This window comes from Gobio gobio (assembly GCF_949357685.1).
Source record: "Gobio gobio genome assembly, chromosome: 2".
In the NCBI taxonomy this organism is placed as follows: Eukaryota; Metazoa; Chordata; class Actinopteri; order Cypriniformes; family Gobionidae; genus Gobio; species Gobio gobio.
Genome location: NC_137098.1, coordinates 59,239,157 through 59,382,798, shown reverse-complemented (window position 1 = coordinate 59,382,798; position 143,642 = coordinate 59,239,157). Strand labels below are relative to the sequence as shown.

The window sequence follows — 143,642 nt, the reverse complement described above, 5'->3', positions numbered from 1 at the left end:
GGCCTGGAGGTTCTAGGCAGAGCTAGTGGGTCGACATTCCAGGGCTGGCGAACACGAAGCCCAAGGCGAATCCAAGCAGATGGGTGGAGCCAATGTAGGAGGAGCTGAAGGGCTGTGAGGAGACAGTGCAGGCAGGGCTGAAGGACTGGGCAGTGCAGGCAGGGGTTTACAAAAGGTTTTCTTGGATGATAAAGGACAGACATAAAATACAGGAATGACCCACTTTGTCGATGCGGAACAAGCAGACATTTAATTTGGCTGACTAGAAACAGGCAGAGGAGGTGGGAGGCAAGGCGGCAACATACACTCTAACAATCCGGTGCTGGGTGAAGAAACAGGTTGGGTGCAGTGAAATGAATCAGGAAGAATATAATCACTCTCCCAATCAATCAGCAAATCCTCCTTCACTACAGTAGAGGGACTAGGGCTCCACTTCATCCCTTCAAACTCCACCAGTATTCCCTCAGGAACCGGCTCAGATCCTGGTCAGACGATTCTTCTGACTCGGGCTCCAGGACAACATTGGCCTCAGGCTTCAGCTCTGGCATCGTGGCGGGCTCTGGCTCCGCGTCTGCAGTTTTCCTCCTCACTCTCGCATATGGTAAAGGTGGATGAGTACCCAGTCCATGTACTCCCTAAGTGTCCCTCGAGGTCCCTCTCCTTGCAGGTGCACTCTCATCTCTTCATTGAGACGTTCATTGAAACCTTTATTGAAAAGCGCACACAGGCAGTTGTCATTATTATGCACAAGATGGTATAATTCCAAGAAATCCCACATGTCTCTCAAGGAACTGGTTCCCATGCGAGAGGAGGATCATTTTAACTGCTGCTAGATCCATTGCTTGGTCAGTTTTTCGGTCACAAAGATCTCAGCAGGATCTAAATGCAAGCAGCTTAAGTATATATTTACAACTCAGGAACAATAAACTACGGTGGCCCAGTAGTGCACAACACAACGAAATATAAAAAGCAAACATAAGTTCACAACACAACGAAAAAGCCACAACACAAATAAATCAAGCCACAACACAACGAAATCAAACCACAACACAACGGAAATACTCCCAACCACTCGGGGGCACTCGGAGCGCTGTAAAGTTGCCTCTGTTCTATAGAGTCGGCAATCTTACAAAGAAATCAATACCACAATTAGTTTTAACAGTACGTAGGCCAACCATTGTTTATCTATATGAAATATTAATTTAAAATCACCTGCATTAGCGCCGAGGCAGCGGGTTAAAGCGTTCTCAAGTATAAATATGCAGCTATTATGCATGTAAGTGATTTTTAATTGATATTTCATGTCGATATACAACTGCACACTTAAAACTGATCGTAGTGTTTAAATATTTGTAAGATTGGCGAATCTATATAGAACAATGCAAGGGAAACTAACTTTACCGCACTCCGAGAGTCCCCTAGTGGTCGGGAGCATTTTCGTTGTGTTGTGGATTTTTCGTTGTGTCGTGGATTTTTCTTTGTGTTGTGGCTTGATTTCGTTGTGTTGTGGCTTGATTTCGTTGTGTTGTGGTTTCATTCCGTTGTGTTGTGGATTTATTTCGTTGTGTTGTGAACTTATGTATGCTTTTTAAATTTCGTTGTGTTGTGCACTACTGGGCCACCGTAATAAACACATACAGAACAACCAAATCTAATGCGACGAGAACTGACAATGAACTGAAAGAATAATAATAATAAGAAAAAATTATATTAAATATTAGAGTAAAACCAAATCTCACCCATTTCAGTTAATAGTCAAATACAGATAAGTTCTGTGTCGAATAAAACGAATGAATTGATGAATTTATTTTAATTTATGCCCTTATAATTTTAGATTGAGAACAAATAAAATGTTCAATGTTCACTTTTGTTGGAAAAATGAGAAGTATATCATCCAGTTATATTTTACATGGATCAAACGTTTATGTCTGTGGTTGGAAGCACTCTGCACTTAAAACTGTGTCAAGTCCAGGAAATGAGCATGGTTTGCTGACTTAGAAAATCATGTGATCTTATCAGGTATAAGGGCATATAACAGTTAACTGTGTGAGCTACTGTACTTTTCTTAGCCTGAGCGAAGAATGATCTGGATGCAGATAAAATGGACAAACAACTTTGTTTGATGATCTTCCTCTTGTATGACATCTGTAAGTGCCATTTCAATAATATCCACATAAATGTAACAAAAAATGTTAATGCTTTTCTAAAGATCTAAAGTTTGTAATCTTTTAACAGTTGAGACAATACATGGAGACATCATACAACTGGATACGGTTTTATCAGTTCATGAAGGAGATACTGCGGTGTTGTCCTGTTTAATTTCAACAAAACAAATAAGTCTGGCTTCATGGTACAAGCAAGTCACTGGAGAAGAACCACGTCTCATCTCTTCCTCTATTCTCCAATCGTCAGAAAGCCAATTTCACAATGAATTTGATAGCAATCATTTTGAAGTGTCAAGAAAAACTGAAAGTTTTATTCTGAAGATCATGAACACCGTACAATCAGATTCTGCCACATACTACTGTGCAACATCTTTCTCTAATATCATTAACTTTGGAAATGGTACTCGTCTGGTTATTAGAGGTGAGTCGCCTTCATGTTAAAGCATTTATAATGATATGAGGGGAAAAACTGATATTAATGCAAAACATCATCCATTCTCGGAGCAGAAACCAGCAAAGCCACTCATCTACGGCTGCCCAAGTTTGAACTAGTTGAGTCGGAGGTAAATGTGCCTCTACAGTGTTCAATCCAAAATCAGTTTGTGAGTGGTGGAGGTGAACATCGTCTCTACTGGTTCAGACATGGATCAGGAGAATCTCCTCCAGGATACATTTATATTAATGGAAACACAAGTGATCAGTGTGTGGGGAGATCTGAAGCTGGCTGTCTTTCACCGACCTGCGTGTACAACCTCCCAAAGAAAACGTTAAATTCACTAGATAATGAAACGTATTACTGTGCGCTGGCCACATGTGGGGAGGCTTATTTTGGAAATGTTTCTAAACTGAATCCTGGTAAGTGTATACATTTGATTATTTCTTCGGTACTTATATTTGGAAATGTCATGCTTTAATAGTCAAAAGTTTTGTAAGAGTTGTTGTACTGTAGAGAAAACAGACCTAAACAATGTTACACGTACAAAAATATAAAACTAAATAAATGTTTTCCTCTCACGCTTTAGACTCAGATGAAAGCCAGAACATACAATTAATTAATATCGGACTTGCAGCAATACTGGCAATAAGTGTTACCATCAATATTCTGCTTTGTTGCTTGTGGAAAAATGGTAAGCATTTTGATGATTTTTAATTCATCTGTAAAGAGCATCATTTATATTAATATTGTTACAGAATATTGTATGAATTGCCTGATCAGTAGTGTAAGAGAAGATACATTTAGTTTTATTATTTACTTAATCAAAAATGCTGTAATATTTGAACATTTCTTTTTAGGCCTTGTGTCAGCGATGAGAAGTCTCTCTTTTTAAATAAGAAATCTCAAACTGTCATATATCTCTATTTAAAAACAGGGAGAAAATCTCAACAAAAACAGACTACTGATGAGGATGATAAGGATGGTGTGTCAATAAACCAGGTGATTAAAAACAGATTAAACCCACTGTTAATGCATCTGTAAGTGACATGATAAACAACATGGAAATCTGCTTATTCTTTTAGAACAGGGAACTGACTTACTCTACTGTGCTGTACCCAACCAAACACTCAAGAGTGAAGAGAATGAGCAGCCCTGAGGACACACTGTATTCTGGTTTAGCATGTCAACAGCAAAGCTGAAAACTTTATATTACCACATTTAGTTCTATTGCTTTGTGTGCAGATATTTCCTTTCCACAACAACAAAAACGTTTCCCATCACTATAAGAAGTACAGACAATATCCTCTTAAATATTTGTTTGTCATCTGATCGGATTTTCCAATGACCTGCTATCGTCCGAAAAACTTTTATTTTTGTACATATGTTTGTATGTGGGTGAGGCCAAACATGTGCCAAGGAGAGAAATGCATGTTCTGGAAAATAAAGGTATGGTAAAAAAGTATTCTTAAGTTTAATTTTCTCAATTCCAAGGTGGCGTGTTTTCAACATTTTTCTTCTCATTGAAGTCAAGTCACCATTATTTTTATAGCACTTTATATAATAGAAATTGTTTCAAAGCAGCTTCACAATAATAAACAGCATTGTACAGAATTATTTACATCAAATATGAGACAAATTCAAGTTCAAGATAATAGTAATAGTCATTCACGTCACAATTATTCTCACACATGCAATAAAAAAAGCAATGCAAATATGAATGTTAAAAGTGATTGAAATGATGCTATGGTACAACATTTTGATAACATGGAAGGCTACGATATTTTGCTATTATATTCTATTTTATTTGCAATTACATTCATATGTTTTTTTAATATTTATATGATTTTAAAATCAAGCTTATTTTATAATTTCTTCTCACACAAATTGTAATACACAATCAATATTTAATGAAAAATGAAAATATATTAGTGATCTTCATATATATTTGAGAACAAAAAAAGAAACAATTTCCTTTAGAGTGGCCTTTATGCTTGGAAATGTCCTACTTCCTGCTTGTCTTGTCGTGATTACAAGCTTGTTGCATTCAAGTGTTTTGTTATCGGAATGAACAGGAATCATGGAAGACACCAGGGGCCTATACCATGAAGCCGGTTTAGCTGGCTAGCCAGATATGTTTAAGCTTAGTTCGTGCCAATCCTGGGTTCTAGGTACCATTAAAGTGGTTTGGCTTTTAGCAGTGTTCATCTCCATAGTAACTTACGCTCCACAGCTAACCTGCTCCAGGGCAGGTTATGTTCTGGATTAGAGATCTCAAACTGAAATTGGACCAATCAGCTGTGAGCAAAGTGACACGCCTTTGATGCAATAAAGTCACTCCCCCTGTTTCTACTCCAATTTAAAGGTCACTACATAGCAAATGGTTTTAAAAGACTTAAGCGTCTGGCTTTTAACAATGCTTATTTATAATAATAATAATTGTTAATGATTTAAATATAATTTATGTAATTATTATACCCTTAATCAATTACACATGTATCATTTTAGTTAATCAAATATTAATAGGTGCTTTCATAAATAGCCTATATAAAGGTCAAACAAATAAGCTTTAAAATCAATATAGCTTCAATAGAGCTTAAATGTTCAATTCTCTCTATATATCAACTAAATATATAAATATATATATATAAAACAAAATTTGTTTAAATTCTTAATATTTTTCAATCCACAGGATTTGATTGGCTGTTCACTACTAATGTCACAGCTAAACTCAGGATCAAAGCCTGAGTTGACAGAGAAAGCTGATGATCAGCATCATGGAACCAACAAAGCCTGAACAGATTGGTTTGGTTTTGTCAACTCAAAACTAATCCTGTAACCCTGAGTTTGTTAAACTACCATCATGGTACAGGCCCCAGGTTTATTCTTGCCAATTTATTGTGAAAATCTTATTAAAGCCAAAATTATATTTAGCGTCCCATTTATTGACAACCAACATTCACCACAATAGGCTGTCTAATAGCCTATAAGCTTGCTGCCGTTTCTGGAATTTTGGTCAAATACAGGCTGTTTTTGCTGGACAATACGCTTGATTATTCATATAAATATGCACTACTTTACAAAGAAGACAAGGCTATGTAGCTGTTGTGGAAGATAAAGCATAGGCCTACCTGTCACAGCAGCAATCGATTTCCCGAGAATCTTATTAAAACCAAAATTATAGCTACCGTAGTGTCCCATGCACTGACAACCATAAACATTCACGATGTTATCCAGATAGTCCGCTTGCTGATTAGTTTGTAATTTCCGTCAAATTCTTCACTGTGTATAAAACATATTTTAACCTAGGAAACTCGTATTTACAATAACTCTGATATCACTTGAAAGGCAGCATTAGTCCCATTGTACTGGCTGAGGCAAAAATTCTCCATACACAGATGCTTATTTTGACATTTTTTGAAGTTGAAATGATAATTTTACAAGTCACAAGGTAATAATTTGTGATATTTTTTAGTAGCCTATGTATGAATCAGTTTTTGAGAAGTAAGTAATTGGAGAAGTAAATGGCTTTAAGAATCAATATCTAAACTAACAGATCCTCCTGCACCAACATCCAAAAACCACAAAGTGGCAGCAGAGAACATATATTCAGAGCAAAGGGCCTACTACAGATTACTTAAATTACACTAATATAGGTTTGCAGGTATCTTTTACCAATGACAGATTTGTCTCTATTCAAAGATCAAAACAATAACACTCTGATTTTGGAACAAGCTACATCTAAGAATTTGAATTGTATTCTGCAGATGTGAGGAAACAGAGGTGAATACAGTGGCCGTGGTGGGAAAAAAATGAGGCCATCAAGACAGATAACATCTAACACAAGATAAAAGACAACTTCTAAACTCTAAACTTCTACCCCCCCCCCCCCCCCCTCTCAAAACAAACAAAACAAAACAAAAAAAACTATGCTGCCATGTTACTGTAATCCTATCATATTGACAATGTGGGCGTATACAGAAACTTTTTGACACTGAATCATTAATTATATCTGTAATTATCACATCTATTAAATTAAATAAAACCAGTCAGTGTAAAAGAGAGAAAAGACAACTGATAAGCTAATGAGGTCAAAGCATTCTTTTTATGAAGGTTGATTATGGAAATGTATTCACTGGTGGGAATAAAGTACTCGCACAAGCACTGAACATGTATGAAAATGTGTTACTAAATGTTACTAAAAAAGAATACCATGGAAAATGATACATATTCCAAATGTTTGATTATATTTTAGCGTATGCATGAATCTAATATGTGGTTGTGGTGTCTGTAGAACTATGTCATGTCCAGGAAATGGGTAATAGCGCTAACAGAACAGAATCATGTGACAGTGCATCACAGAATATGTTATACAACATGATATAACTTTGGTTGAGCTTCTCTTCCCAGCCTGAAGAAGAAAATGGATAAAAAACTCTGTGTGATTGTTTTACTCTTAACAGAAATGCGTATGTCTATATTTCAATATTTTTTCTGATTAGTTAGTGATATATACGTTTCTTTTTAGTGTTAATTGTACAATGTGTTTCTTTACAGTGGTGGGACTATATGGAGACATCATACAACTGGATTCGGTTTTATCAGTTCATGAAGGAGATACTGCGGTTTTGTCCTGCTTCATTTCAACAGAACAAATAAGTCTGGCTTCATGGTACAAGCAAGTCACTGGAGAAGATCCACGTCTCATCTCTTCCTCTATTCTCCAATCGTCAGAAAGCCAATTTCACAATGAATTTGATAGCAATCATTTTGAAGTGTCAAGAAAAATGGAAAGTTTTATTTTGAAGATCATGAACACCGTACAATCAGATTCTGCCACATACTACTGTGCAACATCTTTCTCTAATATCCTTAACTTTGGAAATGGTACTCGTCTGGTTATTAGAGGTGAGTCGCCTTCATGTTAAAGCATTTATAATGATATGAGGGGAAAAAAACTGATATTTATGCAAAACATCATCCATTCTAGGGGCAGAAACCAGCAAAGCCACTCATCTACAGCTGCCCAAGTTTGAACTAGTTGAGTCGGAGGTAAATGTGCCTCTACAGTGTTCAATCCAAAATCAGTTTGTGAGTGGTGGAGGTGAACATCGTCTCTACTGGTTCAGACATGGATCAGGAGAATCTCCTCCAGGATCCATTTATATTAATGGAAACACAAGTGATCAGTGTGTGGGGAGATCTGAAGCTGGCTGTCTTTCACCGACCTGCGTGTACAACCTCCCAAAGAAAACGTTCAGTTCCTCAGATGCTGGGATTTACTATTGTGCATTGGCCACATGTGGGGAGGCTTTATTTGGAAATGTTTCTAAATTGAATCCTGGTAAAAGTGGGCATTTCAACATATCGAACACCATTTTAACTCTTTCAATTTGTTGCATAGAAAAATATCAGTCATACAGTGCTAAATGATGAACTATTTGCATGAAACACTCTTTAATTTCAAGGCATCCTAATCAACAACTTTCCAAATGGTTTATTATGAATTGTGTATACTATGTGTAATAAATATGAATTATTGTTCCTCATGATTTAGCCAACTTCAAGAGCCAGAACACACACTTAATCTTTGTAATTGGCCTTACGGTGCTGCTGACATCAAACATTACGATCAATATGTTGCTGTGCTGCATGAGGAGAATAGGTAAGTGTTGGTTTGAATTCATATAGTCTCGCTTCTACAATCAACGGTTTGTTAAAGCATAGTCTTAATTCCATGAGAAGTGTAAAATATACTGCATACTATTTTAATGTAATATTTGGTCCCACTTCATATCCTTAGTAAGTGTCCTTAACTAAATGTACTTATTGTGTTCATATTATATCGCAAAACACCTTTTCTGCTAGAAAGTGGGACATCATATTTTATTTGTCAGATGTCATATGTTAAAATTAGATAACGTATGTGAGGGTTAACCATAGTCTGTTTTATTATAGAGTCTATCAATTCAATAGACGGCAAATATCAGCAAATCCAGACTACTGATGATGATGTGTCAATCATTCAGGTTTGTCAAATGAAACTCTCCAGTTTTAAAGACACTTATAACACATTTATGATGATTTATCACTATAATTTTGTGGAAGTTAAGATTGTATTGTCTGGAATGTCCTTTTTTTTGTGTGTAGTGAACTTTTGGCCTTCACCCACCACCAACAAACACTTTGAAGAGTGAAGAGAAACACCAGACATACGCTAGTCAAAACAAAAACCCAAACCGGCTGTATATATTAGCTGGTATTATTCATTAATAACCATAATTTTATTTGAACACAGCTGAAAATGATTTTTGATCAGTAAATGGTTTTAGTATAGTTGTTAATGGGCTAATACTGTAATTACTAAAATACCAGTCACAGTAAATATGCAATAATGACGCTGTATAATAATTTTTATTTGCTTTGTTCATGTAATAAACATTCACCGCTACATTAATGTAAAATATTCTAGGCATTCAACTTATGTACCACTGTACAATTACCGTTCTTATATTACTTTTTGTTTTTATATATTTAAGATGTATAATGGTATAAATAAAGTACTTTCAATGTGTATTGTTGTGCTGTGTTCTTTGTTTTGTTTTTTCTTGTGTGTTTTTGCTGTGTTGTGAACGCAATATACAAGAGAGGCCAAACCAACGGATCTCATACCAAGATCTACAACCAGGTGGCAGTACAGACCATATGTTGAATTCAGCATTCAGCAAGTTCCTCTTTTAAAGGGATAGTTCACCCCAAAGTGAAAATGTTGTCATCACTTACTCACCCTAATGTTGTTTCAAACCTGTATGAGTTTCTTTCTTCCGTTGAACACAAAAGAAGATATTTTAAATAATGTTAGGAAACCAGACAATTGACGGCACCCATTGACTTCCATAGTATTTTTTTCCTACTACGTGTCACAAACGCCGGTGAAGATTCCACCGTCTCACTCTCCGGAGTACTAATGGTTAATTCGGACTCCAATTCCCAAGCACCCACATTCTGGGACTGATCGCTGCACACCTGATCCTCATCACACAGACTATTTAAACCCTGGTTGCTCAGTCACTCATTGCGAAGTCTTGTTTGCCCCGTCTGCATTTCTGAGCGTTAATCTCCCCTGTTGTTACCGTGCCTGTGTTTTGATTCTGCCTTGGACTCCCGTTTTCGACTCTGTGCTGCTTGCCCTTGGTTACTGCTTGCCTGGGCTGTGTGTTCTGATTTTTTGCTGCCTGCCCATGACCCATTGCCTGTTATGACCACACTTTCTGCCTGGCCTCTGATATTCTCCCAGATTTCTCGACATGCCTGTTTGTACGCTGAGATTGTTTTACGTTAATAAACTGCACATGGATCATCCTCGTTACACTACGGAAGCCAATGGCTACCATCAACTGTTGTATTACACAGATTATTTAATATCTTCTTTTGTGTTCAACATAAGAAAGAAACTCATACAGGTTTGGAACAACTTGAGGGTGGATAAGTGATGATAACATTTTCATTTTGGGATTAAGTACCCCTTTAAGAATTCTTGTTAAAGACCAACTAAATGTGCTCTAGTACTTTTTCAGGAAACTGTATCTTATACAAGCACAAGGATCGAACATTTAACAGAATAAAGACAACATAACAAACACATTTAAACAAATGCACATTATATGAGCATATATATATTTTTTCATTTCGTAGATGCAAAGGAAGCATACTACACACAAGTGATGCATAAGGACACTGTAAAACTGAACATATCATAACACAAATTCCAAAGTTGCTCAGAAAGGAACAACACAGAGTTTGATAACATACATGCATGAATCCAGAACACACAAACACAAGCTACCTTTCTTTACATACAATTATGCTTACTGTGAAATGCATATATCTAACAGGACACATGGTGCAAAGCCAAAATAACATTTTAAGTGTTTAACAAAAACATTCAAATATGGCCACTGCCAGTTTTCATCTTGCAATCAGTATTGTGATGACATTGTTAGTTACTTTTATTTACATAAAAAAACAACACTTTTAGAGCACTTAATATTAATAATTAAATAACATGTATGAAATAAAGGACATGATCTTTACAGGCATTATATATTATACTATATTATAATATATATAATAATAATATAATTTTTTTGAGAAAACAATTTCCCAGTGCAATATAATCAAAGTTGTGTCAGCAGAGACTATTTATTGCAGTTAAAAAGGTGTGGACTATGGTTTGAATTTAATTTTAGAGGAAGAAAATCTATAAAGTCTTAAAATCTAAGAGAAATTACCAAAATTATTACAACAAATTAAATAAAATGAATGGAGTCAAATATGTTATTTAAGATCATGATGAAAACATTAAAACAGTTCAACACTCGTCTAAACCTCTGGATGTTACTGCTGTGATCTGACCTGAGCGTACAGAGACTGATCCTGAATGACCGTTGATTTGGTCCTTCTTGTGTTCAGAGGTTTCTGAGCAAAACTAATGGCTGCATAATTCATGCTGTCTTCATTCTAATATCAAGAGAGAGAAGACACTCCAATTATAAGAGGAAAATTACACATGATGTGGCATAATATACACCAAAAGGTTTTAAAAACCCTGCAAATCGATTATCTAATATTAAATTGATAAAAAAAAATTGATAAAGATTTGAAAAGGATCTCAAATGGAAGATAATTGTGCACTTACCTGATTCTCTTGAGGTGCGGGAACTTTAGGAAATTAAGAAATTGTTATTATTACAAATGGCGGTTTTTACATTTTAGTACATTTTCCAATTACCATAATAAATTTATTTTATTCAGAAAGTATTACCTTTATTCTGTCCTCTGCATAGTTTTATTCCCAGAAAAACAACAAGAGCCAAAAATATGATGTTTGAAATCCCAAGAGCAAGAAGAGTTGGATTCACATCACCACTCACTGAAACAAAATTCATTTTATTTTCTTAGAAAACATTTTAGATACGTTTGGTATCATGTACTCCTGTATATGAATCACATGCTTTCCCAGATAGGAGAGATAAAGCCAAATATTTCAACATTTCAAGCCAGACATTTGCTTTTCATCTTACCTCTTATATTTAGTTGAGCTCCTTTTCCAAACAGTATCTCTCCACATGCGGCCACAGCGCAGTAGTAAATCCCAGCATCAGAGTGACTGATGTTGCTCTTGAGGAGATTGTAGACGCAGCTCTGCGTTTGAGACTCACTGCTGTTCTTACACTGACCGTTTCTCTCTCCTTTGGTGTAAAGGACTCCTTGAGAGTCTCCCGAGCTTTGTCTGAACCAGTAGACGCTGTGTTCTCCAGCACAACTCTCACTGAAGATGCTGCACTGCAAATTCACAGAATCCCCTGGATGAAGCGCGTCTATCAAAGACTGATGAAGAGTTGTGTGTCCAGCTTGAAATGTGGCATAAAAGGAACAAGAATAGTAAGGATAAAAAAATCAGATTGCACAAATCAAACAAAGGTAAAATAATAAGCAGTGAAACTTACCTTTAAAGATTAATCTAGTGCCTGCACCCATTCCAATGCTGTAATATGATGCAACTACACAGTAATATATGGCTGAGTCTGAAGACTTTGTCTGTAAAATGGTCAGATTAAAATGATCATCTCCTTTGGTAAGATTAAAGCGATTCGTTTTCTCAAAGTCCTTATTCCAACTGGGTTGTAGATTTAAATATAAAGACACAATTTGTAAGGATTTTCCATCATCCTTCTGTTTAAACCATGCTTTTGTTGATTGCAGAAGATTTGAAGAGGTGCAAGTAAGATTGACATCCTCTCCAGCTCGAACTACTTTTACATCTTCCTGAACAACATCCACATTATTAGTGGACACATCAGAGGAGTAGACTGCAAAATGAAGCACACAATAGTAACCTTAATAGTTGAAAGTGTTAATAAATAGGTGATTTTTTTAAATGTATCAAAATAAATGTAGGTATATTTACATATTGTCAAGGAAAGCAAAAGAATGAAGTAATATCTCATGATCAGTCGTCTTCCAAAATTATCCTCCGGCTTAGAAATACAAAACGAATGAGCACACTATCACACACGCTAAAGAATAAGGGTAGATCACTAGAGTGTGTCTTTACCATCTGTCCATCCGTCTCTGCTTCAGAGGCACATGTGCACTTTCACCTTAACTTTTCTGCTTTCACACCACTGGCCACATCAAAATGTCTAACCTAGCCATCTTTCCATTGCTCCAAAAAAAAATAAAAAATAAAACTCTCTCATTTATTTAGACACTATTAAAAATACTACTGCTTAGTAGCTACTGCTTAAATTGGCCTCTCTCAAAACAATGTGGTTAATATGTTGTTTTATTGCTAATGCATGATGTGGTTTGACACGGGAAAAAAAACAGGAAATAAGATGTTTCAAAGAAGCATGTAACCAGAAGACAAACCTTTTAAGGGCCTCACATGAAACTATGTTTTTACAGATGACGAGCATCCAAACATGAAACATTTAAATAATGTTTTGAATCAAAGGGATGGCAGAGGGCAGGGCATGATCAAGTTTAACGATAACACTTTATTTTGATGGTCCCTTTTGAACAATCTGTTGACTATAAGTAACTGTGCAACTACATGTCACCAAAATCTCATTAGAGTATTAGTAGACTGAATAATATCTGCTAACTCTTTATTGTGATGGTCCCACAACAGACATTCTACTGACTATAAGTAACTTTGCAACTACATGTCAACTTATTCTAACCCTAACCTTACCAGTCTAGTAATAACTGTAACTGTAATGACACTATAATGAGAGTTAGTAGACATGTAGGTGCAACATTACTTATAGTCAACAGAATGTTAAAGGGACCATCAAAATAAAGTGCAACCAGCTATTCTGGATTTATGAATGCATAGTTATACATCTATCACAAAAATATGCTGGACAGAACACACCACACACACACACACACACACACACACACACACACACACACACACACACACACACACACACACACACACACACACACACACACACACACACACACACACACACACACACACACACACACACACACACACACACACACACACACACACACACACACTCACCTAAAGGATTATTAGGAACACCTGTTCAATTTCTCATTAATGCAATTATCTAATCAACCAATCACATGACAGTTGCTTCAATGCATTTAGGGGTGTGGTCCTGGTCAAGACAATCTCCTGAACTCCAAACTGAATGTCAGAATGGGAAAGAAAGGTGATTTAAGCAATTTTGAGCGTGGCATGTTTGTTGTTGCCAGACGGGCTGGTCTGAGTATTTCACAATCTGCTCAGTTACTGGGATTTTCACGCACAACCATTTCTAGGGTTTACAAAGAATGGTGTGAAAAGGGAAAAACATCCAGTATGCGGCAGTCCTGTGGGCGAAAATGCCTTGTTGATGCTAGAGGTCAGAGGAGAATGGGCCGACTGATTCAAGCTGATAGAAGAGCAACTTTTACTGAAATAACCACTTGTTACAACCGAGGTATGCAGCAAAGCATTTGTGAAGCCACAACACACAACCTTGAAGCGGATGGGCTACAACAGCAGAAGACCCCACCGGGTACCACTCATCTCCACTACAAATAGGAAAAAGAGGCTACAATTTGCACAAGCTCACCAAAATTGGACAGTTGAAGACTGGAAAAATGTTGCCTGGTCTGATGAGTCTCGATTTCTGTTGAGACATTCAGATGGTAGAGTCAGAATTTGGCGTAGACCGAATGAGAACATGGATCCATCATGCCTTGTTACCATTGTGCAGGCTGGTGGTGGTGGTGTAATGGTGTGGGGGATGTTTTCTTGGCACACTTTAGGTCCCTTAGTGCCAATTGGGCATCGTTTAAATGCCACGGCCTATCTGAGCATTGTTTCTGACCATGTCCTTCCCTTTATGACCACCATGTCCCCATCCTCTGATGGCTACTTCCAGCAGGATAATGCACCATGTCACAAAGCTCGAATCATTTCAAATTGGTTTCTTGAACATGACTGAGTTCACTGTACTAAAATGGCCCCCACAGTCACCAGATCTCAACCCAATAGAGCATCTTTGGGATGGATCTGGTGGAACGGGAGCTTCGTGCCCTGGATGTGCATCCCACAAATCTCCATCAACTGCAAGATGCCATCCTATCAATAGGGGCCAACATTTCTAAAGAATGCTTTCAGCACCTTGTTGAATCAATGCCACGTAGAATTAAGGTAGTTCTGAAGGGGAAAAGGGGTCAAACACAGTATTCGGTATGGTGTTCCTAATAATCCTTTAGGTGAGTGTATATATATATATATATATATATATATATATATATATATATATATATATATATATACACCGATCAGACATAACATTATGACCAGCTTTCTAATATTGTGTTGGTTCCACTTTTACTGCCAAAACAGCCCTGACCTCTTCAAGGGATGGACTCCACTAGACCCCTGAAGGTGTGCTGTGGAAAAAATATACAAAAGTAACAACTTTATTCAACAATTTTGTTCTAGTCGTGTCAGTCTCCTACGTTGTTTCCATTGGTCAGCTCCTGCATCAGCATCACACACATGCGTTGTGGTGCTCACGTGAACAGCATTGGCTGCTGTAGACCTCGAAAGCGCAACGAAAACTGCATAGGAGACTGACACAGGCTAGAAAGAAATCATTGAATAAAGTAATTATTTTTGTACGTTATTGCGCACAAAAAGCATTCTTGCTGTTTCATAAAATTAAGGTTGAATCACATGGGCTATTTTAATGATGTCTTTACTTCCTTTCTGGACCTTTCTGAATCTTAATTACATTGCTGTCTTTGGAGGGGTCAGAGAGCTCTGGGATTTCATCAAAAATATCTGAATTTGTGTTCTCAATATGAACGAAGGTCTTACAGGTTTGGAACAACATAAGGGTGAGCAATTATTCAGAATTTTCATTTTGGGTGAACTATCCCTTTAAGTCCTGTAAGTTGCGATGTGGGGCCTCCATGGATCGCACTTTTTTGTTCAGCACATCCCACAGATGCTCGAATGGATTGAGATCTGGGGAATTTGGAGGCCAAGTCAACACCTCAAACTCGTTGTTGTGCTCCTCAAACCATTCCTAAACTTTTGCTTTGTGGAGCATTATCCTGCAGTGACAGCAGCGGCAATCTTTGCAGTAGTTACTCAAGTGGCCATGCCCTTAATTATGCAAAACGTCTCGGTTACGTATGGTAACCCTCGTTCCCTGAAGGAGGGAACGGAGACGTACGTCGGACGTACCGACGAATTGGGATCACTTCTGGGAGCCCCTATCAGCTTCGAGCTATCTAGAACCGGCCAATGAACAATTGGCGTGCGAGATTTGCATCTCGCGCTCCGCCCCGCGCCGCGGGTATAAACAGGAAGCGAGAGCGAATGCACGCTGTTTTTCACTGAGGAGCCACACGTAGTGGCTCGACCTGCAGTGATGGTACAGCAACTGTGGCGACGGGACGTACGTCTCCGTTCCCTCCTTCAGGGAACGAGGGTTACCATACGTAACCGAGACGTTCCCATTCAGTCGGTCACGTTCGACGTACGTCGGACGTACCGACGAATTGGGATCCCCTATGGAAAACGCCATAGTTACTACCACTTCCAGCGCCCAGCGATGAGCCCCACAGACCCCGATCTGATGCGGGCGGGTAGGTTCACGCAGGGAGAGTCAAAGCTGCTGTTCCGCAAGACCCACTCAGCTGACTGTATTGGATAACGCTGGGAAAGCGTGCCTGTGAAGGCAGCTGCGGAAGCCACATCATGCCCAGAGGGAGTAAACATGTGGAGAATACACGTATGGGCTGGCCGTGGGCAGCACAACATACGGAAGTCTCAGGGGTGGCCCCGGTCAATTAGGAGGGAGACAACACGAACCTGAGACGGCAGAGGAGCTCTGCCGAGGGAAAGACACGGGCTCGCCGTAGGGAGCCGTACCGTGGAAGAATACACATATGGGACCGCCGTGGGGGTCACTACATACGGAACCCAGCCTAACACAAGTTCCACCAATGCATACGAGTGTTAGACCTGGCGTCGAACGCTCCGCCACGTCCGACTGCCGCGGGTTGCGGAGGACTCAACAGGGTTCGCCGTTCCGGGGAACTCGACTGGAGCAGAATAAGCGCACGCATCCGTCTACCATAGGGGAGGGAATGGCGCAGCAAGCCGACACTGGAACGGGTACTTCGGTGTTACTGACTATGGGAAGTGAGCACACAGGAAGAGACCGGCTCTACACGGAGGCTATAGAATCTAGCGAACGTGTTAGGTGTCGCCCAGCCCGCAGCTCTACAAATATCTGTCAGCGAGGCGCCACGAGCCAGCGCCCAGGAAGAGGCAACACCCCTAGTGGAGTGGGCTCTTAACCCGAGCGGGCAGGGCACGTCTTGGGACTGATAAGCCAAGACGATGGCGTCCACTATCCAGTGGGCCATCCTCTGCTTGGAGACAGCCTTTCCCTTCTGCTGTCCTCCGTAACAGACGAAGAGCTGCTCTGAGGTCCTGAAGCTTTGCGTTCTGTCCACGTAAGTCCGGAGAGCACGGACGGGACAGAGAAAAGCTAGGGCTGGGTCTGCCTCCTCCGAAGGCAGCGCTTGCAGGCTCACCACTTGGTCCCGGAAGGGAGTAGTGGGAACCTTGGGCACGTATCCAGGCCGGGGTCTCATGATCACATGAGAGTTACCGGGCCCGAACACCAGGCACGATTCGTCGACCGAAAATGCCTGCAGGTCCCCTACCCTCTTGATGGAGGCCAACGCAATCAGGAGTATAGTCTTTAACGACAGGATTTTCAACTCGGCTGACTGCAGAGGCTCAAAGGGTTCTCTCTGTAGTGCAGTAAGCACCAGAGCTAAGTCCCAAGAGGGTATAGAGGGAGGACGAGGAGGATTTAATCTCCTCGCTCCCCTAAGGAACCTGACGATCACATCGTGCTTACCTAGAGATTTTCCATCTACGAACTCATGATTAGCGGCGATAGCGGCAACATAGACCTTGAGGGTGGAGGGAGACAGCCTTCGCTCCAACCCATCTTGTAGAAAGGTAAGCACAGAAGCGATCGAACATCTTCGGGGGTCTTCTTGGCGGGAAGAGCACCAATCGACGAACAGGTTCCACTTCAACGCATAGAGGCGCCTCGTAGAGGGGGCTCTAGCGGAAGTGATGGTGTCAACTACCGCTTGTGGTAGGTCACCTAGAACCTCCGCGTCCCGTCCAGGGACCAGACATGGAGTTTCCAGAGGTCTGGACGCGGGTGCCATAGGGTGCCCCGTCTCTGAGTCAGGAGGTCCTGCCTCAGAGGAATGGGCCAGGGAGGTGCTGTCGCAAGGAGCACTAGTTCCGGGAACCAAGTCCGGTTGGGCCAATACGGAGCGACCAACAGGACCTGCTCCTCGTCCTCCCTGACTTTGCACAGAGTCTGCGCAAGAAGGCTCACTGGGGGAAACGCATACTTGCGTTCTTCCCGGGGCCAGCTGTGGGCCAGGGCATCCGACCCGAGGGTTCCCTCGGTCAAGGAATAAAACCACTGACAGTGGGTCGTCTCTGGGGAGGCAAACAGGTCTACCTGTGCGGCCCCGAAACGACTCCAGATTAGCTGGACCGCCTGGGGATGGAGTCGCCATTCTCCCGGAAGTTCCTGCTGACGTGACAGCTCGTCGGCCGCACAATTGAGCAGGCCCGGAATATGAACAGCACGAAGCGACCTCAGATGCTTCTGACTCCATAAGAGGAGATGGCGGGCGAGTTGCGACATGCGACGGGAGCGTAGACCACCTTGTTTGTTGATGTACGCTACGGCCGCAGTGTTGTCCGTCCGGACCAGAACGTGCTTGCCTCTGAGCGGCACTTTGAAGCGGCTGAGTGCAAGACGAACTGCTAACAACTCGAGGCAATTGATATGCCATTGCAGCTGAGGCCCCGTCCACAGGCCCGAAGCTGCAAGCCCGTTGTACGTGGCACCCCAACCCGTGGATGAGGCATCCGTGGAGACAACGGAGTGCCTGGACACTTGTTCTAGGGGGACTCCCGCCCGGAGAAACAAAGGGTCCGACCACGGGCCGAAGGTTTGGCGGCACCTCGGAGTCACTTGGACGCGGAGGGAACCGCTGTGCCACGCCCATCTCGGGACTCGATCGTGTAGCCAGCGTTGAAGCGGTCTCATATGAAGCAATCCGAGCGGCGTTACTGCGGCTGCGGATGCCATATGCCCCAGGAGCCTCTGAAAATGTTTCAGTGGAACCGCTGTCCTGCCTTTGAATGAATTCAGGCAGTTCAACACCGACTGGACGCGCTCCTCGGTGAGGCGCGCAGTCATGGCGACCGAGTCCATCTCCATACCGAGAAAAGAGATCCTCTGCGTGGGGCAGAGTTTGCTCTTCTCCCAGTTGACCCGAAGTCCCAACTGGCTGAGGTGACTGAGCACCTTGTCCCTGTGTTCGCACAACTGCTCTCGTGACTGGGCAAGAATCAGCCAGTCGTCGAGGTAGTTGAGGATGCGAACACCATGCTCTCTCATGGGAGCAATGGCCGCCTCCGCAACCTTCGTAAAGACGCGGGGCGACAGGGACAGGCCGAAGGGTAAGACGCGGTACTGATATGCCCGTCCCTCGAACGCGAAGCGCAGAAAGGGCCGGTGTCGAGGGAGAATCGAGACATGAAAGTACGCGTCCTTCAGGTCGATCGCTGCAAACCAATCTTGGGGACGGATGCACCTGAAGATGCGCTTCTGCGTTAACATCGTGAACGGCAGCCTGTGAAGGGACCGGTTCAGGAATCGCAGGTCCAAGATCGGTCGTAACCCGCCGCCTTTCTTGGGTACAATGAAGTACGGGCTGTAGAACCCGGACCTCATATCGGCTTGAGGGACCGGCTCTATCGCGTCCTTCGCCAGTAGGACATCGATCTCCGCCCTGAGCACGGGGGCGTTCGCCTCCACTACAGTCGTGAAGTGAACGCCCCTGAACTTGGGGGGACGCCGGGCGAACTGAATCGCATAGCCGAGTCTGATGGTACGGATGAGCCACCGAGACGGGCTGGGAAGCGCTAGCCAGGCTCCCAGACTCCGAGCAAGGGGGACCATCGGCACCACAGACGTACCCGCAGCGGGGCAGCGAGGCGGAACGCAGGGATCCGGCTCGGACGGCATGGGAGCGGCCCGTAGCGGGATCTGAGTGTGCTGTGCAACACTTACCTGCATCCGCGGAGGGGACGTGCGAGTGTGGGGAGGCCGCTTGTGTGCGTCCCGACAGCCGGCGTCCCCTGCTGGCGAAGGGAGAGGTACTTGAGGGTGGCGAGGCATGGGAGCGTCGACCACCGCCAAGCGCGCTCTCTTGGCACCCAGAGATATTGGAAACTGCTCTTTTATTGATGTTTTGGGTGCCGCTGGCACTGGGGCCAGCGGCGGAACAGACAAACAAAAGATTCTCCCCCGGCCCTCCTCCGGGGGAAGGAGTGGTGCTGCAGCCATCTCCCTCCGAGCAGTTTCCTCCATCTCTGGGTGGCCCGTCTCAGGGTCGCTTGCGACGACGCTTGCCACCTGGCTTGGCAGCGGCCTGAGCGGGCTGGACATCCTTCCCACGGCCGGCCCCACGCCGTCGGCTGGTGGAAGGCTGCTGCGGTGCCTTGGCGGGGGCGGAGGCGGCGGCGGGTGGACGTCCTCGGCGACGAGTAGTCGGAGGCGCTGCCGCCGGCGGCGGGGTGGAGGCAGCAGCGGGCCGCCGGGGCAGGATGTGCTTGATCGCCTCCGTCTGCTTCTGGGCGGCCGAGAACTGCTGGGCGAAGCTCTCGACCGCGTCGCCGAACAACCCAGCTGACGAGATGGGGGAGTCCAGGAACCGATGTTTATCGGTCTCCCTCATATCAGCCAGGTTGAGCCAGAGATGACGCTCCTGGACCACAAGCGTGGACATCGCCTGACCGATGGAACGGGCGGTGACTTTCGTCGCCCGGAGGGCGAGGTCCGTCGCCGTCCGGAGCTCCCGGAGGAGCTCTGGGTCAGGCCTACCCTCGTGCATGTCAAGGAGCGCCTGGGCCTGGTGGACCTGAAGCAGCGCCATGCCATGCAAGGCGGACGCAGCCTGCCCGCAGGCCTTGTAAGCCTTCCCAGTCAGACTGGAAGAGAACTTACAGGCCCGGGACGGGAGACGCGGGTCACCGCGCCAGTTAGAGGCGGTCGCCGGACACAGTTGCATCGCGACGGCGCGCTCCACTGGCGGGATCCCCACGTAACCCTTGGCCGGTCCGCCGTCGAGAGTAGTGAGGGGGGAGGAGTCACTCGGCCGGTTTCTGGCAGAAAAAGGTGCCTTCCACGACCTCGTGAGCTCCTCATGCACCTCCGGGAAGAAAGGTGTCGGGGCGGGACGCTGAGAACCAGCGCGACCCACCCCGAGGAACCAATCGTCCAACCTAGAGGGTTCGGGACACGGTGGAGGGTTCCACTCGAGCCCAACCCTTTCGGCGGCCCGGGAAAGCATAGCAGCCATCTCAGGGTCCGGTGCAGCTGTTGCCACTCTCCCAGAGGGAGGCAGTACAACTGAACCTTCATCCCCCGAGGACTGAAACTCCCCCTCCGATGCAGCGATTGACATCTGTTCATCTGCTGGAGCTCCAAAAGTCACCACTGGTCTCCCGTGGGAGGGTCCAGCGGGTTCTCCTGGAGGCTCTACCGGCTGCGGAGCAGAGGGAATAGGGGCCTGCGGAGATTGACTCGGCGGGTTTGCCCTAAACGTGATCCTCAGATCACCCTGGCCATCCAAAGAAGCAGGTCCACCCGGGTTAGGGGCAGCCCTGGTTCGTGGGATGGGTAAGGGGACTCCCCCAGCCCGGAGGTAGGAGAGTCTCGATCTAAGCTCCGCGATAGTCATGTTCCCGCAGTGGGAACATGAACTATCCACAAACGCCGCCTCAACGTGCTGTATGCCCAAACACGTGAGACAGCGATTGTGACCGTCAGCAGGGGACAGGGAACGACCGCATCCAGAAACGCACGGGTGGTAAGACATCCTAAAAAGGACGGCACGTCACCCGTGAACTCTTTTTGTGAGGAAACGCTCTTGTGCTGAAGCACTCAGGGGGAAACGCGACAGCGCACGGGATTGTTGTGCAGCCCGTGCCTGTACTCAGCAGGAAAAACGCCCAGCCAGACCAACAGGATTTGCTGTTGCTGTTAAAACAGCAGTTTTTCTCTGCTTGCAGAGGCAGCCGATGAGTCAGCGCGGATCCCGCTGGAATGTGCCGTCTCTCCAACACGCGTTTCCTGGATTCTCCGGTCTTCTAAATAACTTGCTGATAGCAGCGATAAACTCAAGCAGTGTAGCGTTGAGAGTCCTCTTCATCTGCCGTGTGGCTCCGAAGTGAATGACAGCGTGCATTCGCTCTCGCTTCCTGTTTATACCCGCGGCGCGGGGCGGAGCGCGAGATGCAAATCTCGCACGCCAATTGTTCATTGGCCGGTTCTAGATAGCTCGAAGCTGATAGGGGCTCCCAGAAGTGATCCCAATTCGTCGGTACGTCCGACGTACGCCGAACGTGACCGACTGAATGGGAACTTTAAGGCTTAATATACTTTAAACGGGTGAGTTATAAAATAATTCACCTGCCTCACAGTTGTCATGAAGGGCAAAATTAGCTATTAGACCAAAACCAATTTTTGTACCAGGCTGTAAACATTTATATTTTTTATGCTGTACATTTTTTCTAAGCATTTTAACATGGGGGAGATATGGAAATGACTCCCTTTTAGACCCTGTCTCTAGCGGCCAGTCAATGAATTGCAGTTTAAGTCACTTCCGCGTTGGCTTCAAGAGACCGGAAACTCCACTTTTAGAAATTCGCAAATTTCCCTACGTACTTCCCCTCAGGGGAAACCCCACAATTTTGAAGTGTGTTAAACTTCGTCAAGTGGGTGAAGTTTATTTGGACAGACCCTCGACCCCTCGATTTTGACTGAGGAAGCGAGTCTACTCATTATGTACACTTCAGGCAGATCCATAGACCACAATTCAACATATCACAGCAGATCTAGCGTATGCTATTGGAGTTATTTTGAGTTCTAACAGCATAAACTGTAGCAACATTAGGGATGGTACGTAAAACAAATTCATAAGGAAAAGGGGGAAAAAAACTGTAGCCTACATAATAAATCAGCTCCACTGTGTATTGCAAGTGATCAATGGCTTAGGGCATTCCATTTAAACTCAATAGGCTCGCTGTGTGCCAAAAAAACATGCCGTGTCGGATTCTGCAGTCAGGCGCAGCCGCGCAGTTGCTCTCCATCGACCGCACTGATCAAAAACACAATGGAAAATTACTTGTTGACGGCACAGCTTAATGCTCATTGGTTTAAATAACCGTGATGTACTGGTCTCTTTTTAAAAACTCTGATATCATGTTTTAATGTGCATAAATGATGTGTTAATATTCCCAAACTCTCTCTCTCTCTATGGGATATGTGATTGTTGTCGTATTTATCTATATAAAAAAGATATGTCTTTTGGATGGAATTAAATAAATAACAAGTACTTTGGGTGTCTTGTTCATTACATTTATTTTCATAAAATATAAAAGCAACAGAACTTAAAGTCCCACGTTAAATGCATTCCTTAAAACTCATATTTGATCACCAAAATTACATATTTAAACGTTTATTCCTGTGAAAAAAAAATTCTTCATGCTTTAAAATAGCTTGAATGTAACTTAATTTAGTGTACGTGGATCCATTAATATGCAAATGAGTCCCACCTCCACTCACTACAAGCTCAGAGATCTGCTCTCGGCTAGTCTCTCGTAGACAGACCGACTGACGGCAGAAGATCTGGACTCTATCTCAGCTTTCATTGGTCATGGACCGCTCAGAGGACATCTGGCTTACATGTAACTCAACCAATCACAGTTTGTTTTGTTCCGTGTCATGTTTAGGGGCGTGAAAATGTAAAGTTGATGTCCCTGCAACAGACCGGCGTGCATCTATGAATATTCATTAAAGAATGTTGTGCAATTTTACTGCAACAATAGAGCCGCGATTTCCACATACTTTTGAAAACCCAGCATTTAGTTGATCCTGGTAAGCACTCATTGTCACAGCTGTAAACACGATGGCGTTCTTCTTTCACAAGGCAGGTTGGCGTCCGGTTGGCGTCAGGGAATTTGTTTCCAGGCCGACCGCTAAAGAATGCCAAGAACACATGTCTCGCGTACATTCAGTAGAATTCAAAATGCAGTTAGAGATGACGCAAATCCTGCTTCATTCATCAAAAGTTGCTCCTGCTCACTCTCTCTGTCTCTACAAGATTTGGTGATTCAGATATCACTTTGCACAACTACTAGAGGACTTAGACAGGTTGCTCACATCACATTTACGTCGTCAAGCTCAGTCTGAGGCGGCGCAGTACGCTTAGCCACCAGGAGTGCTTCTAACTGACTTAAATTTTCCCCGTTGAAGTCTATGGGGTCGCTGTGTCCATTTCTTTTACTGTCTAATATGTATGCATCAGACGTTCAGCCAATGGTCCGAGGGGCATAACATCTGCGGCTGAGACCATAGTTGCCAAGTCCGCATATAACACGCGACTTTGGGCTTCTTTTTTTAGCAAGTCACGTTAAAAAATCACAAGTCGCGGGTTGCGCGGGTTGCGTGCTTATTTAAAAAAAATGTGGTTGCTTGTTAGGAAAATATAATAAGCGACTTCGTTTCTTTACATTTATGGTCGCTGTTTTGTCTAATACGTTGACTGACACTGTCTTCTCACAGCTGTAAATTTCCATCCATTTAGCCCAAAAACCGAAAACTAATGGCTTGGTCAAAAGGAATTCTGCGTGTAAGCCTTTTCAGCATTTTGGTGAAGTTCTTTTAATTTATTGATATCTCATTTTAAATCTGACTCCATTAATAATTTTATCTGACTCCAATTCTATGTGACTCCATAAAGTGTGTTATGTTTAGAGTTTATCAGCTGATTCTACGATTAGTTGCGATTTACTTTAAATCGTTGATTTTCTTTATATCTTCTTAGTTTTCATATTCATTCATCGAGAGACCCAATATCGCAGAGAGACAGACGCGTCCGGACCGCGCGCTCACGGGCACAAAATAATTACTTCTGTAATTAGTCAGTAGATGCAGAGTGAATATTTTACCTTTAAGTGGTTGCACATGCTCACTCAACAAAAAGTGTAATTTTCATAATATTTACGAACTGCAACTTGCCAATCCAGCGATAGTCAGGAATCGGAATATCGCGCACGCTGCGCCCCATGCTTCAGTCGTGGCGTCATCGGTGTGATCTATCATAACCCTAGATTTTGCGGTAATAAAGGAGTATACATCGATCCATACTAGAATAATGATTTCAGAATCATACAAGATAAATCAAGATTAACATTTATTTTGGCCAGACAGGAACAGTAAATAAGTAAACAAGAATCCATGGTACACAACTGATCAGCGTAAAAACATAAAACACAATTGCAAAGCAATATGAAAATAATTTAAAAGAGTCATCATGTCTGGCACACTACATGCAGTTTGCACCACACGGGGGGTTCTGACTACAGAATATTCCCCCTGAGAGTTAGATTATCCAGCCTTAAATACTTCAACTAAAACAAAAGGATTGTAAATATTTGCAACACCCCCACCTGGTTTTGTGCTAATTTTATCTTAGCAGCAAAACTGCTCGGGTTATGTATATAACCCTTGTTTCCTGAGATAGGGAACGAGCACTGCATCGGAACGACACTTTGGGGATGCTCCCTTAGCATCAGCGAATCTGAAGTCAGAATGACAACTAGGCCAATCCGATTGGCGTGCGTGATGACGTAATCGTGACGGCATACCCGGAAGTATAAAAGGGGATCTGGAACGTAATGTCAGCAGTAATTTCTCTGAAGCATGCGCCCCAGGCGCGCCGAGGTGTGGCGTCGGGATGCAGTGCTCGTTCCCTATCTCAGGGAACAAGGGTTATATACATAACCTGAGCAGTTCCCTTTCGAGGGAACTCGCACTGCATCGGAACGACACTTTGGGGAACGAGTACCCACTAGGCCACACCGAGGGTAGCACCTGCCCTAGTGTGAAGCCGGAGACCGGGCACAACTAGGACTGGAGCACCCTAGCACCAGGCATCGTAGGGAGATCCAGGCTATAAAACCTGATAAAGGTGTGTGGGGTAGCCCACCCGGATGCCTCGCAGATATCCTGCAAGGGGACCCCAGAAAGAAGGGCCACCGAAGAGGGTGGAATGAGCCCTCACGGCCACAGGTGAAGGCAAACTGCGCACCTGGTAGGCCATGGTAATTGCCTGGACAATCCAATTACTGATTGTCTGAGTAGACGCAGGCAATCCCTTCTTGGGTGAGCCAAAACACACCAAAAGTTGTTGCGATCTCCTCCACTGTGCGGACTTCGCCAAATAAACTCTGAGAGCCCTAACTGGGCAGAGTAGGTGAAGTCTCCCCTCTTCTGCCGTCACGTGAGGCAGAGGATGGAATGCCTGCAGAAACAAAGACCTGACCACCCTTGATGGCACCTTAGGCACGTAGCCCGGCCTAGGGTGTAAGATGGCCTTTACTCCTCCCGGGGCAAACTCGAGGCAGGTTGCCGTTACCGCCAAGGCCTGGAGATCTCCCACTCTCCTGAGAGAGGTAATGGCGAGGAGAAAAGCCAGCTTAAGGGTCAGGTTCTTTGGTTCGGCTGACTCCAATGGCTCGAAGGGGGCCTCAGCCAAGCCTTTGAGAACCACTGCCAGGTCCCAGGTTGGAACTCTGGAACGAGCCGCAGGCCTCATCCTCCTAGCCCCACGGAGGAATTGTACAACCAGCTGGTGCCTACCCAGAGGCCCATCACCCATAGGAGTGTGGAAAGCCGCAATGGCAGCCACGTACACCTTGAGTGTGGACGGGTTAAGCCCTGCAGAGAAGCGATCTTGGAGGAACTCCAGCACTGAAGCCACCGGGCAGTTAACTGGGTCCACCTCACGCTCCCTGCACCAAGTGGAAAATACATTCCACTTGAGGCTGTACAGTCTCCTCGTAGACGGAGCCCTGGAACTGAGTAAGGTCTCTATCACCTCTGCCGATAGGCCAGCCTCTAGGTACCTGGTCCCCTCAGGGGCCAGACCCACAGGTTCCAAATCTCCGGGCGGGGGTAAAATATCGTACCCGCTGCCTGAGATAGGAGATCCCTCCTCAGAGGAATCTCCCACGGCTGACCTGCTAGCAGAGCTATGATATCCGAGAACCAAACTCGAGTCGGCCAACGGGGTGCTACTAGAAGTAGGCTGACCCCCTGTCGCCGGACCCTCTCCAGGACTCCCGGGAGCAGAGCAATCGGGGGAAATGCGTGCAGACGCAGCCTCGGCCACGTCTGAACCATGGCATCCAACCCCAGCGGGGCTGGATGCGTGAGGGAAAACCACAGTGGGCAGTGGGACGTCTCTCGAGGCGCAAACAAATCCACTTCCACTGGGCCGAACCTCTTGCATATGGCCTCCACCACCTCTGGGTGGAGTCGCCACTCCCCGGGCCTCAGCCCCTGCCTCGACAGGATGTCTGCTCCCTGATTTTGGACCCCCGGGACATACATTGCCCTGATGGACAACAGTTTCCCTTGGGACCACAGGAGGTTGTGATGCGCCAGTCTGCAAAGAGGGCGCGACCTCAAACCCCCCTGGTGGTTGATGTACGCTACGACAGACGTATTGTCTGTCCGTACCAGGACATGTTGGCCGCGGAGGTCCAGGAAAAAGCTCCTGAGAGCTTTGTAGACCGCCATCATCTCCAGGCAATTTATGTGCCAGGAGGAATGACGGCCCTCCCACGGGCCCCAACCAGTGAGGGAGGCGTCTGTTGAAATGGATTTCCGGCAACAGGACGCTCCCAACACTGGCCCCTGGGACAGAAACCAAGGTTTCTTCCATATGACTAGGGAACGAAGGCATCTGCGCGTTACCCTGATAATACGTAAAGGATTCACTCTGGGGGAAAACCCCTTGGTTTTCAGCCACCACTGGAGGGGTCCCATGTGCAGCAGGCCAAAAGGTATCACGTTGGACGCTGCTGCCATGTTCCCCAGCACTCTCTGAAAGTGCTTCACAGTGATGCTGTGGCCTAGCCTTATTCCTGAGACCATCGCCAGTATGGTCTCGACTCGCGCGGGAGACAAATGTGCCCGCATCATCGTCGAGTCCCATATAATCCCTAGGAACGTTGTACTTTGGGACGGCGTCAACACGCTTTTCTTCGTGTTGAGTGAACCTCAGTCTCAGCCCCAGGCACTTTATGTGGGCCAGAACGACATCTCGATGCCGGACCGCCACCTCGTACGACTGGGCCAAAATGAGCCAGTCGTCGATATAATTCAGCACATGGATGCCCTGAAGTCTCATTGGAGCCAGAGCCGCATCCATGCACTTCGTGAACGTGCATGGGGAGAGGGCTAGGCCGAAGGGAAGCACTCAATATTGGTACGCCTCGCCCCCGAAAGCGAACCTCAGATACTTCCTCTGACATGGAAGGATGGAGATATGGAAATATGCGTCCTTCAGATCTATCGTGATGAACCAGTCCTCGGACTAGATCTGACTCACGATCATAGGAATAGTGAGCATTTTGAATCTGAAGCTCCTCAGAGACAGATTCAAATCCCTCAGATCTATAATCGGACGCAACCCTCCATCCTTTTTGGGAACTATAAAGTACCGGCTGTAGAACCCGGACTCCCTCTCCAGCCGAGGAACGCGCTCTATGGCTTCCTTCGCTAGCAAGGATTTCACTTCTAGTTCCATTACCCGAACCCGTTTGGGTACCACTGTAGTCCAGTTCAACCCCCTGAACCCTGGAGGAGGATGACCGAACTGCAGTCTGTAACCCTTTTCTACAGTACGCAGGACCCATGTAGAAATACTCGGAAGGCATTTCCATGCGCCGAGATAATCTACTAAGGGAACCAGCCTCTCGAGGCTGGCGTCGGGTGTTACACGGGTCCCGTTCTCCGTGTGCGGACGCGCGAGCTGCCCAGCCGCAGGTCTTTCCAGAGGCGGCTGGTGCAGCATGCGTTCGCGGGAAATCGATGTGGCCTTTATCCCCGACAGATTCAGCCAGAGGTGTCTCTCCACCGTCACCATGGAAGCCATGGAGCGGCCAATAGCGCGGGCCGTCTCCCTGGTGACGCGGAGAGACAAATCTGCAGCCCTCCTGAGCTCCAGCACATCCTCCGGAGAGGGACCCTCGCCCTCGTCTAGCTCTTTCAGGAGATCAGCCTGGTAGGCCTGCAAGATGGATAGTGTGTGCAGGGAACTACCAGCCCGTCCAGCCGCCATATAAGCCTTGCCCACCAAAGATGAGGTGTCCCGACAGGGTTTGGTTGGCAAAACCGGAGCTTTGAGGGACGATGCAGCGTCGGGTGAAAGGTAGCTCGCGAGAGCCTCCTCTACCCAAGGCATCTTCCCATAGCCTGCCTCGCGTGCCCCCAGAACATTGGAATAATCCAGTACTGGAGGATTTGACACAAGCGAGGAATAGGGCTTCCTCCAAGAGTGCGAGAGGAACCGGTCATCCAGCCTACTGGGTGGCTGAATTTCTGGAGCCTCTTGTGGCCAATCGATCTTTAATTTAGCCACCGCCCGGGTCAACGCCTCGACCAGCTCCTCTTGGGCAGGTGAATGAAGCGATGAAACATTTCCTGCTTCATCCCCCGCCTCGATGCCCACTTCCTCCGGCTCCTCGGAACCGGAGAGAATGAGCACCGGACCTCCCACCCCGGGGGAAGAAGCCGCAGAGCGGGCTTCCACACGGGGAGGAAGATCCTCGGAACTGTCAGAGGAGGATCGGGAAAGTGCCGCAGCAGTCCCGAAACCCTCTGACAAGTCCCGCTGTGAACCCCATGATCTCTGACACCGAGCCGCCTCAGCGGCCGCGGGTCCAGAACCATGGGGCTCACAAGGCTGGCCGGCCTCATCAAACACGGCCAGCCGAGAGCGGAGCACCCTGAGCGTCAGCTTCTCGCAGTGATCGCAAGCGGCTCCCTCGAGAGCCGCTCGAGCATGCTGAACGACCCAGGCAGTGCACACACAGCAGGTGTGTATCCGAGCCCGACATGTAGCGAGGGCAAGGATGCACACACTGCTTAAACTCTCTCATTTCTTTTTCCATCTTTCACACACTTTCACTCTGACAGTACAACAATAAATAGACAGACAATATTGAGACACAGAGCGCTATGCTGAAGAGCAATAACTGCCGACATTACGTTCCAGATCCCCTTTTATACTTCCGGGTATGCCGTCACTATTACGTCATCACGCACGCCAATCGGATTGGCCTAGTTGTCATTCTGACTTCAGATTCGCTGATGCTAAGGGAGCATCCCCAAAGTGTCGTTCCGATGCAGTGCGAGTTCCCTCGAAAGGGAACCGATCCTTACACAGCTAATAGCCATTCAGTGCAATGATACAAGTGCTGTAGTAATGCGTCCTCATATATCCCGCCTCCTTCTCCCCCTCGTTGAAGAAAAATCGCGTTCAACGTGCAGGTATGTGACGTTATAAATGCACGTAATGATAGTTAGTAGACTTAAATAGACGTATACATTTTTACAAACAATGCCACCAGCAGAGATGTACAGAGATGGAGAGGAAACAGGGAGGTGAGGCACCTAATTTAATTAAAAAAAATTTTTTGTAATGTATTTAAAATTACAGGCTAATGAGGCTATTATAAAAAAAAAACAAGTCTACTAATAATAACAGTAGGTATGGTTCGAATTTATTTTATTATACATATGTGGCTATATTGCAGCGTTCCCTTAGTGCTTGCCTGTGTCCCAATGTGCATACTATCCATCCTAAATAGTATGTGGCATTAGTCATTTTTAATACTATTTAGGGCAGATAGTATGCACATTGAGATGTAGGGCTTATCTTTTTCAAGGTTTGCAGTGTGTGTGTTCACTACTTACTGCCCCTAATATGTGGGCACTAACTGCGACTATGGGTTACCATAATTGGCCTTCATGTCACTTTTTCTCTTTTTCCATCTCCAAACCTCTTCTGTTCACAACTGATCGGAGGATATTGCGTGTCCTTTATTGCAATTTGATGATTTTTGTAAAATCACATCTGTTTTTGCTTTTCAAACTCTGAGAGGTTTCAGTTTAATATGTTGCAGGCTCATTTATTGATAAAAAATAATTTATTATAAATAATATTGATGATAATAAATAATATAATAATATTGGGCTTGTTTTGGCCTTGTTTTTGAAGCTGAGGTTGCTTATTTGTCTCGCGAGAGTTGGCAACACTGGCTGAGACTATAGCTCTCGGCCAACTTACTTAGTAAGTTAAAACTTAATACTCATGGCAATGGTGTTTACTTATGAATTTGCACATGGTTTGTCTTAATGCATATTTCACGAGTTCACACTTACATATAATTTGTAGAGAGTTAATTGAATTGCGTATTTGGCGTGCTGTCCGGGGGGGAGGGCTTCGAGCTCGGACTTCGGCCCGAACCCAGAGTACCCCCCGCATGTAAGTGGTTTAGAACTAAAAGATAGGGCAAGATGTGGAGAAGGGGTGGTGGAGGGATGCTGAAAGACTGTCAACAAAATGGAGGTAGGACGGCTGCGTATATATACCTCTTTGTTGATTAGCTGAGTACTCTCCACCTGTGTCAATTATCTGACATGTTCCTCCCGAACCTCGTTTAGTGAAACAGCATATATATATAAAAACACCACATAGACATGTAAAGAACAATAAAAACCACAGAAGAACTTTAAATTGCATCCAGTTTATTAGCAACCCAGCACATGAGTGTGAATCCTGCAATATCTGCTATTGATCTCATAGGTGTCTGATCCGCACTGAAAAAAATAGCTAAAACCAGCCTAGGCTCTTTCTTTGTTGGTTTAAGCTGGAAGTAGCTGGTTTAAGCTGGTTTCCCAGGCTGACCAAGCTGGTGTTCAGCTGGTTTTAGCTGGTCTCACAGCTTGACCACTACGAGAAGATAGAACTATCCATGGCTGCACTTTTTTCACTCCTCCGCTCACTGAAGCCACATGCTCTCACCTAAATTTCATGCAAGGGACATCTCAAATGAGCCTACAAGATGGAGGGAAGTTAGAGAGGGAAGGTCATAATACATTTGACTTAAACTCAGCCCAGATCTCGTAATGATATACAACCATTAGTTGGCAGTAGAGACCATGTGTTAAATTCAGCATTCAGCAAGTTCCTCTTTAAAGGATTATTGTTAAAGACTAACTAACTAAATGCCAATGCTAACTAATACTTTGCAAGCGAACTTCACTTATACATACACACCAGGATCCATCATTTGAGTGGAAAGCAATGCAACACATAAACAGGCTATTCATTTAGTAGATGCTAATAAAGCATAGCCTACTATACACATGGGATTCATAAAGAAACTGTAAAACTACAAAGTTGCCCAAAAATAACAGTCTAAAAATATGCATTAAATCACAAAAATATAAATGAGCACACAAACACACTATTATTTTACAATTATGCTGATCCTTTCTATGCACTGTAAAAAATACATCTGTAAAATAGCAGAAAAAGTACTGGTAGCTCATTCGGACATCATCCAGTAATTTTATGGACATTTCCTAAAACACAACTCAATGAACTGCAAAATACAGGGAAAACACCTGTAAAAATGAAATACAGACAATTCTGTTAAATAAATACATTGTGCCCTAATTTTACAGATTATTTGTATAGTGTACCTAACAAATTCATAGAGCCGAGCTATCTAACAATACACAGTACAAAGGTAAAAGAACACTTTAACATATATACATTAAATTATATGGCCACCGACAGCTATCATGCAATCCATATTTTGATGACATTGTTATATACTGTTATTTGAGATTACACTTTTCATTTGAACACTTATATGCTTGAAATAAAGGACATGGTTCTAACAGACATTATAGATTCAAGTTGAACTACAATTTCATTTTTAAAGAACAGTTAAAGGTCAAAAACAATCAATAAAACAGACAACCAAAAAAATGAATAAAATCAATAAACTCATTAAATTGTGTATTAATGACCAAAATTATTGAATCAAATGAATTGTATTGACCTCAAATATGTTGTTATAAGATCATGATGAAAACATTAAACAGTTCAGCACTCATCTAAACCTCTGGATGCTGTGATCTGACCTGAGCGTACAGAGACTGATCCTGAATGACCTTTGATTCGGTCCTTCTTGTGTTCAGAGGTTTCTGACCAAAACTAATGGCTGCATAATTCATGCTGTCTTCATTCTAATATCAAGAGAGAGAAGACACTCCAATTATGAGAAGAAAATTACACATGATGTGGCATAATATACACCAAACGTTTTTAAAAACCCTGGCAAAAAAATAGATTATCTAATATTAAATTGATAAAACAAAGACAAATGGAAGATAATTGTGTACTTACTTGATTCTCTTGAGGTGCGGGCACTTTGGGAAATTAAGAAACAGCAGTTGTTATTTTAAATTTTATAAAATTTTTGCATTACCATAACAAATGAATTTTATTTAGAAAGTCTTACCTTTATTCTGACCCTTGCATAGTTTTATTCCCAGAAAAACAACAAGAGCCAAAAATATGATGTTTGAAATCCCAAGAGCAAGAAGAGTTGGATTCACATCACCACTCACTGAAACAAAATTCATTTTATTTTCTTAGAAAACATTTGAGATAAGTTTGTTATCATGTACTCTAGTATATGAATCACATGCTTTCCCAGATAGGAGAGATAAAGCCAAATATTTCAACATTTCAAGCCAGACATTTGCATTTCATCTTACCTCTTATATTTAGTTGAGCTCCTTTTCCAAACAGTATCTCTCCACATGCGGCCACAGCGCAGTAGTAAATCCCAGCATCAGAGTGACTGATGTTGCTCTTGAGGAGATTGTAGACGCAGCTCTGCGTTTGAGACTCACTGCTGTTCTTACACTGACCGTTTCTCTCTCCTTTGGTGTAAAGAACTCCTTGAGAGTCTCCCGAGCTTTGTCTGAACCAGTAGACGCTGTGTTCTCCAGCACAACTCTCACTGAAGATGTTGCACTGCAAATTCACAGAATCCCCTGGATGAAGCGCGTCTATCAGAGACTGATGAAGAGTTGTGTGTGCAACGGCTGCATCTTGACAAAAGGACATAAAAGAGTCACTTGATAGAAAACGCAAGTCATCCAACACAATTCCCACAAACCAAAAAATGACAAGCAAGAAATCATACCTCTGACTAGTAATCTAGTGCCCGCACCCATTGCAATTTTCCAATTTGATGCGACTACACAGTAATATATGGCTGAGTCTGAAGACTTTGTCTTTAAAATGGTCAGATTAAAAATTTTATCTCCTTTGAAAACATTAAAATGATCTGGTTTCTCAAAGTCCTTATTCCATCTGGGTTGTTTAAAATGTACAGACACAATTTGTAGAGATTTTCCTTCATCCGTCTGTTTAAACCATGCTGTTGACTCCAGAAACTGTGAAAAGCTGCAAGTAAGATTCACATCCTCTCCAGCTCGAACTATTATTAAATCTTCCTGAACAACATCCACATCAGAAGAGCAGACTGCAAAAGAAAGCACACATTAGATACGTTTAGAGTTGAATGTGTTATATAGTGTTAAATAGGTGAGTTGTTTAATGTTTAAAAAGCATAAACATAGGCATATTTACATATTGTTGAGGAAAGCAAAAGAATGAAGTAATATCTCATGATCAGTCGTCTTCCAAAATTATCCTGAGGCTTTGAAATCCCCTGAAAAAACAAACTAATGATCACACTATCACACACGCTAAAGAATAAGGGTAGATCACTAGAGTGTCTTACCATGTGTCCATCGGTCTCTGCTTCAGTTAACTGAGGCACGTACACTTTCACCTTAACTTGCCACATCAAAATGGCTAGAAAAAATTTGAACCTAAATATCTTTCCGTTGCTCCAAAAAAACCCTCTCATTTATTTATTATATATACTTTATTATAAATACTGCTTAGTTACCCAGTTTTTACAAACTAAAGTTGGCCTCTCTGAAAACGGTTTAATATGTTCTGTTTAATATGCCCTTTCATTGCTACTAAAAATGCATTATGTGGTTTGACACAGAAAAAAGCAGGAAATAAGATGTTTCCAAAGAAGCATGCAACCAGAAAACAACCCTTTTAAGAGCCTCATATAAAAGTGTGAGAATGTAAGTTGAGTTACATTCCATTAAAACATATAAGAATGTTTTAGTAGGCCTACCGATGATGAGCATCCAAGATATTTTCAATTTAATTTAAAATAAAAACAAAAATATTCAATTAAATAAATGTTTTGAATCAATTGATTGGCAGATGGCCAGGCATGATCAAGTTTATCTATTGGATTGATGAATGCATGATTTATGCATGCATGCCTGATCCATATTTGCACACAAAGTTCATAAAAAGAGGGCCCAATGCACACTGCGGTGTTGATTTTTCACAGATGTTTTAGCTGTATTTTGAATTAAGCATGAGATTGTATTGTGTTTTAGGGTTAATAGAAAATGTCTGCAAACGTTGAACTTAAAGGTTGGGTAAGCTATTTGTTTTATAAATACTTTTTGTTATACTGCTTGAAACTCTCTTCACATACTGATAGAAATCAACAATAGAAGTGGTCTAAATATTAAAAGAAGTACATATATATGAAGTATCAGGACCAAAAAATGGTCGTACCGTCCTTGTCAACATGTATTTCCATACCTCCTCCTCGCATAAGCCCATTGTAGACACAGTCACAGGGTGCCATAAACAAACAGCAGACGCTTAGTACTGTTCTTCCTGAATAAAAACAATGAGCTTATGCTGCATTCACAACATGTCGTAATTACCGTATTTAAGAGATGGTAACCCACGACGTTCTACCCGAAGCTGTTCACGTCCTCAGATTTTAGCGTTTTTATCTCAACATTATTAATGTCCTGAAGCTTTGTATTCTGTCCATGTATACCCGCAGAGCGCAGACGCGGCAGAGCAAAGCTAGGGCTGGGTCTGCCTCCTCCGAGGGCAGCGCTTGCAGGTTCACCACCTGTTCCCGGAAGGGAGTGGTGGGAACCTTGGGCATATATCCGTGCCGGGGTCTCAGAATGACGTGAGAGTTAGCCGGCCCGAATTCTAGGCACGCTTTGTCGTACCCTCTTAATAGAAGCCAATGCAACCATGAGAACTGTTTTCATCGACAGAGTTTTTAACTCAGCTGATTGAAAGGGCTCAAAGGGTGGCCTCTGCAGTGCGGTAAGCACCAGAGACAAATCCCAGGAGGGTATAGAGAGAGGACGAGGCGGATTTAGTCCTTCTCCTCACCCCCTCAGGAACCTGATGACTAGATTGTGTTTCCCCAAGGACTTACTATCAACTGCATCGGGATGTGCGGCGATAACGGCAACATACACTTTAAGGGTGGAGGGAGACAGCCTTTGCTCCAACCCTTCTTGCAGGAAGGAAAGCACCAATCTAACCGAACTCGTTCTGGGGTTCTCCTGTTGAGAAGAACACTAATCGATGAATAGGCTCCACTTCAATGCATAGAGATGCCTCGTAGAGGGAGCTCTAGCGGAAGTGATGGTGTCTACCACAGACTGTGGAAGGTCACCTAGAACCTCCCCATGGAGATTCCAGAGGTCCGGACACAGATTCAAGAGGGTGCCCCGTCTCTGAGTCAGAAGGTCCTTCCTCAGAGGAATGGGCTAAGGAGGGGCTGTCGCGAAGAGCATCAGTTCCGGGAACCAGGTCCGGTTGGGCCAAAAGGGCGCAACCAACAAGATCTGCTCCTCGTCCTCCCTGACATTTCACAATGTCTGTGTGAGAAGGCTCACTGGGGGAAACGCATACTTGCGTAGGCCCCGGGGCCAGCTGTGAGCCAGTGCGTCCGTGCCGAGAGTGCCCTCGGCCAGGGATTAAAACCACTAGCAGTGGGTAGAGTCTGGAGCGGCAAACAGGTCTACCTGTGCGGCTCTGAAGAGGTGGACCACCTGGGGATGGAGTCTCCATTCTCCCGGAAGCGGAGGCTGCTGTGAGAGCTCATCGGCTGCACGGTTGAGCACTCTTGGGATATGAATGGTGCGAAGCAACCTCAGATGCTTCTGACTCCATGGGAGGAGATGGCGGGCGAGTTGCGACATAAGACATGCGACAGGAGCGTAGACCACCCAGCCCTTTGTCCTTTGAGATGCCCTTTGAGATGGCCCAGCGCAAGACATACCGCGAGCAACTCGAGGTAGTTGATGTTCCACTGTGGTTGAGGCCCAGCCCACAGACCCGAAACTGCATGCCCGTTGTACGTGGCCCCCCCATCCGGTGGTGGAGGCATCCGTGGAGGCCACAGAATGCCTGGACACTTGTTCCAAGGGAACACCCGCCCTCGGGAATGAAGGGTCCGACCACCAAGTGAGGGTACGACGGCAGCTCGGTGTGACAGCCACACGGAACGTGCTGCTGCATTGCCACGCCCATCTCGGGACTCGGTCGTGAAGCCAGTGCTGAAGCGGCCTAATATGCAGCAACCCGAGCAGCGTTACTGCGGCTGTCCTGCTGCTGAGCCTACACAGGCAGTTCAACACTGACCGGTCCAAGTCCAACTGCATACCGAGATAAGAGATCCTCTGCACAGGGTAGAGTTTGCTCTTGTCCCAGTTGACCCGAAGACCCAACTGGCTGAGCACCATGTCCCTGACGGAATATTTACGTACATAATTACGGCAAGTCTATTCGCACAGGATTAGTATTACCTGAGGTAATTTTTCTTTTTTTGTGAAAAATGTCAAACGAAAGAGGTGCCATTTTGTAATTGTTCTGCTTTCAATATTAAATAATAATAAAATGTTTTTAAAAGCAAATGATTGGAAGATACACAGATTGGGGAATTATTCCAAAAAGTTAAATTAAACTCTCGGTTAATTAACCCAAAATTTGCTTACTAGAAGTATGCTAGTTCCAAAAGCGTGGAATGGAGCAAGTTCAGTCAACTCAGAGTTCACAGTGAACACACAAAAGCTGCATCCCAATTCAGAGGCTGCATCCTCCAAAGGCTGCATTCAGTGGCTGAATGCGTCCCTGCGGCGTGACAAAGGCTGTCCCAAATCGAAAGCTCCTTTGAATATGGCCTATAAATGTGTCCTCCTTTTCCTGGGCCATGAAGGATAGAACGAGTGGTTCCTTCGCAGCCAAGCTTAGTGCGAAAACGTGCGACTGTGTTGTAGTTCGTTTATAGCCTACGTTTAGTTTTTGACTTCTTTTATGAGTTTTATGACCATATTACAGAAAAGAAAAACAATACAAATAGGAGAAAAAAGGTACATAGATATATAAAGTGTGGCAGTGTACAGTCTGCATGAAAAAGGACATTTTAACTTTAACTTCAACTGCTGTAAATGAGATTTTGTCTAGGTCAGACAATAAGACATGTTCCATGACATATTGCTTAAAAGGGTCCCAAGCTTTGTTAAACTGGTTGGATGAGCCTCTTATAGAGTGTTTTATTTTTTTCTAACTTTAAGAAAAAGAGGACATCTCGAATCCACTGTGTTGTCCTTCCACCTCAGCAAAATTAATCGTTTGGCTAATAGCATAATAAAAGCTATACAGTCAGATTGTACCTTTGTAAGACAGTTTTTGACTTTCGACAATTGTATTTACACTTCAAAATTAATAAAAGTTGTGTTCATTTGTGAAGATTTTGTAATCAATGAGAAAATCTTGACTCTGCAATAACTAAAATGATCTGGGATGCGTTTCCCAACCAACCAATGTCATGAAGAATGGAATAATCCAGGGCTGCAGTTCCCAAAAGCATTGTGAGCCTATTGTAGAGACCTTTTGGTGCAATTGGTGTACCATAAACTTGCTTTTGGCTCACAATGCTTTTGGGAGCACTGAGTATCTTACTGAATGCACCGTCCACTGGGTGTCATCATCAACCTAGAATCTGATGACGTCAATGGTTCTGGGCTTGATGACGATGCTGTGAGGAAGGATCACACAAGTAGCAGGATTCATCTTTGTGTTTCTCTTTCTGGAAAACTGTGGTTGCTACAAAATATTGAATCAGTAGAATTAACAGTTTATCTGCCTTATCCCATAAAAACTCTATCTCTTAGTTAGATCTGACGCTTCTACGTGAGCTCTTTATAAGAATATAAGAAACAACCACTGGCGGTCTTAAAAACACTCTTGTGTGTGAAACTACTTTCTTCCATCACAGATTTAAATCTTAAATTTACATTTAAGCATAAAGAGACAAGCACAACCCTCCATTAGAGAGAGAGCGATTACCTGCCTTTAGAGCTTTCATTCTATGAGTCAAGTACATTTTCGTGAAAATAAATCACTTTGCCATGTCTGTGTGCACTAACTATCTCTCTATGGGACATGTCATTGATGTCATATTAATAAAATGTAAATGTAAATAGTTAGCCTATGTCTTTTGGATGGAATTAAATAACAAGTAATTTGGGGGTCTTGTTTGTTACATTTATTTTCATATAAAAGCAACAGAACTTAAATTACATCCAGTTTATCATCAACACAGCACATGAGCGTGAATCCCGCAATATCCTTTGATCTAATTGGTGTCTGATCCAATATGAGAAGAGAGAAGTGTCTGTAGTTGCACTTTTTTCCCTCCTCCCCTCACTGAAGCCACATGCTCTCACTTAAATTTAATGCGAGGGACATCCCAAACGAGCCTACAAGATGGAAGGAAGTTAGCGAGGGAAGGGCATAAAAAATTTAACTTAAAAAACCCAGATCTCATACCAATGATTTACAACCACTAGTTGGCAGTAGAGACCATGTGTTAAATTGAGAATTCAGCAAGTTCCTCTTTAAAGAATTCTTGTTAAAGACTAACTAACTAAATGCTAATGCTAACTAATGCTTTTCCAGGGAACTATACCTTATACATGCATCCATCATTTGAGTTGAAAGCAATGCAACACATAAACAGGCTATTCATTTAGTAGATGCCAATGAAGCATAGCCTACTATACACATGTGATTCATAAGGAAACTGTACAATGGAACATTTCATAACACTAAAGTTAATGATATACAGAGTAACTTTTTGAGCAATGTTGCCGTCAACGGGCAACCAGGTGAGTCACAGGGCCCATGACCGATCGGAAGTATCCAGTATGGAAATGTGTTACCCACTCTCAATGGAAAAGTGCCCAAGCAACATCGCTCAGCAACATTGTTCAAAAAAGTTTTCCCGTGTATCATCACCTTAAGTTCCAAAGTTGTCTAACAACATACATTCATTAATTCACAAAAATATAAATGAGCACACAAAACTTACTTTCCTTATCCTTACTATGCCAAACAAATTCATATGGCCTAGCTATCTAACAATGCACAGTACAAAGCCAGTAGAATACTTTAACATAAATACATTAAAAATATATTACAATCCATATTTGGATCACATTGTTAGCTACTGTTATTTTAGGTAACAAAACACTTTCAGAGCACTTAATTTTAACAATTAAATAACACTTATATGCTTGAAATATAGGACATTTAATTACACATATAACACATTAATTTTTAAATCACATTAAAAACAGTAACAATGCTGACCAAAGGGCTGTATAGTTCAATGGCAAAAATAATGAATAAAACAGACAAAAAAAAAACATGAATAAAATCAATAAACTCATTAAATAATGTATTAATGTATTAATGACCAAATTATTTAACCAAATTAAATGTATTGACCTCAAATATGTTGTTATAAGATCATGATGAAAACATTAAACAGTTCAGCACTCATCTAAACCTCTGGATGCTGTGATCTGACCTGAGCGTACAGAGACTGATCCTGAATGACCGTTGATTTGGTCCTTCTAGTGTTCAGAGGTTTCTGACCAAAACTAATGGCTGCATAATTCATGCTGTCTTCATTCTAATATCAAGAGAGAGAAGACACTCCAATTATGAGAGGAAAATTACACATGATGTGGCATAATATACGCCAACATTTAAAAAAAAAACCCTGACAAAAAATGTATTATCTAATATTAAATTGATAAAACAAATACATTGATAAAGATTTGAAAAAGATCTCAAATGGAAGATAATTGTGCACTTACCTGATTCTCTTGAGGTGCGGGCACTTTGGGAAATTAAGAAACAGTCCTATTATAAATGGTGGTTATGTTTTTAAATTTTATAAAAATTTTGCATTACTATAACATTAATTTTATTCAGAAAGTATTACCTTTATTCTGACCCCTGCATAGTTTTATTCCCAGAAAAACAACAAGAGCCAAAAATATGATGTTTGAAATCCCAAGAGCAAGAAGAGTTGGATTCACATCACCACTCACTGAAACAAAATTCATTTTATTTTCTTTGAAAACATTTGAGATAAGTTTGTTATCATGTACTCCTGTATATGAATCACATGCTTTCCCAGATAGGAGAGATAAAGCCAAACATTTCAACATTTCAAGCCAGACATTTGCATTTCATCTTACCTCTTATATTTAGTTGAGCTCCTTTTCCAAACAGTATCTCTCCACATGCGGCCACAGCGCAGTAGTAAATCCCAGCATCAGAGTGACTGATGTTGCTCTTGAGGAGATTGTAGACGCAGCTCTGCGTTTGAGACTCACTGCTGTTCTTACACTGACCGTTTCTCTCTCCTTTGGTGTAAAGGACTCCTTGAGAGTCTCCCGAGCTTTGTCTGAACCAGTAGACGCTGTGTTCTCCAGCACAACTCTCACTGAAGATGCTGCACTGCAAATTCACAGAATCCCCTGGATGAAGCGCGTCTATCAGAGACTGATGAAGAGTTGTGTGTTCTACGGCTGCATCTTGACAAAAGGACATAAAAGAGTCACTTGATAGAAAATGCAAGTCAATCAACACAATTCCCACAAAGCAAAAATAACAAGCAAGAAAACATACCTCTGACTAGTAATCTAGTGCCTGCACCCATTCCAATTTTCCAATATGATGCAACTACACAGTAATATGTGGCTGAGTCTGAAGACTTTGTCTGTAAAATGGTCAGATTAAAATGATAGTCTCCTTTGATAAGATTAAAACGATTAATTTTCTCAAAGTCCTTATTCCAACTGGGTTGTTGATTACGATATGAATACACAATTTGTAAAGATTTTCCTTCATCCGTCTGTTTAAACCATGCTGTTGAGTCCAGAAACTCTGAAGAGGTGCAAGTAAGATTGACATCCTCTCCAGCTCGAACTATTTCTACATCTTCCTGAACAACATCCACATTATTAGTGGACACATCAGAAGAGCAGACTGCAAAAGAAAGCACACATTAGATAACTTTAGAGTTGAATGTGTTATATAGTGTTAAATAGGTGAGTTGTTTAATGTTTAAAAAGCATAAACATAGGTATATTCACATATTGTTGAGGAAAGCAAAAGAATGAAGTAATATCTCATGATCAGTCGTCTTCCAAAATTATCCTGAGGCTTTGAAATCCCCTGAAAAAGCAAACGAATGAGCACACTATCACACACGCTAAAGAATAAGGGTAGATCACTAGACCATGTGTCAACCGGTCTCTGCTTCAGTCAACTGAGGCACATGTTCACTTTCACCTTAACTTTTCTGCTTAAGTTTTCTCACACACCGTTGCCACATCAAAATGGCTAGAAAAAATTTAACCCAACCTTCTTTCCATTGCTCCAAAAACATCTCTCCTTTATAAAGAAAGATATTATAAATACTATTGCTTAGTTGCCCAATTTAGAGCAACCATAAAGTTGGCCTCTCTGAAAACTTTCTGGTTAATATATTGTTTTATGGCTACTACAAATGCATAATGTGTTTTGACAGAAAAACAAATGCAGGAAATAAGAAGCATGTAAACAAACCTTTTAAGGGCCACACAATAAAGTGCAAGTTTTTGGTAGGCCTACCGATGATGAGCATTCAAGAATTAAATTTTTTTAAATTAATTTAATTTAAAATGAGAAATTTAATTCAATTAAATTAATGTTTTGAATCAAGTGGTTGGCAGATGGCCAGGCATGATCAAGTTTATCTTGGATTTATGAATGCATGATTTATGCATGCACGCCTGGTCCATATTTGCACACTCTAAGAAAAGTTCATTAATAGGGCCCGATGTACTGTGTTAAAGAACTTTCTGTTGAAACTGTTGATGTTTCACAATTTTTTTAGCCATATTCTGAAGTACACATTAGATTGTATTGTTTATACAAAAGAGTATGTGTGGTCAAACTATTTATTGTACATTTCATAATAACATGAATATAGGTTGTTGTTGTACTTTATCAAGAAATGTATTTAACTTTAAGGTGCTTAATTATAGCAAAAGTAATCAAAGTCTTAAAATAAAATAAAATAAAATAGCAAAAATGTAATAGACTACCCAGTCAACACGTGAGATCATGCGTGGATTACAGCACAACACACGATTCTCATACTGTGATACACACAGGGGTGTGAGTAATATGTGAGCTCAATGTGAATTCAAAATGTTGAGCAGGTTGAGAGGAGGCAGTTAAAATGTCGGTCACCAGGGGGACGCACTTCCTGTTTCTCAACGCTGAAAAGCATGTATCCTGCAGGATTTGTTTGCAAACCGTTCGTTCTGGACAGTTGTGTGTGGAATTGTTCCACTGGAGAAATGGTAAGTGGTCTTTTTAATTGCTATTCACATACATATGATATTATAATGCCAATATGCACTGTGGCCTGGTCCTGTGTTAGCAGAGTACTGGCACACGTCCAGGTACATGTGAACCAGCCGTCTTGCCAGCTCAGGTGTGGAATCACACCAGTCATCAAACTGTTGCACTGACATATTTCTCTCTGGGTTTCTAGGATGTGTCAAGTCTTTCCAAGGGGAAAATAAATAAATCTCAAACATTTCCCCCCAGAAAATGTACCCTTAAAGGGATAGTTCACCCAAAAAGGAAAATTAGCCCATGATTTACTCACCCTCAAGCCATCCTAGGTGTATATGACATTCTTCTTTCAGACGAATACAATTATAATTAAAAAAAAAAAATTCCTGGCTCTTCCAAGCATTATAAAGTGAATGGGTATTTCTGTTTTGCTAGTTATTTTAGTTTATAAAGTTTTAAATATGAATATTTTTCTGACACTAACGCACTGCTTCGCTTCAGAAGGCCTTTATTAACCCCCCGGAGCCGTGTGTAGTCAAATAGAAATATTTTCTGTCAAATAGATATAGTCAAAAAATGTGTGAAATATGTTATGCAATCAAAAGAGAACACGTAAGTAGTTTTAATTTCAGTTTATGTTTTTATTTTATTTTATTTTTTTATGTGTTTAAATGTTTTTAATATTTTAAGATGAAATAGCATATTTGCTAAATGAAGAGTCTGTTTGGATAACTGTGTTACATTGTCACTGACACTGAACATGCATTAAGTATAAAAAAAAAAAGGACACGGATATAGAAACAATAATGGATTTTGTTTAATGTTTTGTTTTTTTTACTTGCACAACAGAAATGTGAGGCTACTCCTATTACATTATTACATTTTTTTGGGGAAAATTAAAGGCATGTACACTACCAGTCAAAAGTTTGGACACACTTTCCCATCAAAGAAAATGGGAAAGTGTGTCTAAACTTTTGACTGGTAGTGTATGTAGATATCACAGAACATGCATCACTTTACATATAACAACATTTAAAGAGTTGGACAACTACAGACAAAAATCTGGGGTCTGGTTTCTGTTCTATACAAATGGCCATATGTGCAACTATAAGTAAAACTCAAATAACATGATAAAAATGTAATGACATAAATCAAGTTAAGTCAACTTTATATAGCGCTTTTTACAATGCAGATTGTTTCAAAGCAGCTTCACAGTGTTAAGCAGGAAAATAACGCAACAGATTTTGATTCGGCTCTGGAGAAAACAGTGATGTCAGAGTATATGAAAAAGACTTGCAATGTGACATTAATTGTTGCAAATCTGTATACGTGTATATGTGTGTTATACAGCAGTACTGAAAATATACAGTATATAAGTTTTATCTCAAACTTCTACAGCATTTAGGCTTGAACTGGAAACTGTTACTTCTGTTTTGCGATTATAGGCATTCTTTCACTATAGATGCTGTATGACACAAGAGAATGTTCTTGAGAAATCTTTACTTTGAGTCCATTTGCAATGAAAGAATTGTGAGCAGCAAAACTCAGAATGTCTTCACCCTATAATAATGCAGAAAAAGAAACAAACGTCAAAGAAATGACTTACTATAAGCTTTTGATTAATAATTATATGATTTTAATTAAAAAAACTAGATACTTACTTGACTCTCTTGAGGTTTGTGGATTGTGGGTGAATAAGAAAAAAAAATATTAAAGAGGCAATCAAATATAATATTCCTGTGGTGACAATTGTTGCATTTCATAAACGTGTTTATATAAATACTGTATATGTGTTATCAATGTGTGCTAAACAGAAACCTTACCTTTATTCGGATTCTGACATAGTTTTATGGTCAGAAAAACAGCTAAAGCCAAAAACATCAAAAATATGATGTTTGAAATCCCAAGAACAAGCAGGGTTGTATTCACACCACTCACTGAAATGACCAAACATTCAAGACATAATTCATATTACTCATCGTAGATTAGTCTTATTTTTACATTGGGATCATTTTCCCCAATATATGATTTAAATGCTCCTCCTGAGAGGCAAAATCAAATATCTCAACAAAAACCTTACCTCTTATATTTAGTTCAGCTCCTTTTCCAAACAGTATCTCTCCACATGTGGCCACAGCGCAGTAGTAAATCCCAGCATCAGAGTGACTGATGTTGCTCTTGAGGAGATTGTAGACGCAGCTCTGCGTTTGAGACTCACTGCTGTTCTTACACTGACCGTTTCTCTCTCCTTTGGTGTAAAGGACTCCTTGAGAGTCTCCCGAGCTTTGTCTGAACCAGTAGACGCTGTGTTCTCCAGCACAACTCTCACTGAAGATGCTGCACTGCAAATTCACAGAATCCCCTGGATGAAGCGGGTCTATCAGAGACTGATGAAGAGTTGTGTGTTCTACGGCTGCATCTTGACAAAAGGACATAAAAGAGTCACTTGATAGAAAATGCAAGTCAATCAACACAATTCCCACAAAGCAAAAATAACAAGCAAGAAAACATACCTCTGACTAGTAATCTAGTGCCTGCACCCATTCCAATTTTCCAATATGATGCAACTACACAGTAATATGTGGCTGAGTCTGAAGACTTTGTCTGTAAAATGGTCAGATTAAAATGATAGTCTCCTTTGATAAGATTAAAACGATTAATTTTCTCAAAGTCCTTATTCCAACTGGGTTGTACATTACGATATGAAAACACAATTTGTAGAGATTTTCCTTCATCCGTCTGTTTAAACCATGCTGTTGAGTCCAGAAACTCTGAAGAGGTGCAAGTAAGATTGACATCCTCTCCAGCTCGAACTATTTCTACATCTTCCTGAACAACATCCACATTATTAGTGGACACATCAGAAGAGCAGACTGCAAAAGAAAGCACACATTAGTTAACTTTAGAGTTGAATGTGTTATATAGTGTTAAATAGGTGAGTTGTTTAATGTTTAAAAAGCATAAACATAGGTATATTCACATATTGTTGAGGAAAGCAAAAGAATGAAGTAATATCTCATGATCAGTCGTCTTCCAAAATTATCCTGAGGCTTTGAAATCCCCTGAAAAAGCAAACGAATGAGCACACTATCACACACGCTAAAGAATAAGGGTAGATCACTAGACCATGTGTCAACCGGTCTCTGCTTCAGTCAACTGAGGCACATGTTCACTTTCACCTTAACTTTTCTGCTTAAGTTTTCTCACACACCGTTGCCACATCAAAATGGCTAGAAAAAATTTAACCCAACCTTCTTTCCATTGCTCCAAAAACATCTCTCCTTTATAAAGAAAGATATTATAAATACTATTGCTTAGTTGCCCAATTTAGAGCAACCATAAAGTTGGCCTCTCTGAAAACTTTCTGGTTAATATATTGTTTTATGGCTACTACAAATGCATAATGTGTTTTGACAGAAAAACAAATGCAGGAAATAAGAAGCATGTAAACAAACCTTTTAAGGGCCACACAATAAAGTGCAAGTTTTTGGTAGGCCTACCGATGATGAGCATTCAAGAATTACATTTTTTTTTTATTAATTTAATTTAAAATGACAAATTTAATTCAATTAAATTAATGTTTTGAATCAAGTGGTTGGCAGATGGCCAGGCATGATCAAGTTTATCTTGGATTTATGAATGCATGATTTATGCATGCACGCCTGGTCCATATTTGCACATTCTAAGAAAAGTTCATTAATAGGGCCCGATGTACTGTGTTAAAGAACTTTCTGTTGAAACTGTTGATGTTTCACAAATTTTTTAGCCATATTCTGAAGTACACATTAGATTGTATTGTTTATACAAAAGAGTATGTGTGGTCAAACTATTTATTGTACATTTCATAATAACATGAATATAGGTTGTTGTTGTACTTTATCAAGAAATGTATTTAACTTTAAGGTGCTTAATTATAGCAAAAGTAATCAAAGTCTTAAAATAAAATAAAATAGCAAAAATGTAATAGACTACCCAGTCAACACGTGAGATCATGCGTGGATTACAGCACAACACACGATTCTCATACTGTGATACACACAGGGGTGTGAGTAATATGTGAGCTCAATGTGAATTCAAAATGTTGAGCAGGTTGAGAGGAGGCAGTTAAAATGTCGGTCACCAGGGGGACGCACTTCCTGTTTATCAACGCTGAAAAGCATGTATACTGCAGGATTTGTTTGCAAACCGTTCGTTCTGGACAGTTGTGTGTGGAATTGTTCCACTGGAGAAATGGTAAGTGGTCTTTTTAATTGCTATTCACATACATATGATATTATAATGCCAATATGCACTGTGGCCTGGCCCTGTGTTGGCAGAGTACTGGCACACGTCCAGGTACATGTGAACCAGCCGTCTTGCCAGCTCAGGTGTGGAATCACACCAGTCATCAAACTGTTGCACTGACATATTTCACTCTGGGTTTCAGGATGTGTCAAGTCTTTCCAAGGGGAAAAAGAAGTACATTCTCAAACATTTCCCCCCCCAAAAATGTACCCTTAAAGGAATAGTTCACCCAAAAATTAAAATTAGCTCATGATTTACTCACCCTCAAGCCATCTTAGGTGTATATGACATTCTTCTTTGAGTCGAAATGTCGAATACAATTATAATTAAAAAATGTCCTGGCTCTTCCAAGCATTACAAATTGAATGGGTACTTCTGTTTTGCTAGTTATTTTAGTTTATAAAGTTTTAAATATGGATATTTTTCTGACACTGATGCACTGCTTCGCTTCAGAAGGCCTTCCCCGGAGCCGTGTGTAGTCAAATAGAAATATTTTCCGTCAAATAGAAATAGTCAAAAAATTTGTGAAATATGTTATGCAATCAAAAGAGAACACAAAAGTAGTTTTAATTTCAGTTTATGTTTTTTTTTTTTTTTTTTTTTTAAATTGTTAAATTGTTTTTAAGATTTTAAGATGAAATAGCATATTTGCTAAATGAAGAGTCTGTTTGGATAACTGTGTTACATTGACACTGACACTGAACATGCATTAAGTATAAAAAAATACAGAAACAATAATGGATTTTGTTTAATGTTTTGGTTATTTACTTGCACAACAGAAATGCGAGGCTACTCCTATTATATTGTTACATTTTTGGGGGGACAATTAAAGGCATGTACACTACCAGTCAAAAGTTTGAACACTTTCCCATCAAAGAAAATGGGAAAGTGTGTCTAAACTTTTGACTGGCACTGTATGTAGATATCACAGAACATGCATCACTTTTACATATAACAACATTTAAACAGTTGGACAACTACAGACACAAATCTGTGTTCTGGTTTCTGTTCTATATAAATGGCCATATGTGCATGCAAGCAACTATAAGTAAAACTCAAATAACATGATAAAAATGTAATGACATAAATCAAGTTAAGTCAACTTTATATAGCGCTTTTTACAATGCAGATTGTTTCAAAGCAGCTTCACAGTGTTAAGCAGGAAAGTAACGCAACAGAATTTGATTCGGCTCTGGAGAAAACAGTGATGTCATAGTATATGAAAAAGACTTGCAATGTGACATTAATTGTTGCAAATCTGTATACGTGTATATGTGTGTTATACAGCAGTATTGAAAATATACAGCATATAAGTTTTATCTCAAACTTCTGCAGCTTTAGGCTTGAACGGGAAACTGTTACTTCTGTTTTGCGATTATAGGCATTCTTTCACTATAGATGCTGTATGACACAAGAGAATGTTCTTGAGAAATCTTTACTTTGAGTCCATTTGCAATGAAAGAATTGTGAGCAGCAAAACTCAGAATGTCTTCACCCTATAATAATGCAGAAAAAGAAACAAACGTCAAAGATAAGACTTACTATAAGCTTCTGATTAATAATTATATGATTTTAATAAAAAAAATAGAAACTTACTTGACTCTCTTGAGGTTTGTGGATTGTGGGTGAATAAGAAAAAAATATATAAAAAAGGCAATCAAATATAATATTTCTGTAGTGGCAATTGTTGCATTTCATAAACGTGTTTATATAAATACTGTATATGTGTTATCAGTGTGTGCTAAAAAGAAACCTTACCTTTATTCGGATTCTGGCATAGTTTTATGGTCAGAAAAACAGCTAATGTCAAAAACATCAAAAATATGATGTTTGAAATCCCAAGAACAAGCAGGGTTGTTTTCACATCTCTCTCTGAAATTACCAAACATTCAAGACATAATTCATATTACTCATCGTTGATTAGTCTTATTTTTACATTGGTATTATTTTCCCCAATAGGCCTATATGATTTAAATGCTCCTCCTGAGTGGCAAAATTAAATATCTCAACAAAAACCTTACCTCTTATATTTAGTTCAGTTCCTTTTCCAAACAGTATCTCTCCACATGTGGCCACAGCGCAGTAGTAAATTCCAGCATCAGAGTGACTGATGTTGCTCTTGAGGAGATTGTAGATGCAGCTCTGCGTTTGAGACTCAATGCTGTTCTTACACTGACCGTTTCTCTCCCCTTTGGTGTAAAGGACTCCTTGAGAGTCTCCCGAGCTTTGTCTGAACCAGTAGACGCTGTGTTCTCCAGCACAACTCTCACTGAAGATGCTGCACTGCAGATTCATAGAATCCCCTGGATGAAGCGGGTCTATCAGAGACTGATGAAGAGTTGTGTGTGCAACGGCTGCATCTTGACAAAAGGACATAAGAGGGACACTTGATAGAAAACGTCTCGGTTACGTATGTAACCCTCGTTCCCTGAAGGAGGGAACGGAGACGTACGTCGGAACTGACCGACGAATTGGGATCTGTTTCAGAGACCAATCTACTTCGAGTGTATTAAAAACGAGCCAATGGACATTGGCATGCGGTGCACGCATTCCACGCACCGCCCCGCATTGCGGGTATAAATACGGAAGTGGAAGTACCGCATATTGTTTTCAACTGAGGAGCCGAGAAGAGTGGCTCGGGCCTTCAGCTGAAGCACAGCACCTGGCGACGGGACGTACGTCTCCGTTCCCTCCTTCAGGGAACGAGGGTTACATACGTAACCGAGACGTTCCCTTTCAGTCGGTCACGTTCGACGTACGTCGGAACTGACCGACGAATTGGGATCCCTACCAAAACGCCAGGGATGCTGGCCCTTCCAGCGCCCTGCCTGAGCTCGCTGGACCACTCCTAAGTTGGAGTGGGAGTCAGGGCTCCCGGCAGGGAAGGACAGTCACTGCTGTTCCTGCAAGACCCACTCAGCGTGACTATTGGATAACGCTGGGAAAGCGTGCCCGTCTCGGGAGATGGTACGCTGCGGAGCCACATTCTTCAATGGAAGGAGAGGTGGAAATACACATCAGGACTAACCTAACCTAGGGTAGTGCAACTATGGAAAATCTCTGGGGTGGACCCAACCTGATCCCAGGGGGGGAAGAACACATCCCAGAGATGACAGAGCGGGCTCTGTCGAGGGAAAGACACGGGGCTAACCGAGCAGGGTAGCAGATACCGTGGAGAATACACATATGGGGTAGCCGTGAGGGGACCGCAACATATGGAACCCAGCCTACACACACGTTCCACAAGCATACGGGTGCAGGCCTGGCGCCAGACGGCCGCAACGTCTGGCACCGCAGGGGTGACGGAGGAACTCACAGGGTTAGCCGTTTCCGGGGAACACAACTGGAGCAAGAATAGACGCACGTATCCGGCCCGGAGGCGGGAGTGGCGTTGCAAGCCGACACTAGAACGGGTACTTAGCGCTACTGGCCCTGGGGGGCGAGGATGCGGGAAGATACCGGCTCTACACGGAGGCTATAAAATCTAGCGAACGTGTTAGGTGTCGCCCAGCCCGCAGCTCTACAAATGTCTGTCAGCGAGGCACCTTGAGCCAGCGCCCAGGATGAAGCAACACTCCTTGTTGAGTGTGCTCGCACCCCGAACGGGCAAGGTACGTCTTGGGACTGGTAAGCCAAGACAATGGCATCCACTATCCAGTGGGCCAACCTCTGCTTGGAGACAGCCTTTCCCTTCTGCTGACCTCCGTAACAGACGAAGAGCTGCTGTGAGGATCTGAAGCTTTGAGTCCGGTCAACGTAAGCGCGAAGAGCGCGGACGGGACATAGCAAAGCTAGGGCTGGGTCTGCCTCCTCCGAAGGCAGCGCTTGCAGGTTCACTACCTGGTCCCGGAAGGGAGTGGTAGGAACCTTGGGCACATATCCAAGCCGGGGGTCTCAGGACAACGTGAGAGTTGGCCGGCCCGAATTCTAGGCACGATTCGTCGACCGAAAGCGCATGCAGGTCCCCCACCCTCTTGATTGAAGCCAATGCGGTCAGGAGGACTGTCTTCATGGACAGGATTTTTAGCTCGACTGACTGCAAAGGTTCAAATGGAGGACCCTGGAATGCTCTAAGCACCAGGGCTAAGTCCCAAGAGGGTAACGAGGTAGAACGAGGAGGATTTAGTCTCCTCGCACCTCTGAGGAACCTGACGATTAAGTCGTGCTTACCAACGGATTTACCGTCTACTGCATCGTGATACGCCGCTATTGCAGCGACGTACACTTTGAGGGTGGAGGGTGACAGCCGCCGCTCCAACCCATCCTGCAGGAAGGAAAGCACAACATTAACCCTTCTAACCCTTTAGAAAGAAGGTCCTTCCTCAGGGGAATCGGCCAGGGAGGGGCTGTCGCGAGGAGTGAGTTCGGGGAACCAGGTCCGGTTGGGCCAATAGGGCGCAACTAACAAGACCTGCTCCTCGTCCTCCCTGACCTTGCACAGGGTCTGTGCAAGAAGGCTCACTGGGGGAAACGCATATTTGCGTAGGTCCCGGGGCCAGCTGTGCGCCAGTGCATCTATGCCTAAGGTACCTCCGGTCAGGGAGTAGTACCACTGGCAATGGGTCGACTCCGGGGAAGCAAACAGGACTACCTGCGCAACCCCAAAGTGGTCCCATATCAGCTGGACGCTCCGAGGGTGGAGTCGCCATTCGTCCGGAGGTGTCGACTGGCCAGAGAGCTCGTCGGCTGTCTGGTTCAGCGCACCTGGAAAGTGAATAGCACGAAGTGACCTCACAAACTTCTGACTCCACAGGAGGAGATGGCGGGCGAGCCGGAGCATGCAACGGGAGCGTAGACCACCCTGACGGTAGATGTACGCAACGGCCGCAGTGCTGTCCGAACGGACCAGTACGTGTGTGCCCTGGAGCGGTTTCTTGAACCGGGCCAGGGCAAGACGTATCGCCAGAAGCTCTAGGCAATTGATATGCCAACGTAGTTGGGGTCCCGTCCACAGTCCCGAACCTACGTGCCCGTTGTACGTGGCCCCCCAACCCGTGGAAGAGGCATCCGTGAACACCACAGCATGCCTCGACACCTGTTCTAAGGACACACCGGCCCGGAGAAACGAGGGGTCAGACCACGGGTTGAAGGTTTGGCGACAGTAAGGAGTCACTGGGACCCGGTACTGACCGCTGTGCCACGCCCATCTCGGGACTCGGTCGTGTAACCAGCGTTGAAGCGGCCTCATATGAAGCCATCCGAGCGGCGTTACCGCGGCTGCGGATGCCATATGCCCCAGGAGCCTCTGAAAAAGTTTCAGTGGGGCCGCTGTCCTGCCATTGAACGTATTCAAGCAGTTCAACACTGACCAGACGCACTCCGGAGTGAGGCGCGCCGTCCGGCTGACCGAATCCAGCTCCATACCGAGACAAGAGATCCTCTGCGTGGGACAGAGTTTGCTCTTCTCTCGGTTGACCCGAAGTCCCAACAGGCTGAGGTGACTGAGCACCATGTCCCTGTGTTCGCACAACTGCTCCCGAGACTGGGCGAGAATAAGCCAGTCGTCAAGATAGTTGAGTAAGCGAACGCCGCGTTCTCTGAGCGGAACAATGGCTGCCTCTACGCCTTTCGTGGAGACGCGAGGCGACAGGGACAGCCCGAAGGGCTTCAGGTCGATCGCTGCGAACCAATCTTGGGGACGGATGCACTGAAAATTGCGTTTCTGCATTAACATCTTGAACGGGAGCTTGTGCAGGGCCCGATTCAAAATGCGCAGGTCCAAGATTGGTCTTAACCCACCACCTTTCTTGGGTACAATGAAGTAGGGGCTGTAGAACCCCGACCTCATATCGGCTGGAGGAACCGGCTCGATCGCGCCCTTCGCCAGCAGGACATCGATCTCTGACCGCAAGACATGGGCATCCGAGCTCCACACTGAGGTGAAGAGGATGCCCCTGTACTTGGGAGGCCGGCGTGCGACGAATCGCATAGCCGAGTCTGATGGTACAGATGAGCCAGCATGACGGTCCGGGGAGGCCTTTTAGCCAGGCCCCCAGAGACCGAACAAGCGGGATCATCGGCACCACAGACGTACCCGGGGTGAGGCAGCGAGGTGGAGCACTCAGACCCGACTCGGGAGGCCCGGAGGCGGCCCGGAGTGTTGTCTGAGTACTCCAGGTGGGGCAGAGTGTGGGTGAGAAGGCCCGGGGGCGTCCTCGGTGCCCACACTGCTGCCCCCTGGCGAAGGGGGAGAGGGGAGGAAAGGAGTGGCAAGGCCCGGGGGCGTCGCACACTGCCAACCTGACCCTCTCAGAGCCCAGGGAGGGAGGAAACTGCTCTGAGAATGTGGGTACCGCTGGACTCCGGAGAGCCAGCGGCAGGACCGAACCGAAAAAATATTCTCCCCCCGGTCCTCCTCCGGGGGAGGGAGGGGTGCGGACACCTTCTCCCCGAGCAGCTTGCCATCTCGCTGGGCTGCCCGTTCCAGGGCCGCTCGCCCATGTGCTTGCTAGCGGACTCGCGGTATCCTGGACGGGTTGGGCACATCCCCTGCGCCCGGCCACCTGCTGCCCGGGTGGAGGCTGCTGCTTGGCTTAGCAGGGGCGGAGGCGGACGCAGGGGGGGCACCCTCGGCGACAAGCAGATGGAGGTGCTGCAGCCGACGACTGGGTGGAGGCAGCAGCTAGTCATCGGGGCAGGATGTTTTTTTTTTTTTTTTTTAAACCTCCATCCACTTCTGGGCCACCGAGAACTGCTGGGCGAGTTCTCGACAGCGTCGCCGAAGAGGCTAGCCTGACAGACAGGGGCGTTGAGGAACCGAACTCTGTCAGGCTCACGCATATCTGCCAGGTCTAGCCCCAGCTTCCTGGACCACTAACGTGGACATCGCCTGACCCAGGGAGCGTGCAGTGACTTCTGTCACCCGGAGAGCGAGGTCCATCACTGCACGCAGTTCCTGCATAACCCCTGAGTCAAGACTACCCTCGTGCATGCAGGAAAGAGGGTAGTGAGAGAGCGAAAAAATTCATACAGATTATGGCCCTTTTGGCGTTCCATATTTTGACACCAAAAGCTCCACACTGCTAAATTCTTCCAATGCACATCCAGGCAGCCACCCTGGAAGGCATGGCTGTCAACACTGAATCTGATTCAGCATGAGCACACACTATTATAGTGGGAAACTCAGCGTCATCATCTCCAGCGCATAACAGCCCTCTCTCCGATGCAGCAATTGACATCTGTCCTCTGCCAGAGCCACAAATGAAATGCTGGGTCCCCCTTTTTTTTTTTTTTTTTTAAAAAGGACCAGCAATCCCATCTGGGCTACCAGCAGGCATGAGAGACAGTGGGCGTGGCCGCCAGACTCGACGGCACACGGCACGCTGAACGCTCAAGCCCCTATTAAAGGGGCAGGACGAACAACGCACCGACGTGGCCATGTCCCCATGAGAGAACATGAACCACCCACGAACAAAGTCTCAACATGCTCATGATGCGATAGAGGAGTGGGGGCCCGAAGAGATGTACCCGGCGGGGATGCCCCACTGTAATCCTCAGGTCACCAAGGCTTATTAACCAAAATAATCCTTTTCTGGAGCACCAGAAAAGAAACTAGATCAGGGAATAAGCAAAGGGACTCAACCCCGTTTGAGGTTTCATAGTCTGGACCGCGCATCTAGAGAGCGCCGAGTGACGCGCTGGGTTGCCGTGGCAACCCCCGCTGTCAGCCGGCGCTCGACGGCACACGGCGCGCTGAACGCTCAAGCCCTTACGAGAAAGGGGAGACGAACAACGCGCCGACGTGACCATGCTCTCCTGAGAGAGCATGAATCACCCACGAAAGCAATCTCACATGTTTATATGTGAGAGAGATCGTGGCCGTCAAATGAGGACAGGAAACAACCGCATCCAGAAACACACGGTTTGAATGACATCTTGAAAAAGACGCAGGGTCAAACCGTGTTGCTCTTTTAGTGATAGAGAGAAGAGAGAACCGCTCCAACAAGTGCCGAGGCACACAGGGGAATAGCCGCGGCTCACAGTGGTTTAAAGGTGCAAGCCCACTGTTAGCACTCAGAGGAAACGCCCAGCGAACCGACAGATTTCTTCTGCTCGCGACCACCGCTGTAAAGCGCCGTCACACCGACACTGGAACAGGTAAGCTGATCTTCTCGTAGAGACTCGTTTAGTTTGTGTAAACACACTCTTCGTAGGAACATGTAAGTTAATGCTCGGCTCCGAAGTTGAAAGCAATATGCGGTACTTCCACTTCCGTATTTATACCCGCAATGCGGGGCGGTGCGTGGAATGCGTGCACCGCATGCCAATGTCCATTGGCTCGTTTTTAATACACTCGAAGTAGATTGGTCTCTGAAACAGATCCCAATTCGTCGGTCAGTTCCGACGTACGTCGAACGTGACCGACTGAAAGGGAACGCAAGTCATCCAACACAATCCCCACAAACCAAAAATAACAAGCCAGAAAACATACCTCTGACAAGTAATCTAGTGCCTGCACCCATTCCAATTTTCCAAAATGATGCGGCTACACAGTAATATATGGCTGAGTCTGAAGACTTTGTCTGTAAAATGGTCAGATTCAAACTATTATCTCCTTTGATAAGATTAAAACGATTCATTTTCTCAAAGTCCTTATTCCAACTGGGTTGTTGATTACGATATGAAAACACAATTTGTAAAGATTTTCCTTCATCCGTCTGTTTAAACCATGCTGTTGAGTCCAGAAACTCTGAAGAGGTGCAAGTAAGATTCACATCCTCTCCAGCTCGAACTATTTCTACATCTTCCTGAACAACATCCACTTTATTAGTGGACACATCAGAAGAGCAGACTGCAAAAGAAAGCACACATTAGATAAGTTTAGAGTTAGATGTGTTATATAGTGTTAAATGAGTTGTTTAATGTTTAAAAAGCATAAACATAGGTATATTCACATATTGACGAGGAAAGCAAAAGAATGAAGTAATATCTCATGATCAGTCGTCTTCCAAAATTATCCTGAGGCTTTGAAATCCCCTGAAAAAGCAAACGAATGAGCACACTATCACACACGCTAAAGAATAAGGGTAGATCACTAGAGTGTGTCTTTACCATGTGTCCATCGCCCTCTGCTTCAGTTAACTGAGGCACGTGCACTTTCATCGTTTTCTCACATACTGTTGCCACATCAAAATGGCTAGAAAAAATTGAAACATCTTCCGTTGCTCCAAAAAATATCTCTCATTTATTAAGAAATTATTTATAAATACTACTGCTTAGTTACCCAGTTTTTTTTAGTAACTAAAGTTACTCTCAAAGGACTCTCTGAAAACTATCTGGTTAATATGTTGTTTTATTGCTACTAAAAAACGCATTATGTGGTTTGACAGAAAAAAAGCAGGAAATAAGATGGTTCAAAGCAGTATGTAACCAGAAAACAACCCTTTTAAGGGCCCCACATTAAAGTTCATGTTTTAGTATAGGCCTACCGATGATGAGCATCCAAGATATTTTTAATTAATTTAATTTAAAATAAAAAATTCAATTCAATTAATTTTTTTAAATCAAGGGGTTGGCAGATGGCAAGGCACGATCAGGTTTAACCATATTGGATTTATGAATGCATGATTTATGCACGTCTGAGTCATATTTGCACACTCTAAGAAAAGTTATTTAAAATAGGGTTAATGAATTTTCTGTTTCACAGATGTTTTAGCCGTATTTTGAAGTACATATTCAATTGTATTGGGTTTTAGGGTTAATAGAAAATCTGTAAATGCCCTGGCAGAGAATTACAAGTTCCTTTTTCCATTTTCTTCCGATTTTCTTTCATTTCATATTAGTTAATGCGAAAGGTGCACAATGGATTTAGTTGTTTATGTTCATATTTAGACTGAGATAAACCCTAAATCTGACTATTTGTAACGTTGTGGTGTGCACAGGAACAGGCTGAGGACTCCAAAGCTCAGAATGCAAACTTAAACTTTAATAATGTTTCTAAAGGAACTCAAAACAGGCTATGTGCATCCAGGTTAACAGAACAGGTTACAAAACCGCAAGGCAGGGAAACATAACATAACATAACATAACATAACATAACATAACATAACATAACATAACATAACATAACATAACATAACATAACAGTGACTAGACAAAGACTGAAGGTGAGAGTGTAACTTAAGTAGTGAACAGAAACGAGATAATTAACAAGACACAGCTGACACAAATGAACTAATGAGGGTAACCATGGAAACACAGAAATGGCGGGAAAAAGAACAAAGGAACATGTGGCAAATTAAAACACAGGCAAAACAGACTAAACATGTGACACTATTATACATCTATACTATTTGTAAAAAAACAAAACAAAACAAAGGCAAATAAAAAAAAATACATTCATTTTATGCTACTGCGAATTAAGCCATCACATGGGGAAAAAGTGCAAGAAGGAATAATTCACTTGAAACAGTATACATTATACAAAACAGCATTTCACAGTGAATATGGCATCATGTTACAGTGCGTCTTACGTCACAGCCAACTTGCATACAATAGAACTGACATTTCAAATAGGTTTGCAAACTTTAAAGCCACCAACAAAAAAATTACAACTGCATTGTTTAAACTTGAATCCATTGTAAGCATTCGAGAAATTAGAAAACCCACAAAAAGCGCTTATTAATGATTATATGAAGTGAAATTTGGTTTAGTAAATTCATGCAGAACTGTTAAGTTCATATATTACTTACATAATAAGTTAAATTCTGCAAAGACATATCTGAAAGACTACACCCACCAGGTACAAATCAAATGGATTCACTTTTTTGGCACAATTTGTTTATACACTAACAACGTCTGCACAGTATCAGAAGTAAATACTCATATATAAATAAACGAGAATAAAAAAGACAAAAAAAACAAAAACGTCTAGGTTACGAACCCTGAAAGAGATAGCGTACACTCTAAAAAAAAAAGTTGGGTTGAAAATGGACTAACCCAGCAACTGGGTTGTATTAACCCAGCATTGCCTTGCATGTGTTTCAAAAATTTGGTTTCAAAAATATGTAAGTAACCTAATCTAGCATAAAGTCAAAAAAAGTACCAAATATGTTTTTGTTAAATGTGTTAGTGGAAATATGTATATATAAAAAAGAAATAGCATATTTGCTAAATGAAGAGTCTGTTTGGATAACTGTGTTACATTGACACTGAACGTGCATACAGCAAGACACAGAAACAACAATGGATAAAGCAGATTTTGTTTCAGTTGTTTACTTGCACAACAGAAATGTGAAGCCACTCAGCCACTAAATTATATTGTTGCATTTTTGGCAGGAACATTAATAATGTATATGAAAGAACATGCGTTGTTACATAAAACACAATTTAAGCAAAATTACTTTGTAAGTTAAAAGTCATGTCTTACATTTGTACTACAAACACGGAATTTGTAGAATGTGATTTGAGAAATTATCATCTTATTTTAGATACTTTAAAGTATAAAAAAAGAAAAAGAAAAGTGGTTTCTGGTTTCTGTTCTATATAAATGTCCATATGTGCAAAACTCAAATAACATGATAAAAAGGCAATGCCATTACAGAATATATGAAAAGACTTGCAATGTGACATTAATTGTTGCAAATACGATGTGTACAGTAAAGCATGTTTTATCTCATAAACTTCTGCAGCTTTAGGCTTGAACGGGAAACTGTTACTTCTGTTTTGCGATTATAGGCATTCTTTCACTATAGATGCTGTATGACACAAGAGAATGTTCTTGAGAAATCTTTACTTTGAGTCCATTTGCAATGAAAGGATTGTGAGCAGCAAAACTCAGAATGTCTTCACCCTATAATAATGCAGAAAAAGAAACAAAGACAATGTCGCATAAAAACCCCCGAGACCCATTCGCATAATCATTTGTTCATGATAAGACTTACTGTATGCTTCTAAAAATTACTGTATATTATTTGAATAACAAAAAAACAACAACAAAACTAGAAACTTACTTGACTCTCTTGAGGTTTGTGGATTGTGGGGGAATAAGAAAAAAAATTAATTAAAAAGGCAATCAAATATAATATTTCTGTAGTGGCAATTTTTGTATTTTTATAAACGTGTGTTTATATAAATACTACATATGTGTTATCAGTGTGCGCTAAAAAGAAACCTTATAGAAACTTACCTTTATTCGGATTCTGGCATAGTTTTATGGTCAGAAAAACAGCTAAAGTCAAAAATATGATGTTTGAAATCCCAAGAACAAGCAGGGTTGTTTTCACATCACACTCTGAAATGACCAAACATTCAAATTACTCATAGTAACTTAGTCTGCATTGGTATTATTTTCCCCAATATATGATTTAAATGCTCCTCCTGAGAGGCAAAATTAAATATCTCAACAAAAACCTTACCTTTAAAATTTAGTTCAGCTCCTTTTCCAAACAGTATCTCTCCACATGTGGCCACAGCGCAGTAGTAAATCCCAGCATCAGAGTGACTGATGTTGCTCTTGAGGAGATTGTAGACGCAGCTCTGCGTTTGAGACTCAATGCTGTTCTTACACTGACCGTTTCTCTCTCCTTTGGTGTAAAGGACTCCTTGAGAGTCTCCCGAGCTTTGTCTGAACCAGTAGACGCTGTGTTCTCCAGCACAACTCTCACTGAAGATGCTGCACTGCAAATTCACAGAATCCCCTGGATGAAGCGCGTCTATCAGAGACTGATGAAGAGTTGTGTGTCCAGCTTGAAAAGTGACATAAAAGAACAGAAATAGTAAGGATAAAAAAATCAGATTGCACAAATCAAACAAAGGTAAAATAATAAGCAGTGAAACTTACCTTTAAAGATTAATCTAGTGCCCGCACCCATTCCAATGCTGTAATATGATGCGACTACACAGTAATATATGGCTGAGTCTGAAGACTTTGTCTGTAAAATGGTCAGATTAAAATGATAGTCTCCTTTGGTAAGATTAAAGCGATTCGTTTTCTCAAAGTCCGTATTCCAACTGGGTTGTTGATTTATATATAAAGACACAATTTGTAAGGATTTTCCATCATCCGTCTGTTTAAACCATGCTTTTGTTGATTGCAGAAGATTTGAAGCGGTGCAAGTAAGATTGACATTCTCTCCAGCTCGAACTACTTTTACATCTTCCTGAACAACATCCACATTATTAGTGGACACATCAGGGAAGCAAACTGCAAAATGAAGCAGGTACATTTAATATTTTGTTTAATAGGAAAGATTTAAGGAAGAAGTAGTAAGGATTTAAAGAAGTATATTTACCTGTTGAGAAGAACAAAATTATTAAATAATATCCCATGATCACTGGTCTTCCAAAATTATCCTCATATTTTAAATTCTGCTTGGGGAAAAACACACACTAATGTACCCAAAACACACCCTTCACCCCAGGTAAGTGATAGAGGTAGATCTGTATACTGTCTGTATCATTTGTCTTCTAATTTCTGCTTCAAACAAATGCACTTCTGTCGTATTTATTTACGGCTGTAAAAGCTGATTGGTCACTTGAGAAGGGTTTGGAATTAAGCGAAAACCACTTCTGTGACAGTCACATGTGACAGCCAATCAACTGATGCTGTTGTGATGAGTGAACTGCTTTTTTAAAAGTTTAAATGTGGAAATAATAAGGAAAACTATATAATTAAAATATTAACAAATATTTATTTAGCTATTTTCACAAATAAAGTATCTTTTCCTGATACATAATAAAGTGTTTTAAAACAGCTTTACTGAAAATCACAGACCAAGGCAGCAAGACACAGTTCCTACACTGTAACTGAATCTCATAAATGCTAAGAAAAAAAAACTGAATTCTGATTTATTTGAAGTTACGGGAAATATGATTTCTGTTGTAAGTTATATTTTAAAGTTGGCAGATGGGTCAGATCTGAGTGCTGGTAATTGTATGTCACTGTGTAGTTTCCAATGAGACTGACCCCTGTCCTCTGTTTCTGTTTTCACACGTCTTTCTGTTTTCACACCTCTTGCAACCTGCAGTAAAACCACAACATGTTAAAACCCAACTACCCTTCCATTACAAAAAAAAGACAGACAACGATTAACAGAACAGAAGTTCTGCATGACATTTGATAAACTGCCGACTGCATATAACTAAAGGTGTAAATAGCAATGCCTTGCATCTGTATGTACATATGTGGTTAATGTCTGAATATTTTGTTAGTATCATAAGAGCAAAAACAGGAAATGAGTCTCTTCACAGTTGTATGTAACAAAAAATGGCCTAATGCCGTGACTATTTTTGTGGGTGAAGTAGCACTAGACATGACAGATTTTTATTCATTTTAAAATTATTATTGCAAATACATATTTTTTGTCTTTCACCATAAATTTCAGAGACTTAAATCTTAACCATGACAACCACTCATGTGTGCACTTGTTTAGGCCTTAAAATCTTTAAAGTCAGAAGTTTATGGGATACGGATTTGTAATTTCAGCACCAAGGACAGAGACAAAACGGATTTTGCACTGCAATACATCATGACCTAACATAAATCTCTGCATTTTTATATTGAGGCAGAAAACAGGCAGACACAAAGTTTCAGAATTTTGATTGTAACAAAAGGCTCACAAATGAATATTGGTTCATAAGTGCAGCACTTTAATAAAATAAACGCAAACATCTTCCGACAAATCTTCCTCCACGCAGTGAACCGGGATAGCTATGAAAAGCATATTTAATGTTTCACAAGCTTTTAATATGATATACTTAAAAAAAAAGATATACTTCCACTGCACAATATCTCAACTGGTTAATCTAAAGAGCCTTAAATACATTTAATGTGCAGAGTTTGCAAAGTTGCAAAGTTAATGTTAATGTAACCAAGCCATCATAAAATACTACACGCACAACCCAGACACCAGATCAAAGAGATAAGCACTTCAGCTACATTGTGTTCACAGAAATAATGTATTTCTTGCCCACTAACAGATTCACTATTTGGATTTCATTCTTAAAACCCATGATCATTTTGGGCCCTGTTTACTCCACTATCACACTATCAAACTTTGAACCGCAGACTCAGACTCTGTCCATATAAGGAGAAGATGTGACTCTGGCTGTCAGAGACGAGCTGCATCATTTCCTGTTGCATGAGAGGCAGGAAGAAACTGATCATTGCAGAGCGAGAGTTGCTGGGGTGAATGTCAGCGGATTCACTTTCAGCATTTAAAGTGTATCACTATTTTTATTAATGTCTTTTAACTTTTTGAAGCGCAATATACTGTGTGTATATATATATATACATTATATATACTCACGCACATACACAGGCTTGTAACTTTTTGAAGTGTAAAATGAGATCTGTTTGCATGCACATGTAAGCGTGACACATGCACTTCATGGCTAAAGCAGTTTCCTACCCACAAGACTGACCTCTGTTTCTTTTTACTGCACACTTTGAAAAGAAACCACAGAAACAACAATCACACAGTCAACCTATGAACTTTTGCTTTCCTTCGGTAGAGAAAAAAAAACAGAAAAGTTGAGGCCTAAGACTTACTCAGTTAGCCTACTCAGTAGTTTGAGTTATGACAATATGATGAGGTTAAATATATAATTGTACAATCTGAAATATATATATCCATTAAATATATAATATTAACGTGTCAGTCTTTTTAGTCTGTTATTGTGGTTTTAATTGTTTGTTGAAGTGTTATTTTTTGTGGATTCAAGTTCAGTAGAAGATGGGTATAAGGTAGCCTGGATGCCAGCCGAACTTAGCTCCGCCCACAACATTTGAGGTCGGGAAGTTCGGTCTGGACTTGATCCGTTGTGGAGCAACTATGCTCAAACCAGAGCTGTTCGGACCAATCAAATTGTCAGGGCGGGCTTTATACGATGATGGACATATGATCAACAGTAACGTAATCATCCACATCACCAAAGAGCACTTGGGTTGAATTTGTTTACAACAAAGATGTTCGTATATGCATCACCTTTACTATTTCTCTCAAAAATGATGATCGTGTTGGTAAGTACTCCATGTATCCTTAAATTCTTTTTACAACACCGGTAAAAATGGTGTACACTCTTCTTCTTCTTCTTCTTCTTCTTCCAGCGTGCGTGCAGTTGAGTTCTGTTGACAACTATGCGTTGCTCCGTTGCTCTGATTGGTTTTAGGTCTATCCAATTGAGTGCAGAGGCATTTTCTTTCCTGGTTCGGTTGAAACACGCCCCATAATCAATAAGCTTTACAGTGATAACAGAGAATTAATGCAACAAGATTGTTTTGGCTGTACATCAGCTCTAGAAGAGAGTCATTGTCCAGTTTAGGTAAGTTCAGCATTGATTAATTTCCATTGTAAAAAAAAACATTAGTTATTAATTTAGGGGCAGTTTACCCAACACCGTTCTCAACTGAAAACAGAAAACTTTTGAAGAGCTCCTATAATGACCTTTTACAAGATGTTAATGGGGTGATGAATTGAGAAATCAACTTTCCCTTGAGCTTTTGATATATAAGAGGTCATGGCAAATATAAGAATATCCTGTAAGTTTCAGAGCTGAGAACTTTATTGTTAGTCAAAGGAAAGCTTTTATAGACACCAGACCCTGAAAACGATCTTGTGCTTCACCCTTACATCTTTGCACGACGAAACACCGCCTCTACAGAATAATAAGCACGTGTAATTCAGTAGCCCCGCCCACCGACTCATGGAGCTGGTCGGATTGCGCTAGCCAGCAGCAATAAACATGCCGAGGATATCACAATATACACGTGCTATTCCTGGTTGTGGAAGAACACAGTCGCTGCATAAGCTTCCTTCGGATCCTAATATTAGGAATATGTGGTTGAACTTTATTTTTAATGAAGTTCCAGCTCATGTGGGGATTTGCAGACATATTGAGATTGAAACACAATGCTGTGCCTTCTATATTGGACCCGACAGGAATGGTGCAGCACACTTGTGTGAGTAAAACATGTTTTTTATACGTGATAGTATTGCATTGTTACAGATCGTTTCATATGTGTACGATTGTGTATTGATTATGTGTAGAGAGACTTGTTGTAACGTAATGTGTGTGTCCGCGCGAGTGAGAGTGTGTCCGCGCGCGCGTGTGTGTCCGTGTGTCTCCGCGCGAGTGTGTGTGTATCTCCCTGCGTGTGTGTGTGTGTGTGTGTATGTGTATGTGTGTGTGTGTGTGTGTGTGATTTAGTGTTTGTTTGATATTTTGTGAGTTCTCTGAGCATTTCCCCAAGACAATTCCTGGGACAGACGGTAGCTGAAGCTCATTAAATATGCAAATATTATCCAATCCTAGCCGTGGGCGTTTACTTCCAAGTCTTCAGTTCAGCACGCCCATCAAATCCTAGTGTTTTTCAGAGAGCCTCAAAACCAAGGCAGAAAATAGCCTATTACTTATTCATTATGATGTTTTTGAATGTAAAAACCACATAAACGCCATAAGTTGACCTCAGACAACAGTATAAAAAAATTAAAAAAGCCAGGTCATGACCCCTTTAAATAAGTCTCTGATGTCCCCAGAGTGTGTCTGTGACGTTTTAGCTCAAAATACCCCACATATAATTTTTTATAGCATGTTAAAATTGTCACTTTTTGAGGGTAAGCAAAAATGCGCCTTGTTTGTGTTTCCCTTTGAAATGCAAATAAGCTGCTTCTCCATGAACCCTTTCAGGAAGAGGGCGGAGCTTCAAGAGCTTGTGTTAGCAGCTCTGATTACCTCATGCAGACATGCACTGAAAACATCTAAAACTGTTCAGGCTTTTATGTTCAAACCAGTCGAATGATGGAGAGACTCAAGAAGTGACAACAAGTAGAATGCAACAGGAAGTTTCTGAATGGTTAGTTGATGAATTTATGTTGCTGATGTGGAGTTAACTATCTTCAATTCATTGATTAGCATGTTCTGTCATGATAATCTAAATCACTCGTGTGGGAACTGTTGTAAAATGCACAGAGCCAGAGAATATCTGCTGCATGAAGAAAGAACAGGTATAGTTTAGTTTTATTACGGTTATAACTTATGTTGTCATCTTGCTTTTATGACATGCTACTGCATTTGTGTTATGTACTGTAGTGTAATAAATGTGAAAAGACGGATGCGACAGATTGAGCAGACTCCTAAATGTGCTCTACTACAACAACTCTTCCTCTTCTCAACATGGCCTTACCAAAGTTTTCTGAGAATGCCGATGTTTATGGCGTTTTGGTGGCCTGAGAATGCAACTTTTAAAACACGTTTTTGAAAACAATACCGTTATCATCTCTGTAAACTTCAAAAACGTGAATCTTGAAAAATGTGAATCTGTGAAAATGGTGATGGCATGCACCTGAGTATTACGTGTGTAGTCTATAGGCATGCGCGTTTGAATGTGTATGTGTGCACAGTCTTTCTCACAAAGTGACATTGCCTGGCATTACTTGTCTGGCATGCATAATACAGCGTTTTTAGTTGTTTTCACGGATCCGTGTGTATGGGAATCATTTTGATAACTTTGTCATCTGTCCAGAGGAAAAAAACTTTTCCTGTTTTTAGTACATTGTTGTCGTGTAAACGTACCCTTAGTTGATTTATCGATACAGCAGCTCTGGAGAAAACAGTGATGCCATCGTCCAGCTCAGTTAATTTCTCATACAATGTTGTCAAAGCAGGCAGATCAAAAATCTTGTTGAATATTAAGTCTCCCCGACTAAGCAAGCCAGAGGCGACAGTGGCAAGGAACCAAAACTCCATAAGGTGACAGAATGGAGAAAAAAAAGACAATTTCTCCTCTCCTCTATAGTGGCCTAAGTACATATAGTTACTCAATATTACTCAGTACTTAAAGGTATAATTGCAGTGTAACAAAGACACCTTCAAATAAAGTGTAACCTTCATTTTATTCTCCCCCATTAAGCAATAGTACAATTATTTAAGCAATAAAGTATGTGTCAATAAAGTATGTGTCTCATGTGTCTAAAGTATCTCTTGGCAAGATGGCGCCGCCGTGCTCGGTCGCCGTTCAGGTCGCTCCGCTAAGACTTTGCTTTTATTTATTATTCTACTCTCTTTTACTCTCTATTTTTTCCAACGGATCATCTGCTTTGATCTGTTACGACAGCAAAACACTTCTGGAAATTGGTTACCGCTACACTGACCTGTTTCAGGACACTTTCTCCAATCTTCCATCTGAGATTCGCCGGGACGCCGAGTTGAACAATGGCCACTCGAGTCGACGGCGAAGATTCAAAAAACACCGCGGGAAACGCGCTGGGATCCGCAACAGACTGAGAAAAAGAGCATTCAGTCCTCCTCTCCCGAGCATTTTGCTCGCAAATGTCCAATCCTTGGAGAATAAGATGGACGATCTTAGAGCCAGGATAAGTTTTCAACGGGACATGAGAGACTGCAACATCTATTGTCTGTCCGAAACATGGCTCACGCCAGCGGTCCCGGATACAGCCGTGACGCCGTCCGAGAACTTCTCTGTTTTTCGGATGGACAGAACAGCCGAGGCCGGGAAATCTAAAGGCGGTGGAGTGTGTTTCATGATAAACAAGAAATGGTGCGATCCTAGGAACATCTCCATTCTTTCGCGATCCTGCTCGCCTCACTTGGAACATTTAACTATCATGTGCCGGCCTTTCTACCTGCCGAGGGAGTTTTCCTCGGTCATCGCTACTGCCGTTTATATTCCACCACAAGCAGACACGGGGCTGGCTTTATCTGCCCTCCATGATGTGACCAGCGGCTTCATAAACAAACACCCCGACGCTGCTTTCATCGTCGCGGGTGATTTTAACAAAGCAAACCTAAAGAAAGTATTGCCAAACTTTCACCAGCATGTCTCCTGTCCCACACGAGGAGCAAACACACTGGATCATTGCTACTCTCCGTTTAAGAACGCCTACAAAGCTCGTTCACAGCCAGCTTTTGGCAAATCGGACCATGCCGCCATTTTCCTCACACCGGAATATAAACAAAGGCTCGTTCAAGAGCCCCCGGTGAGGAGGGAAGTCAAACGCTGGTCATCCCATTCAGAGATCACGCTACAGGCAGCTCTTGATGACGTCGACTGGGACATGTTCCGCGCGAGTTCTGAAGACGTCAGCGAGTTCACAGAAGTGGCGCTCTGCTTTATTAACACACTGACAGAGCAAGCCACACAAACAATAACTATAACGTCCTTCCCTAATCAGAAACCGTGGGTGGACAGTTCAATTCGCACTGCAGTAAACTCGCGCACCACCGCTTACAATGCCGGTCTCCAAACGGGGGATATGAGGGAGTACAAAGCTTCATGTTACGCCCTCCGGCGCGCCGTTAAAGCCGCAAAACTCCGCTATAAAGACCGAGTGGAATCTCATTTCCAACTCAACGACTCCCGGCGGATGTGGCAGGGACTGAGAACCATCTGTGCTTTTGGAACTAAATCCTCTGCAGAGGTGAGAGCTGATCCGTTACTGGTGAACGAGTTAAACTCTTTCTACGCTCGCTTTGATGGTAATCGCGGCAGCGCGACTCCGGCGAGTGACGCGTCAGAGAGAGTCCCTCAGAGCAGCAACAGTCACGTGATCTCTGTCTCGGAGGACGAGGTTCGGAGGGCACTCAAACGTGTGGATGTCAGGAAAGCTGCTGGGCCGGATGGTATTTCAGGTCGTGTTCTGCGGTCCTGTGCTGATCAGCTCGCAGGGCTCTTTACATCCATATTCAACGAGTCCCTTGCTACATCTGTTGTCCCCACCTCCTTCAAACGATCCTCCATCATCCCTGTACCTAAGATCAGTAAACCCTCTTGCCTAAATGACTATCGTCCAGTGGCTCTCACATCTTTAGTCATGAAGGTCTTTGAGAGACTCATTAAAAACAACATTTGCTCCTCCATTCCTGACACTTTGGACCCTCTTCAGTTTGCCTATCGTCCCAATAGATCGACTGAAGATGCCATTTCTCACGTCCTTCACTCCTGCCTCACTCACATCGACAGCAAAAGTGGGAACTATGTCAGGCTGCTATTTATTGACTATAGCTCAGCCTTTAACACCATAGTTCCCATTAAGCTAACACACAAACTCCTGGATCTAGGCCTGAATTCTTCTCTCTGCCTCTGGATTGAAGATTTCCTCACTGGCAGACCCCAGGCGGTGAGAGTAGGCCAGTTCACCTCCACCTCCATCACCCTGAGTGTTGGAGCTCCACAGGGCTGTGTGCTGAGTCCCCTGCTCTACTCTCTCTACACCCATGACTGTTTGTCCACACACAGCTCCACCTCGATCATCAAGTTTGCTGATGATACTGTTGTCCTGGGTCTCATCTCCAACAACAATGAGACGGCATACTTGGACGAAGTGGAGCAACTGACATCATGGTGCCAGGACAACTGTCTCTCTCTGAATGTTAACAAGACCAAAGAACTGATTGTGGACTTCAGGAAGAGACAGCATCGGTCATACTCCCCTCTCATGATCAGCGGGACACCGGTAGAGAGAGTGAGCAGCTTCAAATACCTGGGTGTGAACATCTCCGAGGATCTGACCTGGACTACACACATCCAGACACAGGTGAAAAAAGCCAGGCAAAGACTGTACCACCTGCGCCAGCTGAGGAAATTCAGGGTTTCACCAGCCATCCTGAAAACTTTCTATCGAGGGGCGATAGAAAGTGTCCTGACTCAGTGCATCACAGCGTGGTACGGGAACAGCACCAGTCACGACTGCAAAGCCCTGCAAAGAGTGGTGCGCTTATCCGAGCGCATCTCAGGCTCAGCTCTCCCGTCTCTGCAGGACATCTACACCAAACGCTGCAGAGGTAGAGCTACTAAAATCATCAGAGACATTAATCACCCTGCAAACTCTCACTTCACCCTGCTGCCATCTGGTAAGCGCTTCCGTAGCCTGATGGCAAAGACTGAAAGACTCAGGAGGAGTTTCTTCCCCCAGGCCATCAGACTCCTGAACTCAGTCACGTGACTCACTTCACCCCCGCACACACATAAACATACAGTCTTTTAACATTAACATCCACATACTGCAATTGCACTGCACTTTACGTCCCTATTGTTACTGCGTAACAACCTGTAATAAACCTTGCACATTATACTTCTTTATATATACATATTATATATTTTATGTTAACCACTTATTTTTAAGTCTACAGTTTATCTCACTTATCATATCCACATATTTTTTATATTTTTATTTTTATCTTATTTCCTATTTTTATCTTTTACTTGATTTATTTATAATTCTACTTATGTTAATACTTTTTATTCTAATTTTATTCTATTTCTATTTAATTTCTTGTAACTGTTATTTGCACTGTCCATGGAGCGGACCTGTTTACATTTCACTGCCAGTTGTATATTGTGTATATAACTGTGTATGTGACAAATAAAACTCTTGAATCTTGAATCTTGAAATCTTGATGTGAGGATTCATACAATGACAACAGCAATATGTCCACAATATCAAGGTTTTATTGTCTGTCATTGTGTGTACATTTAATACAATTTTAGTTTACCAAAGGGAATTTTTTTTTTATGTTTCAGCACACTGCACTGAACAGTTAAGAAAGTTGATTTAACTTAATAGGATTAAGGCTTTAACTTATTTTAAAAAAATCACATAATCAGTATAAAACAAAAAAGCAGGCACATTGTATTTCTAAGCATAAAACATGAATATTTAAATAATTTACATGTATATATGATATCCTATATAATCATGATCAATGGAAGTTGAGAATACAACACATCTTCTACATTAAAATAAATATATCAGGTTTCATACAGTACAAAGGCTCTGTCGACAGAAGTTTGATGCTGATTGTGATGTCCATTCATTGTACACATTATTGTATATTAATGTCCTATTTTTGTATACAAACTAAGGCACATGTAGTAATCATTTGAAGTGGTAAATGTTGGCATTTAAAGGTCCCGTTTTTCGTGTTTTTTTGAAGCTTTGATTGTGTTTACAGTGTGCAATATAACATGTGTTCATGTTTTATGTGTAAAAAAACACAGTATTTTTCACACAATTTACTTATCTGTATACCGCTGTTTTCACTGTCCTCAAAACGGCCTGAGAATTTCCTCGTTCTATGAAGTCCCTCCTTCAGAAACACGTAACGAGTTCTGATTGTGCCAGCGGTTCCCGTGTTGTGATTCGACAGCAGCTTAGCTCACGTTGCCCGGGAAGGTCACGCCTCTTACCATAACGGGGAGATGAACGCGCTCAAACTACAGCCCCTGAATGCCAAAAAGGTGATTTGACTCCGGGATGAAAATAACAGCGTCTGGACGACAAGGCGACAAACGCAACCGAACCGAACCGAACCGAACCGAACACAACACTTCCTCTTCTCCATGAGGGAGCAACAAGACCACGCCCCCTTTTTCACGTATTCTTGTGGGCGGAGTTTAGTCAACAAACTGTTCTACTGACGTAATTAAAGCAGGATGTACAGGGATGTAGTCCAAACCGGCCGTTCGCTGTAGGCTTTGAAAGGGAACTTCTGTTAAATAAAATATCTCGCTTGGCATTGAACTTTGAGCTTTATAATTTTACAGGCATTATTTATGCTCTAACAGCAACATTACACACTAACTAAAGTTTGAAAAATGGGATCACGAAGAACAGGACCTTTAAAAAAAAAAGTTTGGTAGAATAGAAATTGACTTCTTTCAATAGATGAGGTGAAAGTCAAACTTGTGTCTCACTCGTCGTGCCAGTTTTATTCCTTGAGCCGTCTAAAGGTTAAAGACGTTTGTGGTACATTGTATAATTGACTGTAGTACTGGTGTCATCTGACTGAAACAGAACCACAGTTATAATGATACCGTGATTCAAATATTATGCAGACATTATGCAGTTTCACTTTTTATCTGTAAAGGTATATTGGCATTAAGCACACCTCATTTTAAATCGAGTCTGAAAGCAAGCAAATAAAAGAAAGATAAAGCAAAAAAGAAAGTCTTACCATAGATTGATCAAGCACAATAAATGGGATCCCATCTTGAATAAACAACAAGAACGTATATATTATGACTGCACTTAAACTGTTAGATATTGCTTTGAATACTAGAGTTAAACAAAGCATGTAAATCTTACCTTTCTGCTGGTGCTTGCACAGCCGTGAGCCCAGAATTATGATCACAATCACTGATAAACAGTTTGAAGCTGCTAAAACCAGGGCAATTGTTCTCCATGGTGTGTCTGCAGATATGAAAAAGACAAATTCATTTTTAAAGGATATTAGTAATGCAATGACACCATGGGCCCACATGAAATTTAGGTTATTTTTTGTAGCAGTGGATACCTGGTGAATCAACTTTTCTTCCATCTCCAAACAGTATCTGTCCACATGCGGCCACAGCGCAGTAATAAATCCCAGCATCAGAGTTCCTCTTGGGCAGGTTGTAGAGACATCTGCGTGTGGAAGAGTTCCCATCATCATCATAGCTCCTCTCACACTGACCGCTCCTGCGCTGCTGAGTGTAAATGATTCCTGGAGGAGATTCTCCAGACTCATGTCTGACCCAGTAGACGTTGTGTTCTCCTGCACAGCTCTGAGTGACGACGGCACACTGCAGGGCCGCTGCAGACTCTTCTGGATGCTCTGGATCTGTCTCAGCTCTCTGAGGCGCAGAGTCGATGCTCAACTGTCCATCTGAAAAGACAATAACAGCAACATAATGCTTATTTGACCAGACACAATGTGTAGTAATATTGAAGTGAATATTCTGCTTACCTTTAACAATGAGATCCGTGCTCTCCCCCAATTGGAAATTATAAACATATATAACACAATAGTATGTTGCAGTGTCTGATTCTTCTGCGTTTGTGATGCTCAGATTAAAACTCTTCTTGTGTTTTGCTACATTAAAGCGTTTATGTTTGTCAAAGCCATTTTGAAACTCGACATCTAAAGCTTGATATGATGAAACAATTGAAAGGGGTTTCTCTCCGACTCTTTGTTTGATCCAAACAACACTGGTTCTTGCCTCGCTCTGAAAAACACATGTGAAGTTAACACTGTCTCCAGCTTGAACAACCTTCAGATGATTCTGAGCCACGACGTCTGCATTATCTGAGCTGCCTGGAAAAATAATGAGTAAGAGGACAGTTAGTTTTGCCGGCTGTAGATTTGGTTTCTTCATGAAGTACAATGAAGATAAAAAGTCTAGCTATTAATTTAGTCAAAGTGTTCTAAGTTAACAGAACACAAAATTGTAACTTACACATTGAATGGTAAAGCAGTAGTACACACAAATGCTGATACATTTTTTTTCACACAGTGAATCCAAACAGGTTAAATCATCTGGAGGGACACAAATATTAAGATAATTAATTAGGCCTATTATATGCATTCAATTTCAAATAAAATTATACAATGATTCACATAATATAATATAGTCATAATATAGTGATAAATAAATCAAATAATACTTAGGTAAACAAAATTCACTAATTTACATTATTTTACAGCATATGTGTGATCCACTTCCAAGGCATACTCAACACATTTTGTCCTTGAAAGCTAATTCACAAAATCCAACAGAAAATATCAAATTTAACAGTGCATGAAGGTAAAGAATCAGACTTTACTTACAGGTTTTCTTGAATAAAAGATCACAGTTGTGTCCTGTAGAAACAAAGATAGTCGCTGTAATAAATCTTCTCTTCTTTCTATTGGTTGACTGAATGAAAAATAAAAAGCTGTTTGTGGATATACTTAATTACAGTAGATGAAAAGACTGTTTTCAGATGTAAAAAAGGACAGTGTCATTGTTACACACACCCTGTACTTAATGTAAAGTTGCAGTTTGGCTGGAGCATGAAGTACAAGGAAGACGATCTCTGTATTACGAAAATGACCTGCTCAAAAGATTAACGCCCCGATATGAGTGCCTCTGAAGTGTGAAAATCAGAAAGAAAGAAAAAACACACCACATGTAACACACAAGTAGGTCGTTCATCTAAAGCACGTACAAAGTGTGCAGTATACGGTAATGTCCTGCAGTCCTTCTCAATGACAGCAGTCACCTACTATGTTGTTGTTTTATTGCGTCATCATGTTGAGTAAGGTACAATGATTATCAACACTCCTGACAGACCGCATTACATAACCCTGTTGCCACATAATCATGCATTACGGAGATTAATAAAGATAAACAAATTGTACTGTATTGTAGTAGTGCATTTGGAAATGATATATGAAAATATTATAAACAATCATCTAACAAATACTTATTTATACCCGAGCAGGCCTACCATTCGATGTTTTCCATCCATGTTTCTAGGGATGCAACAATACAGTTCGTCCACGGTACAATACATACCTCGGTTTTTAACCACGGTTTTCAGTTCGGTTCGGTTCTGATGGCTTGTCACATCAGTTTTTTGCTATTCTATTCTTAAGCGACAGGAACAGCAAGAGGTAAAGGAGAAAAAAAAGACTTTCTTTATTGCAATACTCTTTCTTTATTTTACTTAAAAGAATTGAAAAACCTTACCTAAACTTAAAACTTTACTTTAAAAAAACCCTTGTACACATTCCTAGTGTATTGTAAAATATAAAATTAATATATATAAAGATTTATACTGGCAGCTCAGAGCTGTACAGCAGCATATAAGTATGAAATTGAATGAATAAATGTAAAAATAAAACAATACAGACTTCACAATAAAACATTGATTCTTAGCTACTGTATTAGTTCTTCAGTCAAGAGCAGTGAGTGATTTTCTCTTTGTCTTCTGTTGTTGTATTAATATTAAAGGGATGATTCGCTCAAAAATGAAATTTCTGTCATCGAGAAATGAATACAGGTTTGGAACAATATTAGAGTGAGTAAATAATGACATCATTTTAGAGGTGAACTGTCCCTTTAAGGACAGCGTGTTCATTATAGGCTGCGCTGCTGTCAATTTAAGACCTGCGTGCATCGAATAGGCCTACAGACGGACCCCGGTTTTACTTTCACTTTAGACATAACCGACTGTGTTTATGTTAACCTTGTGTGTATTTGACAGTATTAGCGCAGTAAGACGACTACTTAGTCCAGTAATCACGAGTTGGACAGGCGTTTAGTGCGCGCGCTCGGAAAAGCGCACGTTAAAACCGTGCATAAGCACGCAAATTAAATGTTTAACCGGCAAGAATTTAAAACACATGCAAATAATGAACTTTCGTGATTGTGAATAACTATAGTGTTCCGTGAGTATAACTCTACCACAAACGTGTGATGTGAATTTATGTTGCGTTGTTCAGTATTGGGATGGAGGCAAATGATAGAATTTGTAGAAAAATAATTAATTAAATGCAAAACCGAAAAAAACGCAATTCACAAGAGCGAACCGTGAATGCATTACCGAACGGTTCAATATTATATTGAGAATTGTGGCATCCTTTGTACATATTCAAATTACAAACGCAATAATATTGTTACATGTAGACAGGAGGCAGACACAGATGTTAACAGGTATGGTAGTTTATTTGACCACAGTAGAGCATGGGAAGTGGAGCAGGTGAGTAAACCGGTTGATGGTAGATAGGAGGGTGATATGAGAGAGAGAGTTACTGTCTTTTGTATCGAAGGTGGAATGACGCTGGAGCCTGGAGGTTTCTGGAGACTGGAGATCGCTGGAGACTGGAGATCGCTGGAGGACAGAGGGACGGACAGGAACACACCCACACAGCAGACAGGGAACACGGAAGGAGGGATACACGCTGGAGACAGGTAGTATCGCTAGGAGAGTCCTTGAGGTAAGCATAGGTAGCTGTATATGCGAACGAGACCGGACGTGGAGTGCTGTGTGCGTGTGCTTGTTATAGTGCTGGTGATGAGTGCCATGATGAGGTGCAGGTGATAGTAATCAGTACTCTGGGGATGGAGTGCGCTGTGATTGGTGGAGGGTGGAACCTGACGTGTCTGTGACAAATATAAGCAAGGACCAACGTTTACTCACGGTTTCTGCTCTTCCTTTTTCACTTTACTGTATATGACTCTGAGCTCTGCACATCCACCGGAACATAAACAAGCTCAGTGGAATAAAGGGTATTTTTCAAAGATTGTCATGATGTAGGCTAAATAAAATAATATCGTACACTCTAAAAAAAATGGTGCTATATGGCACTAAAAGTTGTTCTTTGGCACGTAATCATAGAGGGAACCACTTTTGGTGCTATATAGCACCATATCTTAACAGGTTATGGTAGCGGTGCTATATAGCACCTCAGTCATCCCAAAGAACCGCTGAAGAACCACTGAAGCCCCAATATTTGGTGCTATACAGCACTTAAAGTGGTTCCCCTATGATTTACGAGTGTAAATATAGTAATATACATTTTATAACACTATACAGGGTTTTAGAAAACATTGTATTTCTAATACAACATACTGTACAAATTTCTCTCTTCTCTCTGCCACAATTAATTTTTCTATACGTTTTCTCTTTTGGGAATGCAGTACTGGATTTTTATTTTTCTGTAATGCAAAACAATATTTGCTATGGTCTCCCATGTGTGTATGCAGAAGTGTAATCAGCAGTAATTTACTTCAATGTTCCAAACACAAAAATGGGGAAAAATTTAACGTTTTTATGTGAGTAATCATATAAATTTGGACCTGTTCTTCATACAAAGCAATTTCTTGACTTCAGAAGAATTTCAGTATGAACTATTGGCATTTAAAAGCTGTGATAAATATCAAAATATCTAATAATTAAATAATTAAATAATTTTAGACATTATTTAAATCCTTTGAGAGCATCAAATTTGGTCGATACAGCACAAAATTAAAATGTTAAAAACAATATTTTCATGTGTTTAAGTTGGTGGTTGGGATGGCGAGGGCCCATTAAGTGTTTTTTTTTTTTCGCACTGGAGCCTGTACATATGCCTCTGACATGCTCTGACACATAACATTTTTGGGCTTTAGGCCATTAATATCACAAAGCACAGACTCCTCCTCAAAGTCAGCATTTGTCCATGCGAGAACATGTGACGCCAACCAGAGCTCCAGTCAGAAGGGATGAGACAGTCCACATCATTTCCTGTAGAGTGACTGACAGGAAGAAGCTGCTCAGTACAGACTGAGAACTGCTGTGGTGAACTTCAGCGGAGAAACTTTAAAACTTTAGACATGACTGTCAGCATATACAAAAGAATTATATATATTAATATATATATATATATATATATATATATATATATATATATATATATATATATGTATACTTAATATTGTGATTAATCACATCCAAAATACGTGTTTACATATTATGTGTGTACTGTGTATAATTATTATGTATATATAAATACACACTCATTCATGTGTACAGTATATTTAAGAAATATTTCCATGTATATACTGTATATATATTTATCTAATTTATATTATATATAAATATAAATATGTTATATATATATACACACACACACACACACACACACATGTAATTATATTTTTTTCAAGCGTTTTAGAGTAATAAGAAATATGTAAAGTAGCCTATATGTAGAGTGCACACTAATTTACTTGCAAGGATTTGCCTATTAAACAACCTAATAAATAGTTTTTGGAGTCTGATGCTGGGGTTTAGTTTGTGTGCAGAGGTGTTTTCATGCACCTCTGTGCTTTTGTATGCAAACTTTTGCACGATTGTGCACAGTGCGGTTTGAGCATTTGAGCATTTTTCCAACCACAGGACTGACCCACTGGTGTGTTTTTTACGCCTGTCTCTGAATCAAAACCACATGCGCATCATTCACAGACGGTTATTTACTTCACCTTACACCAGAGAAAAAAAACCTAGCAACAATTACTGCTGGGTGACAAAAACATATTTTATAAATAGCAACAGCTTATCCTGACACTATAACCAATAAACACATATACTATTACAGTAGGTCTATATACACATACACATATACATATACTATATATAAATGTATTTACATGCATATACTATTAACATTTATTTCGATCTAATTAAATTATGTTTGTTTGTTTGTTTGTTTGTTTGTGCAGCTGGGTGTACAATGTGGACGGTTGGCATGCTTAAGCTTGTTAATATATACACATTTAAGGAAAATGGAAGCAATATAATAATTGATTAATGGAAAAGGCATTAAGCTTAAGCGTTTTTTCTGATAGGATAGGACACAGTCAGATAGGACACACATTTGTCCAAAAAGAGACAGAAACACTCTCTAAAACCTGGAATAGCAAGCACAGAATTTTAACATTAAATTAAACTTGTGATTATTGAATAGCAGTCTATTGCACTGCAGGCTTAACAGCCTATTTTCATGGTCTCATGGTGGAGGGTTTTTCCCCCCACATGTACCCACTAGAGGGACATCCTGAGCCATTTATCAATAATATTGGGCAGCGTCACACTTTTTCTGGTAGACTAAAGCTATCCAATTCCCGTGATTGATGTAGTCTAACTAACTTATTAAAGCAGGGGTCTTCGTGACTAGAAAATAATTTCATGGCATAATTTTCACATAAAATGTAAGTACCACGGACAGAGAATTCAGCTTCTTTTACGGCTTCTTTTAGTCGATCTAAAATTGATGCACCATCAATCAATATACTCCATGTTAGCATGTGTTGATAAAAAATCTAGTAAAACATGTTGATGCAGACATCCAAAGAACAGGCTTCCATGAATGCATCTTTAAATTACATTGTTGTCAAACATAGAATAAAGCTTGAGTGCAATTAAGAGCTTGAAATATCCATTGGTTTAAACAATTAAAGCACATTAAAAGCCACATCAAGAGTAGTTTTGTGTGAACAATAGAGAATTTATTTTTAGTAAAATGCATCGATTCCTCGCATGTGCATATAGAATTATCTATTTCTAGATAATTCTATATGCACATGTGTTTTCTAGGGTCTTCTAGAAGTGGAGGACTTTTGTTGAAAGCTCAACGCAGCATAATTCAAAGCATCTCTGTCTTCATCCTAGAATGGCAATTTTGATTCAATCAGTCAAAAAAATTGCGTATGAAGACATTTGTATTGAATTACATATTCAGCATATGGTATAAAACATGTGCTTACCCTTAAGTGACCAATCGGAATGTTCTGAGTCCCATCTTGAAATGCAATAAGAATTGGAACACATCACTGCACTGTCACTGAAAGATGTTATTTGACTATTCAGACTTAGAGAAGTGTTATGCAGTAATTCCTACCTTTTCTCCTGTGCTTGCACAGCTGTGAGCCCAGAATTATGATCGCAATCACTGATAAACAGTTTGAAGCTGCTAAAATCAGGGCAATTGTTCTCCATGGTATATCTGCAGATATGAAAAAGACAAATTCGTTTTTTAAAGGATATTAGTGTTGCAACAACACCATGAGCCCACATGAAATTTAGGTTATTTTTTGTGGCAAATTCAGTGGATACCTGGTGAATCAACTTGTCTTCCATCTCCAAACAGTATCTGTCCACATGCGGCCACAGCGCAGTAATAAATCCCAGCATCAGAGTTCCTCTTGGGCAGGTTGTAGAGACATCTGTGTGTGGTAGAGTTCCCATCATCATAGCTCCTCTCACACTGACCGCTCCTGCGCTGCTGAGTGTAAATGATTCCTGGAGGAGATTCTCCAGACTCATGTCTGACCCAGTAGACGTTGTGTTCTCCTGCACAGCTCTGAGTGACGACGGCACACTGCAGGGCCGCTGCAGACTCTTCTGGATACTCTGGATCTGTCTCAGCTCTCTGAGGCGCAGAGTCGATGCTCAACTGTCCATCTGAAAAGACAATAACAGCAACATAATGCTTATTTGATCAGACACAATGTGTAGTAATATTGAAGTGAATATTCTGCTTACCTTTAACAATGAAATCCGTGCTCTCCCCCAATTGGAAATTATAAACATATACAACACAATAGTATGTTGCAGTATCTGATTCTTCTGCGTTTGTGATGCTCAGATTAAAACTCTTCTCGTCTTTTGCTACATTAAAGCGTTTATATTTGTCAAAGCCATTTTGAAAGTCAACATCTAGAGCTTGATATGTTGAAACAATTGAAAGGGGTTTCTCTCCGACTCTTTGTTTGATCCAAACAACACTGGTTCTTGACTCTCTCTGAAAAACACATGTGAAGTTAACACTGTCTCCAGCTTGAACAACCTTCAGATGATTCTGAGCCACGACGTCTGCATTATCTGAGCTGCCTGGAAAAATATAATATGAAATGTCATGGCTGAGAAGATGGTTCATATTTTTTTTTGCGGTAGATTTATGCATTATACTTACATTTTGAAAGGTAAAGCAATAAAATGAAAAAATGATGAATCATTTTTAGGAGATAGTTCCAAACGGAATGATTTAGAACATCTAAAGTGAATCATCTAGGGAAAAAAATATTTAAAATGATAAAGAAAACAATAGTTAAATCATGCATTACAAGTTGCAAAATGAAACCTCAAAGGTGACCCTGGACCACAAAACTAGTCATAGAGATTTGAGATTGAGATGGAGATTGAAATGTATATCTTCTGATTTACATCATCTGAAATAGCTGAATAAATAAGCTTTCCATTGATGCATGGTTTGTTAGGATGTGACAATATTTGGCCGAGATTCAACTTGAAAATCTAAAATCTGAAGGTGCAAAAAAATCGAAATATCGAGAAAATCTCCTTTAAAGTTGTCTAAATGAAGTCCTTAGCAACGCATATTATTAACAATAATACATATTTTATATACTTACGGTAATGTACAAAATATCTTCATGAAACATGATCTTTACTTAATATCCTAATGATTTTTGGCATAAAAGAAAAATTTATAATTTTTGACCCATACAATGTATTGTTGGCTATTGCCACAAATATACCCGTGAGACTTATGACTGGTTTTGTGGTTCAGGATCACAAATGGATAAACTGAGGAAAACATATTTTTTTAGTCTTGAATAAAACCACTTAATTTAGATTTTATCAAGTCTTTATGTTACCTGACAAGACAGTTTTACATTGTGTGGATCATAAATATGGTTTTAAACATACATTTTAATGCAAGACCACGTGTTGTTTATGCCAATAAATATGTGGTCAAATTTTGTTTTGGAAAGCTGATAAAAAAAAGAAAAAGAAAATAAATAAATCAATCCAAAACCAATCAGTCAATCAAATTGAATGTATATAGCACTTTTAAATCAATGTAGTTCAAAATGCTTGACAGACAGGAACACGCAATTGACAATAAAAATAAACAAATTAAAAACGTTATTAACAAAACTCCATAAAGCAAGAATAAAATAGCGGTTCTGTTTTTTAATCTCAACTTACGGACTTCATTAAAGATCAAGGTTGGTTTTCATGTAGAGCCTATGACAGGTTTTATCTTCCTCCTCAACACAGTCCTAAAGAGAAAGACAGAGAGAGAGACTCACCTTTATATACTGTACCTCCCTGTACTAAAGAAAAGCACATTTACATGATTCCATTGGCTGATTCACCTTAATGTTAGTGCTGTGTTAGTCATGGGGACCACATCTAAAGTTTTCCAGTGGATTGACACATTTCATATGTAATATGCAACATCTTGCATATTACAGGATGTATGTGTAACTTTGACGAATACTGTACTTCTGCAAGGTTTCATGTGATTTTTTTTTCTTACAGCAGTTATCTGTGACAGCAAGTATATGTTTTTCTTCCTTCCTGCTTTCACACTATGACCACAGCTAAAGGATCCTGCACCACTATTGTGCAACAACAGAAATTCATCACCAGAACTAAGACCAATGCCAGTGGAATACTTTGAACTTTAAACCCCTGAAATCTTTTGTTTGTGTCGAAGCAAAATATCACACTCAGAATTATGTTTATTAAAATAAAAGAAGTATTTGTGCAATGTGGCCACTTAAATGTATATTATGTAACTTTTTTGGTTCAAAATGTACAAAATGGAAATAATAAATCAATAAGTTATTTTGTCTTCATCTGATTAATCGAAAATAAGTTTTTATATTAAGTGTTTATAATTAAACAAATTAGTTCAATCACTAACCAGCGGGTAACCAGCAGATTGACGAGTGGAGCTTAGTTTGAGAACAGATCAACCCGATCTCACTACAATTTGTACATATTTTACGAAGTGGCTAATTATTACAACCTCACTTGCATGAATTTGTACTTGAATTTGTATGATTTTTGGATTGCAGTCTCCGCTCTAATTCATCCCAAAGGTGTTGAGGTCAGGACTCTGTGCAGGCCAGTCAAGTTTCTCCACACCAAACTCGCTCATGCATGTCTTTATGAACCTTGCTTTGTGCACTGGTCATGTTGGAACAGGAAGGGGTCATCCCCAAACTGTTGCCACAAAGTTGGGAGCATGAAATTGTCCAAAATGTATTGGTATGCTGAAGCATTAAGAGTTCCTTTCACTAGAACTAAAGGGCCAAGCCCCACCCCTGAAAAACAACCCCACAACATAATCCCCCCTCCACCAAACTTTACACTTGGCACAAGCAGTCTGGAAAGTGCCATAGAGAAGCGTGATTGGTCACTCCAGAGAACACGTCTCCACTGCTCTACTGCTCCAGTGGTGGCGTGATTTACACCACTGCATCCAACGCTTTGCATTGCACTTGGTGATGTAAGGCTTGGATGAGCTGCTCAGCCATGGAAAACCATTCCATGAAGTTCTCTACGCAATGTCCTTAAGCTAATCTGAAGGCCACACAAAGTTTGGAGGTCTGTAGCTATTGACTCGGCAGAAAGCAGACACGTGTGTTTAAAAAGGGGCCTACCACTTCTTGGCTTTTGTTGCTGTTGCTCCCAATTGCTTCCACTTTGTTATAATACCACCAACAGTTGACCGTGTAACAGGGGTGTAGCCAGCGGGCGGGCCTGACGGGCACAGGCCTGCCCACTATGATGACTAGGTCCCCCCAGTTTATTATACAAATATAATAATATTTATTAAATAACAGTTGTTTAAATTATTTTAACGTAATTACAAAATAAATACTAAAATAAATAAAATGTGCTTTTTTTGTTTTTTGCATAATGCTTAATGAGTTTGATTGACAGCTGTGTTAGGCAATTATGTGTCAGGCTGTCTCATGTATGTTGCGCGGCTCGCGCCTGTGAGTTCATGAAGTGTGTTTACCTATTTACTTAGCCTATAATTTGCAGTTGTGTGATAGATAAACAGCAGCGATTCAAAATTCTATAAAAAGGACTTTTAAAAACTTGCATTAATGCGGGAGAGAACCCATCCATCAGGCCGCAAGTAACAGTAAGACTTTTCAATTCCAAGCACAGGTTAATTCTGTAAAGCCAGGAACACGCCATCAGTGTCTGTCAGTTGTGATAGTGCAGGGGTGAGCTGTGTGGCATAAAGTTTTGACGCAATTCGACCTGAGGTTCGAATCCGGCTTTTGCAGAACTCGCTGTACTTCATTTTCCCATCACATATCAGATCAGAAAGGCGTTTATTTTCAATTAAAAATGAAGAAAATATTCGAAAAGTGGAAATAAAGTGTCTAACGTTTGTTGTAACTGCTGCTCATGTTTTTTATGTGGACAGGTAGTAGCTACAGTTTTAGTTTATGTTGACAGTGACAAGTGTGAAAGTGCCCACTCACTTTTGCCCAGGCCTGACCAAAAATAAAATTCTGCCTACGCCACTGCCGTGTAATATTTAGTAGTGAGGAAATTTCACAAATGGACTTGTTGCACAGGTGTCAACCTATGATGGTACCACGCTTGAATTCACTGAGCTCCTGAGAGCGACCCATTCTTTCACAAATGTTTGTAGAAGCCTCTGCATGCCTAGATGCTCGATTTTATACACCTGTGGCCATGGAAGTGATTGGAACACCTGAACTCAATGATTTGGAGGTATTGGTGTCCCAATACTTTTGGTAATATAGTGTACGTACAAATTGGTCATGAGATAGCGTTGGAACAGATATATGTTAAATATTCCATATTGCCGTACTCTTTCAGCAATTGCATTGCTAAGCTAATGCTATCAAAGCATTGTGTTTTTTTTAATAATATTAATATTAATTTAATATTAATTATTAATATTATTATCGCTCACATTTGTATATGTACTAAAGCAAATTAAAGTACATAAATACAATAAAATGTAAATGCTGTTTAAAAATGTGCCATTTTTGCAATTGTCGAACTTCCTCTATAATTAGGCGCAGAAAAAAACAACAACAATGCATGTAATGGAAAAATCTGCTCAGAAAGGTGTTTGTGGGCTGTGAATGAGTGTGGGTGGTAAGGTAACTGTATGGTAGCCAGTCCTGAGGTTGGAAAAGTACTAAAAATATACAGGTCACATGAACTGCCTGATAAATAAACCATATAAATGTATTCATTCCTTTATAGAAACCTCTGCTTATGTAATTTAGTAATTCATCCGCCTTTTGTAAGCAGTTAAATGATTCGTAGTTTACACAATTTTGAAATAGTGTAATTTATTCCTCTGATCCAATGTAACAGCCATTTTACATCATCCTAAAGCCATTTTTTTTACAGTGAAGCACCTGTACTATTGTATTTGTTGTGTTTTAATGTTTATTTCATCCTTTCATGCTTTCTGTGTTCTTGTGCTTTGGAGTTTATTTGGACGAAACATACCAGAGTGGTGCCTCAATATGAAAGGGAAAGTGAGACATTTTCATTTTAGTCCATCTGCCTGGTCATCCTGCTGCGGACAGATTGCACAGCAAGACTTACGGCCTATTTTGATGGCTTCAGGGTGGCTTTTGCGACATCTCTCCACCAGAAGGAGCTTATGTGCATGTTTTGTCAACCATATATATGTCTTCCTGTATTATTGCATATACATATTTCACTTTCAGAGACTCTTAAGTGCTTGAATGCTTGTACCATCATGTACGAGATTTGCTGCTACCTATACATTTTTTTAATTTATTTTTTAAAAGGGCATATTATTAATTCAGGCAAATGGAACACATAGCCTTGTAGTCTAGTACTAAAATACAGCAACATTATGACAATTTGTGGTAGCACTTTATTTTACAGTCCTGCTGTTTCCCATGTACATACTATGTACTTGTTATAGTTATTATAATAACTGGGTTATAACTAGGTACTAGCCCTGAACCAACCCCTAAACCTAACCTTAACCCATGTGGTTACCTCATATTAACCAGTACGTACACTGTAAGTACACATACTGTAAAATAAAGTGCAACCCAATTTGTAATAGTTCTAACATGAAAAATTCCAATTCATAACAATCAGAACTAAAACATTTTCCTAACAATATTTACTGCAAGAGTTAACTGCATATTAACTATTAGCTACCTGCACATCATAGACAATAACCTCTGTCCTCATCTTTGTTTGTTTGCAGGTAAAATAAAATGCTACAATATAGTTTTTTAATGGTAAAAGACAATTATAAAACACACAATTGCTGTACTTCAGTTATCTACATTGTGTAAAATAAAAAGTAGTAATTTTGACTCATGTTCTATGGACGTGTCAAAGGTCAAGATGAACTATTAGTACAATCTCTTACTGAATTAGTAATTATATTGCACAAGGAAAATGTACATGATACAAGATACTTGAAAAGTGTATTAATGGGTTTTGTCATATCTTTGTAAACAAAAATGTCATCAATTTCTGGATAGATTCAGTATGAAATGAAATCATGCTACTTACGTTACAAAATCAATATGAATCAAGAATGTTATTTCAGTACCACGGACAGGGATTTAACACAATTTCAGCATGTTTTATAGCTGTGATGTAATTCAGTGTAGAAACAACTCAACAGAAAGTCAGCAGGTCTCATTTTGTTTTATCAAGTACATTATTAGACGCACATTCATTGTCAAATGATGAATTCATAAATGCAGGACAATGATTAACATACTTGAGTATAATTTAATTTAACACTCATCATTTTAGGGTCATAAATTGGTCTTGATCTTGGTATCTGACATGAAATGTCAACTTTTATAGCTTCTGAGTAGAAACATACTCATTTTTATCTTACATATATATTGAATTATCTTGTGTGTTTCTTTCCCTGGGTCTTCTAGTGGTGGAGGGATTTTGTTGAAAGCTCAAAGCTGTATAATTCAATGCCTCTGCGTCGTCAGCCTGTCATAGAATAAATCATTCCGTCAAATATATTGCCTAAAAACATACAGTTTAGTGTATAGATTGGTAGCAGTATTTAAACTCATTATCAAGATATTTGTATTCCATAATACCAAGGAAAACAAATCATCTTACCATCAACTGAGGGTGCTGAGTGTTGTGCATCTCATCTTGAAGGAACAATGAGAATACATATTACAACTGCACTGACATTTAAAACCATATTAAAACATAAAATAATGCATACCTTTTTGCTGGTGCTTGTACAAACATGCAGCCATAATAATAATCACGATCACAGATAAAATGATTGTAATCAAAGTGGCTATAATCCAATGTGTCTGAAAGCATTTGTCTGTAGTAATGCAAAAAAAAGTATTAAAAGACGTCAAAGCCATAACATGATATCATTTTTTATAAACTAAAACTGGGCACCTGGCAAATCAACTTTTCTTCCATCTCCAAACAGTATCTGTCCACATGCGGCCACAGCGCAGTAATAAATCCCAGCATCAGAGTTCCTCTTGGGCAGGTTGTAGAGACATCTGTGTGTGGTAGAGTTCCCATCATCATCAGAGCTCCTCTCACACTGACCGCTCCTGCGCTGCTGAGTGTAAATGATTCCTGGAGGAGATTCTCCAGACTCATGTCTGACCCAGTAGACGTTGTGTTCTCCTGCACAGCTCTGAGTGACGACGGCACACTGCAGGGCCGCTGCAGACTCTTCTGGATGCTCTGGATCTGTCTCAGCTCTCTGAGGCGCAGAGTCGATGCTCAGCTGTCCATCTGAAAACACAATAACATCAACATAATGCTTATTTGACCAGACACAATGTGTAGTAATATTGAAGTGAATATTCTGCTTACCTTTAACAATCAGATCAGTGCTCTCGCCCAATAAGAACACATATGCATACATAACACAATAGTATGTTGCAGTGTCTGATTTTGTTGTTTTTGTGATGCTCAGATTAAAACTTACATCATCTTTTGTTATAAAATAACGTTTATGTTTGTCAAATTCATTTTCATATTTGGCATCTAAAGCTTGATACGATGAAGCGATCAGAAGGGGTTTCTCTCCGACTCTTTGTTTGACCCAAACAACACTGCATTTTAAATCACTTGTTAAAATACAGGTGAAGTTAACACTGTCTCCAGCTTGAACAATCTTCAGATGATTCTGAGCCACGACGTCTGCATTATCTGAGCTGCCTGAATGAAATCAATATGAGAAGGAAAGGGTGAAAATAAGGTATTGTTTGCTGTGGAATTGCATCTAAGAATATTAAATAAGTACATCCAAACAAGTACACTCTAAAAAAAAAAAGGTTCTATATGGCACCAAAAATGGTTCTTCGTCGTAATCATAGAGGAACCACTTTTGATGCTATATAGCACCATATCCTAACATGTTATGTATATGGTAGAGGTGCTATATAGCACCTCAGTCAAAGAACCGGTCAAGAACCTCTGAAGAACTGCTGAAGAACCTCTGAAGAACCACTATAGCACTATAGCACTTAAAAAGGTTCCCATATGATAACGAGCCAAGAACCATTTTTGGTGCCATAAAGAACCTTTTTTTTTTTAGAGTGTATGAATTTAGTCTAAGTTTAAAGGCCCACTGAAGTGCCTTGGAACGCGCAGCATTATTCAACGTGTTGACGTTAGCAGCTCCTCCCCTTTTTTGAAACAGCCAATAGTGTTTAGTTATTACCACAGTTTGACTAGAGCCGTTCTGTTTTTTTTATAAAGCCAGTTTCCTCCTAATCTCTAACCGTTTATCATCATAATCTCCTCCATATCTCTTTGAAATACAGCATTCTGTGCAGCATTTTAATGGGTCCGTCCGATATGTTTTGTTGTCTGCGCCGACTCGTGCATATGATCCGCGCTGTGCTCTCGTGTCTGTAGTCAACGGCTCTGCTCTGGACTATGTGTGTGCGCTGCTGCGGTGCGCGTGAAACTATCATGAACCCAGACTTCATTCGCCTCAACTGAAAGCATATTTACACAGTCTGATTGTTTCCTTTCGCATATATAGTGTATATGTGCCGTTCATCATGTAGAAAATGGTAAATGCGTGAACAACTGAGCGTAATGCAGGGGGCGGGACTTCAGATTCTAGATCACATTTGATTGGACAGAAGATTTGATGAGAAGGTGAAGTCTGCGATGATGTCATCAAAATCTGTGATTCGTTTTAACGGAAGTGAGAGAATGTAAGCTTTGAATGCGTATATCTCCTAAATGCAAATTTTGTCATTGTTTTGGAACACACCAGCTTACTCATATCCTTAAGGCTAGATAATCATACTAAAAGCTAAAAAACTTTATTTTGATTTCAGTGGGCCTTTAACAAAAACACATAGTTACTTACACTGAGGAACATTAAGCATTAGGATGAAAAAATGAAGCATTGTGATTGGCTTCACGTGGGTTGAAATGAAAACTCTAGCATGAGAAAGAAAGAGAGAACATGTTCAAATGCCAGACACCAGATATCATTTTTTTACTAGTTTGCAGGACACTATAGTTAATTTATGTAAGTGAGGATAGCAAAATAAAGTAAACTGTGACATATTATACCCAAAGATTCTTCATACAGTGACTACCAGTAAAATTGATAAACATTTGGGACCAAAATTATTCAGACACTTTGACCTGAGCCTGTTTTGCTTAAGTGTTTTATCTTTAATTGCTAATGCAAACTTTCACACCACAGACTGAACAAAATGAACCATTGCTTGGTCATTGGTTGACCTAAATTGGTATTATCTAATTGTGTCCTTAAATTTAACAGCTGATTGGTTGGTTGTAATCCATTACATACCTTTCTATCAAAGTTATCTGACATTTTCAAGATGAATTTGTTCTGACACAGTCCTTGTCATATTTTATTACCATTTTCTAAACTATAGCGAATAAACTGTGATAATGTGAGAAATGTTGAAGGTGTCTGAATAAAATTTGGTTTGACTGTAAATAATAATAATAATAGTAATAATAATAATAATAATAATAATAATAATAATAATAACAACAACAACAATAACAGAAATGCTTAAACATCCCAAGAAAATACAATACAGGAAATTCAGAGCGTCATCTTTAGCAGGTCCGTTATTGTAGTTAACTAGCTTGACATAATCCAAATTAAAAAGTACTAAAAAAGTTAGTCTAAAGCTCCCAAAAGTGAGCATATAAAAATGTATAAATTAACAATCAGATAAACAAACAAACAAAACAAACTTACATCATACAGATTTCATTAATGATCTCAGGTTTGTGCTATGTAAACAGACAGGTTTTATATCCTTCGTTGATAGTGAGACTGAAAGAGAGAAACACAGAGAGGTTTGCCTTTATATACACTTCCTTATCTTCCTTACAGCATCTTTACATGACTCTACAAACACACACACACACACACACACACACACACACACACACACACACACACACATGCACAAAAAATACATACACGCGTATATAAATAAAAAAAATTGTTGAGCTGATAGCCCTATTTTATATCATTTGCACTGAAGAAAAAAAAAACACAAATACAAACAGTTTGCTATAATTGTAATGCTAAATAAATATTAAAATGGTTGAAGATCTATTTATAGATTTTAAAGCCTCTTTTTGTCATGTCTATTCAATCCTTTAATCGTCCGTCACATTCATTCAATTTTTTTTAAGTACCTTCATTTGGGTGCTTTCTGTAGTAAATACTGATTGACTGTCTTACTTTACATTCATCATCACTTCAAAGCAATCAATGCTGAATAAAACTTTTTTAGAACCTAAAGTTCACTTTAAGCCTTTGAGTTGCAACTTCCTGTGTAGCGCTTGTTTGAAGAGTGAAAATAAAATAAATAACACTTATCTGATGGAAAGAGCTGTGAATAGGGTCTCTCTTGAATGGTGAAATGGGTCTTGGGTGTAATGGTTAAGTAGAGTAAAGCCGAGTGGCCAGTCCTGTGGTTGGAAAGACTGCTTATTGGTGTGTAAAGTGTTTTTAAAAGCACACTGTATGTTGTTCTGTGAAGGCTGCTGAGCATGCTCAGTCAATTTTCGCATACTAGAATAGTAGGGAAGTTGACATAAAGATAACGCTACTATATGGAAAATTGATTGTCACATTTCTGAAAAAATGTCTATTTTGTGATACAACAGACAGATTAAGTCAGTTTCATAAATGTCAATTTCAAAATTTCTATTATTTAATTAGATTTGCACAGAGCATTGGAACCCCAGAAATAAAATGCAACACATAAGGGTTTAGAGATACAGCCATTCTACCACATCAGTCTTTGCTAACTAACTTTTGATCTGAAATCAAGAGGTCGTTTCAGTCACATGTTTACCACAGATGTCTACAAGCGAATGCACCCCAGACACAACATCAGAATTGTTAAAAGCATAATAAAGATGTAAAAGACTGTGGGCTTTAGGCAAGTACTACCACAAATCACATCATTTGTCCATATAAGGAGAAGAAGAGATCTTAAACAAAGCTCGAGTCAAGAGGCCATTTCCTGTAGAGTGACTGACAGGAAGAAGCTGCTCATTACAGACGGAGAACTGCTGTGGTGAACTTCAGCGGAAAGACATTTAACTTTAGCACGGACATCATAATACTGTATTAAGATTTTACAAATTTTTTTTAACCTGCAGTATAAAATAAAAATAAAATCTAAAATCCATTATGTACAGTGCATATTCACCCAATCCACTTGTGATAAGTGTAACCAATCAGGCATAACATTATGACTTATAATTGTGTTGGTCCCCCTTTTGCTGCCCAAACAGTACGTCGGACGTACCGACGAATTGAGATCACTTCTAGGAGCCCCAATCAGCTTCGAGCTGTATAGAACCGGCCAATGAACAATTGGCGTGCGAGATTTGCATCTCGCGCTCCGCCCCGCACTGGGGGTATTAACAGGAAGCGAGAGCGAATGCACGCTGTCATTCACTTCAGAGCCAAACGGCGATTGAAGAGGACTCTCAAGTTCATTTGAGTGTAAGCTGCTATCAGCAAGCAAGTTATTAGAAGACCGGAGAACGGGAGAAACGCGTGTTGGAGAGACGGCACATTCCAGCGGGACCGCGGTGACTCATCTGCTGCTCTGTTAAACAGAGAAAACTGCAAGAAAACTGTTTTCACAGCAACAAATTTCTGTTGGTCTGGTTGGGCGTTTTCCTGTTTGAGTACAGGCACGGGCTGCACTAAACCCCGTGTGCTGTCGCGTTTTCCCCCTGAGTGCTTCAGCACAGAGCGTTTCCTCACAAAAATAGTTCACGGGTGACGCTGCGTCTTTTTCAAGATGTCATTCCACCCGTGCGTTTCTGGATGCGGTTGTTCCCTGGCGCCTACTGACGGTCACAATCGCTGTCTCACGTGTTTGGGCAAACAGCACGCTGAGGTAGCGTTTGTGGATAGTTCATTTTCCCACTGCAGGAACATGACTATCTCGGAACTAAGATCGAGACTCTCCTACCTTCGGGCAGGCGGAGTCCCCTTACCCATCCCACGATCTAGTTCTACCCCTAACCCGGGTAGACCTACTTCTTTGGATGGCCAGGGTGATCTGAGGATCACGTTTAGGGCAAACCCGCCGAGTGAAACTCCGCAGGCCCCTATTCCCTCGGTTCCGCAGCCGGTAGAGCTCCCGAGAGAACCCGCTGGTCCCTTCCATGGGCGGCCAGTGGCAACTTTCGGAGCTCCAGCAGACGAACAGATGTCGATCGCTGCATCGGAGGGGAGTTTCAGTCCTCGGAGGATGAAGGGTCAGCTGTACTGCCTCCCTCTGGGAGAGTGGCAACGGCTGTCCCGGACCCCGAGATGACTGCTATGCTTGCCCGGGCTGCCGAAAGGGTAGGGCTTGTGTGGAACCCTCCACCGTGTCCCGAACCCTCTAGGCTGGATGATTGGTTCCTCGGGGCGGCTCGCGCTGGTTCTCAGCATCCCGCCCCGACACCATTCTTCCCGGAGGTGCATGAGGAGCTCACGAGGTCGTGGACAGCACCTTTTTCTGCCAGAAACCGACCGAGTGACTCCTCCCCCCTCACTATCCTCGACGGTGGACCAGCCAAGGGGTACGTGTGTCCGGCGACTGCCTCCAACTGGCGCGGTGACCCACGTCTCCCGTCCCGAGCCTGTAAGTTCTCCTCCAGTCTGACTGGGAAGGCTTACAAGGCTTGCGGACAGGCTGTGTCCGCCTTGCATGTTATGGCGTTGTTTCAGGTCCACCAGGCCCAAGTACTCCTTGACATGCACGAGGGTAGGCCTGATCCAGAGCTCCTCCGGGAGCTCCAGACGGCGACGGACCTTGAAAGTCACCGCCCGTTCCATTGGTCAGGCGATGTCCACGCTTGTGGTCCAGGAGCGTCATCTCTGGCTTAACCTGGCCGACATGAGGGAGACCGATAAATATCGGTTCCTGGTTCCTGGTCGGCGACACGGTCGAGAGCTTTGCCCAGGAGTTCTCGGCCGCCCAGAAGCAGACGGAGGCCATCAAGCACATCCTGCCCCGGCGGCCCGCTGCTGCCTCCACCCCGCCGCCGGTGGCATCGCCTCCGACTGCTTGTCGCAGAGGACGTCCACCCGCAGCCGCCTCCGCCCCTCGCCAAGGCACCGCAGCAGCCTAACACCAAAATGGCTGCAGCACCACTCCCTCCCCCGGAGGAGGGCCGGGGTAGAATCCTTTGTTTGAGTTCTGCTCGTCGCCGTCCTCGGCAGCGGGGCAGGATGTGCTTGATGGCCTCCGTCTGCTTCTCCCAAAACCTCAATAAAAGAGCAGTTTCCAATATCTCTGGGTGCCAAGAGAGCGCGCTTGGCGGTGGTCGACGCTCCCATGCCTCGCCACCCTCAGGTGCCTCTCCCTTCGCCAGCAGGGGACGCCGGCTGTCGGGACGCACTCAAGCGGCCTCCCCACACTCGCAAGTCCCCTCCGCGGATGCAGGTAAGTGTTGCACAGCACACTCAGATCCCGCTTCGGGCCGCTCCCATGCTGTCCGAGCCGGATCCCTGCGTTCGGCCTCGCTGCCCCGCTGCGGGTACGTCTGTGGTGCCGTTGATCCCCCTAGCTCGGAGTCTGGGAGCCTGGCTAGCGCTTCCCAGCCCTTCTCGGTGGCTCCTCCATACCATCAGACTCGGCTATGCGATTCAGTTCGCCAGGCGTCCCCCCAAGTTCAGGGGCGTTCACTTCACGACTGTAGTGGAGGCGAACGCCCCCATGCTCAAGACGGAGATCGCACTCCTACTAGAGCCGGTCCCTCCAGCCGATATGAGGTCCGGGTTCTACAGCCCGTACTTCATTGTACCCAAGAAAGGCGGCGGGTTACGACCGATCTTGGACCTGCGATTCCTGAACCGGTCCCTTCACAGGCTGCCGTTCAGGATGCTAACCCAGAGGCGCATCTTCAGGTGCATCCGTCCCCAAGATTGGTTTGCAGCGATCGACCTGAAGGACTTTCATGTCTCGATTTTCCCTCGACACCGGCCCTTTCTGCGCTTTGCATTCGAGGGACGGGCATATCAGTACCGCGTCTTGCCCTTCGGCCTGTCCCTGTCGCCCCGTGTCTTTACGAAGGTTGCGGAGGCAGCCATTGCTCCCATGAGAGAGCATGGTGTTCACTTCCTCAACTACCTCAAAGACTGGCTGATCTTTGCCCAGTCGCGAGAGCAGTTGTGCGAACACAGGGACAAGGTGCTCAGTCACCTCAGCCAGTTGGGACTTCGGGTCAACTGGGAGAAGAGCAAACTCTGTCCCACACAGAGGATCTCTTTTCTCTGTAAGGAGATAGACTCGGTCGCCATGACAGCGCGCCTCACCGAGGAGCGCGTCCAGTCAGTGTTGAACTGCTTGACTTCGTCCACTCCGAGGTGCCGCCATACCTTCAGCCCCTGGTCGGACCCTTCGTTTCTACGGGCGGGAGTTCCCCTAGAACAAGTATCCAGGCACTCCGTTGTCTCCACGGATGCCTCATCCACGGCCTGTGGTGCCACATACAACGGGCTTGCAGTTTCGGGTCTGTGGACGGGGCCTCAACTGCAATGGCATATCAATTGCCTCGAGTTGTTAGCAGTTCGTTTTGCACTCAGCCGCTTCAAAGTGCCGCTCAGAGGCAAGCACGTTCTGGTCCGTACGGACAACACTGCTGCCGTAGCGCACATCAACAAACAGGGTGGTCTACGCTCCCGTCGCATGTCGCAACTCGCCCGCCATCTCCTCCTATGGAGTCAGAAATATCTTAGGTCGCTTCGTGCCATTCACATTCCGGGCCTGCTCAACCGTGCAGCCGACGAGCTGTCACGTCAGCCGGTGCTTCCGAGAGAGTGGCGACTCCATCCCCAGGTGGTCCAGCTGATCTGGAGTCGTTTCGGGGCCGCACAGGTAGACCTGTTTGCCTCCCCAGAGACGACCCACTGTCAGTGGTTTTATTCCTTGACCGAGGGAACCCTCGGGTCGGATGCCCTGGCCCACAGCTGGCCCCGGGAAGAACGCAAGTATGCGTTTCCCCCAGTGAGCCTTCTTGCACAGACACTGTGCAAAGTCAGGGAGGATGAGGAGCAAGTCCTGTTGGTCGCTCCGTATTGGCCCAACCGGACTTGGTTTCCGGAACTAGTGCTCCTCGCCTAACAGCACCTCCTTGGCCCATTCCTCTGAGGAAGGACATCCTGACTCAGAGACGGGGCACCCTATGGCACCCGCGTCCAGACCTCTGGAAACTCCATGTCTGGTCCCTGGACGGGACGCGGAGGTTCTAGGTGACCTACCTCAAGCGGTAGTTGACACCATCACTTCCGCTAGAGCCCCCTCTATGAGGCGCCTCTATGTGTTGAATTGGAACCTGTTCGTCGATTGGTGCTCTTCTCGCCGAGAAGACCCCCGGAGATGTTCGATCAGGTCTGTGCTTTCCTTTCTACAAGATGGGCTGGAGCAAAGGCTGTCTCCCTCCACCCTCAAAGTCTATGTTGCCGCTATCGCCACTAATCATGAGCTAGTAGATGGAAAATCTCTAGGTAAGCACGATCTGACCGTAAGGTTCCTGAGGGGGGCGAGGAGACTAAATCCGCCTCGCCCTCCCTCCATACCCTCTTGGGACTTAACTTGTCCCAAGGTTGGCAGGTTGTGAGCGCGTTGTTTGTGTTTGGAGCTCCGTCAAATTGATTCATAATCCTTGATTTTCTTCTTAACACTCGCTTACAAACGAATACTTTCTATTATTTACAGCGTGTGAACATATCTCCGATACGATTCTCTATAAAAAAACAATCGGATTGCTTTGATATCGCTACTTATATCCAAACTTCCGCTACTAGCCGTAGCCCGCTAGCATTGCACGCGTGGTAACTTGTTTACACCCGGTAACCACTGAAACCTACAATTCTCGGATGTGTGTCTAATGTTACCTTTGAGTGCAGGTGAGGACATGTTCGAGCTGCATTCGGTGCAGTTGGAGTTGGAGTCGTTGGAGAAGCAGATTTGCGGCCTTCTAGACAGACAAGCTGTGCTGAGAGAGCGAAGAACAGCGCTTGAAACATCGTGCGCCGATGCTCTCAAGTCAGTGGATAGTAACATTTTGACTCCGCGTGTTTCTCTGCACAGGACCCAAGCACCCAGGACGCGATCATCATCCCAGGTTTCGTTCACTCCGGCACCGACACAGCACCATGGACCCTGGGTGTTTCCACAGCGGAAGACGCGAGCCAGGACCAGAGCTAGGACCTCTCCGCCCCTCCCGGTCTTCGAGATCTCCACCCGGAACCGCTTCTCCCCTCTTCGCGAGACGGAACGCAACGCTGTGGTCATCGGTACTTCCATCTTCCGGCATGTCCACGCTACCTCAGGTAAAGGCAAGGTTATCACTCACTGCTTTCCTGGTGCTCGTGTTCTCGATGTCGCTGCGCAGGTTCCCGAGATCCTGAAAGGTGACGAGCGCATCGGAGCTGTCGTGCTGCACGCGGGAACGAACGACACCAGGCTGCGGCAGACGGAGGTTCTGAAGAAGGACTACAGGAGTCTGGTCGAGACGGTGCGCAGAACATCGCCTGAAGCAACGATGATCATTTCTGGACCCCTTCCCACGTACCGACTAGGACATGAAAAGTTCAGTAGATTATTTGATCTAAATGAATGGTTAATGTCATGGTGTAATGAACAGAAGCTGCTCTTTGTAAATAATTGGAATCTGTTTTGGGAGCGACCTAGGCTCTTCCGTCCTGATGGCCTTCACCCCAGCAGAATCGGAGCGGCTCTTCTGTCGGACAACATCTCCAGGGCGTTGCACACCCCCAACATATGACTAGTAAGTCAAAGTCCAAATCACAGTATTTGCTGTCCTAACTTAATTGACATAAGTACCAATGTAGAACATTATGTAGAAACTGTGTCTATTCCTCGTTTAGGGAGGTCAAACATTAAATCTATTGTAGGATCTAGGAAAAATCTAATTGTGATTAAACCAGAAAATCTCAATATTAGTGAACAAAAACAATTTTGTCCTAACTTAATTGACATAAGTACCAATGTAGAACATTATATAGAAACTGTGTCTATTCCTCGTTTAGGGAGGTCAAACATTAAATCTACTGTAGGATCTAGGAAAAATCTAATTGTGATTAAACCAGAAAATCGCAATATTAGAGAACAAAAACAATTTCTAAAACTAGGTCTAAACATTAGATCGCTCACACCTAAGGCGGTTATTGTAAATGAAATGGTCACAGATAATAGTTTCGATGTACTTTGGCCAAATGATTATTTCGGTCTTAATGAGTCTACTCCACCAGGATACTGTTATAAGCATGAGCCCCGTCTGATTGGACGTGGTGGGGGTGTTGCAACAATCTATAGAGATATTCTTAATGTTACCCAGAAAACAGGTCACAGGTTTAATTCGTTTGAAGTACTAGTGCTAAATGTTACGCTCTTAGATGTAAGAAAGAAATCCGTATTATCTCTAGCCTTGGCTACTGTATATAGACCTCCAGGGCCCTATGCTGATTTCCTAAAAGAGTTTGCAGACTTTCTCTCAGATCTATTGGTCAACGTCGATAAAGCATTAATTGTTGGAGATTTTAACATACACGTAGATAACACAAATGATGCGTTAGGGGCTGCGTTTACAGATCTATTAAATTCCTTTGGGGTCAAGCAAAACGTCACTGGTCCCACTCATCATCTTAATCACACACTAGATTTAATTATATCACATGGAACCAACCCAACCGATATAGATATTATACCACAAAGTGATGTTGTCACTGACCATTACATGGTAACTTGCATACTGCGTACTGCTGAAATCTGTCATGTTGCGCCACGTTATCGACCAGGCAGAACAATCCTTCCAACCACTATAGATAGATTCTCAAATACCTTACCTGATCTGTCTCAGCTGCTAAGTGAACCCAAACCAACAGATGAACTAGAGAAAATGACTAGCAGTATGAGCACCATTTTCTCTAGTACATTAGAAATTGTTGCACCAATTAGATTAAAAAAGGTTAGAGAGAAAACTAAAGCACCATGGTACAACAGTGCTACACATGTGTCACAATCACCAGTGAGAGTGCCCCTGATTACCACCTGAGGGCCCTCCACCCCGGACTTGTCACTTCATCATAAACTACATTACCCATAACCCTTTGCCCGGACTCATCATCACTTTGCACCTGTGTCACATTACCTCATTACCCTATTACCCCAGCCTATATAAACCATGTTCACTCTATCATTAACTGCGAAGTCTTGCACGTTGTATCACTGCATTTCTGAGCGTTTCCCTGGTTTTACGTCTCTGGTTTAGGATTTCTTGCGTATTCCGTGGATTACCCGTTTGCCTGTCTCTCCTGTTTTGTTTGCCTGATTGGACTGATTACCTGTGTATGACCTGTTGCCTAGTGATGGCCAAATGAGGCTTTCTGAACCACTGAGGCTTTCCAGCCCATTGGTCCACCAAAAGGTTAATTTAGCTGAAGCCTCATGAAACAGTGTGCTCCCTAGTGACACCTGCTGTGCAAAGCAATGTATCGCACACAAATCTATTCATCCTGAGCAACCAAATTGTCATAGTGTGGGCACACCCTTTTTCTATTGCCTGTGTATTAAATAAAGTATTTTACTCTGCTTGTATTAACCTATGCACACACTGCTGTGCAAAGCAATGTATCGCACACAAATCTATTCATCCTGAGCAACCAAATTGTCATAGTGTGGGCACACCCTTTTTCTATTGCCTGTGTATTAAATAAAGTATTTTACTCTGCTTGTATTAACCTATGCACACACAACTCACACAAACACACAACTTTGTGTTCAACTATTCAGTAGTTATTTGGGTTAGTGATGACAGTGAATGGCCCAAATGATTGTAAAGAAATTGTGTGTGCAGTGCTGATTGGGAGTGCAATAGTGCATGGAACTGGGAGGCTATACATATAATAATATTATAATATATATATATATATATATATATATATATATATATATATATATATATATATATATATATATATATATATATATATATATATATATATCTGTATTGTCTTTATTGTTTGATGAAACTTTTATCTTCTGTGTGAACTTTGTAAGGTGTCCTTGAGTGTCATGAAAGGCGCCTATAAATAAAATGAATAATATATATATATATATATATATATATATATATATATATATATATATATATATATATATATATATATATATATATATATATATATATATATATATATATATATATATATGTATTATAGGTATTACAACTAGATATAGGCTAATTTACTCTAATAATCTACTGAACTAATTTACTCTAATAATCTACTAAACTAAGTATAATGTAATATAATATATAATACAAGCTATGATATATAATGATAACTATGCTACTACAAACACGCTACTCGCTACTACGTAGCCTACAACCAACACCTCAACACCAATGCAAACGCCTACTGCAAACCCCACAAGAGGCGCGAGGTTTCGAACCACTTTTATCCGGAAGCGATACTCAGAATCAGTGTTGCCACAGTTACTTTGAAAAAGTAACTTAGTTACTTTACAGATTACTTGATTTTAAAAGTAACTAAGTTACTTTACAGATTACTTGATTTTAAAAGTAACTAAGTTAGATTACAAGTTACTTTATTAGTTACATTCATCAGTTGCCAAGAACACCTCTGCAGCCTCAACATAAAAATGACAACCGTTTTTGCCAACACTAAACATAAAACACTAAACATAAAACCCTAAACATGTTAATGAAAAAGGTACAAATTACTTTGTGTTCTTATTAAATACATTTATGAAAAACATTTTTAATTTATATATGAATGTAAATAATGATATGGGCCTACACAAATAATATAAAATTACAAGATTTATATTTTATTGTAAACGTAATGTGCAGCTCTGTAAAGGGACAACAAATATATGATCGATCCGTGAGAACAATATATTTTTTAATAATCTTTAAGTGCACAAAACTATGAAAATATATGAAACGCTTCAAAACAGAGCGGCAACAACGCGCTTATGCGCATCCCGGGTGCAGAATGATGCGCTTAAAGCAACATGGAGTCAGAGGGCGCAGTGCAGCGCGAGTGCAGCACATTGAAGAGTTCACGGCATTAAGAGAAGATGAGCGTTGAGCCCACAAATCCTAGTCTACTATGTAGCCTATATCGGTCCAAACATTCACTGATTATTTGTTTCTTCACAGTTTTTAATTCTGGTTATTGTGCGTGTGATGCTAATTAATAGTCCTTGTGTTGTCACCTGAGTAGCGAGCACAACATCTTTCAGAAACCGCTTGATAAACTCCAGGAAGATAAATTATTTTATCAACATATCAAGTATTATAACGGGAATATATCATATTGGAGTGAGCTTTACCGTGCAGCTGCTGACTGGAACCGAACGCGAGGCGCAGTTTTGCTGAACGGAGAATGATTGACAGCTACAGCGGAGGAAAGACATTCAGCTATGGAATGGCTTTAGATGACTTTGTAGGCTACTAGCAAATAATAATATTCTAATAATGATTGCTGAAAGATAATGTGACAATATATATTTCTGATGATTATTTAATTATCACGACATGCCTAATCTGAGCAAGTGACTGCCTGTCTTGAGTTTTGTCGACAGACGGAGGCGGCAAGAAATTTGACGGAGGCGGCCGCCTCGTAATTCTCTATGCAGGAAAACCCCTGCTGAGACTAAACAAGAAAGCAAAAATATATATTTTTACTAAGGAAAATGACAAAAAAAGTAACTCACAGGGACTTGGATAAGTTACTTTAATCTGATTACTGGTTTGGAAATAGTAACGCGTTAGATTACTCGTTACTGGAAAAAGTGGTCAAATTAGAGTAACGCGTTACTAAGTAACGCGTTACTGGCATCACTGCTCAGAATGAAGCAATGACGTATTCAACAGAAACCGAGGCCTCGTTTGTCATCGTCACGTGATTTTCACGGAAACGATACAAGCCTCGAATCGGGGCTTCATCTGGAACGCCCCTTTTTGCTCGACACAAGCTCCGGAGCCTCGCTTCAGATGTCCCATCACTACTGTTGCCTGTTTGTTGACTACGAGTGTGGATTACCCTCTAAATAAAGCTGCATTTGCATCTTCTACCTTCTGTCTCAGAGCAGTACGTAACAGAAGACTTCGCCCTGCACAGATCCAGCAGCCAAGTGACAGTCTATCCACAAATGAGTTCAGCTGCACAGATCATGCGTCTCCGTCAAGGAGATCGTCCTATTGAGGACTCTGTAGTGGACTTTATTGAGCTGGCATATTTGACTACTATGGACTCGGAATGTCTTATGATTTTCTTCCGTGGGGGACTATCTGAGCCACTCAGTTCATTTATGCCACTGCACAATACTTCTTGGACTTTAGAATTTTATATGAATCTGGCACTGCAACTGTGTGGTTCTGCATTCACTGTGGGAGTTTCAGATGAGGAACACTGCACTCCCACAGTACCCACCAGTCCAGTTTTTCATCCAGCAATGTCTCCAATCACTGTCCAGAGGCCAGTGACGTTCCCTGTCTCCATCCAGCGTCCAGAGACGGCTCCAGCCACTGACCAGCGTCCAGAGACGGCTCCAGCCACTGACCAGCGTCCAGAGACGGCTCCAGCCACTGACCAGCGTCCAGAGACGGCTCCAGCCACTGACCAGCGTCCAGAGACGGCTCCAGCCACTGACCAGCGTCCAGAGACGGCTCCAGCCACTGACCAGCGTCCAGAGACGGCTCCAGCCACTGACCAGCGTCCAGAGACGGCTCCAGCCACTGACCAGCGTCCAGAGATGGCTCCAGCCACTGACCAGCGTCCAGAGACGGCTCCAGCTACTGACCAGCTTCCAGAGACGGCTCCGGCCCATGTCCCGAGTCCAGAGAGGGCTCCGCCGCCTTCTGTCACGAGTCCAGAGAGGGCTCCGCCTCCTTCTGTCAAGAGCCCAGAGAGGGCTCCGCCTCCTTCTGTCACGAGTCCAGAGAGGGCTCCGCCGCCTCCTGTCACGAGCCCAGAGAGGGCTCCGCCGCCTCCTGTCATGAGTCCAAAGAGGACTCTAACCGGGCCACCTGCTCAGCCTGCACCATCGTGGGGGTCTCCAAGACCGTCTGCGCTGCTATGGTGGTCGTCTGCTCCGCCGTGGGGGTCTTCAAACCCGTCTCCGCTGCTGTGGTGGTCGTCTGCTCCACCGTGGGGGTCTTCAAACCCATCTCCGCTGCTGTGGTGGTCGTCTGCTCCACCGTGGGGGTCTCCAAGACCGTCTGCGCTGTTGTGGTGGTCGTCTGCTCCGCCGTGGGGGTCTCCAAGACCATCTGCGCTGCTGTGGTGGTGGTCTGCTCCGCAGTGGGGGTCTCCAAGACCATCTGTGCTGCTGTGGTGGTGGTCTGCTCCGCCGTGGGGGTCTTCAACCTCGTCTGCGCTGCTGTGGTCTGGAAGCCGCTCCTTTGAGGGGGGGCTATGTCACAATCACCAGTGAGAGTGCCCCTGATTACCACCTGAGGGCACTCCACCCCGGACTTGTCACTTCATCATAAACTACATTACCCATAATCCTTTGCCCGGACTCATCATCACTCATTATTTGTACCTGTGTCACATTACCTCATTGCCCTATTACCCCAGCCTATATAAACCATGTTCACTCTATCATTAACTGCGAAGTCTTGTACGTTGTATCACTGCATTTCTGAGCGTTTCCCTGGTTTTATGTCTCTGGTTTTGGATTTCTTGCCTATTCCGTGGATTACCTGTTTGCCTGTCTCTCCTGTTTTGTTTGCCTGATTGGACTGATTACCTGTGTATGACCTGTTGCCTGTTTGTTGACTACGAGTGTGGATTACCCTCTAAATAAAGCTGCATTTGGATCTTCTACCTTCTGTAACGCACTGCTCTGAGACAAAAGTTACACAGTAAGCTAGCTACACAGTAAGATTATTTAACATCAGCAGAATTTCACTTGTGTTTTGTGACAAGTGGTCTGATAATCTGTTGGTCAGCGTGTGGCAGCATAAACAATGTTTGGTTCCACATCCCTCATGCTTCTTACTGGTCTTCTGCTCTTCTTCTTGTCTAAATTTAGAGCTGCATAGTTCAAGTCTTCATCTTGCTCCTGGCAACACACACAAAAAAATGCAAACATGCTATGAATGTACACAATCAAATATGCAAAACTGGGGAGGTTTGTAACACTTTTTTAAACCATAAAAACATGGATATCATTTTAACTTTTGTACATGCATTAAACACATTTTTTTATACCAACCCCCCTTCATTCCACTCTCTCAACTTCATCCCATTTCATTTTCAGCAATTTATATTATAATTTATTTTTTTTTAAATCAGGGGCAATAAAAAATACAACAAACTACAAGCAAACTATCAAATTCTGTTTGTATAGTTAGTCACCATGGTGGTTATTCATTAATTACATCACACTATTCACACACACATTCAGTTTGTTATCTTGTGTATTTAAGCCCTTTTAAGTTTCTTTTTTTTTAAGTTTCTGCGTATTTCAACATTTTCAGTGTCGTAGTCAGTAAAGCGTAAAATATCTAGGGTTTGACGCGATCGACCCGGGTTTGAATCCACCTTTTGCAGAGCTCGCTCTTCTCTCTTTTTCAATCACATATCACATTGGAAAGGAATTTACTTTCAATAAAAGATAAGAAAATTTTCTAAATGTGGAAATAAAGTGCCTAACGAAATGTTTAAAAATAATAAAAGCATTTACTGGGTAGTAGGAAGGCTTTTTGTCCTAAAAAGGTGGCATCCATTTAATCATTTTAATAAATATAATCATTTACACAGTTATTTTTGCATCCTGTTTATGTACAACAAGACTCAGGTGTAAATAGTATGCATCTGTCAAAATAAAGTATAAATAGCATCTAATTACTATTACTATTATAGAATTATTAGAATATATCACTATTTTCACTTAGTATGCCATTGCACTTAGTAAATAGCATCTACAGTTATTTGCTCTTAGTGTAAATAGCCGCTGCCTTATTTTAAGGTTAGGTTCAGGGTTATTACCTAGTTAATACCCAGTTATTGTAATTGTAAGTAAATAAGTACATGTATAGGGAACAGGACTGCAAAATAAAGTGCAATCAAAAACATTGATGGAGGCCTTTTAAAAAAATTCTAATGAAAAAAGTAAAATATTTTAGTTGGATGAATTCTCCCATTAAAACGGCAAAGAAAATATATGAAAGTAAACGTCTAATGACGAGATTGTTCAGAATCTAGTCCTAAACCCTGAAGCAAACTCAACGCTGTAATGTTTCTCCATACCTCTTGAAAATAGATTTCCATGTTTTTTCAAAATCAGTTATTTAACAAACGTTAAATAACAAAGCATTGGCTAATTATATGATATAAACAGATTTTATAGAACATATATACTTATGTCTATATTGTATATTACACCTGGTACAGTATAATATAATAGCTACACATTATTATATATTATTTATTAAATTCATGGAAATTATTCATTGTCCCAAATTCTATAGCAAACATCATAAGTGTATATTTACCTATTAAAAAGAGCATAAGAAGAAGTGTTGAAGACAAATTCATGTTTATGTTCCAGTCAAATCGACTCGACTGAGAAGAATCGAATTCGGCTTTATTTATTTGAAGGGGGAGTGGCTTTACCCTGTACATGCTGCCATCAGTATCAAAGCTGACTTTACACGCTTTATAACAACTTTGAAAGAGGGCTCAAGGATTTTCTAAAACCTGTGTTGCATTTTTATGAAATAATAAAAATTAAAATACAGTGGCGGTTCTAGACCACGGAAACTAGGGGGGCCAGGCAGGGGCCACTTGTGCTTTTAGGGGGCACATGTTAACATTTATCTTAATCAGTAGTTAAATAGGTAGTTTACATAAAAATGAAAATTCTATCACCATGTACTCACCCCCATGTCGTTCCAAATATGACTTTCTTATGTTAACATAAGAAATGTAAAATCCCTTACAGAAATGTAAACACAATATTAACTTATTTATTTTATTAAACTGTTTTAGGCTATAAGATCAGTATCGCATTTGCACTCATGCTATTCTGGGTAGAAAAGCATAACTCATGTTATATTGCTTATACTGTAGTCTATATCATGATGTAAATGTGAGGGCATTTTCACTCTGGCAGTTTAGTTCGAATAATTGGTAATGTGAAAGTTGTCATGCGGACCCGGGGGAACAGAATTCGAGACTGCCTGAAGGAGGTGGTCTGAGTTCGGTTGCGCAAATTGCACTCGAGCTGTGCCGAGATTAGGGTGACCACCCGTCCCGCTTTGCGTTGTACTGCACAGCATTTTCACCCCTTGTCCCGCACGTCGCATATTGAGAAAATGTCCCGCATTTTCATCAGTCTGTTGGTTTTTAATTATCATATTAAGAAAACATGCATGCGTCCTTTTGCCTTTTTAAGAAAGCATTTCATTTTATTTTTTTTGCGGCATCGTTTTTCACCTAGACATATTTATCAGCGCTTCGTCAGACGTAACATCCCGCCTTTCACAAATACAACAACAGCCGTTTTTAAAATCCTATCCAATGGTTGAAAAGAAAGGAGTAAACACGGTCACTAGTAGGTTGTAACGGCTGTCAATCAAAATGTGGAGCGGTGATTCGTTCCATGTAGAAAACAAATGGATAATTCGGTAAATATGTTATATTCTTAATATGTAATATATAAGACTGGCAATGAACTAATTTCATGTTGCTTTATATTTTATTTGTTCATTATTGGACTTGGTCAGATCTGATGCCTGCTGCCTTTGGGCTCAGTGATTTTGAATTTAAATGACATGTAAAATGTTACATTGTGATGTAATGGTGTTTTCTGGAAGGGACTAAAGAACAAAGTATTCTTATCATCTGAAACGCAGAATACATATGTTTTTATTAAGTTAGATAGACATTGTGTAACAGTTTCAGGTTATGTTTTAGTGTTGGTAACATGTCCCACATTGTCCCACACAAACTTTGTAATTGTCCCACATTTGGTTTATTTTATGGTGGTCACCGTAGCCGAGATTCATGTGAATGTGAAAGCAACAAGGACTCGGGTGCGCAAGAAAAGTAACCTGCGCATGCATGTTATCAGATGAAGATGTATTTAGTTCAATAAAACACATGTAAGGGATGATAGTGTTGATGATTTACCTTGGATACGAGCGAGAGGGAGCCTGCGGTGTAGAAAGCGCTCTGACGCGGACCACAACAAACCCAGTGTAAAAACGCTCTGAGACTAAAACACAAACAGCCCAGCTAGCAATTAGGATCGAGCCGCTTCCGTAAAACCTGCGGCGCTGTCGGCTGAGTCGCGGCATCGGCTGAGTTGTGGCAGCCGCAATTGGGCCACGTCATTTTGCCAACTGCAGACAGGCACTTGTTCACTTTTGGCTCAACAGAAACAAAACACTGGCCAAAATATTTTTCTACCGGCCAACATCAGTTTTAAGATGTCAAAATATTTTTCTACCTGCTATTTTTAAGGTGTATGGTTAAACTATAATCCTGTGTTTATCAAAAGCGCGCCCACACTCTCATGCAGAACAATTCATTATGTTGGTGTGAAATAAACAGTTATAGAAATGTAGCATTTTTGCTGCATATCTTGAATTTTATCAACATTCTAACTAAGAAGCACAGACATGGTTTGGTTAACGACATCTAACTAATACAGGTTTCTGGAACAACATGAGGGTGGGTTACATTAGGTGTTCTTCTTTTCTTTTGGGGGGAACTAACCCTTTAACTTATTTTCCGGATTATTGAAAGTCTTTTTTATTTGGCCATGTACTGTATCACTCTGCAGTCTCTACACGTGAAGTAAAATAATTTCAAGTTCATTTATTTATTTGAAAAGTAATGAATCTGTAATATGATCATGCTCAATTTATAAAAGTAAAACTAATCCATTTATTTGACATGTTTTGTAGCCTACCTGCTCTCTGTTACCGGACTCTTCGCAAAGTGAGCATTACCCCCTGCCATTTGACACCATCACAATGAACTGAAGGCTAAAGGTCTATATATATATATATATATATATATATATATATATATATATATATATAAAGAGTTACATTGCTAACTCTTGTGAAAGTCTCACAAAATTCTCAAAACATTTACAATAAAGCTCAGCCATTAGGTGGAGACATTTCTGTCAGAGTATTAATTATTGTGAACATGTTTGAAATGTTGGAGGCCATCAGAGCTGGCCTTACAGGCCTGTGCAGCAAATTGGCAAAAAGATGATTTTTGGTTGTTTTATAATGTTTATTCAACATAATAAAATATGCATACATGTAAGTAATATATATATGGTCTACATATCTGCGGTCTGCAAGCAAAATTTCACATAATAAGTAAAGTCTGTGAAAACATATTTTTAGAGAATCATTAAATAAGTTGAAGGCTAATCATCTTATTTTTAATTTAATTTTTCTTTCTTTTTTGAAATATGGGAGCACAGCGATTGTAGACCAACCACACCACAGACCACATGGCCGTGTTTGAACATAAGTAGCCTCTCATCAAGGGGTTGGAAACAAAGAATAATTTCCTGTAGGGAGTTACAGGAAGTAGCAGTTCATTGTAGAGCGAGCCCTGGTGAGGTGAACTTCAGCGGACCAACACACACTGGCAATATTTGTTACATTTTATTATTTACCAATATAGCAATAACTGTTACATGTGTTGGGTGTGAACTAAAATTATGATTGGTTGTTTAGCTTCAGTGTGTCCTGTGTGTGTGTGTATATACTGTATGTTTTCCAGCCATAATACTGAGATGTATGACTTTATTACATGTAAACCATTTTTTATTTTTTTTGGACACTATCCCTTACAAATTCTGCTTTTTCATTATATTTTTTCCTACATTTGTGTGCCGTGTTTCAAGCAGTACAATTACACCTACTTTTATAAAAAAAAATAGAAAAATGACCAGTTTTGAATTCATTGACTTACACTAATTTTAGAATTTAAGTATGTTTTACCAATATTTAGCTTAAAATGCATATGATTGTGTAAAGGAAAGTGTATATCTTAGATCATGTAACTGGTCACAATTTATTTAAAAAAATTATCACTATCTTTATTTCATTTTTTTTACATTTTAAAGTGTGACAAATAAATAAATAAATATAAAAAATAAATATAAACAAATTCCAGTAGCCTCTCAATTAATATGAAAATCTTACAAAAGGTGTAATTATAAAAGAATGAGCAAAATGCTGTTTTAAATAGTTATTATATATAGTATGAAAATTGTTTTTTTTTTCTTTCTGTTTGATGTTTGTTGAAGCAGTACCTTGACACTTTATACACTTGTGGTTTTGGACTATGAGCCCAGGCCACAAAAAAACTCGCAGTCACCTATTAAGATCGAGAGTGGAAAGAAAGTGCTCGCACCTCAGCGGCTGAAAGTTTCCATTGAACCGACTGACTAAACTGCGACTCTGTGATGTTTGACCTCCTTTTTTAGGCCGGTCCTAGTATGTAGTGTAAGAATTTCCCACTTTCACAAACGCTATTGATATTTAAAATGACTTATTCATCTCACATCATTCACAGATCAGGACATAATTAATTAATCTACTCTAATGCAAAATATCAGGATCCCATGCAAAACTTCAACAGGTGGAGGTGTTCTGGTGCAACACACACTCTTCATAAGTAGGATTTCAGCACCATGGACAGAGATGCACTATATTGGTTACATTTCTGTTTAATTAAAGAAACACAAGCCCTACCACCTGCACTGCTGACTACATTTAAAAAAAAATTATTAAATGTAAACGAATAAATGGCATAAACATACGTTTCAGCATAGGCTCATTGGAAAGATGTGCCTCTATATTTTTTCAAAACTCATTTGTTGATTTGCATGTTAAATCATGGATGTGTTGAGTTCCTGAGATGTGAATAATAAGAGAGTATACATTTAATGAGCCAACTGATCTTGCTTATAATATCAATATTTTAATGTATGTTGTAAACAGATATTGACGTGCAAATAAATGATCATATATGCAATCATTTATTTTGCTGCAGACCACTACTGCAGACTTTCACATGTCGACCTCTTCGCCACATGAAAAGAGGCAGCTCTCTATTACAGCCCTACCAGTTGAACATCACCTCAGCACTTCTCACTTTGCTCTGAGTGGCTTCTTCCTGTCTCAGTTTCTACAGGAAATGATGCGCTCTATTGTCGCTCTCTGACCGTAGCCACATCATCAAGCTTGTGTGGGTGAGAATATACCCATCAATAATGTCTGAAACATACTCAATTCAAAGTCTGAGATCACAAATTCACAAACAATACAATGTTTACTGCGGTGATCTACACTATTAGAAAACTGCGAAAGCTTTGTGAATTTCTGTATAATAAAATGTAGTTGTCTCAAATTTTTTTGTCTATAAAGGTCCGTGAGTTTAACGTCTTTAATTTACATAAGACTGAGATTGGTTTCATGGTTTAATTCACAATGTTTTGTGGCTTTGTCAAAAATAAAACAAATAAAAAGATCTTAGGGAAAATACAGTCGCATACTGCCCTCTACTGATACTTCTTGTCACTTGCTGTCAACATCTTCACCAAAAGCACGAAACTCAGTGGGTAGTATTACTCTCAGGAATTCCTTTCTGCTTGTTTATCAATTCTCATCCAGGAATCATTTACAAATAACAGGAGTGATCTATGTATAAAGAGCTGAGAAAACGGCTCTCCTATCCTGGGCCCTATCATGCAATGCGGTGCCAGGCAAGTGTTTTTCCAAGTTATCCTTTTCACGTCCAGCGCCACATTGTTTAAATAGCAAATGCATTCGCCATCTGTTCGCCCATGGGCGTGCTGGTCTGAAAACAAGGTGAGTTCAGGTGTATTGTTGGTGCGTTGCTATTTTGAGGCAACTGAAAGCGCCATTGATCAACAAAAACCTGGTCTAAAGTCAATAGCGCAGTATTTTTCATGTTATTTAAAGGGCGCATTAGTAATATGCGTCTAGGCGGGTCCACAACGCATACACTCAGCAGCACACAAACATTTTTAAATATGAAAAATTAAAGGATTCAAATGTAAAAGATTATTATTGAGTACATGAATATAAAAATGCCTACACGTCATAATGGATAGTCATTGCATGTATCAGAATTAGCCTACCAATTTGCAGTAATGAGCAAGCAGGCGTCATTGGATGAGTGCGTTCAGTCTTTCTGCTCTCTGCTCGGTTTCCAGTGAAATGTTATACGTTCTGTGTTTAATTCCTGCTATCATCCAGGACATAGAACATCTAACATCCCCTCAACAGGAAGTGTTAAAATTATCACTTTCAGAGTCTGGCGCTCGTACTGTGACAAGAGCTTCAAACTATACTCAACTAAGAGGCCATGGAACATGTTCCTCTTATGGAGTGTGGGTTGGGCTATTACAGCAGTTACTTCCTGGTCCCCAGTAGGGTGGGGGTGTGTGTCCAATCTTAGATCTTTGAGGCTTAAACCATGAAGCAGTTAAAGTACTCAAGGTCAAGATGCTACCGTAGAGATGGTTGTGCCGCATATTCAACATTGTGATTGGATTCAGCACAATTGAACTGAAGGACGCATGTATTTACATATAAAGACTGCCACAACACAGGAAGTTCCTAAGATGCGCTGTTGGGGGCAAAAGCTTACCAATTTCGGGTCTTCCATTCGGCTAGCCTTGTAACCGCTCATATACGAAATGCATGGATGTATTACTGGCTCCATTAGGATTCCGGGGCATTCATATTTTGAATTACAAAGGCGATTGCTAATATTAGCACAATCGCATGAGATGGTGCTTCAACACTGAGACAGTGTTAGCTCATCTAGTTTCTCTAGGGTCAACACCAAGAAAAGTGTTCTTTCTTCTGCCCAGAGAACGACTTATATAGGGTTTGTTTGGTCTTTGGTCACGAGGTGGGTACAACTGTTTCCCGCTCGAATCAAGACCATTCAGTATACCCTGAGCAAAGTCAGGCTAGACCAAGATCTCACTGATCATCAGCACCAGAGTGTTAGGTCTCATGGCGTCAGCATCCACGGGTTTCCCTTTGGGGTTGTTGCAAATAAGACCGTTTCAGTTTTGGCTCAAAGCCACAGGACTTTAGGGCCAATCCTCAAGCAAATAAAGTGGCGCGCCAAATGGCCTTTTACACTAACTATGTGGTTCAGACCCCAGTTCTTGCCTTGCGTCCCACTCCAGGCGTATCTTATCGTCGCAAGTTGCTAACGACGGACGCTTCCCTGACGGGCTGGGGTGCGGCCTTAAGTGGTCGTCCAGCCCAAGGGGAATGGGAGGGTCATCAACTCAGTTGACACATCAACTGCCTCGAGTTGTTTTTCTGCTGTATTTCTGGCCCTGAAATACTTTCTTCCCCAATTGAGGGTCTGTCATGTCCTAGTGCGGGTGGACAGTCGGCTGCAGTCTCATATATAATCACCAAGGAGGTCTGTGCTCACGCTATCAGAATAGTGAGACAGATTTTTTTTGACAAGTTCCTGTCACTTAGAGCAGTGTACATTCAGGGGCGGTTGAATGGGGGAGCAGATTTACTGTCCAGACAGAAGTAGTCAAGCAGATCTGGACCAGATTTTACAGAGCAGAAGTGGACCTCTTTGCCTCTTCTCAGACAGTGCAATGTTCCCCATGCTTCTCTCTCAGTCACCCAGCCCCACTGGGTCTGGATGTGATGGTTCATACATGGCCCAAAATGCGTCTGTATGCCCTCCTTCCAGTCGCTCTGCTCCCGGCAGTTCTTGCCAGGGTTCGCCAACAATGGTCTTGCCTCTTATCGGTAGCGCTGCGTTGGATGAACTGAGTTTGGTTCTCGGAGATGGTGTCTCTCCTCAATGGCTCGCCGTGGTGATTCCGGCGAGGAGGGACCTTCTGTCTCAGGCAGAGGGCATGATATCTCACCCCAGGTTTGACCTGTGGAACCTTCATGTTTGGCCCCTGATGGGTACAAATTGAGGGCCACTGGGCTTTTGCCTGCAACTATTGAGACCATCCCAAGTGCTAGGGTGTCCTCCACTCTGAGAGTTTATGCCAATAAATGGGGTGTCTTTGAAAGATGGATGTATGACACATAATGCAGATCAAGTCAACTACCAGGTTGCTTCAGTTCTGGACTGTCTGCAGGAGAGAAGTGTCAACAGGCACTCGCCCTTCCACTCTCAGGGTTTATGTGGCCGCTCTTTCAGCTTGCCATGCCCTGGTGGTAGGCATGTCGCTTGGGAGGCATCATCTGCCAGCTCACTACGTTGTGCCAGGCAGTTGAGGCCTCCAGTAAGAACCAAGATCCCTTCATGGAACTTAGTTATAGTCCTCGAGGGTCTGGTTGAGACCCCCTTTAAACCGTTAGAGTCAGCGTCTGACATACTTCTGACCCTAAGTTGGTTTTCTTATGGTTTTAACTTCTTGGTGGAAGTAATTTTGCATCCTCATCCTGACTACCTGCCTAAGGTTCCTTTATCGACTTTACATCCTGTCACTCTTGAAACCTTCTGCCCTCCGCCTTTCACAACGCCAGATCAGGAGAAACTTCATAGACTGTGTCCAGTCCATGCTCTTAAGGCCTACGTCCACCGCACTAGCCAGTGTCATAAGTTGGAGCAACTGTTGTTTGCCTTGGCAGCCGTAACTGATGTTCTGCCGCCACAAACAAACCATGTCACTTTGCGTCAGGGATTGCTCTTGCCTATAGGCACACAGTCAAGCTTCGCCAATAGGGTTAAGGGCTCTCTTCACCAGGTTGAGGTCGCCCCCTTTACTGCTTAGTAAGGGGTGCCCCTTACAAAGTGTTTGTGGTGCGGCAGGATGGTCCTCTCTGCACACATTCATATATTTTTGGCTCGGATGCTCATGCCACTCTGGGCTTTCATGTCCTTTAGTCGACATCGTAAGCTAATGTCTGAGGTCTCTTGCATCCTTGTGCACACCTACACAACCATAAGGGGTCCAGACACAATCAAGCATGGTGGCATGGGTATTCTCGTTCCCATATGCATAACTTCATGCAGCATTAAGTGTAGATTTTGAAATGCAACACTTGGGGTTACTTGACTGTAACCCTGTTCCCTGATAAAGTGGAACGAGATGCTGCATTGCAGTGCCGTGCTGATGATGTCCCAGGACTGGTCTTCAAACAGAAAAAGACCTGTAGATACAGCTGGTGCTCATCTATTTATAGCCTCGTGCAACAGGTACGCTGATTACGTCACCAGCCGAGGCTATAATTACCACCGGGTAAATTTCATTGATGTGTTTAAATACAGTTTTCAAAGCAGTCACTATAAAATACGTTCCCATATGCATAACTTCATGCAGCATCTCGTTCTGCTTTATCAGGGAACAGGGTTACAGTCAAGTAACCCCAAGTATTTTTATGTTTTGTGATAGTTATTGTGATATTTGTCCTGAGCACTATTCTTCAGAAAAAAAGCCTACACATTCATTGTTTTTCTAGCATCTTCTCCATATTTGAACCCTTTCCCAATAGTGTCTGTATGATTTTGAGATCATCTTTTCCCACAGGATAACAGAAATTATTTTATCAACTGAATGTTTTAAAGTGTAAAACATCAATTAGTGAATAAAAATGTGAAATTATAAATTAAAATCTAAAATTATACATGTAAAATAGTTTTTCTGTCATGACAAAGGTTAAGGCCGCAGTGATTGTACTAACATATAATTTGCACAGAAGCAAGTTGTAACAGAATGCAAAAAAAAGAAAAGAAAAGAAAAATCTTTCAAAAGACACTGATAATGTATTTGTTTCTTATAACTCAACCAGGGCTGTAGCTAGGGTATCCGGGGCCCTGGTGGGGGTTGGGGGTGTAGGATGGGCTGCAGGCGCCCTCTGAAAGCCCCTGAGAATCGTCACCACCTTTCATCGCTCTAGCCACATAAAATAGCATAATATCACAAGATAAATCATAACAACAGTCAAAAGTTACACAGTAAGCTAGCTACACAGTAAGAGTATTTAACATCAGCAGAATTTCACTTGTGTTTTGTGACAAGCGGTCTGATAATCTGTGGATCAGCGTGTGGCAGCATAAACAACTTTTGGTTCCACATCCCTCATGCTTCTTACTGATCTTCTTCTCTTCTTCGTGTCTAAACTTAAGCCCAAAATATACTTTGGCCGTCCGCGCACCTTCTGCATGAAGTAATTTTCATCATCAGGAGGGTTTGCGGACATCCGCACACCCTTGGTTCGTTTCAATCAGCTCCCTAGTTCAGTAGTCAGGGAGTCAGGATCACTGCAGGGAATAAATCAATGGGCTGACTCCCTGATCAGTGCCCTGACTACTGAACCAGAGAGCTGATTGAGACGCACCCCCTGTCTGCGTGCAGGCCCGTCGCGACAAGGCAGGCAAACCAAGCAATTGCTTGGGGCCCCGAGCTGGCCTGGGGCCCCAAGACAGCGACAGGTTAAGAATAAAATGAAACGACAAACTGTGTGAGCGCCCCATTGATAGTCAATGCAGTAAAGTGCAATGACACCGTTATCGGGATCCCCCTTAAGGGGGCCCCCTCTCAGTAGTCGCTGACAGCAGCCAGACAACCACGCGATCTCTGCTGCCGGCAGAATACAAAACCTCCTCGGATTTGAAGCGGAATTTTATGCTTCAGGAAGCCAGAAAAGAAAATAGAGAAAGGAAGAGGAGGATAAGAAAAAAACAAGATAGTGGTATGTGATAAATTACACTGGATAAAATAGCTCTACTTGTCATGTACAAAAATGGTGTAAGTTTGCAGTAGGCTAGCAAAAATATGTTTATGTTAGCTATCGTTACCTGCCTGACAGCAAATGCTGCTTGTAACGAACAGTTAGTGCAACTTTTTTTTCGAACAGACGAAATTACATGAGATTGCTATAGGTTTTGATGAAAGTGGCATAGCATGCTATACTAACTATTATTTATGCTATGCATAAATAACCTGGAATAGTTAATATAGCATGCTATATTAACAATTATTATAAACATTATTTAACCAGAAAGAGGCAGAGGAACATTATTTTTTTCATAGCTTATCTTAGTGTGCTAGTGTCGGGATATACGGTAGTGACAGTTTGCAAATATGACATTATTTTTATAAGTTACCAATGGATCTTGAACAATTACTTTATTCTGTGGCAAGTTTTACACTGTTACATTTTGAAGTACAGTATCAGGACAACCCACATGTTTTACTGGTACTGTTTATTAACTATTTATCAAGGTATTATAGTCATCTGTTGCAACTTTATAATAACCATCTAGATAATGTTTATAGACAGTTTACAAACCAACTAGAAACCCTTAAGTATTCCCAAAGTGTTAGGAATATCTGGTCCGTCTATCTATGCAATGTTTATAGATGTTTTAAAAATGGTTAAAGGTTTACAAAATCTTTTTTAATGATACAGTGGTGTTTTTTGCAAATGTTTTCAAATTTTATGGACAGTATATGCAACAACAGTATTTGCACTGTCTCCATGTCCATTTTGCTTGGGGCCCCCAAATTTCTTCAAACGGCCCTGTCTGCGTGCAGCCCAATTTTTGTACAACTTGCATACAACAGCGCATAAACAAGAAAAACAGATGAGTCCACTAGGTGACAATACGCACACTACCATAGTGTGCAGTCGTTGAAGAAGAGAATGGAAAGAGTGATTCAAAAACACGCTTGAAAAAGGAGGAAAACACTATAATGGACGGCGAACTTCATGAGCATTTGTGTAAAGTTTGTGTGTTGTTGTTTCTTCTGAAATTGGTTGCAACGGTTAATCCACTACTTTTCTTCTTAGATCGTGCAGAGCGAGTGTCCTGTTGATGACACGACTCAGTGCTGCCCTCCGATGTCTGGTAGAGTATTAAAAAATTGCACTGCACGTGTCGAACTCGGCCATTCCGTGCCGATCCACGGTTGAGTTTACTTTGAGAGCTGTGCGGACACGGAAATTGAAATATATTTAAGTATTTAGTCAGCCATCAATTGTGCAAGTCCTCCCACTTAAAAAGATGAGAGAGTCCTGTAATTTTCATCATAGGTACACATCAACTATGAGAGACAGAATGAGAAAAAAAATCCAGAAATTCACACGGTCTGATTTTGAAAGAATTTATTTGCAATTTATGGTGGAAAATAAGTATTTGGTCAATAACAAAAGTTAATCTCAATACTTTGTTATATACACTTTGTTGGCAATGACAGAGGTCAAATGTTTTCAATAAATCTCCACAAGGATTTTACACACTGTTGCTGGTAGTTTGGCCCATTCCTCCATGCAGATCTCCTCTACAGCAGTGATGTTTTGGGGCTATCGCTGGGCAACGGATTTTAAACTCCCTCCAAAGATTTTCTATGGGGTTGAGATCTGGAGACTGGCTAGGCCACTCCAGGACCTTTAAATGCTTCTCACGAAGCCACTTCTTCGTTGCCTGGGTGGTGTGTTTGGGATCATTTTCATGCTGAAAGACCCAGCCACGTTTCATCTTCAATGCCCTTGCTGATGGAAGGAGGTTTTTACTCAAAATCTCACGATACATGGCTCCATTCATTCTTTCCTTTACACGGATCAGTCATACTGGTCCATTTGCAGAAAAACAGCTCCAAAGCATGATGTTTCCACCCCCATGCTTCACAGTAGGTATGGTGTTCTTTGGATCCAACTCAGCATTCTTTCTCCTCCAAACACGACAAGTTCAGTTTTTACCAAAAAGTTCTATTTTGGTTTCATCTGACCATATGACATTCTCCCAATCCTCATCTGGATCATCCAAATGCTCTCTAGCAAACTTCAGACGGGCCCTGACATATACTGGCTTAAGCAGGGGGACACGTCTGGCACTGCAGGATTTGAGTCCCTGGCGGCGTAGTGTGTTACTGATGGTAGCCTTTGTTACTTTGGTCCCAGCTCTCTGCAGGTCATTCACTAGGCTGATTTAAAAATCAGACAATGTGATTTTCTGGATTTTTTTTTTCTCATTCTGTCTCTCATAGTTGAAGTGTACCTATGATGAAAATGACAGGCCTCTCTCATCTTTTTAAGTGGGAGAACTTGCACAATTGGTGGCTGACTAAATACTTTTTTGCCCCACTGTAAATAAAAAGAATAAAATAAATAGGCCTACACTAAATATTTTTCACTTAAATAATTACCAAATTAAGATGACAAAACGAAAATACACTGAATCCGTTTGAAGCTTTGGAGAACCGGAATCGTTTTTTTGTTTTTTTTGTCAAATAAAAATAACAGGCCTAGGCTACCTCAATCCACACCTTGAATATAACGCCTCGCTAGAGTGGCCAGCCTCGGGAAGCGCCTTTCATTTGCTTTCCACCAGTCAGGAGCTTGTACTACAGGAGTTCTTACTTTCGGTTAACGGTTAAATGGTCAATAGCATCCCTACACTGCTGTGGACGTTGTTTACTTCATTAATGTGTTTACTGTGATAATGGACTGAGGATGGGAGTAGGATTCGGTTTCGGATTCGGCCGAATCTTAACCAGTGGATTCGGTATTCGGCCGAACCCCACAAATCTGGATTCGGTGCATCCCTAGTTTTGAGTTTTATGAACTTAAATTTAACAGAAACTGGGCTGGAATTTTTATTTCCCAGCATGCTTTGCCATGGCACTCAAAAGGGAGTTAAATGCAAAAATTTAGTGTGATGTAATGAGTTTTCTGCAAGGTAAACGTTAAGCTGGAGATTTAGTAGTGTTTAATGTTTTGCTATGCTAATTTAGAATAGTTTCTGTAGAAGAGATCAAATTGATCTCACTGCAATTTGTACATATTTTACGAAGTGGCTAATTCATACGACTGAATTTGTAAGATTTTTGAAAACACTATATTGAACTACAAGTTTTGGGACACCTGCCTTTACATGCACATGAACTTAAAATGACTTCCCATTCTTAATCCGTAGGGTTTAATATGGAGTTGGCCCACCCTTTGCAGCTATAATAGCTTCAACTCTTTCCACAAGGTTTAGGAGTGTGTTTATGGGAATTTTTGACCATTCTTCTATGCGCATTTGTGAGGTCAGGCACTGATGTTGGATGAGAAGGCCTGGCTCGCAGTCTCCACTCTAATTCATCCCAAAGGTATTCTGTCGGGTTGAGGTCAGGACTCTGTGCAGGCCAGTCAAGTTCCTCCACACCAATCTTGCTCAACCATGTCTTTATGGACTTTGCTTGTCATGTTGGAACAGGAAGGGGCCATTCCCAAACTGTTCCCACAAAGTTGGGAGCATGAAATTGTCCAAAATGTCTTTGTGGCCATGTCTCTTGTCTCTGTGGCAATTAAAGTGATTGAAACACCTGAATTCAATGATTTGGAGGGGTATCCCAATACTTTTGGCAATATAGTGTATGTACAAATTGGTCGTGAGATAGCATTGCAACAGATAGCCTATATGTTAAATATTCCATATTGCCGTACTCTTTCAGCAATTGCCATGCTAAACTAATGCTATCAAAGCATTGTGTTACCAATTAGGCCGTGTGTCCACCAAAGCGTTTTTTCACGCAGCTGGCTGGCGTATTCAATTGTTTTCAATGGGAGCGCCGTGTTTTTAGAACGCCATGAGCGCAACAAGGCGCTGAGTGAATATTTCACACTCAAGCACTAAGGGTTCAGCATTTTTTACTGGTCACCTAGTTGAAAAATTTTCAACTTTGAGTAAAATGTAGCGTTCATCACTGTCAATTTTCACCCAGCCATCCAATCAGAGTGGAGGAGGGGTGCAACATTCTGCTTGTACTGTACAACGTCAACAGATGAAAACAAGCAGTATAATAACGGTACAAAATAATTTAAAACAAGAGCCAGAGCAAATACTTTACATTGTATTAGCATTTTTATATAGAATCAATACAGAAACAAACCATATGTGAAATGAGATACTAGTAACACTTATGCGGATATTCCGTATCATAACAAGCAAAGAGTCTCAACTGAAAAAAAAAGCTGCGCTACCAAAACACTCCCACAGCGAGACGTTTTCAGCAGAGCGCCTAGCATTTTCAGCTGGATAAAAACGCTTTGGTGGAGACGCGGCCTTAGCATGTTAGCTTTTGTTGAATTAGCTGGTTAAAGTTTCTAATACAAAAAATATTTAAGTTGAGATTACATGATAATTTTAAGTTAAATGCATGAATTAGCTTATAATATTTCAAGTTAAGAGCAATTAAAATGTATAAATAAAAAATAAATAAAAAAATGGCAGTTTTGATTATAATTTTTTTACTTAAAAATTTTGATGTAACTAATTACCACAACTTGTTCGGGTTTACAGTACAGATGAGTAAGGTATTTTATTGAACAGATAAAATGCCATATAGCTCTCTAACATATGAGCTGCAGGATAACCAGATTCGTCCGCGTTGAGCCAAAGCACAACCAAAATAATGTTCTTCCACAAAATGCATGCAGTTTTGTTTTTTAACCGCTAGAGGGCCAAACGGAAGCAAATTATCAAATAAAATGGAAATTTTGCAGGCATTATTAATTATTTGCCATTATTGTTCTGCTTTTCAGTAGTATTAATATTATTATCACTCACATTTGCATATGTACTAAAGCAAATTAAAGTAAATAAATACAATAAAATGTAAATGTTATGTAAAAATGTGCCATTGTCGAACTTTCTCCATAATTAGGCATAGAAAAAAACAACAACAATGCACGTAATGGAAAAATCTGCTCAGAAAGGTATTTGTGGGCTGTGAATGAGTGTGGGTGGTAAGGTAACTGTAGGGTAGCCAGTCCTGAGGTTGGAAAAGTACTCAAATATACAGGTCACATGAACTACCTGATAAATAACTGGGTTATAACTAGGTACTAGCCCTGAACCAACCACTAAACCTAACCTTAACCCATGTAGTTACCTCATATTAACCAGTAAGTACACTGTAAGTACACATACTGTAAAATAAAGTGCAACCCAATTTGTTATTGTTCTAATATGAAAAATTCCAATTCAGAACAATCAGAACTGAAACATTTTCTTAACAATATTTACTGCAAGAGTTAACTGCATATTAACTATTAGCTACCTGCACATCATAGACAATAACCTCTGTCCTCCTTTTTGTTTGTTTGCAGGTAAAATAAAATGCTACAATATAGTTTTTTAATGGTAAAAGACAATTATAAAACACACAATTGCTGTACATCAGTTATCTACATTGTGTAAAATAAAAAGTAGTAATTTTGACTCATGTTCTATGGACGTGTCAAAGGTCAAGATAAACTATTAGTACAATCTGTTACTGAATTAATAATTATATTGCACAAGGAAAATGTCCATGATACAAGATACATGAAAAGTGTATTAATGGGTTTTGTCATATCTTTGATAACAATCATTTCATCAATTTCTGGATTAGATTCAGTGTGAAATGAAATCATGCTACTTACGTTACAAAATCAATATGAATCAAGAATGTTATTTCAGTACCACGGACAGGGATTTAACACAATTTCAGCACATTTTATAGCTGTGATGTAATTCAGTGTAGAAACAACTCAACAGAAAGTCAGCAGGTCTCATTTCTTTAGTAATTTATCAAGTACAGTATTAGATGCAGGACAATGATTGAGTTTAACATACTTGAGTAAAATTTAATTAAACACTCATCATTTTAGGTTCATAAATTGGTCTTGGTCTTGGTATCTGACATGAAATGTCAACTTTTATAGCTTCAGAGTAGAAGCCTCTGAATACTATGCAAGTAAAACATACTCATTCATATCTTACATGTGTATATATTGAATTATCTTGTGTGCTTCTTTCCCTGGGTCTTCTAGTGGTGGAGGGATTTTGTTGAAAGCTCAAAGCTGTATAATTCATAGCATCTGTGTCGTCAGCCTGTCATAGAATGAATCATTCCGTCAAATATATTGCCTAAAAACATACAGTTTAGTGTATAGATTGGTAGCAGTATTTAAACTCATTATCAAGATATTTGTATTCCATAATACCAAGGAAAACAAATCATCTTACCATCAACTGAGGGTGCTGAGTGTTGTGCATCTCATCTTGAAGGAACAATGAGAATACATATTACAACTGCACTGACATTTAAAACCATATTAAAACATAAAATAATGCATACCTTTTTGCTGGTGCTTGTACAAACATGCAGCCATGATAATAATCACGATCACAGATACAATTATTACAATCAAAGCGGCTATAGTCCAATGTGTCTGAAAGCATTTGTCTGTAGTAATGCAAAAAAAAGTATTAAAAGACGTCAAAGCCATCACATGGTATAATTTTTAATAAACTAAAACTGGGCACCTGGCAAATCAACTTTTCTTCCATCTCCAAACAGTATCTGTCCACATGCGGCCACAGCGCAGTAATAAATCCCAGCATCAGAGTTCCTCTTGGGCAGGTTGTAGAGACATCTGTGTGTGGAAGAGTTCCCATCATCATCAGAGCTCCTCTCACACTGACCGTTCCTGCGCTGCTGAGTGTAAATGATTCCTGGAGGAGATTCTCCAGACTCATGTCTGACCCAGTAGACGTTGTGTTCTCCTGCACAGCTCTGAGTGACGACGGCACACTGCAGGGCCGCTGCAGACTCTTCTGGATACTCTGGATCTGTCTCAGCTCTCTGAGGCGCAGAGTCGATGCTCAGCTGTCCATCTGAAAAGACAATAACAGCAACATAATGCTTATTTGATCAGACACAATGTGTAGTCATATTGAAGTGAATATTCTGCTTACCTTTAACAATCAGATCAGTGCTCTCGCCCAATAAGAACACATATGCAAACATAACACAATAGTATGTTGCAGTGTCTGATTTTGCTGTTTTTGTGATGCTCAGATTAAAACTTACATCATCTTTTGTTACAAAATAACGTTTATGTTTGTCAAATTCATTTTCATATTTGACATCTAAAGCTTGATACGATGAAGCAATCAGAAGGGGTTTCTCTCCGACTCTTTGTTTGACCCAAACAACACTGCATCTTAAATCACTTGTTAAAATACAGGTGAAGTTAACACTGTCTCCAGCTTGAACAATCTTCAGATGATTCTGAGCCACGACGTCTGCATTATCTGAGCTGCCTGAATGAAATCAATATGAGAAGGAAAGGGTGAAAAGATGGTATTGTTTGCTGTGGAATTGCATCTAAGAATATTTATTAAGTAATCCAAACAAGTATGAATTTAGTTTAAGTTTAACAAAAATAGTTACTTACACTGAGGAACATTAAGCATTAGGATGAAAAAATGAAGCATTGTGATTGGCTTCACGTGGGTTGAAATGAAAGAAAGAGAGAACATGTTCAAATGCCAGACACCAGATATCATTTTTTTACTAGTTTGCAGGACACTATAGTTCATTATGTAAGTGAGGATAGCAAAATAAAGTAAACTGTGACATATTATACCCAAAGATTCTTCATACAGTGACTACCAGTAAAATTGATAAACATTTGGGACCAAAATTATTCAGACACTTTGACCTGAGCCTGTTTTGCTTAAGTGTTTTATCTTTAATTGCTAATGCGAACTTTTACACCACAGACTGAACAAAATGAAGCATTGCTTGGTCATTGGTTGACATAAATTGGTATTATCTAATTGTGTACTTAAATTTAACAGCTGATTGGTTGGTTGTAATCCATTACATACCTTTCTACCAAAGTTATCTGACATTATTAAACATCCCAAGAAAATACAATACAGGAAATTCAGAGCGTCATCTTTAGCAGGTCCGTTATTGTAGTTAACTAGCTTGACATAATCCAAATTCATGTTAAAAAAGTTAGTCTAAAGCTCCCAAAAGTGAGCATATAAAAATGAATAAATTAACAATCAACTAAACGAACAAACAAAACAAACTTACATCATACAGTTTTCATTAATGATCTCAGGTTTGTGCCATGTAAACAGTCAGACAGGTTTTATATCCTTCGTTGATAGTGAGACTGAAAGAGAGAAACACAAAGAGGTTTGACTTTATATACACTTCCTTATCTTTCTTACAGCATCTTTACATGACTCTACAAACACACACACACACACACACACACACTCATACAAAAATACATACATTCGTATAAATAATTGAGCTGATGGCCATATTTTATATAATTTGCACAGAAGACGAAAAACATACAAAATGCAAACAGATTGCTCTATTTGTAATGCTTAATAAATATTGAAATGGTAAACATAACAGTTGAACATCTATTTATAGATTTGAAAGACTCTTTTCTAATGTCTATTCAATCCTTTAATCGTCCGTCACATTAATTTAATGTTTTTGAAGTACCTTCATTTGGGTGCTTTCTGTAGTAAATACTGATTGACAGTCCTACTTTAAGCCTTTGAGTTGCAACTTCCTGTGTAGCGCTTGTTTGTAGAGTGAAAAGAAAATAAATAACACTTATCTGATGGAAAGAGCTGTGAATAGGGTCTCTCTTGAATGGTGAAATGGGTCTTGGGTGTAATGGTTAAGCAGAGTAAAGCCGAGTGGCCAGTCCTGTGGTTGGAAAGACTGCTTATTGGTGTGTAAAGTGTTTTTAAAAGCACACTGTATGTTGTTCTGTGAAGTTTACCTCTGCAAGTTAAAAAGGTACGGCTGACAGGCTGCTGAGCATGTTCAGTCAATTTTCGCAAACTAGAATAGTAGGGAAGTTGACATAAAGATAACACTACTATATGGAAAATTGATAGTCACATTTCTGAAAAGAATTTCTATTTTGTGATACAACAGAGATTAAGTTTCAAAATGTATATTATTTAATTAGATTCGCACAGAGCATTGGAACCCCAGAAATAAAATGCAACACATAAGGGTTTAGAGATACAGCCATTCTACAACATCAGTCTTTGCTAACTAACTTTTGATCTGAAATCAAGAGGTCGTTTCAGTCACATGTTTACCACAGATGTCTACAAGCGAATGCACCCCAGACACAACATCAGAATTGTTAAAAGCATAATAAAGATGTAAAAGACTGTGGGCTTTAGGCAAGTACTACCACAAATCACATAATTTGCCCATATAAGGAGAAGAAGAGATCTTAAACAAAGCTCTAGACAAGAGGCCACAGTGTATGACATCATTTCCTGTAGAGTGACTGACAGGAAGAAGCTGCTCAGTACAGACGGAGAACTGCTGTGGTGAACTTCAGCGGAAAGACATTTAACTTTAGCACGGACATCATAAAACTGTATTAAGATTTGATAACATTTTTTACCTGAAATATTAAAAGAAAAAATAAATCCAAAATACATTATGTACAGTGCATTTTTACCCAATCCACTTAAGTTTAAATATACTGATCAGGCATAACATTATAACCAATGACATGTGAAGTGAATAACACTGTTTATCTCTTCATCACACCACTAGTTAGTGGGTGGGATATATTAGGCAGCAAGTGAACATTTTGTCCTCAAAGTTAGCTTTCCTGTAGCTCAAACAGTAGAGCATGTCGCCAGCCACGCCAAGGTCATGGGTTCGATTCCCAGGGAAAGCAAGAATTGACAAAATGTAAAATGTGTACCTTGAATGAAATGTAAGTCGCTTTGGATAAAAGCGTCTGCCAAATGCATAAATGTAAATGTGTAAATGTAAAGTTGATGTGTTAGAAGTACACTGGATGTAAGCCTAAACTTGTCCCTAATATCTGATTAGTTGATTGGAATGTTCGAGGATCAGCAAAGATGTTGATCCAGGAACATGTAATTGGTGAAATCATGTTCACCCAATACAGACTATATACAATTGCATAAGTGCACCTGTGCATACTTTTGCAAGCATGATATGCACACATCACAGTTTGATCATTTTCCAAACGCAGGACTGACCCCACTGGTGTTTCTTCACACCTCGCTCTAAAACCACACATACACCAGTCTCAGGAAAAAAAAAAAAACCTTACTTGCGGAGTCAAAAATAACCCTTCCATGTGTACATTGTCACCACTTATTCCTTAGTTTTAAGTCTAGCAGTAACAGAAAGCTAAATCTTTTAAATGGGCCCACAACAGTGACCTGTGTGAAACTGAAAGGGTTCTTTGAATGGTGGTCATAGATGTAAACCCATAGGTTAAGATTAATCATTTGCGTAAACAAATATTGAAACCATACTTATCAGGCTCAGTGTAATGATAATAGGGAGAGGTACCCTCACGAAAAAGAAGTATACTTCAAGTTCACTTTATTAAGTATGCTTAAGTAATTTTCAAGTGTATTTTAAAGTATACTTTATTTAGTAAGTATACTAATCTACTAGTTTTACTGCAAGTATACTTATAAGTTTTCTTTATAATATATATATATATATAACTAATATCAATGTACTAGTAGTATTTGTAAGTGTACTATTTCAATACTGCTTGGAATACAACTACATTTTTAATTTGTACTGCATCTGTATTACAAGTGAACTTATAAGTATATTAGTAGTTTACTATTTTAATATTTTTAGTACATTTATTTAGTTTACACTTTTGAGGTATACTCTCTATAAACTACTAGTTTTACTGCAAGTATACTTATAAGTTTTCTTTAAGTGAACATAACATACTTATAGTTTACTATGTTTATATTATTTTTGCACTTTGCTATGTCCCTATAGGTATTCATTTCTTATACTTGAAATACACATTTCACTTTTTCCATTTAATTTTAAAAACATTTTACTGTTTTACTGTAACATTTTTCATGCATCCTTTTTTATCAACACTTGAATATGGTTAAGTTTCATAAAAAAAAGCAAAATTTTAAACAAAAGGCTGAGAAAATAGCATTTTAGTCAAAGACTTAGTCCGGATTAAAGAATTAATTGAGTGTATTTTTGTACATGCAATTCAACATACATAGCATCATTCAGAACTATAGCTTGTGCATGTATGATATACCATTTTATCGGCTAGGCCTTTTAGTTAGCCGATTCTTGCCTATTTTGAGATTATTTGGCATTTAGAAATTGTAGAACACTCTAAATGGGTTTAATTGGCAACTTATCTAACATTATTTAGGGCTGCGTTTCTTGTGTCATTTATCAGTGTCGTAATCATCATGCAGGTACAAGTGCATGTGAAGAGACTCTATTAAAGGAAATGTGGTTCTGCCCCTTTCTCTAAAAACAACCAGTCAAACATCAAAGTGTCAATCTTTGATCTTTGGACGCTGCTGTGCATAAAAGAGGAAGCAGTCTGAAGACTTACCTTCAAATGGACACTGTCCACCATATAACCAGGACCATTTAGTTCTCTAAAGTACAATATTTGAATTACATTATATTGTACAGTAAAATCTGAGCTGAATTTACTGTCTCTTTTTATTCTGTGATCCGCAGGCACTGTTATTGGATTATAATATTAATTCTAACATCTTTCTTGTAAGGTTGTAAGTAAACCCTTTACTGATTTATTAAACCCTTACTGAGCTATTTTATCTTATTAAAGTACTTAGATTTGGATGCTAGTAGGGTCATTGTTAAAGTTGTTAGTGATCTAAAAGTAGTTATTTTTTCTATTTAAACCTATTTGTACATTTGTACATTTGCATGTTCAAGACTTCTGTTGATGTGTTTATTTCTCTTTTAGATCAAGTACAGGTGCTACAAAATGAAGTTCTGGGATTTGTTTTCTCTTTTTCTCCTCACAATTGCAAGTATGTTTAAAATTTTATTTTAGTTGAGCATTTTTTTTCACGTTTCTGTTTGTTACCATGTTGCTTGTTTGTTTTATAGATGGGACGTGTGAAAGAGATGATTTTATTCACCAAATTCCTCTGCTAGTTGCTGAACTTGGAAGTCGTGTGATTTTACCCTGCTCTCACTCAGATGACTTTATAAATTCTATTTCATGGTATAAATATTCTATTGGCAAGAAACCACTTCTTATGGCATATTCAGATTACTCAGGAAGCGTTACATATCAAAATGGCTTTGACGAGACAAATCGATTCTCTATCATAATTGGAAGTGGCTCTTTTAATTTGAGCATCATTCACTTGGAGGAATATGATTTTGCAACCTACTATTGTGCTGTGGGTTTCTTGAACATTATTACATTTGGAGAAGGGACAATTCTGCTTCCTAAAGGTGAGTTAATGACAATATTTGTGTTCAGAGCTTCACAATCTGGCTCCACATACATGCGTATTATTTTGATGTATGTACAGAATGTTGCGTTTCTTTCAGAAAGGGACAGAATAAGAAGCACCACGGTTCTCCAGCAGCCTGTGTCTGACAGACTTCATCCAGGAGATTCAGTGACTCTGCAGTGTTCGGTCATCAGTGAGATCTGTGCAGGAGAATACAGCGTCTACTGGTTCAGACATTCATCAGGATATTCTCAACCAGGAATCATTTACACCCACGATAACAGGAGTGAGCAATGTATGGAGAGATCAGAGAACACAGGCTCTTCTACACAGAGCTGTGTCTACAGTCTCTCTCAGACTGAACTCAGACCGTCCGATGCTGGGATTTATTACTGCGCTGTGGCCACATGTGGGGAGATACATTTTGGAAATGGAACTAAGTTGACTATTGAAGGTACAGCAATATTTGATTTCGATATAAGAAACATATAGTACCACACTTTCTTCAGTCAGCCAATTATTAATACTATTAATAAGTCTTTGTATTTATGTTTTTTTCATGAACTCCTGAATCTGTTACCATTTCAGCATCTTCGACCTTCTGGAATCCAGTCGTTTATACCCTGTTCACAATATGCTTAATATCCCTGATTGTGAACATAGTTCTGGTGAGACTGATTCAAAAGCTCAAAAAAGGTAAACATATTAAAATATTCTCATGGCAAAATAAAATAATAAAGTAGAAAATAATATTCATCACAAAATTGCAATTTTTTTTAATATTCTGATCAGTGTAATTAACAATATATATTGCATTATTATACAAAGAAGCTTCAAAACAACCCAGAAAACAAAGGAATCAGGTAATCAATTTTTATTTGTCCCGTAAGTTATATAGAGAATGAAAAGATCAAATGTTTTAAAATAACACGTTACATAAACCCGGCCTCTTTGCAAAATATGGCATACTGATGACATGTGAAATGTGACTCCAGGAAAATATTTATATGTGAATCAATGTCAATCTCTAGCTACTAGATTAAACAGTTTTTCCCAAAGTTTTGTTTTAAACTGTTTCCTACATATTTTTCAAGTAAATCAACAAATAGTATGTTCTTTAATATACAGTATACGGTCAAAAGTTTGGGGTCAGTACAATTTTTAAAAATCTCTTTTTTAGTCTCTTATGCTCACCAAGGCATTTGTTTGATCAAATAATACTGTAATATTCTGAAATATTATTATCCAGTCTTCAGTGTCACATGATCCTTCAGGAATGATTTGAGTAAAAAAAACACTACTTATTTAAATTGATTTTTTTGTTACAATGTTAAGTTTTTACTGACATTTGAACGGTTTAATTTGTCCTTGTGTGTATTAATTTCTTGCTTGTTGAAATATGCATATTAACTGTACTGTATGTACTGATAAATATAGTGCAAATCTATATAGATTATATGATTAAATGGTATGTTAATTATAGTGCAGATCTTTTTTATCCAAAGCAACAATGTGGGTAGAGCAAGATTAATAAATTGTTTGTAGGTATTCATTTATTTTCCTGTTGTCTGTGTGGTTTCTGTCATGTATAGCAATTCATAATATGTATGATTTTCAGTGATATAGGCTGATCATGTTTGTGTTTTTCCTGTGTAGGTTGAGGAAACAGAGGCCTTAAATTATGTAGCCCTGAGTTTTTCCAAAAAGCCTGCCACCTCAAAAAGATCTGCAGTGAAAACCAGCCAAAAAGAACCTGTTTATTCACATATCACAAATCAGTAGTTAAGATCATTACAAATGCTAAGAAGTCATTGCTGTTGTTACGGTATTTTTATGGTTAGTTTTACCAGTCTGGACATTATCTGACTTTTTTATATTTGATTTCTGTTCACTGTAAATATATTTTTACCTGTAAATATCAACAGGAATATCACCAATAAAAATACTGTCTGGAACATTCCTTTTTGTCTCTGGTTGCTGCTGGTGCCACATTTTCTGTCCATCATGTGGGGAGAAACTGCGTCATTTGATTTTCCACATTATTCATGAGTGGGAACTGGGAACGCCCTCCGATTGATTTGCAGCTGATACACAAGAACGCAAAAACTTTTTTACGATTCTTAGGTGGAACCATATCTGGACAAGAGCGATTGTTCAACGTATTTCTTGACAAGTGCTCTAAGCATGAACCAGCTGTCCAAACATATCCAATCGAATCTTTTTATTTTTATTTTAAAGACCATATATTTATACAAATAGCATTGATACAGCAATATGAACCGTGAACGCGATGACACAGTGGATTATATTAAAGAAGGCAATGATCCGGAAAATGGACAGAAAGGTAAGTATGCTTTTATTCTCCCTGCTAAAGACCCTGCTTACACCGAAGTGTCATTTGGTCAAAGAAGGGCTTATAAAAGGGATGAACTATGGGCTTTATGCTGCCCTCACGTGCTATCGGAATTATCGTAAATAGTTTAGTAGTTAAAAGATGGAACATGAACGCCCTCTCAAGTCAAAATTTGAATGTAATGAGCTCGTAATCACGACTTCAGAAGTGGGAAGTAGGAAATTTCCGATAGCGCGTGAAGGCTATGGAGCAGCATTAGTAGGTCTACTCAGGTTTTCCAACTGCAGGCGAACAGCTGTATAGGCCCTAATGAGAGAAAAGATGCTTGGAAATGTTTTGCATTCAGTGTTTTTTTAATTAATCTTTAAAACAACCAGTGAACTTTAAAATACTGACTCATATTTCCCATTAATTTCCCAATTAACTTGAAAGTTTAGTTGTGATTTCTGGCCAGTAATCAGGGCCGGCCCTGACCAATTTGCTGCCCTAGGCAAGATTTTACTTGGTGCCCCTTGTGTCAAGGTTTAGCACTACATGTTAACCGTCTTTGGAAACACTCGTAAACTGTTTTTTTTTGTTTGTAATGCATTGATGTTTTATTTTTATTGTTGTTGTTTTATATGATGTCCAGTCCATTCTACCCCATCATTATGTTCATGATATTATTATTATTATTTTTTATTTTTTAAAGGCTGATGATAGTCAAACTATTCAAAAAATTGCACCTATGCCACATTACAGCCTAAACACAAAGAGCAAGAGTGCATCTAACATTCATGCACAAACTATTCATTGAGAACTAGCAAAAGTGTTTGTTTTCCAGTAGATGGCAGCAATCTTCCACTAAACTATGAGCATTCATGTTTTCACCAGGAATTAAAGAGAACTATAGATATTTAATGTGAATTTTACATAAAATGCTGCTATTTTAAATAAACCTGTATATAAATATCATTACTAATTTGGGCAAATACATTTAAAAATTGATATACACCCCCTTAAAACTGCACAACTGCAGAGTAAAAACATTAGGCTATTAAAAAAGTGATATTACATGCGTTTAATATTATTTATTTTTTACAAAATCACACTGGCTGTGGCCTCTGGAGAACCCAGAACAGCTGCTTGCATAAAGTATTAATTAGCAAACATTAGTATTTTACTACTATGCAATTAAATAAACTGTTCATTAATTTGCCTACATCACTTTACTTCTGTCTTTACACTGCAGAAAATGCTCTTCTTATTTAAACAAGAATCTTTTTCTTGTTTCCAGTCCAAATAAATAAAAATTATTAAATCAAGGTGCATTTACTAGATAAGTAAAATTAATAAGACATTTTTCTTGTTTACTTGAAAATAAAATCAAAATTAAGTGAGTTTTTGCTTAAAACAAGCAAAATTATCTGCCAAAGGGGTGAGAAAAATAATCTTATTTCTGTTTGGGACAGAAACAAGATTTCAATCAGAAACAAGATTATTTTTCTCACTCCATTGGCAGATAATTTAGCTTATTTTAAGCAAAAACTCACTTAATTTTGATTTTATCTTCAAGAAAACAAGAAAAATATCTTCTGTCATTTTACTTATCTAGTAAATGCACCTTGATTTAAGATTTTTTTTAGATATTTAGACTATAAACAAAACACAAATACTACGTAAGAAGAGCAGTGTATCCCTTATCTTCCCTGCATCAGAGACTTCTGTCTTTTTTGACACTTCAATTCGGCCATCCGTCATAAATAATCAGGCAACTTACACTGTGTCAACACCTGGCGCGAACGGCCAAGCACCCTAAAAAATGAAAGCAATCCTGTCTGCGTCGGATGCGGCGAGAGGCGACGCAACAACAAATTCCCCTAACGATAAACTGATCGCGCGCATGATCGCGCGTTGTATTTCTGACGCACTTCAAGTAGATCGGCGGGGGGAGATTGATGAGGCGGACCGGGAAGATGCGGGGACTTAGTTACGTTTTTGCGCTTTATTTGGTAATATTTCAAATTAATATTAATAAAATAGTAATACATTTTGGCGCCCCTATGGATGAGTGGCGCCCCTAGCATTTGCCTATTCCGCCTATGCCACGGGCCGGCCCTGCCAGTAATAACTGACTAAACTGAAAGACAACAGCTTTCTTTTTTGGTAAAGCAGATGATCAAAATAAGAGATAAGAGATTTATTATTATTATATTATTGTGGTGGTGTTTTCCCTAGCTTATATTTATTTATTTTACTATGTTCCACCACTTTAAAACCTCCTGGGACCCACAAATAGACTTTTGTCCACTGCAGTGGATGTTAAATTTTAGGGAATTTCTCTGACATCATACATGTCACATGTCACAGTCTGGATGTCCTTTAAAGAGCACATTCGGGGCTTTGCAGAGATAAATGTTTGGAGGTTTCACCAGAACAACAACAACAACTTCTTGGTCTTTAAAAATGGCTGACTTTAATGTTTAGCACTCTTATGGAAAATGATAATATTTTTTAATTATAATTTAAATCTGATTAATTTTCAAATTGTTTGTTATAAATCAACATCTCAGGAAAATTTGATGGGGTTTCTGATCAAAATATGACTTTCTGTTACAAAACAGGGCATTGATTTCATAAATGACCACTGTAGAGGACGCCAGGACTCAAATCATGTTTATCAGGCATTCTGGAGACCTAACAAGTGAATAGGGAAAGAAATTACATATCAATGTTGCCAATTATTACTCCCATTATTACACTTCTATTTTCATTACATGTTGCACCAAGAACACATTAATATGCAAATTAGATGCAGCGTATAGATACATTGTATTGAATGGGAAAATCCAAGTATGGCCATTTTACCCTCATATTTCATAAAGTAAAATGGTATAGCAATGCATTCCGTTATATATCTTTCATAACATAGTTCAGAATCATCTTTAAACAAAGTTTGTTTAAAAAAAATCCTGAAACCTAAAAATGTATTGGTGAATTAAAAATAAATCCCATTGTTTTTGCCTATACATGCAATTTCATATCATTTTATTTTTTAAACAACTCAGTCCTGGTGTCAACTACAGAGGACACATCATAATATATGAATAAAATATCATTTTTCAAAAATGTTTTGTTCCATTTGTTTCTTATGCTTTAAACAATGTAATGACATGAAAAAATACTAAATTCAAAATACTTTTTTTTCTGGGTCCCAGGAGGTTAAGACAAATGTATTTGTTGTTTGTCGTATTTTCATATTCAACAGTTTATAAGATAGAAGCAGCTTTTTTGAGTTTGCTTTGCATCGAATGTTCTTCGGCTTTTATACACAATAAATGTGTTTATGAATAAAGATTGATCTGTTGAAAGCAGTTATTTTGAGTTAGACACCAAATGTTCTCCTCCTAGTCAAATTTGACATTGAAGGGGTGCATACAACATATTATACAACTATAGTTGCCGCACATTCACATACGATTTTCAAGAAAATAAACTAAAACCTGAGGAAAATAAATGCAGAACATGTTCACATAGGACACTGTTAACATGACTATATGCATGAAACCATTCAGAAAAATTTGGGCACAAATGGGTTTTAATATCAAAATAAGAGAGATCATAAAAATTGCACGTTATGTTTTATTTATTGTATTGCCCCGAATAAGCTGTTTCACATAACAGATGTTGACATACCGGTGTAGTCCACAAGACCAAATAACTGAATTTAAACAAATGAACCAGTTCAAAAGTTTATACACCGATCGGACATAACATTATGACAGGTGAATTGAATAAAGGCTGATTTATACTTCTGCGTCTGACCTGCGCCGTGGCCTCTAAGCTATGGCCGTATCTCTCAGGGTACGTCATAGGCTACGCGTGCAACACACAGCCTACGACGTAGCTACAGCGTACACTTGACGCAGAAGTATAAATTGGGCTTAACACTGATTATCTCTTCATCACAGCACCTGTTAGTGGGTGGGATATATTAGGCAGCAAGTGAACATTTTGTCATCAAAGTTAATGTGTTAGAAGCAGAAAAAATGGGCAAGCATAAGGATTTAAGCGAGTTCAACAAGGGCCACATTTTGATGGCTAGACGACTGGGTCAGAGCATATCAAAACTACAGCTCTTCTGGGGTGTTCCCGGTCTGCAGTGGTCAGTCTCTATCAAAAGTGATCCAAGGCTGAACGAAGGCTGGCCCGTGTGGTCTGACCAAACAGACGAGCTACTGTAGTCCAATTTGCTCAAGAAGTTTATGCTGGTTCTGATAGAAAGGTGTCAGAATGCACAGTGCATCGCAGTTTGTTGCGTATGGGACTGCATAGCCGCAGATCAGTCAGGGTGCCCATGCTGACCCCTGTCCACCACCGAAAGCGCCAACTTTGGCACGTGAGCATCAGAACTGGACCACAGAGCAATGGAAGAAGGTGGCCTGGTCTGATGAATCATGTTTTCTTTTACATCACGTGGATGGCCGGGTGCGTGTGTGGGGGCTTACCTGGGGAACACATGGCACTAGGATGCACTATGGGAAGAAGGCAAGCCGGCGGAGACAGTTTGAGGCTTTGGGCAATGTTCTGCTGGGGAACCTTGGGTCCTGCCACCTACCTAAGCATTGTTACCTAAGGATAATGTGGGTGATTAACTAAAGGATTAATGCTGAGATATATATAAAAACCTATCAATCCCTCAACGGGTCAGGGCTGTTTTGGCAGCAAAAGAGGGGCCAACACAATATTAGGTCATAATGTTATGCCTGAATATCCTTGAATCTTAATATTGTGAGTTGTTACCTGGATGATCAATGACTGTTCTTATGTTTATATAGTAGTTATTCATGAGTCCCTTGTTTGTCCTGAGTATTGTTCTTCAGAAAAAACCCTCCTGCACATTCATTGTTTTTCTAGCATCTTTTGCTTATTTGAACCCTTTACAGTGAAAATATTCACTTGTCCTCAAGATGGCAATACAATGCATTAAAAAATGAATTTTTTTTAAAGATGTATTTATTTAATTTAGTACTTCCCTTTAGAATCTGCATGAGATATTTACATGTTAACCAGAAGACAAAATAAGCACAATTTACCCCCGTCATCCCATTCAAAACATGTATACCCACCGGCTCTTAATGCATATTCTGCAAGAGGTGTGTAAACTTATGAGCAGAAATGTACATCCCAAGTTTGTTTCAAATTCACTTGTGTTTAGTTGATTGACTGTACATAATTGACTTTGTCAGGTCTCACAACAACAAATGTAATGTTGTTTAATGAAAGCCAGAGTCCCCTAGAGTCGTCACCGCCTCTCACCCCTCTAGTGACGGCCCTGAACACAACACAACTCAACTCAAATTTTATTTAGAAAGCACTTTCAAAGATATGGACCAAAGTGCTGTACATAAAACAGCATACAATTACTACAAAAATCACAACAACAGTCAAAAGAATTTAACATCAGCAGAATTTCACTTGTGTTTTGTGACAAGCGGTCTGATAATCTGTTGGTCAGCGTGTGGCAGCATAAACAACGTTTGGTTCCACATCTCTCATGCTTCTTACTGGTCTTCTGCTCTTCTTCTTGTCTAAATTTAGAGCTGCATAGTTCAAGTCTTCATCTTGCTCCTGGCAACACACACAAAAAAAATGCAAACATGTTTTGAATGTACACAATCAAATATGCGAAACTGGGGAGGTTTGTAACACTTTTTTAAACCATAAAAAACATGGGTATCATTTTAACTTTTGTACATGCATTAAAATAAATAAAAAAAAGCATTTTTTTATACCAACCCCCCTTCATTCCACTCTTTCAACTTCATCCCATTTCATTTTCAGCCATTTATAAAAAGAAAATTAAAAATCTGAGGTGAATAAAATACAAGAAACTACAAAAAAACTCTCAAATTCTGTTGGTATTTAGTTTAATTTTCATGGACTAGTTGTTTCTCTTCAGTTACGTTTCCTTCATTTGCCAGTTTTCTCGCCACTAGTTAGTCACCATGGTGGTTATTCATTAATTACATCACACTACTCACACACACATTCAGTTTGTCTTTGTGTATTTAAGCCCTTTTAAGTAGAGATGTTCCGATACCCCTTTTCCCTTCCCGATAGCGATTCCGATACCTGGGCTCAGGGTATCGGCCGATCCGATACCTGGGTGTGTATCTGTATAAACAGCTGTACTGTATAACCTACTAGCCCTGTATGAATTGCTAGAATTATTTTATGGTGTGCTTTAGACGTATCCCTTTAGACGTATCCCATAAAACATGAACAAATACATACAGTGAACTACTCTATTTATTACAGTATTTTTATTATCTGACTTGCATTTGACAATAATATTATTTATTTTTCTCAAGCGAAAAAGAACTTCAAATGCAGCCACAAATCTAACACCGCAAACTGAAAAATGTATTTTAGTTTTACAATATAACTGTATAAAAAACTGGGCAACAAATAACTCTAGGAAAATAAAAAATTATATATTAAATTATATATTAATCAGAAAAATAATCTCTTACTGTAAGTAAAAAATAAGCAACCGTCTAGGCATAATTATTATTATTAATAGAGACATATTATTATTACATAGAGACATAGCTAAATATACTGTAGACGACAACAGTAGCTTAATATATCATCAATTTATTCACGTTAAACTGAACTTTTATTTTGACGGGTTGCCGTGAAGATCTTTGAGTGTCTGTGTTCATGATATGACAGTTTTCTCAAATGAAACGGTAAATTCTCATGAAGTGACAGATTATGCGTTCGTGTCTTATAGTGCCCTGTGTATAGTGACAAAGACACAGAGCGAGTGTCATGTGTGTGTATGTGTGCGCGCCCGCACATCTGCGCCCGTCATCCTCAGAGATGTAGAATTTGCAGGAGTAATATTTAAATAGTATTTTGCAGTTTAATATTTACAGACACTAGTATATATTCGGCTACAGTTTGGAGCCCTGCACTTAGATTAACATGGAAGCCACTGAACGCAGCTGAGGGTACTGAATATAGCCTACTCGGGAGTCGGTAACTTAGTACCAGTACTACAGAAATGCTTGTATCATCACTTTTTTTTAATTTTTAGCACCGACTTGGTTCTGAAGTGCTCGTACTTGTGACATCTTTAGTCACCATTTTACTGTCTGGTTGGTCCTGTCTGAAATACTGCTAAACAGCGGACATACTGCTAACGCATTTTCATTTCTTCTTCGCTGCTCTAAACAGGGGTTGCTTGTGGCAACTAGAGCCCGACCAATAAAGGATTTTTAAGGCCGATACCGATGCAAATATTTGGTGATTTAAAAATCCGATATTCCAATATATCGGCCGATATGCATTAAAAAAAATAAAAAAATAAAGAAAAGATTTCCCTTACATTAGTTATTTGTAGTTATTCATGATCCCTCAGCCTCTCTAAAATAATATGATAATGCAGTTTAAAAATAAACGTTTGTTTTATTGTCACAACAGAACAGAGGAACATAAAAATGTATTAAAGTTCTGATAAATAAAATGTATAAATGTGGTTGAGCGGTGGTTCATTCGTTTTTATTATTTTTTTAAATATTAATTTATCAGCCATCATAAATGCCGATACCAATAGTTCGGAAAATGCCTAATATCGGCCGATAATATCGGCCCACCGATATATCGGTCGGGCTCTAGTGGCAACAGAGCACAACTTCCTGTTTGCAATGCATTCTGAGCAGCGAAGAAGAACCGCGCAGTGGTTAGGCAAAGCTTGCGGTCATAACTAGGTGTTGTTTAAGAAAATGGTATCGGATCGGTACATGGGTTCAAGTGCTTGCCGATACCGATGCCAGAATTTGTTGTGGTATCGGTGATATTTCCGATACTAGTATCGGAATCGGAACAACTCTACTTTTAAGTTTCTTTGTCCGGTATTGTTGTGTTATACACGCTGTTTCTTTGCTGCCTGTGGATTTACCTGAGTTTTGTTTTATTTAATAAATATCCACTTTAATTTTGAAATCTGAGATTTTTCAATGGACTTTGTTACACAAACAATCTGAAAAATATGATTGAAATATGTGCAGACATTTGAAGCAAACATAAAGTGTGCATGTTAGTCACTTTTAGTCATAGTTGAGTTATGACCCTCCCTGTCTGCTCAGCCATTTTTTTATATATATTAACAGGTTTAACATTTAACATTTATCAAAGCACATTTTTGTGGAATCAAAGCACTTTTTTGTTGAATGATTTTGATTATATTTGTACACAGGGACTTATACAGTACTTTCACCAATAGGGATTTCAACGATGTAGCTCATTTTTAAACCCTGTGTTACAACCAGCCTCCCCTATAACAGAGAATGAAATACCTTTTGCTGCAACTGTTTGTTCATCTCTTCATTGTTACCATGGCGCTGAGAATCTAAGACAAACAAGACATTCCTCATTATTATTTACAGCACTTATCATTATTGATACCAGCAGTACAGAAACGTATCATTTAATCTAATGGTTAAAGGGTTTTGTTATTTGTTATTAGGCATGTGTGTTGTTTACGTGCCTTGTCTCTGCTTTTTTCTTTCCTTCAACCTGATCAAGACTACAATCGCAAAAACAGTGGGAAGCAAAACCAAACCGCTCAAGATCAGTGTCAGGGTATAATAGATGTGACAGGATCTTGAGGTTTCTTCAGTCGTACCTGTTAAAACCATTCAAATAAATAAAAAAGAGAGAAGGGGAAAGACAGAGAGAACAAGATTATTATTGCAAGCTGGAAATAAAGAAAAGTTTCAATGAAGGAATTTCTCTTTTAAACTCTAAGACACACATACCACAATCTGGATTTGCAATGTCCTCTTTAAACTGATTAGTCTCTTTGAAGATAAAAAATAATTATTAGTAATAGTCTGAATAATTTTGGATTAAATAAATGATACCAACAGATGAAATGAAGACTCAAATATTACCATTTACTACCACTAACTGTGTTTTGTTGTGAAACTTCATGTAGTTTGTCAAAAAACTTCCACAGTAAAACATTCCCGAGTCAGAGACGTCCACATCGACAATCTTCAGGGAAGAAAATGTTTTGTTCGCTGACATCTCTATATGATCCTCCTTAAAGCCATTAAAATATGTGGAGTCCGCTTGTTTTTCACCCATATATTGAGTAACAATGCAGACTGGCAGAGATCCATTTATCTGCTTGAACCAGGCTATGTAACTGGGCTCTGTCAAGATGTTTGAACACAGAAGAGAGACAGTAGTTCCACTGTTCACTGTTTTCACCAAAGTTAAAGATGTTTGTTTTACAAAGATGAGACCTGAAAACAAACAATACTGTCATAAGAAAAAGAGAAGCAGACGTTGATTCAGATTCAGATTTAAGCTGCGTTTTGCATTTAAATTGCATCAAAGAAATTGTGTTGCGTCATGTCTGAAATTACAAAGTAATTAATGTTACAAAGTACTTTCAATGATATGAGGTGACTTTCTTCTGCGGAGATCAAAAGAAGATCTTATGAAGATCGTTGGTGTCCAAAAACATGGTAGCCCTTTATTTTGAGGTTAGGTTTAGGGTTATTACTTAGTTATCACCCAGTTATTGTAATTGTAAGTAAATAAGTAGATGTATGAGGAACAGGACTGCAAAATAAAGTGCCGGAGGTGTTGGAGGCCTTTTAAAAATTCAAATAAATAAAGTAAAATATTTTAATTGGATGAACTCTCCCATTAAAACTGCAAAGAAAATATATGAAAGTAAATGTCTAATGATTAGATTACTTCAGGGTTTAGGACTAGATTCTGAACAAACTCAACGCTGTGATACATCTCAATACGTCTTGAAAATAGCTTTTCCATGCGTTTTCAAAATCAGTTATTTAATAAAAGTTAAATGACAAAGCATTGGCAAATGATATAAACAGATTTTATAGAACATATATACTTATGCCTATATATTGTATATTACACCTGGTACAGTATAATATAATAGCTACACATTGTTAAATATTATTTATTAAATTCAAGGCAATTATTCATTGTCCCAAATTCTATAGCAAACATCATAAGTGTATATTTACCTATTAAAAAGAGCATCAGAGGAAGTGTTGAAGACAAATTCATGTTTACGTTCCAGTCAAATCGACTCGACTGAGAAGAATCGAATTGAGCTTTATTTATTTGAAGGGGGAGTGGCTTTACCCTGTACATGCTGCCATCAGTATCAAAGCTGACTTTAATTTACACGCTTTATAACAACTTTGAAAGAGGGCTCGAGGATTTTCTAAAACCAGTGTTGCATTTTTATGAAATAATAAAAATGAATATAAACTCACTTCTCAGAGATCTTGAATTCTCTAGGTTTTTAAAACAAATTCTCTTTTGGTTTTCTTTTTGCAGAAAGAGAAAAAAAAATCGGCATCACAGCACTTCTTAGTAGATCCATAGACCTTATATGTATTTACATGTAAAATAATAATACAAAAATACGCTAGGTATTTGTTTTTCAATGTATTATAAAATCTCACATTTGACTCCATCACAGTGAACTGAAGGCTAAAGGTCTGAAGTAAAAGGGTTATGGTGTCAGTGTCTAAAAATGAATATACGTATATAAAGCTTAATGACAGATTTCCTCTGTTACATTGCTAAGTCATAAATAAAGCTCAGCCATTAGGTGGAGACATTTCTGTCAGAGTATTAATTATTATGAACATGTTTGAACTGTTGGAGGCATTATAGGCCTATATAAACAACAAATTGGCAAAAAGATGATTTTTTGTTTTGTTTTATAATGTTTATTCAACATCATAAAATATGCAATACATGTAAGTAATATATATATATATATATATGGTCTACATATCTATATGTGGTCTACAAGCTAAATTTCACATAATAAGTAAAGTCTGTGAAAACATATTTTTAGAGAATCATTAAATAAGTTGAAGGTTAATCATCTTATTTTTAATTACATTATTCTTTCTTTTTTTAAATATGTGAGCACAGCGATTACAGACCACATGGCCGTGTTTGAACATAATCAGCCTCTCATGAAATAAAGTGGCAGGGGTTGGAAACAAAGAATCATTTCCTGTAGGTAGTTACAGGAAGTAGCAGTTCATTGTAGAGCGAGCCCTGGTGAGGTGAACTTCAGCGGACCAACACACGCCGAAATGAGCTTTACTCCTGTTTAATGCTGGCAATAGTTGTTACATTTTATTATTTACCAATATAGCAATAACTGTTACATGTGTTGGGTCTGAACTAAAATTATGATTGGTTGTTTTGTTTCTGTGTGTGTGTGTGTGTGTGTGTGTGTGTGTGTGTGTGTGTGTGTGTGTGTGTGTGTGTGTGTGTGTGTGTGTGTGTGTGTGTGTGTGTGTGTGTGTGTGTATGTTTTCCACCCATAATACTGAGATGTATGACTTTATTACATGTAAACCTTTTTTTTTTTTGGACACAATATCCCTTACAAATTCTGCTTTTTCATTATATTTTTTCCTACATTTGTGTGCCGTGTTTCAAGCAGTACAATTACACCTACTTTTATAAAAATAAAAACAAAAATGACTGGTTTTGAATTCATTGACTTGCACTAATTTTAGAATTTAAGTATGTTTTACCAATATCAATACTTTAGCTTAAAATGGATGTGAATGTGTAAAGGAAAGTGTGTATCTTAGATCCTGTGACTGGTCACAATTTATTTTAAAAAAAATTATCACTATTTTTATTTAAATTTTTTTACATTTTAAAATGTGACAAATAAATATATAAAAATAAATATAAACAAATTCTAGGGGGCTTCTCAATTAAAATGAAAATCTTACAAAAGGTGTAATTATAAAAGAATGATGCTGTTTTAAATAGTTTTTAAATAGTTTTTATATATAGTATGAAACAATTTTTTTTTCTTTCTGTTGTCTGATGTTGGTTGAAGCAGTAGCTTGACACTTTATACACTTGTGGTTTTGGACTATGAGCCCAGGTCACAAAAAAACTTGCAGTCACCTAGTAAGATCGAGAGTGGAAAGAAAGTGCTCGCACCTCAACGGCTGAAAGTTTCCATTGAACCGACTGACTAAACTGCGACTCTGTGATGTTTGACCTCATGTTTTAGGCCAGTCCTAGTATGTAGTGTAAGAATTTCCCACTATCACAAAGGCTATTTATATTTAAAATGACATTCACATCATTCACAGATCAGAAAATAATTAATTAATCTACTCTAATGCAAAATATCAGGATCCCATGCAAAACTTCAACAGGTGGAGGTGTTCTGGTGCAACACACACTCTTCATAAGGATTTCAGCACCATGGACAGAGACGCGCTATATTGGTTACATTTCACATTATATACTTACTTTTTAATCAAAGTGACAAAATAAAATATGTGTCTATATATAATACTTTGATGGATGTTATATGATTAGATTCAACTTGCAGTTAATCTAGTTGTTAGATGAACCAGGTGCTGGAAAGAGATAAGATGTGGTCTGGATTTTATTATGCAACAAAGACAAGGCCAAGTAATCTGCTTCTGCTCATTGATTTATTCATTTTCTGCAGGCCTTGACTGTGTGACTGCTAAAGTTGAGCGAATCTGAGAAGAAAGATGGATGACTCGGCTGAGAAGAACAGTTGTCCAGTGTTTAGATGTCCTGGTTTTCTCTGATAGTGGTGATGAGGACAGAATGAGTATGATTTTTTTATGTTTTATTGTTTTCACCATAGCACCCCAGTTTAAATTAATGGCAGTATATAATGAGAGTTAGTTGACACATAGTTGCAACTTAATGAGTCATGTTGTTGCAAAGTTACTTATAGTTAGTAGAATGTCTAAAGTGGGCTATAGAAATAAAGTGTAACCACATGAATTTTGCATATTTAGCCAGCAGATTTGGTTAGTTTGAAAGCCTCCAGTGCATGCAGTTAGTAAACAGGTTTTTGATTCATCTTAGTAAAGTTATGAACCGCATGGGGAATTTACCCTTCATGATCATTTATTTTCAGAAAGCATGTGGTCATGAGGTCAAACTGACACTTTTATCTTGTCATACCTATGCGTCTCAATGCCACATGCATCTTTACCAAAGTGTAAATGAACACCTTCCCTGCACATAAACAACTGATCAGCTCAGTTCATTAGATCATCTGATCATCTTGAGACATGTTATCTGATTTGGGTTTATTTTAACATCAGTGTTAGCCCAAACCACAGGCTCTTGCACAAACAATGCATATATAGGACAGCGACTGAGGCCCCAACCAGAAGACAGAGATTGTTAGCATCATCACTTCCTGTGGAGGAGTGACAGAGAGAAGCTGCTCAGTACAGAGAGAGAGGTGTTGATGTGAACTTCAGCGGACCAGCGTTGACATTCACAGATGTGTGAAATGTTTGATTGATTTAACCAACACCTTTAAATACACCAACACTTGTATGTGTCAGAGTTGCTGTTTTCCCAAAAGAAAAAGTTTATTTAAAAACGTAAAATTCATGCATATTCAAATATATATTCAATTATTATTAAAAAAAGACAGAGAAAAATCGATATATATTGCATTTAATAAAAAAAATTCAGACAAAAATGAAGATAAATTAGATCGTGAGATAATTGTTTGCACTTCGGCATGTCTTCTTTGTGCATGCATTGCTTGCGCATGTTGTGGTTTGATGATTTTCCACCCACAAGACTGACCTCTTGCTTTTTGAAGCCCCTCTCTGAATCAAAACCACAAAAACATCCTTCTCAACAAACAAACATTTCTGTTTAATTAAAGAAACACAAGCCCTACCACCTGTACTGCTGACTACATTTTTTTATTTTTTTTAATTAAATGTAAACGAATAAATAGCATAAACATGCGTTTCAGCATAGGCTCATTGGAAAGACGTGCCTCTATATTTTTTCAAAACTCATTTGTTGATTTGCTTGTTAAATCATGGATGTGTTGAGTTCCTGAGATGTGAATAATAAGAGAGTATACATTTATTGAGCCAACTGATCTTGCTTATCATATCAATATTTTAATGTATGTTGTAAACAGATATTCTGTGACGTGCAAATACATGATCATATGAAATCATTTATTTTGCTGCAGACCATCTACTGCAGACTTTCACATGTCGACCTCTTCGCCACATGAAAAGAGGCAGCTCTCTATTACAGCCCTACCAGTTGAACATCACCTCAGCACTTCTCACTTTGCTCTGAGTGGCTTCTTCCTGTCTCAGTTTCTACAGGAAATGATGCGCTCTATTGCCGCTCTCTGACCGTCGCCACATCATCAAGCTTGTGTGGGTGAGAATATACCCATCAATAATGTCTGAAACATACTCAATTCAAAGTCTGAAATCACAAATTCACAAACAATACAATGTTTCTATCAGAAAACTGCGAAAGCTTTGTGAATATCTGTATAATAAAATGTAGTTGTCTCAAATTTCTTTTGGCTATAAAGGTCTGCGAGTTTAATGTTTTAAATTTACATATGACTGAGATTGGTTTCATGGTTTAATTCACAAAAAAAAAAAAAAAAACTGAAAAAAGAACTACAAAATACAGACACATACTGCCCTCTATTGATACTTCTTGTCACTTGCTGTCAACATCACCAAAAGCAAAAAAAACTCAGTGGGGATTATTACTGTCAGGAATTCCTTTCTGCTTGATTATCAATTATCATCCAGGAATCATTTACAGCCATACTAACAGGAGTGATCTATGTATAAAGAGCTCAGAAAATGGCTCTTCTATCCCGAGCCCTATCATGCAATGCGGCACCAGGCGCGACGCAAGTATTTTTCGCAGTTATCATTTTCACTTCCAGCGCCACGTTGTTTAAATAGCAAATGCAATCCCATGGGCGTACTGGTCTGAAAACAAGGTGAGTTCAGGCGTATTGCTGGTGTGTTGCTATTTTGAG

General features: G+C 40.4%; 11 protein-coding genes and 1 gene segment (V, D, J or C); 2 read left to right on the top strand and 10 right to left on the bottom strand.

Moving 5' to 3' along the window:
* Positions 1-6,948: 6,948 nt before the first annotated feature.
* nitr5 (novel immune-type receptor 5) lies at positions 6,949-9,171 on the top strand. The gene is made up of 6 exons (XM_079845185.1): positions 6,949-7,067; positions 7,156-7,506; positions 7,589-7,942; positions 8,156-8,263; positions 8,557-8,627; positions 8,749-9,171. The coding sequence occupies exons 1-6, from the start codon at positions 7,022-7,024 to the stop codon at positions 8,749-8,751; spliced, it is 933 nt and encodes a 310-aa protein (XP_079701311.1). The 5' UTR covers positions 6,949-7,021; the 3' UTR covers positions 8,752-9,171.
* A 1,824-nt stretch (positions 9,172-10,995) lies between these two features.
* Positions 10,996-12,641, bottom strand: LOC307143323 (uncharacterized protein; the record flags this gene model as incomplete). The annotated part of the gene is made up of 6 exons (XM_079844803.1): positions 12,569-12,641; positions 12,108-12,470; positions 11,682-12,011; positions 11,423-11,530; positions 11,297-11,319; positions 10,996-11,118 (listed from the first exon to the last, which is right to left on the bottom strand). The coding sequence occupies exons 1-6, from the start codon at positions 12,606-12,608 to the stop codon at positions 10,996-10,998; spliced, it is 987 nt and encodes a 328-aa protein (XP_079700929.1). The 5' UTR covers positions 12,609-12,641.
* Positions 12,642-31,411: 18,770 nt separating this feature from the next.
* Positions 31,412-34,773, bottom strand: LOC307143333 (uncharacterized protein). Its single transcript, XM_079844816.1, has 6 exons — positions 34,514-34,773; positions 33,911-34,252; positions 33,477-33,815; positions 33,218-33,325; positions 33,103-33,125; positions 31,412-32,942 (listed from the first exon to the last, which is right to left on the bottom strand). The coding sequence occupies exons 2-6, from the start codon at positions 33,939-33,941 to the stop codon at positions 32,811-32,813; spliced, it is 633 nt and encodes a 210-aa protein (XP_079700942.1). The 5' UTR covers positions 33,942-34,252; positions 34,514-34,773; the 3' UTR covers positions 31,412-32,810.
* Positions 34,774-39,158: 4,385 nt separating this feature from the next.
* On the bottom strand, positions 39,159-42,266 carry LOC307143299 (uncharacterized protein). Of its 5 annotated transcripts, none has more exons than XR_013818589.1 (6): positions 42,084-42,266; positions 41,617-41,976; positions 41,184-41,522; positions 40,925-41,032; positions 40,505-40,632; positions 39,159-39,392 (listed from the first exon to the last, which is right to left on the bottom strand). XR_013818589.1 is itself a non-coding variant. In XM_079844769.1 (6 exons), exons 1-6 carry the CDS (start codon positions 42,121-42,123, stop codon positions 40,478-40,480), a joined length of 1,002 nt encoding a protein of 333 aa, XP_079700895.1. In that variant the 5' UTR covers positions 42,124-42,266; the 3' UTR covers positions 39,159-40,477. The 5 variants fall into 5 exon arrangements, 3 of the variants coding, with proteins under 3 accessions (XP_079700895.1, XP_079700896.1, XP_079700897.1); XM_079844769.1 differs by adding an exon at positions 40,797-40,819 and having other exon boundaries at positions 39,159-40,609; XR_013818590.1 differs by having other exon boundaries at positions 39,175-39,392; positions 41,184-41,516; positions 42,084-42,255.
* Positions 42,267-43,999: 1,733 nt separating this feature from the next.
* LOC307140888 (uncharacterized protein) lies at positions 44,000-46,501 on the bottom strand. Of its 4 annotated transcripts, none has more exons than XR_013818294.1 (6): positions 46,319-46,501; positions 45,852-46,211; positions 45,419-45,757; positions 45,157-45,275; positions 44,385-44,898; positions 44,135-44,273 (listed from the first exon to the last, which is right to left on the bottom strand). XR_013818294.1 is itself a non-coding variant. In XM_079840669.1 (5 exons), exons 1-5 carry the CDS (start codon positions 46,356-46,358, stop codon positions 44,761-44,763), a joined length of 996 nt encoding a protein of 331 aa, XP_079696795.1. In that variant the 5' UTR covers positions 46,359-46,501; the 3' UTR covers positions 44,000-44,760. The 4 variants fall into 4 exon arrangements, 2 of the variants coding, with proteins under 2 accessions (XP_079696795.1, XP_079696796.1); XR_013818295.1 differs by having other exon boundaries at positions 45,419-45,751; positions 46,319-46,490; XM_079840669.1 differs by having other exon boundaries at positions 44,000-44,898.
* A 1,846-nt stretch (positions 46,502-48,347) lies between these two features.
* Positions 48,348-56,724, bottom strand: LOC307118435 (uncharacterized protein; the record flags this gene model as incomplete). The annotated part of the gene is made up of 6 exons (XM_079804043.1): positions 48,348-49,118; positions 49,376-49,494; positions 49,644-49,982; positions 56,054-56,413; positions 56,517-56,598; positions 56,674-56,724. The coding sequence occupies 6 exons, from the start codon at positions 56,722-56,724 to the stop codon at positions 48,981-48,983; spliced, it is 1,089 nt and encodes a 362-aa protein (XP_079660169.1). The 3' UTR covers positions 48,348-48,980.
* An 803-nt stretch (positions 56,725-57,527) lies between these two features.
* On the bottom strand, positions 57,528-60,760 carry LOC307143340 (Ig kappa chain V region K29-213-like). The segment is given in 4 exons: positions 60,404-60,760; positions 59,979-60,308; positions 59,746-59,854; positions 57,528-59,413 (listed from the first exon to the last, which is right to left on the bottom strand).
* A 10,669-nt stretch (positions 60,761-71,429) lies between these two features.
* Positions 71,430-77,928, bottom strand: LOC307118424 (uncharacterized protein; the record flags this gene model as incomplete). The annotated part of the gene is made up of 5 exons (XM_079804032.1): positions 71,430-71,440; positions 71,667-71,771; positions 71,875-72,225; positions 72,307-72,654; positions 77,904-77,928. The coding sequence occupies 5 exons, from the start codon at positions 77,926-77,928 to the stop codon at positions 71,430-71,432; spliced, it is 840 nt and encodes a 279-aa protein (XP_079660158.1).
* On the bottom strand, positions 77,323-80,955 carry LOC307121314 (uncharacterized protein). The gene is made up of 7 exons (XM_079808832.1): positions 80,874-80,955; positions 79,837-79,931; positions 79,407-79,754; positions 78,978-79,325; positions 78,763-78,867; positions 78,629-78,663; positions 77,323-78,529 (listed from the first exon to the last, which is right to left on the bottom strand). The coding sequence occupies exons 2-7, from the start codon at positions 79,877-79,879 to the stop codon at positions 78,455-78,457; spliced, it is 954 nt and encodes a 317-aa protein (XP_079664958.1). The 5' UTR covers positions 79,880-79,931; positions 80,874-80,955; the 3' UTR covers positions 77,323-78,454.
* Positions 80,956-84,945: 3,990 nt separating this feature from the next.
* LOC307142713 (uncharacterized protein) lies at positions 84,946-89,037 on the bottom strand. Of its 2 annotated transcripts, none has more exons than XM_079843766.1 (7): positions 88,951-89,037; positions 88,075-88,148; positions 86,559-86,906; positions 86,127-86,477; positions 85,939-86,046; positions 85,827-85,861; positions 84,946-85,691 (listed from the first exon to the last, which is right to left on the bottom strand). In XM_079843766.1, exons 1-7 carry the CDS (start codon positions 88,953-88,955, stop codon positions 85,581-85,583), a joined length of 1,032 nt encoding a protein of 343 aa, XP_079699892.1. In that variant the 5' UTR covers positions 88,956-89,037; the 3' UTR covers positions 84,946-85,580. The 2 variants fall into 2 exon arrangements, with proteins under 2 accessions (XP_079699892.1, XP_079699893.1); XM_079843767.1 differs by having other exon boundaries at positions 85,373-85,727; positions 88,951-89,036.
* A 30,796-nt stretch (positions 89,038-119,833) lies between these two features.
* Positions 119,834-122,247, bottom strand: LOC307142801 (uncharacterized protein). 2 transcript variants are annotated; one of them, XM_079843915.1, is made up of 7 exons: positions 122,159-122,247; positions 121,509-121,557; positions 121,027-121,374; positions 120,595-120,945; positions 120,407-120,514; positions 120,295-120,329; positions 119,834-120,159 (listed from the first exon to the last, which is right to left on the bottom strand). In XM_079843915.1, exons 2-7 carry the CDS (start codon positions 121,546-121,548, stop codon positions 120,034-120,036), a joined length of 1,008 nt encoding a protein of 335 aa, XP_079700041.1. In that variant the 5' UTR covers positions 121,549-121,557; positions 122,159-122,247; the 3' UTR covers positions 119,834-120,033. The 2 variants fall into 2 exon arrangements, with proteins under 2 accessions (XP_079700041.1, XP_079700042.1); XM_079843916.1 differs by having other exon boundaries at positions 119,849-120,195; positions 122,159-122,240.
* Positions 122,248-123,752: 1,505 nt separating this feature from the next.
* LOC307118413 (immunoglobulin kappa light chain-like) lies at positions 123,753-128,160 on the top strand (the record flags this gene model as incomplete). The annotated part of the gene is made up of 7 exons (XM_079804022.1): positions 123,753-123,772; positions 125,877-125,881; positions 126,023-126,376; positions 126,476-126,832; positions 126,967-127,074; positions 127,207-127,241; positions 128,035-128,160. 7 exons carry the CDS (start codon positions 123,753-123,755, stop codon positions 128,158-128,160), a joined length of 1,005 nt encoding a protein of 334 aa, XP_079660148.1.
* Between the last annotated feature and the right edge of the window lie 15,482 nt (positions 128,161-143,642).

What these genes read in the sequence shown, in the direction of transcription:
- LOC307142801 (XM_079843915.1), bottom strand. Translation starts at nt 121,548, where the DNA reads ATGCTTCATTTTTTCATCCTAATGCTTAATGTTCCTCAGT. An exon ending in AATGCTTAATGTTCCTCAGT is followed by an intron (nt 121,375 to 121,508) that starts GTAAGTAACTAT and finishes GATTTCATTCAG; the next exon opens with GCAGCTCAGATAATGCAGAC. An exon ending in GTACAAGCACCAGCAAAAAG is followed by an intron (nt 120,330 to 120,406) that starts GTATGCATTATT and finishes TGTTCCTTCAAG; the next exon opens with ATGAGATGCACAACACTCAG.
- LOC307143299 (XM_079844769.1), bottom strand. Translation starts at nt 42,123, where the DNA reads ATGAGATATTACTTCATTCTTTTGCTTTCCTCAACAATAT. An exon ending in AGCTCAACTAAATATAAGAG is followed by an intron (nt 41,033 to 41,183) that starts GTAAGATGAAAT and finishes ATTTTGTTTCAG; the next exon opens with TGAGTGGTGATGTGAATCCA. An exon ending in ATGCAGGGGTCAGAATAAAG is followed by an intron (nt 40,820 to 40,924) that starts GTAATACTTTCT and finishes AATTTCCCAAAG; the next exon opens with TGCCCGCACCTCAAGAGAAT.
- LOC307143333 (XM_079844816.1), bottom strand. Translation starts at nt 33,941, where the DNA reads ATGGGTGCGGGCACTAGATTACTAGTCAGAG. An exon ending in ATGCAAGGGTCAGAATAAAG is followed by an intron (nt 33,126 to 33,217) that starts GTAAGACTTTCT and finishes AATTTCCCAAAG; the next exon opens with TGCCCGCACCTCAAGAGAAT. An exon ending in CCGCACCTCAAGAGAATCAA is followed by an intron (nt 32,943 to 33,102) that starts GTAAGTACACAA and finishes TCTTGATATTAG; the next exon opens with AATGAAGACAGCATGAATTA.
- LOC307121314 (XM_079808832.1), bottom strand. Translation starts at nt 79,879, where the DNA reads ATGATTCATCATTTTTTCATTTTATTGCTTTACCTTTCAAAAT. An exon ending in GTGCAAGCACAGGAGAAAAG is followed by an intron (nt 78,664 to 78,762) that starts GTAGGAATTACT and finishes TTGCATTTCAAG; the next exon opens with ATGGGACTCAGAACATTCCG. An exon ending in TTCCGATTGGTCACTTAAGG is followed by an intron (nt 78,530 to 78,628) that starts GTAAGCACATGT and finishes TTGCCATTCTAG; the next exon opens with GATGAAGACAGAGATGCTTT.
- LOC307140888 (XM_079840669.1), bottom strand. Translation starts at nt 46,358, where the DNA reads ATGAGATATTACTTCATTCTTTTGCTTTCCTCAACAATAT. An exon ending in TTTGCTTTCCTCAACAATAT is followed by an intron (nt 46,212 to 46,318) that starts GTGAATATACCT and finishes TTTCTTTTGCAG; the next exon opens with TCTGCTCTTCTGATGTGTCC. An exon ending in AGCTGAACTAAATATAAGAG is followed by an intron (nt 45,276 to 45,418) that starts GTAAGGTTTTTG and finishes TGGTCATTTCAG; the next exon opens with TGAGTGGTGTGAATACAACC.
- nitr5 (XM_079845185.1), top strand. Translation starts at nt 7,022, where the DNA reads ATGGATAAAAAACTCTGTGTGATTGTTTTACTCTTAACAGAAATGC. An exon ending in TTTACTCTTAACAGAAATGC is followed by an intron (nt 7,068 to 7,155) that starts GTATGTCTATAT and finishes GTTTCTTTACAG; the next exon opens with TGGTGGGACTATATGGAGAC. An exon ending in TGTTTCTAAATTGAATCCTG is followed by an intron (nt 7,943 to 8,155) that starts GTAAAAGTGGGC and finishes CTCATGATTTAG; the next exon opens with CCAACTTCAAGAGCCAGAAC.
- LOC307142713 (XM_079843766.1), bottom strand. An exon ending in AAGAAAAGTTGATTTGCCAG is followed by an intron (nt 86,047 to 86,126) that starts GTGCCCAGTTTT and finishes GCATTACTACAG; the next exon opens with ACAAATGCTTTCAGACACAT. An exon ending in CTCAGCACCCTCAGTTGATG is followed by an intron (nt 85,692 to 85,826) that starts GTAAGATGATTT and finishes ATTCTATGACAG; the next exon opens with GCTGACGACGCAGAGGCATT.